This window comes from Nothoprocta perdicaria, unplaced genomic scaffold, assembly GCF_003342845.1.
Source record: "Nothoprocta perdicaria isolate Ctin4 unplaced genomic scaffold, notPer1 scaffold_40, whole genome shotgun sequence".
Classification (NCBI taxonomy): domain Eukaryota; kingdom Metazoa; phylum Chordata; class Aves; order Tinamiformes; family Tinamidae; genus Nothoprocta; species Nothoprocta perdicaria.
The window spans coordinates 4,449,311-4,593,489 of NW_020455644.1; the positions used below are offsets into that span (position 1 = coordinate 4,449,311).

At 41.3% G+C, this 144,179-nt stretch overlaps 3 protein-coding genes and 3 long non-coding RNA genes across 6 annotated transcripts in view; 4 read left to right on the forward strand and 2 right to left on the reverse strand.

Annotated features, from left to right (window-relative positions):
• The first annotated feature begins 18,774 nt into the window (after nt 1-18,774).
• On the forward strand, nt 18,775-61,529 carry COL6A6 (collagen type VI alpha 6 chain). The gene is made up of 38 exons (XM_026045541.1): nt 18,775-18,892; nt 25,170-25,255; nt 25,702-26,304; nt 26,962-27,585; nt 28,270-28,821; nt 29,606-30,154; nt 30,577-31,161; nt 32,084-32,659; nt 34,171-34,520; nt 35,803-35,881; nt 36,726-36,871; nt 36,970-37,062; nt 37,605-37,658; nt 39,315-39,386; nt 39,540-39,566; nt 41,505-41,549; nt 41,785-41,838; nt 42,096-42,158; nt 42,478-42,543; nt 43,574-43,627; nt 44,604-44,639; nt 47,789-47,851; nt 48,628-48,690; nt 49,008-49,070; nt 49,601-49,663; nt 50,119-50,169; nt 51,093-51,128; nt 51,225-51,287; nt 51,491-51,553; nt 52,155-52,190; nt 53,019-53,055; nt 53,549-53,560; nt 53,677-54,164; nt 57,610-57,700; nt 58,255-58,926; nt 59,647-59,740; nt 59,975-60,243; nt 61,082-61,529. Exons 2-38 carry the CDS (start codon nt 25,183-25,185, stop codon nt 61,252-61,254), a joined length of 7,038 nt encoding a protein of 2,345 aa, XP_025901326.1. The 5' UTR covers nt 18,775-18,892; nt 25,170-25,182; the 3' UTR covers nt 61,255-61,529.
• Nucleotides 61,530-63,283: 1,754 nt separating this feature from the next.
• LOC112952666 lies at nt 63,284-65,502 on the reverse strand. Its single transcript, XR_003250452.1, has 4 exons — nt 65,453-65,502; nt 65,183-65,288; nt 64,123-64,238; nt 63,284-63,353 (listed from the first exon to the last, which is right to left on the reverse strand). It is a non-coding gene; the product is annotated as an uncharacterized LOC112952666 (long non-coding RNA).
• Nucleotides 65,503-68,464: 2,962 nt separating this feature from the next.
• Nucleotides 68,465-76,626, forward strand: LOC112952623. Its single transcript, XR_003250439.1, has 4 exons — nt 68,465-68,517; nt 71,367-71,453; nt 75,328-75,407; nt 76,472-76,626. It is a non-coding gene; the product is annotated as an uncharacterized LOC112952623 (long non-coding RNA).
• A 119-nt stretch (nt 76,627-76,745) lies between these two features.
• On the reverse strand, nt 76,746-99,113 carry PIK3R4 (phosphoinositide-3-kinase regulatory subunit 4). The gene is made up of 19 exons (XM_026045515.1): nt 98,384-99,113; nt 96,970-97,103; nt 96,217-96,799; nt 94,210-94,344; nt 93,188-93,409; nt 91,387-91,560; nt 90,424-90,569; nt 88,408-88,611; nt 87,443-87,644; nt 86,740-86,939; nt 85,898-86,108; nt 83,775-83,940; nt 82,888-83,052; nt 81,646-81,857; nt 81,265-81,396; nt 80,012-80,112; nt 78,962-79,050; nt 78,393-78,501; nt 76,746-77,374 (listed from the first exon to the last, which is right to left on the reverse strand). Exons 1-19 carry the CDS (start codon nt 99,111-99,113, stop codon nt 77,204-77,206), a joined length of 4,086 nt encoding a protein of 1,361 aa, XP_025901300.1. The 3' UTR covers nt 76,746-77,203.
• A 729-nt stretch (nt 99,114-99,842) lies between these two features.
• Nucleotides 99,843-104,056, forward strand: LOC112952650. The gene is made up of 2 exons (XR_003250446.1): nt 99,843-100,283; nt 103,894-104,056. It is a non-coding gene; the product is annotated as an uncharacterized LOC112952650 (long non-coding RNA).
• A 28,783-nt stretch (nt 104,057-132,839) lies between these two features.
• The window catches only part of ATP2C1 (ATPase secretory pathway Ca2+ transporting 1), a 59,936-nt gene continuing 48,596 nt past the window's right edge, over nt 132,840-144,179 (forward strand). The window contains exons 1-2 of the mRNA XM_026045511.1: nt 132,840-132,901; nt 133,892-134,113. Coding sequence (XP_025901296.1) covers nt 134,006-134,113 — 108 coding nt within the window. The 5' untranslated portion in view covers nt 132,840-132,901; nt 133,892-134,005. The remainder of the gene's footprint in view (nt 132,902-133,891; nt 134,114-144,179) is intronic.

Genomic DNA, 144,179 nt, shown 5'->3' on the forward strand with positions numbered 1-144,179 from the left:
CAACATGCTCCAAGAATACCATTACTGTATATGATGTCTTTGTATCTTACTTTGTATCTTATCCCTTTAGCTCCTGCCATTTTGCGGACGCAGATTCAGAAGAGGAAATCCATGTTTTAATTTTTCAGTTCTTTGCTATTAATAAGCTTGAATCAGCTCTTTTTCATTAGGCTTTCCTCATTGAGAAGCTTCCCACAGGTTCTGTTCATATCTTACTTGATTTCTTTTTCTCACTGTTTTCTGCACTCATGCTGGAACAATAGACACTTGCATATTGATGGTGATTCTTACCTTGGTTACCTTACCTTCTAACCAGGTATAGCAAGTACAGCAGGGCTGTGATATTTCACCACTGTAACATAATAAATAATTGTGCTTCCTTTTGATATTTCATGTTATTGCTGATTTTTTTATTGTGTTGAGACTTTATAGATTGTTCAGCTTGACAGAGAACTAGGCAAAAGTATTTTAAATATGTGATGAATGGTATTGGATGGATAAAAGGTCTTTGCAGGCCTTTAGACTTCCAAATGTGCACCAGAGTCACAAGTTAAAGGAAATAAAACAGTTCCTCAAACCATGAATGTCTGTTTATGGTTCAGAACATTGCTGAAAATAAATGCCTATTTGAAAACAAGATGCTTAACTGTATGCTTGCCAATGATTGAATTGGCAAGTCAAAGATGCTTGCCAATGGCTAAACCGATATGGTAATAATTTACAGAAATCTGGCCTATATTTTCATGGTCTGTATAGGAGCAGCTCCTTATATCTGTGCATCTGCTTTGGTTGGGTTGTTTGAGAACAAATTTGATTACCAGTTAAGTTGGAGCTTGTGTGTATTCCCTAATGCATAAAATGTTGTCTTAAACAACCTGTGAGATGTATTATCAAATAGTTTGCTAAATAGACTGCCTTAGCATTTGCTGCATTTTCAGGGCTGAATTGTTACCTTGGTTATATTAAAAGACTTTTCACTTTCAAAAGAGTGGTTTTTTTCTTGCTTGAAAGCTTCAGAATCAGACCGCATAAACTTGATTTCTACTAGGGATATCTGTATGAAATTAATTTTTTTCAGCTCTTCTTTAGTGGCTTCTTGAAGTGTGCATGCAGGATTGTAACTGTTAATATGCCATAAAGCTCCTTTATTGGTAGAGCGTTCAAGATATGAAGCTCCTTGTGTTGCACCACTAGATGGCCCTATTGCTGTAAGATTGAAGTTAGAAACTTTTATGTTGAAGCAACACGAGTTATCAAATAGATATTTACTTCGGATTTGGTTTAGTTACTACTGTGGCTGAAATTCTGGTTCACTTCTGTTTTGAAGTTTTGTAAGACTTGGAATAACAGAGGCTTAGGTTTGCTTTTTTGGAGTCAGGAGTGGCTGGAAGATTTGGGGGTTCCCATACCCCCAAAGAATGGGGAAATGTTAGTGCAAGAAAATCACGTTAGTTACTTAATTCAAAAGTATCCAAGAAAATAAATCTTGGATAAATATTTGGATAGAAAGGTATTTGGATATAAACAATATTCTTTACCTCCAGTTTAAAGTACAGTACTTTTGGGGCTTGTTTCTGCAGATTCTTATGATTGTGTTACCTAGGAAAATAATAAAAAGGAAGAATCATGTGAGTATTGCTTTGTCATGTGAGAAGTTTTAAAGTGAAAAGCACAAATGAGAGTGTAGGAGCTGTTGCATTGATTAAGAGAACTTCATGTACTACTTATGAGTGTGTATATATATTTAATATAAAAATAGATGGCATGCTTCATTTCAGTCTGACATGATCTTCTAAGTAAGAGGTTTTGCAATGAGTCAGAGCAAGGTTGCATTCCTAAATTTGATTGATTTTAATTATGTTTAATCACCAAAGAGTTGTAGTAAATCAGTTGAATTCTCAAAATTTTTGCAGTCTTCTCCCATCTACTTATAAAATTGGATGGTTTTTACAAAGAGCTCCCAAAACTCAGCTTTAGTTCATGTGAAATTCAGTAACATTTTAAGGATATGTAGTGTAGTGTATTGACCAAGCAATTGTTTTTGTGCTTTTTAAATGAAACATATAAATATTACAGACTGTTGTAGAAGGAAGAATAAAACTTTTCCTCAAGGCTCATACATATAAACTTTTCTAGGTTAAGACTGCATGAAACAAGTACTGAATTCAGATGAAATTGAACGTGAAGTCAAGGACATTGTTGCTGCTGACTTTGTCAGGGACAAGACCTTTGGAGACTAGGAAAGATCTTATCAGTAATGCAACTGCATTTGGGAATCAAAAGACTAGTTGGAATCATTAGGGCCAGAGTAGACTGCTTAGAGGTATTTCTTGGAGTGTTTCATGCCTTCTGTGGTGGCAGTGGAGTCATTACATTTTTCTTTATATTGTAATTCCTATGTTATCTTTCATTTACTTGTGTTTACAAGTGATTAGACTGATTCTGATCTGCACTAGCAGGTACAGTGTGCTGGTCAGTGTGCTCTTCTCAGTTTATTGCCATGAACCCATGCAAAAGCACACTGTAGTTAGTTTTAAACATACATGCTGCATTTGGATGTTTCAAGGCAAATAATCTGATAGATGTAAGTTGCATGAATTGAATGAGAGTTGGTACCTTTACTTTAAATAAGACACTTCACAGTCAGTGTTAATATGGTGTCATAATAGTTTAGTTCAAGCTGAGCATGTTTGAATACCTGCTTCAGAGCAAGTCTTGTATATTTGTTACACTTTATATACATTTTTGAGCTCCCTAGCTCATGAAAATGCACTATGCATGACTGCAGCTTTGTACTTGTAATTCTGAAGCCTCATTTGTTTTATATTCATAAGTTTGCTGTTAAGAAAAGACAAAGCCTTGGTGATAGGTTTTACATGTATGGGATTTAAGGCTGCAGTAGATGAAGGAGATAGTGTGGCTTAAGTCCAGTTAGACCTATGAATTATTCACATGACAACCAAAACACTGGTAGTTAGAGTAGCTGGTGAAATCCATTAAGATTCACCACTGTCCTGCAGAGTTGATAAAACCTCTATTTACCAAAAGTTATAGAACTTTTGCTTAGGAATTTATTTATTCTTATTTGAGGCTGTGTACCTCTTTGTATCATGAAAGCACCTTTTACCTTATTTTTCTTGATTAAACCCAGACCTCTGCTTCTGTGTATCTGTTCTCTAGCTTCAAGTTCTGCAAGGTGATCCTTGGTGATATCTCCTCACCCTTTTAGGAACTCTTTTGGGACTGGATATTCTTATTTCTGATGAAGAATTCTTGAACATTTTGAATAAAATCTGAATAAATTTGAATTTAAGCGAACAAGTTCTTCAGTGAAGCTCCTGCTAAACTGCAAGACTTAGACTTATGAGGGGCACAGCACTCTTCAGCCTTTCTGTGAATATTTATAAAATCATACAAATGAAAGGAGTAGTTGGAAGACACATAGATATTAGATTATTCAGAATACAGACACATAGATACTAGATAATTCAAAATAAATCTGAGGGTAAATATTCTTTCTTAGAAGGCAGCTGACTAAAATTTAGTCATCATGACAATAATTACTGATTTTGCTTTAGTATCTCTAGGTGGATGGATGTTCATGCTGAAGATTCTGTGTTGGCATAGTGCCACCTGCACTGCATACAATGGACAGCATTAAAAATGAAGTTGTAGTGGCACAAATGTGGATGTAATGGTGGACTCTGTTCAGCTATTGCATAGAGCACACTTTTGAATAATATTAACAAAACATTCAAGAATAGTTCATGTGAATAAGTGTTTACACAGCTGGAGCAAAGAAGGAAATCTGTGCACTTTACTTCTGAATCCCTTAACCTAATAATAACTCTCCAGCTATTAATAAAACAAGCATACAATAAAAGTCAGTTTTTCAAGTAAGCCAGCCACGGCCATTCTTCTTTCCTTCTGTAAGGAACCAGAATCTCCCTTTAGTCCCCTGGGACCAGCGTGCAGCATTTAATGTCTGATAAATGTCTCATTAATGGCTGATAAATTTATGTAAGGCTGAATCCAGTATGTAGTGAGTTTTATCAATGCTCTCAGTACAGGGCTTACACTTGGAACTACCCAAATGTATTCAAGCTGCCACTGAATTAGTAGGAAATACTTAAATCTCTTCAGAGTAACATGGAGTAGTACAATAGGAATGAATTAATGATAGAAAAACCTTATCTGAATTGGAAGTGAGAACATCACTTCCAATCTGTCTGTCATCCTGTAGCCTTTCCACATGGAGAAGATTTGCATATTTTTGTTGTATTTACGTTTGCATTGAATATTTAATCCATTCAGCATACATTTGGCTTTCAATGATATATGTCTCCCTTAGAAGAAAATGTCCATCTGAGCTAAGACAATTCCTGCACTTTGTGTATTATCTAGATACTGCAAGCAAGGAAGATGGAAGAGAAAGTAGTCCAGAAACGAGCACGGGACCTCTGTCCTTGTTGGCAGATGAATATTTCTTTGTTTTACTGCCTAGAAACAGACAAGTGGAAGGATGTTTATAAGCATTTTAGAGCTGGAACCAGAGCAATCTGGAAGGTATAACTGTTGAGGAGAAAATCCCTGATTTTCAGCTCAGAAAATAGTCTCCAGCGCACTGTTTTACAAGTGGCTTTTCCACATGTTTTTATAAATTAAGTGCATATTAGTGACAGAGGGGGCATAGCTTTGGGCTCTCTGCAGTTATCTTTCTTTACCCAAGTTCCAGAAGGAATTCTTGTGTTTGTGATGTCAATGAATTTGATCCTTGATTGATCATGTATTGCTGTTTTAATAAATAAATATTTTCCCCCTTCCAGAAAGCATGTGTGGGCCAAACGCTACTAAAAGAGCTGATGTCCTCAGACAAGTATCAATACCATTTCATAAAAATGAGTGTTGCTTTTTAAGAGTCATAATCTTCTGCTTTTCAGAGGCAATAAAACAAACAAGGATGCTGCAGTAGAGCTGCACTTTATCCACAGGTTTGGGTGTCTTGCTTATCTTTTTGTCACACTTCTGGCATTTGGGTAACAATCTATGAAAGTATGAATGTATAAAAAATACATAAACAAAGCAAAATATTAATACTCTTACAGAGTTTTCCCATCTTCCAGCAGCTGATGGTTTAGGGGCTCTTGCAGCCGAAAGGTGGCATTTCTCTCTTTAGTGACCTTTGATAGGTTTTAGTGGCAGTTTGTCCACTCATCGCTTGAGCCTTTTTGAACTGTTCGCATCCACAGCATCCTAGTACAAAGAGTTTCTCAACTTAACTGCACAATACATGAGCCTGTGTTCTGTTTGTTGTTAAACTGCCATCAGATAACTTCATTTGATACCACAAACATTGTTCCCAAATTGCTCATTGCTTTATAGATATCTGTTGTATCTTTCCTCTGCTTTTTTTTTTTTTTTCCCTCTCCCCTGGCTGAATAGGCTACTGTATGTGGGTCTTCTTCACTCAGAAATCTATCCATATCTTTGATGGACCCTTTTGCCCTTCTCTTTGTTTGAGTGAATCTGTTAAATCACTGCCACTCTTTGAAATAACAATAACTTTGCTCCACTGTGAGCACAGTGACTTGGTCACGTAGGACAAAAAAGCAAAAGAACACATGGGCTTGGTAGATCTGAGTTATCAGGTTATGTTCTTCTGCATAGAGACAGCTATGTAAACATTTACTGTCTCTGTTTCTCTTACAGCTACCAAAATGTTCTCTCACACACTGTGATAAACTTTAGCTCTTCAATAAATCCAGATATTCAAAACCAAAAATGTGTCACAAGAGGAGAGATAAAGAACAAACAATCTGTGGTTGTTTGAATATTAGAAGGTTATAAAACAATAAGGGTAAATCAAAACAGAAATTAGCAATTCTAAAGGCTGTTTTTACTTGATTAAATCTCATCTTTATGCATTAATTAACTGGGAAGTATTTCTGCTTATATAAGGGAGCTCAATAAATCTTCCATTCCTAAGAATATGCAAAGGTCACTTTGCCAGATGTTTCAATTTCCTTTCTTTTGTACTAAAACCAGTATTTGTTGGAAGAGAACGAAATGTTTCTGTAGGCAATGAGAGTGTTCTGGGGGATTTTTCTTTCTTAATAGGAATTTATAACCAGAGAACGCTATTACTGTCACTAAATTCCAAAAAGTGTGTTAGGAGGCTTAGTTTCAGTAATTACCTATCTCAGAAGCTAGGAGCTAGGATGGGATGTATAGCCTTCAATTTAGAATATTTCTTTAGCTGTTCAAGCTATTGTACTTAAGCATTTTTTGGTTTGAAATACCTTAGACTTGTTAACACTTGTAGTAGAACACAAAATAAACGGAGGTGTAGCTTTTTAGAGCAATATATGCGCCTCTAGATAGTTCATTCACATATTCTGACCAAGACTCAAAAGTCAATGACATACTCTGTGGGTTTAAATCTGTTAGAGGGAAAATGTAATGATAGACGGATGCCAGGACACTGCATAGGTAAAATGAGTTAAGTTTTCCTCCTAAGCCTGAATTTGATCCTTCACAAATAATCACTCAAAAGCTGTTTTGGACTCTAAACTTAAAATGCACCCTGTCCCTTCCTTCCCAAGTGCCTGTAAAATATAAAAGCCAGTGAGATGCATTAGGATAAAATTACAGTAAGTACTCTAGCACTAAGGCTCTCCTAAGATGAAATTTCACAGAAAGGCTTGAGCTTATGAACAGCTTGCTGCTGCCAAAAAGAGAACATTGAGTAGAGACTTCTCTACAACATTGAGAGAGTTCCTGCTCTCTTCTTGCATGTTTGATGGCTCTGCCATGTGCTGTTGCCGCTTACCTTGTTTGTGCCAGTGCTTGAGGTTAGTTACAGTGAGCTACCTAACTCACTAGAATGGTAGAATATGAAGATTGCCAGATTTTTTTTTCTTTTCTCTATTAGCAAATTGAATTGCTACCTGTATTTGCAGGTGAACTATGGAAGAGAGTAGGGAGTAGGAATGAGATCTCTGTTTTTTAGGGACATCCTAAAATTTGGCTCAACCTATCTGTGAAACTCTCCTTTGTTGTTTGGACTGCTTATTTCTTCCCACCACTGCCACTTTCTTGCTCCAATGAAGTACATAAAGGAAACTAGGCTCCTAAGAAATCTAGTATTTTAAGCAAACAATATTAGCAGCCTTATAATAGGATTTTATGTATTTTTACCCTTATTTGAGATGCTAAATGAGTTGGACATAATTAACTAATGAGATTAGATCATTTCATTTAAATGCCAGCAACCCAGTGTCTGCACATAGCTAATTGTCCCTGCTCTCTCCTTATTTTGATAGTACGTATTCTCAGTTTGCACTACCATGAGCCAAACAGTGTCACTGCAGGGTTGCAGAGAGAACTGGTGACGTTTGTAGGTGACTCAAATCATTTTTTTCTGATGTGCTTTTATGAATGTACTTTCTATTTCTCTCATCTTCCCTTACTGACTTATCAATTTCGGTGTTCCTAGTGTTTGAAGATTTCATGGCTGCAGAGAATTAAGGAATCACTTTCATTTCGTCCTGCTATGAATATGCTTCTGGATGGTAGTGGATCAGCTTTTGTTCAAGAGTGTGTGCAAGCAGAAATGGCTTAAATGTTCACTGGGAAGGGTAAGCATTTAGCAATGCCAATCCTAGACACTGATGAGGGACTAGCAAAACATTACAGTATTGGTTGCCCCAAATCAGTTGTTCAAATAAAAAGTACATTAAAATAGAAGCTATCCAGAAGTGATCATTCAGTCTTTTACGGACAGAGATAGATCCAACTTTAGAGAAGGATTGTGGATGAGCCTCTATTATATTTTGGGACAATGGCATGTAAATGGCAATGCAATAGTCTCACAAAACAAAATATCATAATCCTTTCAGGTGAGAAGCTTGCCTCACAGGAAACTTTTTGGTTGTTTATAGTTTTTGGTGTCATATTTATTTTAATAAGCCTTGTAGCTCACTCATGTTGCCAATTCAAGTTGCTGTTGGTTCTCTTATTGTTTTGTAGGAGACTGTTATTTAGTGAATAATTCATGGGTTTGTTTCTCCATTCTTGACTGTGGTGAGTCAAATGACAGTAGCAAAAGAGGAAGATAGTTTTCCATTATCATATAATTCACTCCTTTTTTTTTTTTTATATTTAACCGTTATGAAATGAGATGAAACTAATTCATGGATTAGGATAGCACATGGAATTTATTAGGTGAGCTTAATGTTGCAGCTCTGAGTAATAAACAGCTGCTCTTGGAGATGTTTAATTCATGTTTGGGTTTAATTGCCTAAAACAATGCAAATGCGGCAGACTAAAAGAATGTGTCTTCACATGACACTTGTGCCATTACGCAGTGCAGAAGCAGAAGTTGTTTAAGATCATGAAATATTTAAGCTGTACACATCCATGCTTATTGTCCTGTGCTCTCCTGTGCAGATCTGTGTGATGGGAGCAGGGATAGATTCACCAGGAGAGATGGGCTTTTCTACTAATATTCTCTCTCAGTGAAAATAAACTAAAAGGTTTCTCTAGCACTTTGAAGTAATGTGGCTGGTAGATTCGCTCTTGTAAATTTTGATTGTTGCTGGTAGCTGACCTAATATGGATAAGTTTTACATTTTCCTTGTAAAAGAAGATTACGGGAAAGGTTTGAGTGAAAACTCTGTTTAAAAGCCAGATGATTATCCACAAATAACTGTGGTGTTGAGGTCAGTTTTACTGCTTCAAACCCCCAGAGACACGTTGGATAGGAAACAAATTGCATAAAAAGAGAGAATAAAATTGCTGCCTCTCTTTCTTGAGACAGCTGATTGCTGTAAAACAGAAGGAAAAAAAATGAGTGGGTTGTGAGACTGTATGACACATGGAGGATTTTTCCTGGAAAAAAGAATATTACGCAGCTGTAGGTCACAGCAAGTTGGAAAAAAGATCAAAAACTAAAGAGATTAATTCAAGGTTCTTCTTTATTCTATATACTGAACAAATACCATATTCAAAGAGAATGTTCTCATCCTTTTCATGGTTTCAAAATCAGGATCCCCTGCTAGCCAGTCTTACAGATCTATAAGGGAATCTTATACATGAGATTTAAATAGCTTTATATTCTATTTATATTCTTTATATTCTAGCCAAAAAGAAACAAACAAACAAAAAAACTTTAATCAGTGCAAAATGATTGAAAACACACTTACTGTGAAATTCCAGAACCCTTGCCATAAACAGCTTGATATGTGGATAAGTAGGAAAGTAGGAAATATGGCAGAGTGTAACATTGCAGATACATTTGATTTTTTTGCAGGCCTGCAGGGTGCAATTAACCATCTCATCGAGCTGTTGTCATCTTCTACAGTAGTCTTTAAGAGCCCTGGTTTCTGGCAAGCCTCTGTTGGCATGTAGAAAGTTCCTAGTGACTAAAGCCTCAGTAATTTGTAATTTCTTTTGAAAAGAGTATATGCTTAATGTTTTTTTTTTTTTTTTTTGCATGTTTGTTTTCCCCTGTCACAGGTGCTCACAGCTTCACGTCTGCATCTTTGACGCTCTACTGAACAGTCTATTCAGAGACTGCTATTGACAGTACCTGGGTGATTTTTTTTTCCTCTCTCCAGAGCTGCATGACATGTTTATCACCTTATGGAGAGGCACAAGTCACTTCCAAGGTTCCAAGGGGAAGAGGTCTGTGAGTGAATTCATGAATTCTGTCTTACTCTGCCCTGTAAGAAGTAAGGTTGCTGTAACTGCAATCCCACCCCTGTTATCTGGTGGTTTTCTGTGACTAACACCTGCTTTTCCCTTGTCCCAAGTGCTGGCTTGCTTGACGCACAGAGTGTTAAGCTAACCCATCGCTCCCAAGATTCATGAACATTATTCAGCGAGCTGATGATTTGTTCCTTTAAGTTGTGAGTATGTATGATATATGAGCTCTCCGCATTGGAGAAGATATAACTAATTCTCAATTGATAATGTTTTGTGCAGCAGCTCCAGGGACACCTGAATCAGTGGCTTCCCGATCAAAGAGGGGGACCTTGCATGCCCCATGCTTTTCTGTGGTGGTCCTTCTCTTTTTCTACTTGAAGTCACACAATTCTGACCCCTTTCCGTTGCACTGACTCTGGCATTTGTCAGAGAGCTTGTCGTGGAAGAGAGGAACAACAATACCTATCAGAGGCTGTGAGATATTGACCCCATCTGCCTTCAAGCTGATCTAAGTAATCTCTGTCCCCCAAACCTAACTGCCTCTGCCAGCTTGCTCTTGTCTCAGGGTTGTGCCCATTTGTAGCTCGGCAGCAAAATGGCTTCTGGAACTGATCAGGTAGGGAAATACTTTATGCAGAACCATATGTGATTTTTAACTGTGAGGCTACATGGCACAGCTTCCTGTAGGGCTGTGTGAGCACTTGTGCTGACATAGCTCTTGAAGACAGGAGTGAGAAAGCACAGCTGGGAGTAGGAAGGGCTAAAGAAACTGTTTAGATTAGCACTGCCCTTTGAGATGTCAGTTGTCAAGCAAAGCCCTCTAAATTGTGTTTAAAGGAACAAAATCTGTGCAGCTGAAATGCACTTTCCACAAAGTGTTCATGTAGATTTGTTTTTAAGTTGAAAGGAGGAGGAAGAGGGGCTCGATGGTAGTAGCCTTCCCAGAAGTTAGCGATTGTAGTGCTGTCTCAGATGCTCATGTAATCTTGCCAAATAAGTCTCTCCTGTTGTTCAACATATTGTATGATATTTTGTTTCTCTTTCTAACAAGATTTCTTGCTTAATTACGTGCTTTTGAGAGGGCATAGTCTGTTTCTTTTTTTTTTTTCTTTTTTTTTTTTTTTNTTTTTTTTTTTTTTTTTAACAGTGGAAGCCACAGGGGTATCCTGACTTGGTGGAAGTCTCAGTTTTCCAGGCACACACACACACACACACAAAAGTTATGCAGCCTTTCATTCTAATCCAGCGATTTTTTTCCTTAAACAGGCTACCACCTTTTCAAGTTTCAACTTTATGCTAAAGTTGGTGAGACTAAAATCAGGCAATATTATGGAGTTGAGTGAACTTTCACTCTCAGATCTAACTTGGAAGAGACCACCACTGGAGTGGAGAGAGGAGACTGGTATTCTTGAAATTATGCTTTCTTGAACACATTCTTAGAATTTGTAGTAATTTGGTTTCTCTAGGTTGTGACAGTGATACCAGAGATGTAAGAGCTGAGATCAGAATAGATCTTGCACAGATACAAAGAGTAAGAAATCAAAAAATGGCCCTAGTCTTGCTGGCCTTCATAGGTATCAGATACTGTAAGCATGAATCATGACTAATTCTGAGTTAGTGGCATCAGAAATGACATGCTATTATTGGCAATAGCATGACAGGATTATTTCTTGATTGTGCTAAGGGCTTTTCATGTTATTTTTAGAAGCTTAAAGAGCACAGGTGGAATTTCAGAGAAAAGCTATGCAGGAGCCCTCCCTCAGCCCATATGAAAGTTGTATATTTTAATGCTTTATGACAAGGAACACTCTCCTCTTCTTTCAGGATCCACAGATGCAAAATGTTAGGTTTATATGGCTGCTCAAACAGGCATGCATTCAATAAACAGAATTATTGTGCATATTTATTACTGGAACAAGAAATAAAAACAGATCCTTTCATGCTGCCTGTACAGCATTGCTTTCTGCTGCCGCAGCAGCAGAACAAACAGATTCTCTTGAAAATTTACTATAAAATAGTTGCCCCAAAGCAAAGGCCTTCCTATGTGGAAAGAGCCCATTTGCAAGAAGGGTCTGACAGTGTGCTAAAGCTTCCCAGCAGCACAATGAATCTCTGAGAAGGTACTGGAAATACTCTGAGAAAACAGTTGGAATGGCCATGTTTTTCTGTTTTATAAAAATGTAGCATTGAAGCAACCCCCAAACTCTCCTCCAGTTCGTTGTTTTTATTTCTGCATATTTTGTTTAAGCTAATAGTTATCCTTTAAGTCATTAGGGTACAGTTGCAGAGTTCACGTGTTTAAGTAGTTGGAAGTGTAAGTGACACGTGGCTTTTATCAATGTAAAGAACAGATGGGCTTGTGTTGAAAGAGCTAATCACTTTTAGTTTAACCACTTCGGATTTTCACATATTCGTGCATACGTCTTATATGATAGTGGCGGACACACATGAAGCTATGGGCACATAAACTCAGTGCTTCAATTCTCCTCATCTATCTGCTTAACTTCTTTCAGACATTGTCTTTTTAGAAACAGATAATCCTTTAATTCCATCCCAAAGCATTCAATGTGTTTTGAAACTCAAGAATACAATGCATATTTTGACTGCAAAGATCTGGACTTTCTTTTATTAGTTGTTGCTAACCTTATTATTTCTAGAAATAATTCTGTGAGCTTCAGTAGAACATAAAGCCTTCTTTTCTGTGTAACTTCTGTGGGAGGGTTTATTTTGTTTTGTTGTTTTTTTGTATGTTCCAGCATATGGCTAACACATTCTATCCTGAGACTAGAATAACTAAATGGGGAGGGGGATGCCAGGAAATCTTTTTCAAATGGTACATTTGATAAGTTATATAAAGTTGATGTGGGACAATGTAATTCCTATGAAAATGAATCTGAAGTGTTGAATCTGTGTCAAATTCCAGATTATGGAATCTCTGTGATGACTCGTTACAAATATGGATATTGCATTCACTTTTTAGGAGGCAGATCTTCTGGGTTCCCTGACACATAAAGAAGGAGAAGCATCCCTGTAGAAGCCTGTGCTCAACTGAACTAGACCAACCACCGCCAGAAGCAAGAATATAGCGTGTAAAGATACTTGCTTATGTAAAAATTCTGGTCTGTAGATAAACAAAGGCGCATTGTAAAGTCACACAGAAAGGCTGGCCTGCAAATTGTAGCGGCACTCAAGGGGGAAACAGTGATGCTGCAGTTATTCTTTTTCTGTGTGTATGTGTGTACTGTCCTAAGGAAACACTTTTTGTAAATATTGCTGCAGAGGCCAGATTCTCTGGTTCATGTCTTGTGAATATGTGGTATAAACTGCTGTTTAACTGCATAATCTCAAAGTATTTTCCCACGCAGGTTTTTCAATATACAAGGAGAACTTGCTTTATGGATTAAAAAAGATGTTGCAAATGAGGTTATCTCTACAATTCTTCCTTGATTTGTGGTGAGAAAAGGGGCAGGGGTCTGAATGAAAAGAAAAATCATCGTCTCAATCACTGCCTCTACCGAGGTATTCCCATGTAACACTAACAAATCACATGACAGACTTTTCACGGGTAGTTACCAGCTGTCCAATTGCATATGCTGGCATCTGGCTTTTTTCAACTGATGCCAGTAAGAGATATGCTTTGAGTGCTATTTACTCTAAAATGCCACATTCAGAGTTAAACGTACTGTATTAGCAAATATTTTTGTTCTTAACATCTTGGTTCCTTCTCTTCTCTCTGCAAAAATGGAAGAAAAACTTCCTTCCATTGAATTACTATTGCAAAGCAGCACTACTGAATAGTGTGCAGTTATGTTAATAATGTCCCATTCTGAGCAGGATTTGACTAAAAAACGCCTAAAAAAGCTCACTGAGCAATGAAGAGAAAAGAACATATTGAACAATAATCATGCCTCGCCTGTTGTAAGTACTGAATGAGATAAGAATCTCGTGAAATAAATGATCATGTCATTAAAGAGAATACCACAGTGTAGGTTCTCAAGTGTGGGTAGGAGGTCAGTACAGAGTAAACTGAGCCTAACGTATTTGCAGCATTTCGGCTGGAGTACGTGACTTAAGTTTTGCATGTATGTGCATGTATGTGTTTCTCATCCTCTAGTTTTTCAACAAAAGGAACCTGGGAAAAAAACAGGAATTTCTGGAGTGTAATGTGTGGTCTTCCCATCCCTCCATATGGATCATTATCGCCATAACCATTTCACAGAAAAAAAACAGAGTAATTCGGAGCCTAGTGCTGGGTCATAATATCCTATATAAAAAAAGGTTCTTGAGAGGGAATTGCCTGTATTTTGACGGTAGGTTCCCCAGGAATTTCATAGTTGCAGAAGAATGGGGAAACTTTTGTGTCTCAGGATCTATTCTGGCCTCTTGAGGCACATGTGGTGCAGGTTTTTTGGTACCCTTTCCCCGGGCTTTTAGCCAGTTTTCAATTTAAAGATTTTGATAAGACTCAGAAGGAGGGGAAGACCAGGAGAGTTTATCCCACTTACAGCTTCAAGAGGTATGTTTGAAACTGGCCACATATGTGATTGCTTTCAGGCATTTTCTGTATTACCTCTAAATTATGGCTAGAACCACTGTTATTCAAGCCATGATCTTCATTCATTTGTATCATGAATAGCACTAATAATTGGTTGCAAGAAGACACACAGAGAAAATGCTATGCATACTAAAAATTCTTAGAACAAAGGTGAATACCATGTAAGCAGCTCTGTTGTGCCTGGCTGAGGGCAGGGTGGGGAAATATTTTAAGTAATTACCTCTTATTACAAGTTAGAATTTCCAGAGGACAATTACATCTGCAACATTTGTGGGAAAGTGTTTTGAAGGATTGACAGATACTACAAAAAGATAGATTACCTCTAAAGCCATCTCTCAATGAGGAGGGCCACAGAACAATAAGCATTGCATTGTGCACATTTGTTACGTTTAAAATGGAGGAATTTCACAGATCTCAAAGGTAGCACTTGATCTGTTCTGTGGAGAATTGAAACAGCATATTTCACAATGTTGATTTGTCTCCAAGACAAATCACTATTTCAGATACCTCAGTTGGAAAACATTGATGCAGATCCTTTCTATTCCTAAAAAGGGAAGGAAACATATATATTAATATAATGTTAAATATTCACATAAATGTCAAAAGAATGTAACATTGGAATTATGGAATTGGTATTTTTGGCAATTGAAATAAAATTGGGATGGCAAGAAGAAAGCTTTTATTCCTAGAAAAGTAGTTGAGATTTTCCTGTGAATCAAAACTGAAAGTCTAGTTTGTATCAGTGGCTGTAAGATGATACTGTCTTTGGCTAGCCTTTTGGATGGTACTGTAAGTCCCTTGCAAAATCTTATTTTACATAAGACCTATCTTTTATTATCTTGTATTTCTGTATAGACCGCTGTGTAATAAACTTGCAAATCTCTGTACAGAGTACAATAATAGTATATGCATTTTGGCATATGCAGTATATCGTCTATGTAAACCATGCAGAATCCTTCTGGACTGAAGCAGGAACAGCAGTATCTGGATAGAGCAGTCTGAGAGTAACAAACCTTTAATGCTGTCATGCAGCTGTGTGTCCTAGGGCTTTGACCTTAGACCAGTGTGCACCTAAATTAAAACACAGCAGGGATTCTGTGGTCAGTTTATGCTTCAGAATTCTGGAATGTGATTTTACAACCTTATTTATAAGGAAAATGTATCATATATACTACTTGGATAGTGCTAAGCAATAAAAACCTCTAACAGAGTCTAAATATTTGTAATGAAAATGTTTAGTACAGAGCCATTAGATTATAAACAAGAAGCGGGGAGGGTACTAAATATAACTTTGCATGTGAAATAATCAGAGACAGTGAGGTATGACTGCATTAATCACCCTGCAGGATACTCAGTCTGTTGTCTGAATCCTCTTCTGTATATTCACTGTTTCAAATAATTTTACAACCTGCTGTTTAAACCCTTATATTTAATAAACCTAATGAGAATTGTGAGCAAGTTGACAAACCTTGGTTAGATTAATGCTGTGCTGGTTTTATACATAGTTACAGTGAGCCATGGTTGTGTTCAGTCCCCAGTGAAGTGCACTTCATGAAATGATCTCTCCACTGTCATGAAGACACTTCCACAGGCTCGCTAGGTCTGTTTCCCCCGCTGCCCCTGCCGTGAGAAAGCCAGGATCTAGCTGCTGAGCACTGAGGAGGCCTCTTGCTGCTGCTTGGAAACCAACTCTGAAACTCCTGTAGACTTTGAAAGGGAGCAGGGAGGAGTCCCAAACAGCCCAAACTGAGGTGATATCTCTCCTTTAAGCCTATCTTTGGGATTCTTACTGATCCTCATCTTTTCCTCAGGCTAACTTTCTGGCTTTGAGTTCCCTTACTTTTCCTCCATTGTTTATGTGGCCATTTGAATAAACAAAAGGTGTTCAAAATGGTTCAGACTAGAACATGGACTTCATGATGCTTTCGGATACCTCAGAAATGTATATGTCCTAGTAAGAAATTATGAGTTTTGAGTAATTACACATGATAAGGACTGTGAAGGCAGCTGTGGTGGTCTGTGGTGAGGAAAGATAGGATGAGAACTGTTGTTTCAGTTACATAAGAAATGCCACAATGAGAAAAACACTGGAGAGTTTCAGTGGGCACCTTAAGACAAACAACGTCTTGATTTTGTTTCTTATTAGAAGATAGATTTCTTTCTTTTGTTGTTGTTTATATTCTTTTCTTCTAAATGAAAACTTCATTTAATTTTTTAGTTTTTAAAAAGGACTCACTATAACCAGTGCCTAGAACAAGGCAGAAGAGAGGAGATATAAATCACTTCCATAATGACAGAATAATGGCTTTATATATTTTCTAGTCAGATCTTGTGAAGATTTTTAAAGCAATACTCCTGATTTTTTTTTAGCTTGTCTTCCTACTATGGACAGAGGTAGAGTCTAGTAAAGCTAGACATAATTTTCCAGCATTAGAATTGGTATGACAATAAAGTTCTGTTAGACATGTGGTGTAGCAGAGCTTTTGCATTCATCACTCTTGTCAAGATAACAGTTTTCTTACTTAAAACATTTATATTACAGGAACGTGCACCCTGCCACCACCAGTTCAGACTGCTGGAGTCTGAACTCCAAATTCCAAAGGTATGTGTGTTATATGGTAGTGGATAATGTACTGCTGGTTCAATGTTTTCTGTAACATTGAGCATAAGCTGAGCTAATGGTGAATTGTGTACCAGTATTGCACTGCACTGTTTCTCTTCTAAAGTAAGGCTTTTTATCCAAATAATTTATTCCAGATGAGACTAGCTTAGAATGCTTACTCCTGTGCATATGATGCTTTCCCACTCAGTATTCCTGGGAGTGGGAGAGTCACATCTGCCAGTTCTCTTAAGCACTTTGGCTTTGATGAGAAGTTGCTTTTATGAATGAAATGCTTGTCCTTAGTCCACTTAATATCCTTTTTCTAAATGAGTCAGTGAAGCACATGTAGGTAAAGCTGATATTCTTAGCCTTTATACCATTCACATTTGTCTACTTTCCAGTCGAGCAACTGACTAGGATATTACAGATTACTTGTATCATCCTAGGGGTTTAGCTGACCTATTTTACAAGCCCTTTCAAATGGCTTTAGTTTTCTGCCACAAAGCTTTTTATTGGACACCTTTCTACTCATTTCCATAAGCAAACAAACTCAGTCCTTGGCACTGCTATGATACTATGTGCTTTTTTGCAGACGTGCAAAGTCAGGGCTAAAGTTAATAAAGGAGAAGAGCAATAAGAGCAAATACGTGTCCTACCCCATAAGGACTTTCTGATTTTTGGAAAGTGCCTCTCATGCCAAGGAACTACTTGAGTTCCCTTACTCCCTTCTAACAAATCCCTTGGCAGCAGATACTGAAAGCTCCAGTCATGATCACGAGGAAAGAGAGACGTGCTTGATACATTCATTAAAGGCACCGATTTCAGGAAGAACTGTATTGATTGTATCAGATATGGAGGCATCATAATCAGCTGCGCCATCTGTTAGACCCTTTGGGTTTGGGGATTCTCTGGACTAAAGAGGTTACCTATAATTTTAATGTTGGAGTACGTAAGAACTCTGGGAGGTTGTAGAAAATCAGGGTTTATAGTTTTATTTAGACTGACCTGTGCCTCTTGCAATTTGTGCTGTTTGAACCAGCAGAAAAAATACAGATATAATGCAGGTTTCATACTCACAGAAAAATGGCATGCTAATCATTAAGTTCTATTCAGAAAAGAAAACAAGCATAAAAAATCTGCAACCAGTACTGAAATGGAGAATCATTGGGACCATATCTCTATGCCCCTTCCTCCCTTTCCTCAAAATCTGGTTGGCAAATAAACGTTGATCCCACTGTCTGTCAAAAAGACACCAATTCTAAATGATTTTTAATGTCAGTAATTTTTTCTAGTTGGCTTTAGGTGTATGTACTTCCGTGGGAGGAGGGGAATCCCATCCTCATTGGCACATCCTTTCCAACTTGCCCTTCTCTTGTCCTTCTGGACAGGCATCTTCTAGATTGCCTGCAAGCTCATGATGTTTACGCTGAACTCCAAAGACAGGTAAATCGCCCACGTGGATGAGTGTGTTTTTCCTTGGAACTGCAGTTTGAGTCAGTGTCTGGACACGTGGCTGTACTTGGAATCATTAGGAAACTATGCTTTCCCCGGAGATACCTGGCGTGGGTGAAGCTGCGGCTTTCTTGTTGAGACATATCAATGATAGCAAGAAAGATAATGTAGAGAAAAAAACTCACTAGCGGGAAAATCTAACTGATAAATGATGTCCTCATTTACACAGATTGCTGACATGTGGAAATTACTTAATTTTTGTAATCATATTTGTCCTTCTTCTGGTATTAGTGGCAGAAGTTCAATACATGAACATATGAGGAGACTGATGAGGTCAGAGGCGGGACCAATTTCTCCTGATTTACTATTTGGTAAAATGGGGAGGTCACACAGGAGGAATCCAGACTTTAAATTTGCTTTAGGGGGAGGAAGGAGGGAAAAAAAGAGCAATAACTAGCTGTGATTTGTGGGCTGACGCTGTCTGTTGTACTCCAGGGCTCAGGCTTTTCCAAATGACTTCCTGAGGAATGAAATCTGCATGTAAAAGTTGAAGAAATCCAACCGGAGTGCTTCAGTAGGTAGGAGAAAGCTACATGATCACATTTATTTGCACCGGCAGAAACAGAATTGAAGAATTCTTTTCTTTGTATATACACAAACAGAAGAGGCAAAATGTGCACACAGAGGGTGTACAGGGTGATGCTACTAGTTGTATGCATGCAACATAGTTCTAAATTATAGGTGGAAGTTGTTTCAAAACCTGCATGTTTTAATGGTGTGCTTAAGTGTGTTAACATTTGATTGTGCATTTCTTTCTGGTATCACATATCTGCAGAATGACCCTCTCACATGCATAAAGCAATGAAGCAACTGAAGGCAAAACTGGGACACTGGAAGCAAGCAGCAGCAGGGAAGCAGTATAGGAATGCTGCTCATCTGTTTCTTGAGGTTTACTGTATACGTATTAGCGTTTCTCTGGGAATAAACAAGCAGGAAAAATGCTGGCAGTAAAATGGGCTGTGGAACATGTATACTGTTGTAAGGGGTTTTAATAATTGTTCTACTGCAACTTCATAGAATATCATTAAAATAGACAGATTTTTGAAAATTGATATCTTAACATCTTACATAGCTTTTATGTGTGTCTGTATAAATGAGGGTAGTTATGCATATTTAGATAGTCTATGATAGAAAACTTAGCATATATTCTATATTCAAATAAGTTTTGGAAATAACAGGTTGTTACCTTAGTAGGTGGAACTAGTAATGCTCTGTGACATGGCATATTTTTTCTAAGTGGATTATTTAGCATTTCAACACCATATCTCAGATATATGACATGAGTTTTCCATTACACCATTTATTTTCGTTTAGATTAGGAAGCATAGTTATTCTTGTTTATGTAGTGTGTAATGCCTGCTGGGATGGCCCTGTATTCTCTTGAAAGTAAGGCAGAATAAATGCTCTAAGTAGAAAACTATTCTGCGTGTGTTTTAAAATTTCAATGTACCTGTATATTTAAAGAAGCTACCTGAAGCAAACTAGTGTTATTTGCAGCTATGGAAGGGAGAAAATCAGTAGCTAACTAGTAATATATTTATGTCTGCAACTGCTGTTTAGGAAGAATAGGAAATTTGTTGCAGGTTTTTGGTATCTGACCTGAAAAGTGAGGGGACTTTCTGAGCCATGAGATTGGAAGAACCTGACGTAGACAAATAGGGACTACGTTAGGAGGCACAGAAGTAGTTGCGTAGCTCAACAGTAACTGCTTATTGTGTATGGGGTAACAGTAAAAGCCAGACTTGGTACAAAAATTTGAATGTGTACGTTACTGAAGAAAGTCTAGCCCCTTGCTAGGACAACAGCTGCATTTTGCATGTGCGAGGGAGCAGCCACACGTACTCCTGATACTCTCCAGTTTTATTGCGCTCGTGGTTTTTTGCTCTCTCTGCATGGGAATGCCTCTAAAGTCTCTTGTGCACTTCGTTCTCTGAAATGTTGAACTCTTCTGCATCGCCACTGGAAATAGTCCATGATTTTAGTGGCAATAATGGGTTTGTATTCCTGCTGTTTATCAAGGCAGCACATCTAAGCTTTTAAAAGGTGCTTTCATTTTCCAGAAAGTGGACCTTAATCATGCACTTTCGATTTTCATAAAGCCCATTACTCCCTCCCCCTTTTCCATCCACCATTTCACTGAACATCATCAACTTTTTTTTTTTTCTTCCTAATATGAGGTTTAGGCATATTTTAGCAAGCATTCAGTTAAGATTTCCAGGTTTGTGCTGTCCTCGTCTGAGCTTGCCTTCTCTCTAGTCTAGTGTATAGCTAAGATATTGGGCATGACTGAATTGCTGACCATGAGTCATTCTTGCAGGTTAGCTGATTGAATATTCTGTCTGTGATATTTATTCTCTAATAGTGCTTCCCTGAGAGGAACTAGGAATATTCAAGAGAGCTTTACAGTATTTCCTAAAGGACAGTGCCTGTGATAAAATGCCAGCACACCTGTGCCCATTCTTAACATGAAACAGGAACACTCCAGGACATGGCCTTCAGCTACAGTATGAACTCTCCCCCTGAATAGGATGAGGAAGTAGGGAGAGAAGATTTTTACTTCCATAATGCAACATACAGCAGTGATGATTTTGTTCAACACATTGTGAGAATAAACATATCCTTATAATTGTTCATCCTCATGATGGTGAACCTTTAGGGTCATATAAAAGGTTAGGCATAAGCACAAGACATTAATGTTGAGGCTCTACTTTGTCTGGTTTTGAGGAAAGGGAAACTCCACCTTCACTCAGACCTTGAATATGTTTCCCCCTGGAAATCTGAAAAGATGAATGTGTGCATTAACTTGTTATGCTGTAGCTATGGCTTGAATATTCTCCCTCTCTTTAAGTGTTCCATTGTGATCCTTTCCCAAGAAGAAGAACTGGCTGTGTCTGAGCCTCTGTTCACTTCTGAGAAGGATGCTGTTGGGTCTGAATGATTGTGCCTAGCAAGTTGCTAGGCAACTTGCAGCTTGACCTGACTAATTCTTGCTTCTGTGTGTCTTCATATACATTTCCCTCTCTGTTTCTGATGGTTTTATGCAGTGTGCATGCCAACATAGTAATTATACATTAACCAGTGTCAGAGGTGTGTGTTGGGGAAGGTGTGTTTAACACAACTCAGAAACGGAATTCCAGGTGTATTGTCCCATTCTCATCAGAGTACCACTAGGCCTGAACCATACAAAAATGCTGACCTAGGATCTTGGGTTTGCTTAATTTGTACTCGGTGTCAAACCCAGGTTTGAGAGAGAGGTGTCTCAAACAGGTTCAAACCACAGTCTCAGGCAGATTAGAACTGGGATTTCTCTGTATTCTGGTAGCTTCAACAGTGCTCTGTGCAAAATTCTGGTTATAGCAAGGTGGCAGAGCATAAAGATCAGTGACCATGATCCTTCCAGCCCAATATGTCTCTATCATAGGCAATATTTTAGAATAAGATTATTAGGGTAAGTGCAGTGGGACATCTTTCCTGTCACTGAGTCAGTGGCGGTTGAAGATAAAAGTCCAAGTTATTTCAGGTGTCATGCAAAATGTAAGGCCTCTCCCCTGAAGTAAAACCTAGGGACTAAAATAGATATTCTTTTGAACATATCAGGTCATGCTCAGTAATGTTAAAAAGTAGACAATTGTCACTTACTCTAAGAGAGAATTGGGTATTGAATCAGAGAACCCCCTCATGCCAGCTTTTTATTCCTCAAAGGCCTCAGTTTTGGAACAGTCAATTCAGAAGAGTTTAGCTATAGAAACTACTTCTGAATTTAGGACATGTTCAAAGACCCTGTAGGCATTTCCAAGCCGGCTTACAAGTTGAAACTGCAAATGTTTGCATCACTGTCTGGTTCAAGAAATTGAAGTAGGTGATCTTCTATTTAGGTGCTCACTAGTGATTTCACAGGATAAACTAAAATATGTCAGTGCTGCAAAATGAAACAACTTACCTTGATCTTTGAGCTCCTCTTCCCATCTGTAAACATTCCATACTTTTTGATTCTGTCTTTGGATTTATTTTTTCCTCCATTTGATTTTTCTTTTGCCTATTAAATTGTAGGTAATATTATTTTGGTTTGTTTGTTTGTTTTTAAATGAAGAATGCTTTATAACACCAGAAAAGCCAAAAGGATGAATGCACACGACTTTTTGTGTGACTCTTATACCGAGCTCAGCTTTGTGCAGCTGTTGTATTGGCAGAAACAGAATAAACTGTTTCATTTTCTAAAGACACACAGATTAACATGTTTATTATAAACTGTGGAGTTTTTTCCTGTTTTTTTTTTTTTTTCTACCGGTCAAGCTTTAGTCTGAGCCACTAATCTGTCCCATCTTTGCTTATATTTTTGGTAGATAGTCAGCAGTGTATTCTTCTGAATGTGGCTGAAAGAAAAAATTGGATATTGGTGAGAAGATGATCTCCTGTGCAAATATGCTTCACGTTTCTTTATACGCAGTCCATGTTATATATGTCTATATGTGAACTGTGGGATAAATTGTACTTTGCTGACTTCAGTTAATCTCCTGGTGAAAACTTTTTATTATTTTTTCTGTACTGCGTGAATATATTCAGGCTGAAGCCTTATATGCAGTGATAATAGCTTCAACTCTATTTCTCTCTTTAGACCTACCATTTATCTAAAAGTCTTAGCTTACTTGAAGCCTCTTTGCTTGCAGCTTAGTTTTCCACCATCTGTTGCAGTCCTGAGGGATAACCTTCATTGGCAGATGTTCCACAAACCACCAAGCAGCAGTCAGGTGCTATTTGTGGTTTGTCCAAACAGTCTGTCCTGCAACTTCCTCAAAGCTGTGTTAGGAGAAAGTAAAAATGAATTAAGCAGCCAGAAAATGATTTGCAGGGGATTAGTTACAGTACTTTGGATAATAGCTTCTGCACTAGTCTGCCCATTCTTGAGGAGCAAGAAGGTTGCATTTTATAAATGCTATGAGTTTTAACCCTGTACTGTTTTGAAGCAGCTCTGTCTGTGCTATATGGCAGAGTAACCAGCATCATCACTTTGATAGAGCTGTGTACAGGTTAAGACCACTTGGCAAAAGTCTTTCATTTACCCCAGCTTTCAGTTGGTTACAAGAGAGATGTAAGGACAAAGTCTGGACAAAGAGATTTTAGTGGCAAAGCTTTACCCCTGCAGAAGGTGATGGGGGCTTGCCCAGGGTTTTGGGCATGACACTAAGTGCCTCAAGTGAGAAGACAAGCCTCTCAAGAAGTTTGAGAGGGGATCTGATTAATATGAATAAGTACATGAAGGGGGAATGTAGGGAGGAAGGGGTCAAACTCTTCTCACTGGTGGCCGGTGATAGGACAAAGGGTAATGGATCTAAGTTGAAACACAGGCAGTTCCATCTTCATGTGAGGAAGAACTTCTTTCCTGTGGGGGTGACAGAGCCCTGGAACAGGCTGCCCAGGGAGGCTGTGGAGTCTCCTTCTCTGGAGGTCTTCAAAACTCATCTGGGTGCCACCCTGTGCAATGTGCTGTAGGTGTCCCTGCTGGAGCAGGGGGTTGGACTAGATTATCTCTAGAGGTCCTTCTCAACCTTAGCCATTCTGTAATTCTGTGAAGTGCTGCCCACCAAGCTTTGGGACCGTTCCTGCACCATGGTAGGAGGCCTCCAAAAGGGAGAGAGGAGGGCTTCAACCTGTCCTCTTTGTACAGTTCCTTCTGCAGTGTCCCACAGGGTGAAAAGGCTTTTGTGTATAAGGGCCTGGCACCTGGGCTGCAAAGGAACCTAAGTGTCAGGGGAAAACATTTCTTACATCTATCCCAAATGCTGAATTTTGCATCAGCCTCCTCAAGGGTTAGATCCCCAGCCTTTCTGCCTAGCCTAGTTTTTGCAGAATCTCTGTTCCCCATAATGGTGTTCTGGAGGTCTAAGGAAGAGATTACATGTGATGCTGAACAGCAGTACGTCTGATATGCATAACCACAGGAAAGAAATAAAACATGAATAACATCTCTATCAAGTTATTTTTTCCCCTAAAAACATCTTGAGATACTCAGCTAAGAAGACTTGAAATGCAGCAATTGTATATTTTACTCATCTGTTTTATATACTTCAGTAACCAAAGGACATAGAATTAATAAGCACTACACTTGGTTCTCTTTTCCTCCCTGCTAGACAGACCTGAGCAGTCAGCTTTTTTGCTACTCATGTCACCACAGAGAGGCATTTGGCCTTTGTATTCATGGATTCTGTCAAGACTATTTCCTTCCATCTGGTAACATTCTGTGCTTTGTGCTGTACAGCTCCGTTTTATTTGGGACAGACTGTAAGGGCACAATTAGGGGAGAAGCAGCTGGAACTAGTCAGAGAGAAAAGAGAACATCAGCAGCTCAGGGAAAAACATATGAAATGTTTTTATATTAATGTATTCTAGCATGCTCAGCCTTCAAATCTTTGGCTCATTATTTCTTTTTGTTCTTTAAGTTATTTAGTGTACATATGTCCTACAATTCAATGATTTCATTTGGATTTTGATCATGGTGCATACAGCTGTATGAATCAGTGAAAACAGAGCATGTTTATGTGAGAGCAGAGCATTAACAGTTCACTCACTTTGGTACATCCTGTACATCAGCATTAAACTGTCATGGCTTTCTGGTCAAAATCTCTGTTACACACCGAGGGGAAAAAAAATAAAAATTTAAAGTTCTGTGTCAAATTGCATGCAACTAGAAAACACCGATGATTAAAATGCATTTACTGTTTTCCCCCACAATTAAAAAGTTCCTTCTAAGAAAGTTTTGCTCATTGTATTTCTCACTGGATTTCTTCCTTTTCCTAGGGATATTCTCAACATGGCTGACTGGAAGCCACTACTTATTCTTCTCTTTGCAATCACCTGCTGCTCTATAGATGCACAGCAGACTGGTAATCCACTAAAGAAATGACTCTTTTTTACATTAAAATAAGTAGTAAAATTAAGTAATTTTAATATTCATAATTATCATTATGAAATGTTTTTAGGAGGTGTATAATTAAAGTAGAATAGGAGAGGTGTCCTAAAACCTGTAAAATTATCTGGAACAGTTCATTATAGTTTTTGTTGTTACTGTTTTGTTTTTGTTGTTCCTACATGCTGATATTCTGTATTTTCAAAAATAATGAAAAAAACTCTTAAATATTCATATTGTCTATATATTCCTCATAGATGCATGCTGAAATGCAAACTTGAATTTTAAAACTAGAGTTTAAAATTGTGGAGAACAACCGAATATTTGCAATTGTAGTTTAGCTTAAATTCAATGCCAAGGATGAGTACAGCTTGACAGTATTTTTTCCTGCAACTCATTAATGATATTTTTTCCCCCCTGCAGCCTTTCCAGAACAATATGCTGATGTTATTTTCCTTATTGTCTCTCCTGAGACTATGACAACTTCGGCTTTTGAGGAAGTAAAAAATCTTATCTCTGAGACAGTTAGGCAGCTAGATGTTGGGCTTAACAAGTACAGCATTGGCCTTGCCCAGTTTAGTGGGGTAGGACAGGTGGAGTTTGTACTGAACACATATGAAAAGAAAGAAGAGATACTTGGCCACATACAGCGCATCACTGCATTCGCTGAAGGCTCCTTGCAAACTGGAAGTATCCTGGAGTTCTTGCTGGAAACCTTTTTTGTGGATGAGGCTGGAAGCCGACTCAGCGAAGGCACTCCACAAGTCGTGGTGTTCATCGCACCCTCCGGAGCCAGAGATGATATCATGGAGGCAACTTGGGAGCTAGAAGAGATGGGGGTAAAAGTTTTCCCAATTGCTACTGAAAGCTTTCGTGGGGAAGTACAGTTGGGAGCCGCCCCCCGCGCACCTTACGAAAAGATTTACGAAGCAGAGGTCATTGATCACGAACAGAAAAAGGTTGTCACCGATATCGAAGTCTCTGTTCAGAAGCTTTATGATATTGAGGATTCAAGTGCACCAGCAGGTATGGTTTATCATCACAGAAAAACCAATAGCCCTAGTAACTTCTAACCCATTGGGAATCCAGGGCAACTGCTCAGATAGATAGTTGTGAGAGAAGACCAGAGTGCAAACGGGTGGTGATTGTATTTTACAGAGTTGTTGGACTGGCAAAGTATTTTCCACCTTTTGCTGTCCTGAGGCAATACCTGCCCATGCACAATTTAGCATTTAGCTGTTTCCATCAAGAGGAACAAGGCCTCTTTGCTCCATTTGCAACTGCTTTGCTTTTGAGGGGTTGGCTGTAATGAAATGGCAACAATTTTGCCTAAATTCTGTTTTGAGAAAATGGCCATAGAAAAGTTTATATTTAACCACAGAACAACTTCATAAATGTCCTGGGGTGTTTTGATTAGCAGTCACTCTGCAGAAGACTGAAAAAAAGCATTGCCTTGCAGAATTCTTTGTAGTGTGGAGAATCCAGCATTTATTTCATGACTGTTATTTACCACAAAAACATAAAAATCTCAGCTGTTAAGGCAGATAGAAATTGAGATTTTGTGCAGTATTGTAGCACGATGCTGTAAATGATCCTTTTTTTAAAAACAATCTACTCCAGCTGTACCCACCAATTATCCCACAGTGTCATCTCTGTTAATTTTATATCTCACTTTGCTTTTAGTGTGTTCCAGTGCGACTATTGCCGATATTGTGTTTCTTGTGGATGAATCCAGCAAAATTGGGTCAAAAAACTTCCAGCTCATTAGGACCTTTCTGTTAAAAGTTGTTAAAGCCCTGGATATTGGCTCAAGCAATGTAAGAGTTGGATTAGTGACGTACAGTAATGAACCAAGGCTAGAGTTCACCCTAGACACATTCAAGAATAAACTGGAAATCCTGAACTACCTGAAGAACTTACCCTATCGAGGAGGACAGCCTTACACTGGAAAAGCCATTGAATTCCTGAGAAAGATGGTTTTTACTAAAGGAGCAGGTAGCAGGGAAAAACAAGGAGCGCAGCAAATTGCTGTCGTTATCACTGATGGCCAGTCCTTGGATAATTACATTGAGCCAGCATCTAAACTAAGGCGTAGAGGTGTTACTGTCTATGCTGTGGGGATCCAGAATACCACAGAGAGTGGCAAACTTGATAAAATTGCAACTTATCCTCCAAACAAACACGTCTTCAACCTGAAGTTTTTTCTACAGCTGTCAAATATTGGATGGAAAATAAAAAAACGACTTTGTAATGAGATTGTGACAAAAACCTTTGTAGTCCCATCACAAATCCAGAATCTGAAAGAAGGTAAGAAGTACATACATAATTCCCATTTAAATATGCTGTGCTGCCAGGTTTGGTGACAAGTGAAATACTTAGTGATAAAGTGAAATAGCTGAGCCATGCACTTATTAATAGTTTGGGAAAATAAACTCATAACAATATATATCTTATCTATATAAATATAAATATTTATTTTATCCATAACTAAATTGTATCCAGTCTGACCCCCAAAAGCCTATCTTATCATTCTCAGAGCTATGTTTCCAAATGTGTTTATTCTTTTTTCCATTCTTTTGTTGCATTGTTACTGTACCCCACCATGTTTACTTTTATTTCGGTTTTTCTCTAACATTTCACACTTTTTAAATACTTTATTCCAGTCTTGATTGCTGTCCCACCATGCTTATTATCTTTTTGTTTCCCAGTTCCAACCATGATAGGTTTTATTCTTCCATTTTGTTGTCTTGATGCATTTTATTGGTGTAGAGAAGTCTGATCGTCGCTAATCTAATCTCTCAAACACCCAAGATTTTACAGGCTTTTGGGCTTTTCCCAAGGGCTTTTCCCAAGCCAAACATTACTTTTAACGTTTACTGACTTACTTGGAGATTGGAATGTAATCGATTCAATTTCTTACTCCTTCTTGAAGTGTCAAAAGTTCTGTAACTTCTTAAACTTTTGTTTGTTTGTTTTCTCTCCGCTAATTAGGTTGTAAGGAAACAGAGGAAGCTGACATTTATTTCTTGGTTGATGGCTCTGGCAGCATAAATGTATCTGATTTCAAGGACATGAAAACCTTCATGAATGAGACAATCAGAATGTTTCAAGTTGGTGCCAACATGGTTCGTTTTGGCGTTGTTCAATATGCAGAAACGACAAGGACAGAATTCGTGATTGGCCAACATAACAGTATAAAAGCCTTATCAGAGGCAATTTGGAATATTTGGCAAATAGGTGGAGGCACCCAAACTGGAAATGCATTAAGGTTTATGAAAAGTCTGTTCAAAAAGACTGTCAGGAACAATGTTCCACAGATCCTGGTAGTGATTACAGATGGCGAATCGCAAGATAAGGTGGCTCAATCAGCAAAAGAGCTGAGGGAACAAAATATTGTTATATTGGCCATTGGTGTCAAGAACGCTGTTCAGAGAGAGCTGGAAGAAATAGCGGGGACAAAAGACAAAGTATTCCTTGTGAATGACTACAATTCCCTGATGCTTATTAAACATGACATTGTGCAAGATATCTGTTCAATGAATGGTAAGAGTCTCTCCTCAGTAGCTGCATTCTTTCTAGGTACCTAGTGTTCGAATGTGCTCATACAGTTTTGATTGTCCCGAAGAGGGTATTGCTACATAAACAGAAATAACTATAAATCTGTGTGCAAATGAACTCAGGTCAAGGCAAGTTACCCTCTTTCAAGCTATAGTTTTTACCAATCACTGAACAAAATGAAATTATACTAAATAAGAGCAGTTGAAAGTGCTTAATGTTCCCAAGTGTAGAAATTAAGTACTTGGTTATGACATGCAGCAGTCTCGTTTTGTGAGAACAGATATGGAACACAGCGATAATGCCTCTCCTGAATTGCCTGCACTCTAACACCAGCATCCTTGTGGTTTTAAACAGGTCAATAGTTTAAGCATTACAGGACAGTCTTTCATAGATAGACTCTGATTGTCAGTACCCAAATCACGGAATGCTTTTCTGACGGGTGCAGAGTACTCTTTCCCTGGGATCATGTGCCTACCTCACTGTACCACACACTCACTGTCTTGGAGGAGGATGACCATGCATTGAATGTCAGAATTCTCTCTCGAAACGCACTCACTGGTTCAACAGAGGGTCATATACGGTGAACAAAGGCACTGTTTCCAACAGTCTCCAGCTTTTGTTTAAATGTTAACTGTTTACTACCAAGATTTAATTCTTTTTTGGGGCAAGCCCGTCTGCCTGTTCTATTATTCCCTATGTTTTGGACATTGATACAATGAAGATGTTAACAGTGCAGTTAACCTATGCTTTTTTCTCCTTTGTTTCTTAGTTTGTAAGAATTTGCGAGCCGACATAGTTTTCCTGGTGGACAGCTCCGGGAGTATTCATCCAGCTGAGTTTCAGAGAGTGAAGAAATTCACACAGTCAGTGGTGAGCGGAGTAGAGGTTGGGCTCGATGCCGTTCGATTCGGCTTGCTGCAGTTCAGCTCTGACGTCAGAGAGGAGTTCCAGCTTGACAGATACAGCAGCACGCCTGCCCTGCACAGAGCCATTCAGGAGATGCAGCAGATGAAAGGAGGGACACTTACTGGGAAAGCACTGTCCTTTGCTGCCTCTTACTTTGACCGAGACAGGGGTGGGCGGCCCGAACTCAAACAGTACCTCATAGTGATCACTGATGGGGAGTCCCAAGAACCAGTGAAAATGCCAGCCAAGGCCATACGGGACAAAGGTATCATCGTCTATGCCATTGACATGCTGCGGGCAAACAATTCCCAGCTTGTGGAGATTGCTGGAACTCAAGACAGAGTGTTTCTTGAGAATAACCTTGAATTCCTGAATAAGAAGATTCTCTTTGAAATTTGCAGTCAAGAAAATTGTAAGTGATGATGGTAACTCACTTTGTACATTCTCTTTAGTTCGATTTTGTCACTTTCCCTGTTAAGTCTTCATAAGGACAGATTTTGCTTTCCCTATTTATGATGGAATCTAACATCTCTGCATTCCCCAGTGATATTATGCAATTACAGTGACATGAAATGTAGTATCAGAACATGGGCTTTTTTTGTTTGTTTGATTTTTGTTACAATCTCATTCTTTTCCTCATATGCAGATAGGTAAGTAGTTTCCTTTTGTCTTCAGGAAAGCACCTAAGCATTTCTGTATTGGTTTCCTCCGAGTCTCTGCACTTTCTGGTTTTGGCTGGGATAAAATCCCTGCACAGGAACAGGGGAAGGAGAGAGAGAATTCTAACCTTGGTTTTTTTTTTTTTTTTGTTTCCTCTGTTTCCACTTATACCAGTGTGCAAAAGGGCAGAAGTTGCTGATATCATGTTTGCAGTGCACGTATCATCTGGCATTACAGCCCTGCAGCTGAAGAGTGTGCAGCGTCTCCTGGAAGCAGTGGTCAATGGCTCCATAGTCGGAGCAGACAAGGTTCGCTTCGGTGCTTTGGTGTATAGCTCCAAACAGAAGGTGCATTTCTCACTTAGCTCGTACTTCTCCAAGGCTCGGATCAGAGGGGCAATATTCAACTTGAAGCCTCTGCCAGGCCAGCCCCTCACAGCAAGAGCTTTGAACTTTGCCAGGCAGAGATTTGGCGTGAGCTACGGTGGGCGAGCGTCTTCTCATGCCGTCACCAGGATCCTCATTCTCGTTACTGATGAACCAACCGCTCCATCGGATAGAGCAAACCTTCCTGCAGCTCTAAGAGCTTTGAAGGAAGATGGAATCAACTTAGTTGCTGTTGGAATGAGCACGGCAAGCAAAGCAGAATTTCAGGAGGTTCTTGGAAATAAAGAACAATTACTCTTTGTACAGAGCTATGATGCACTGGAAAGCATACAGGAAAACCTTATGCAGATAGTGTGTGAGAAATCTAAGCCAGGTAAAAAACATTTTTTACAGAGCTATTATGTTTTTTCTACAACTGCTATAGGCTGTTTAAAACAGGAACAGTAATTAAAATTGTCTGTGGAGACAAGGGGAAGGTGGATGGAAAAGTTTAGAGACAGTTACCTGCTTGAAATACAAAGTGCCAGGATTTAATCCCAAAGGTGCCTTCTAATGATATGCTTCTATCAGTTGTTTTCAAAAGGTGACATGCTGGTAAGTGGAATTGGATGTCATCTAAATTTTCTTGAGTATTTTTCCTCCACACATAGCAGAGACTGTTCCTTATAAATGCACTTTCCACTTCAATGGGAACCTGTCCTGTCACGTTTTCTTGCTGTACAACATAGAGTATCAGCATGTCTAAGAAAGAAACAATTTCTAGATCCAAAGAAGTGTCACTCTGATAACTTGAGTAGAGGCTGCCAATTGAAATGTTGGATAGATCTGCTTCTGCAATGAGAAAAATAGGTGACAACTCCTTCAGCTTCTAAGGATACTAACGCCCTGTTTTCATTCCTTGTAGTCGGGCAGTTTAAGTGGTATTTCCTTGGTGTGGCAGTTCAGATAGCAAGAGGATAGAGAGCAGTGAGTGGGGTAGTTAATCTGACTTTGCTTCATTCTTAGGTAAAGTCTGACCTTCCTGAGCTGAGGGTTTGACATCAGGCATAAGTTCTGTCTTGAGTCTCTCGCTGCCTTTTAGATGCTGCATAAAGTAGTATTTTCTGCTGCAGGCTGATACTGTGTAAAGGATGAAGGGTTGAAGTAAGATAAATGATGGATTGGCCTTGAATGGCCTGTCTGTGAATAGCTGATGTCACTGAAATTTTATATGAAAGAGCAAAAACAAGGCTAAACACTACCAAGGTTACATCCTTCACTAATCTTTTTCTTTCTTTTTCTGCTTTTTCCCTAAGTTTGCAGCCATCAATTGGCAGATCTGGTATTCTTGATAGATGGGTCAGAAAGCATATCAGAAAATAACTTTTCTATCATGAAGAATTTCATGAAGGAAATTGTGGACAGTTTTATTGTTTCAAAGGATGATGTACATGTTGGAGTAGTGCAGTACAGCCAAGACCCACAGAAAGAATTTTCTCTTAAGGACTTCTATACCAGCACCAGCATAAAGGACCAGATCGACAGCATCGTGCAGTTGCGGTCCTCTACGTACACTGGCAAAGGGCTGCGGTTTGTCCGGAGCCTTTTTGAGCCTGCCAATGGAAGCCGCATTAGACAAGGAGTCTCCCAGAACCTGATTGTGATTACAGACGGGTATTCTGCTGACGAGGTGGACGATGCAGCCATGGCTTTGAGGAGGGAGGGCATCCTTCTCTTTGCAGTTGGCGTAGGGACCATAAACTCTTTTGAGCTGCTTCGAATAGCTGGTGATGCAAAGAGAGTGTTCACAGTGGAGAGCTTTGATGCACTGAAAACCATCAAGAGGCACATTGTTGAAGAAGTCTGTGAATCTGGGGATCGTCCTAGCAAGGGTAAGCAACATAAGCCTTTTGTTGGCTACATATGAGTGCGAATCCATATGCACGTGTACAGTCCTTGGCAAAGGTACCTGAACTAGCTCAGAAGCAAGGCAGCTGTTTCACCAGAGCGCTCTGCTCTGCTTACACAGCTTGCAACTTTATTGGCTCACACCTTAATTCAGTCAAGAACTATTGCACTCTTTTCTGTAAGTGGCTTCTGAGATGAGACAGTGCTGCATATCTAGCACTCATGTCACGGCTCCTCAGTGCTTAAAAGCAGCTGGTTATCTCTTACTACATCTTCCTTGTGGTAACAGCAGTTTGCTTGCTGTTCCAAGGGTGCTGCACAGACTGAAAGACTGTCAACTACAAGGAAAAGAAAGGCTCAGATGTGCCTTTGATTAACGCAGTGACTTTTATCCTATGTCAGATACTACTGTATTGAGTTTAATCTGACTTGTGCTGCAGCATTACACATTCTTCATGTGAAAGATTGGAGCAAGAAACACACATGCCCTGGTCTTTAAAGTTCTCTTACTTTAAAGGTCTTTAAAGTATTCATGCCAGTTATGTAGTAATGATAAAACTGTAGATCCATTTGCACAGTTGCGAGAGAAACAGGCAGTGAATTACAAATCAAAGAAAAAGCTCTTCCTCTGTGAAGATGAGGATGACCTGCCGTGGTAAATGGACAGCATTGACTGGGAACAGCAGCAAGAGGCAGAGCTGGCACAGTTCTTTGTGTGTTCTGCCTGTGTTTCCATGCTAATAGGAGTTGTGATTGTCTTTTAAATCTTCATGTTGTCTTCTCTGTACTGTCAATATGTGAGGAGTGCACTGTTCTACAGATAAAATTGCATGCCTCAGACTTCCTTGCAAAGGTACAACAGTGATTAATGCTAATGCAGCTAGACAAACAGAATAAACTTTAGCATAGAACATGAAGAATCAAGGTAGAGAAGAAACTAGCCAAGTAACTTAGTTGCTTGACCAGCGTGACATGATCCAAGGGTGGGGAACTAACCACGTTGAAATATTTGCCCTTGTTTTCAGCAGCCATGCAAGCAGTTCCCTCACTGAGGTAGCCCATAGTTTACAGCAGCAGTTATTCACAGTGCATATATGATGTTGCATTCTGCTTCTTCCTCTCAGGTTTCTTTGACCTGTTGCTTTCCGTTGCAACTGAAATAGGGACTGCACATTCACAGCCAAAAGCAAAGCCCATAGAAGCATTTGCAAAGGTTAGGCCTTTGATGAGGGCCTAATCTGTCAGGCAGTTTTGCCATGCCAATATGTATTTGTGTCAAGCAGTAAAGGTTCAGTCCTCAGCAGCTGCAGGTGATACAGATTGAATGAGAGTGGTGCTCTGACTGCAATTTATATTTATGAAAAGCCTGGATCTCTCATTCTGACTTCTGCTTTTGTGTCTTTCATACTGAATCTTGTTTCGGCTCCTTGGTTCTGACAAAAGATAATAAATGGCAAATGTTGATAGTTTCTGTTTTCCTCTGCTTTCTCCACAGAATGTGACATAGATCTTTCTGTAGGAATTGATATTTCAGGGCACACACAGCCAGGATCCACGCTGCATCTGAAACAGAGTTTAAGAACATTCCTCCCCAGACTTTTACTCCAGATGACATCACTGCCCAATATCAGCTGTACTGCTGGCTCTCCACCCAACATTAGGTTCAGGTTTCAAGTCTTGTCACAGACCAATCAAATTGTCTTTGACTCTGATTTTGAAGACTATAGTGAAGAGATCACCCAGAAGTTCTTAGATGCACAGACTTCCGTAAACACCTACCTTAATGCAGACATGCTACAGGCATTTGGGGAGAAGTTCTTTACTGTGACCTCTGATAAAGTGAAGGTAAATTTATGTGTGAATGTATTTGATTCTGTCTTAAAAAGAAGACTTTAGAATGGGCATGAAATCACAACTTAATCTTCATGAGCAATAACATACTTTATAAAAGAAGTTTATCAGCTATAAAGCTTATCAGTTATAGTGATTATTCTGTTGTTTGCATATCTTTTATTATTTAATTTTCAGTAGAGTATCTGGACCTATTTCCAGCATTTTTGACAGAATAAGATTCAGATGTATTCCAGCAAGAGCTTTATATAAGTAAAAACTTCATAAATGTGTGTGTATATCACAGAATCACAGAATATTCAAGGTTGGAAGGGACCTCTAGAGATCATCTAGTCCAACCTTCCTGCTCAAGCAGGCACACCTACAGCATGTGGCACAGGGTGGCATCCAGGCGGATTTTGAAGACCTCCAGAGAAGGAGACTCCACAACCTCCCTGGGCAGCCTGTTCCACTGCTCTGTCACCCTCACAGTAAAGAAGTTCCTCCTCACCTGGAGATGAAATATATATATATGCATACATGTATATAAAATGAGCTAATACCCCCATCTCTTTTTCACTATATTTTTAAATTGAAAGGACTGTCAGAAAATCACCAAATCCAGGTCTACAATATGTGTGTGTGTGTGTGTGTGTGTGTGTGTGTATATAGCAATCTGTGATGTGTTTGCCTACTTATGGTGCAGTTCATTGCAAATACAGAGGGTCAGCTTTAGCATCCTTATTAAGAGTGATCCAAGTTTTGTGACTTAACAGGAAAAAGTCCACAGAGACTGGAGCTGGATAGTGTGGGGAGAAGTGAGGGACCCAGCAGTCTGTGGTGTAGCTCAGATCACATATCCCACTGCGGGCTTCGGAATGGATTTTTTTCCAGAAAGGGAGATTCTGCTTGCTCTAAATTCGTGTCTACATTCACATGGAAGAGAATGCCTGTGCCATAAGAAAACAATACTTCAAGGCATAAGCCAGAACAGAACTGGCCTTTGGCCTAGTGCACTAGGAAAGTAGCAAGTAAAGCACAACTAACGGCAATGCTAACAACTGGCGTCAGCAGGACAAATCCCTCAAATGAGGATGAGGGTGCTCAGGGAAAAGATGGTTTTGTGTGCTGGTCTCCTTGCTCCTCAGCACTTCTCCTGCCATGCACACCTTAGGCCTGTGCTGTACAGGGTATACTGCATTTTGAATTATCTCATAGCCAGTTTTAATTTTAATAGTGACCCCATTTTTAATAACTCTTGCAAAGTGATTTAGTGTTGCACTTTTTTTCTTGGCAGATTCTGTTAATATTTTCGGATGGATTGGATGATTCACTGGATAATCTAAGAAAAGCAGCCACCTCCCTTCATATCAAAGGTATTTTTTCCCAGTGCTGACTCTCCAGCCTCCTACTGCCACTTTGGCCTGTGCACTGCTCCTCACTGCAGCTTTTCCACATCCAATGACTCTCCAAGATCCTGGCAGTGCTCAGGTGTCATTGGGCGAGTGAACTAGTGTTCATGCTGGCTCGTAACCAGTGTCTCTTTAAGGTATTCAGGGGATTTTCATCTTTGGTTGTACTCTTCAGCTAGTATTTTCTGTATATTAAATGAAGGCAGATGCCTTCGTTTTAATCCTGCAGTTTATTTTTGTGTTTCTGATTTGTGTCAGGACAGAGGACAGTAGAAATGGAGGAACTCTGAAATCTATTTGTATAGACATGCAATTCAGTAAAGGCAGACAGAAATCCTCTGGGTCTGTCCTTCAACTAAGGAAATGTCTTAGACCAAGTAAGGAGCTCTGTTTCCCTTTTCTTTCCTTACTTTGTCCATAGTTGGGAAATGGTGCCAGAAGCAAGCCCAAGCTTGCAGGGGCCCTGCGGTGGTCCCAGGCTCTGAGTGCCACTAGCAGCTGGGAAAGGCCCTGCGTCAGACCTGCCTCTGGCTTCTGCAGGAAAAGGACAACTGTCCTGGCACTGAAAGTAGCTCTGAGGCCAAATTGGCAGTCAGGTATAATAACTGGGATAAAAATGATTTGGAAAATTACTGGTCTGGATTTGCTGGATTTGTCTCTTTTATGTTGTTCTCAATGACTCAGTTTCATTCAACATGTTCAGTTGAAGCCATTTGGAGTGTTGTAGAGACCTGCATTCATATCTAATCATTTTGTCAGTTAATCAAGTTTGAGCATTCAATAATTGAAATTTATGTTTATTTTGAAGGCCTTGATGCACTTTTAATAGTTGGTGTGAGCAATACACAGAACTTGACCGAACTTCGGGAAATAGAGTTTGGCAGAGGGGTTGGATACAACGAACCTCTGAGTGTTGGATTTGCAAACATTGCAAGCATCTTGAAGAGAAACCTCGTAAGTCTTCTGTGATATAAACAAAAGGAAAAAAAGACAGGGAGACTTTGTTTTGTAATTTATTATATATAAATGAAATATTGCTTGTCATTTTTCAGGATATTATTGCAGAAAGGAAGTGCTGTAATGTCTGCTGTAAATGCCTTGGAGAAATCGGTAATCATGGTGACCGTGGGTACCCTGGTATGAAGGTAGGAGAGCTAAGATACAAACTGCTTTATTGCTTTATTTTTCTAGGTATTTTCTTATTTTTGTAAAAACTTGGAGTGAGCATGCAAGTGCTCACAACCCTTGTTAGGACAGACAATTGAGACACATGCAATACGATCATTTCTCTGCTGTATGTTCTATTGTACTAGTAGTACTTAAGTGCTATTAAGTTTTTATAGCTTTACCTTAGAATTTAGTAACAACATATTGCTTCCTTTCCCAATCTCCCCAAGAAGGGTGTTTAATATGGCCAATATTGCAATGAGCTCTGTTAACCAGGCAGTTAGTTTCCTGAAGTAGTGAAATATTACTGATCATTATTGTAGTTATTCATTTCACAATGATGTCAAGGGTACAGGACTGTCCACAGTGGCTGTGTAAATGCAATAGGTGGAGCCTGCTCTCCCCAGCATAACCAGATCTAATTTTAAGAAACTTGTTCTGTCTCCAGAGTTATCTGATACAATGGAAGGCAATATGCTTGAAGAGCAGTATGACTTAACTCTTATGTTCCTGTCTGCAGGGAAGTACAGGTTACAAAGGATCTCCTGGCCATCCTGGTGAGGAAGGTGGGATTGTAAGTAAACACTGTTACTTCCTTCTAAAATGATATTACTTGATGCCTAAATCTGCTGCGCTTACTCATTCAGGGGTCATCAGTATTAACTTAATGTGTGTCTAAACAGCATGTATCTGAAAGTAAACACATGGGCTCAATTGTGTGTCCACCTGTATTTCCCCATAGTTAGTGACAGTTCTTGCTCCAGAATCAGGATTGGTTAGAGAGAATCATCTTACAGCATTTTATCTACAGTATTTATGGCTAACTCATATACTCATTTCTCACGACAGACTGTAGCCAGATTCTGTGCTAACAGTTCTCACAGAAAAAGACTATCCCTTTGCTTCGTATCATGAACGTGTATCTTATAACTGGGTAGCAAAGTTAAGTTTTGTAGCATGTGGTTACTGTTTTGATGTGTTTCCCAAATCCTTTGCAGTGAGCTAATCCTGCCATAAACTTCAGCATAATATATGTAAGCCAAATTCCAACCCACTGGGAATATTTCTTCCTCTTCTGCTTCTAGAAGCAAACAAATAAAAATTTTCAAAAGAAAAAGAGGCAGCTTCCTTAGCACAAAACACAGAGGTAGATTACAGTACTGCAGCCTATAACTTGACCGTCACTCCTGCATGCAGAGAAGCAGCCTGCAAACAAGGAACGAGCCTAGGATTTCCCTCTGTACATGAGTATCCCATCCACACTGGGGTGATCCCTCTTCTCGGGGTAGATCCGTGAGTGATCCCTCTTCTTGGGGGAGATTGGCAGCTAACCCAAAAGGGCCCTGGTGAGGCTGCTTGATACAGGCCAACTGTCTTTTTATAAGAAGACAGTAGTTGGAAAGAGCATTTCTCATGTGAGATTCTCCAGATAGCACATTGTAATTGCAGTTTAACAGTTTCACTGGAAATATGTTGCCACTTGAACTCTTTTCACAGAAAGCTTCTATTTTTAACCATGGACCTAGTTTGCTAACTGACATGAGAAATTTCGTACAAGTCGTTTCCAGAATAACTTAAAAATATTTCTCTTGCTTAGTCAGGAACAGAACTGCTTTTACAATCCTTTACCAGAATGCCATGGCATAAGTGAGAATTAAAGCTAAGGTTTTACTAATTTATTTTAATGTGATTTTTTAAATACATTGAAAAGGGTGTGTCACAAAGTTTTCACCACTGCATTTTGATTTGAAAGAAGATTCTAATTCTTTTTGCAGTGGTTGAGTTGAAAATAGTTTTGAGTATTTGGCAGGGGAAGGAATTGAAATTCTAATTTTGACATCCCGGGAATCTAGGACAATCTCATGCAAAAGATACATGAGAGAAATATTGCTGCTGAATTTTCTGGTTCCTTCTTTTTGCTTCTCTTTACTGTGGAAGGATGAAGAAAGAGAAGTCATCTCCAGACTTTCAGAAAGTTCCTTCAATTTATGAGTGAAGCCAATTCATATTGAACATTTTCGCTATTAAGGGTTAGCTTTTCTCGGCATGAAAGAGTTTGAAATGTTCAGAATAATCGAGTGCAATAAATTACATAACAAAAGTAGACTTTGCTTATAATAAGCTAGAAGATGGCAAAAAGAGAGGAAAGAGATTTGCCTTAATCTTATCTTACGATATAACCAGTGACCAGCTTTGTGTGGATGACTTAATATTCTTGCTTGCTCCTCAGGGAGAGAGAGGTCCAGTGGGCTTCAATGGGACTCAAGGAGACAGAGGATGTCCAGGTGCCAGAGGTTATAAGGCAAGTTTGTCACTTTGAAAAATGTTCTTGTCTTGTTTCCCGTAAAACTCTTCTCAGTACTGAGGACAAATCGCTTTGTCTTCCTGGAGGGTGGATAGGGAGATAGACCCAAGACTTTTGCCAAATTTCATCCATGCTTTATTTTAATTTCAGGGGTCCAGAGGCTATCAGGGAAGCCAGGTACGTGATCTTAAATGTGACTAATTTTCTGTAAGGAGAACAATGCTCTGCTCCCTACTGAGGTAAAGTATTGAAGAGGCAGAGCAGAAAGGGAGGAAAAGATATTGTGACTAATATTTATTGTGGATTCGGACATCGTTTTCACCGAGTCATTACTGACACTTTTTCATTATTCAAACTTCTGTCAACTGCTTTTGTTAGCCATGGTTTTTGCAACTCCATTGATTTAGGCTTTCAAACATACCTGCTTATCCAAAAGTTGTCAGTAATTTCTTAATACAATGTGAGGTAAGAGAAAGATCTTAAAAACATTAGGTTGCAAGCCAGAGTAGTAAAAATAGAATTTGTATTATATTGGATGCTAACAACAAAAACCCTTCTGAATTTTTGAGACTCCTAAATTTGTCCTAGACAACATTTACTCACAAACCTGAGCAGCTGCACATGCAGGAAAATTCAGATAGAGTTTTTCAGTTCTGTTTGAAGCATTACCCTTTACAGACTTCCCTAATCTCCCCATGAATTTACTCCCTCAAATTTCATTTTCTATTCTTTTCTCTAAATAATTTCTCCTTTAAACAGCTGAAATATAGAGCAAAAAATGCAATACTGTGTTTTTAATACTGTGAAGTTTGGCCCAGGTTTGCTGAGGTTTGGAAAGAGGGAAGAAAATTTAAGATTGGAGCAAAACTCATGATTGCATACTCCGTGTTCAGCATCTTTCTGGAATACTTAATCAAGAAATGTTTGTTTGTGAACATCAATATCAAAATGTACAGCCAGATAATTTTTTTGGTAGTACATTGAAAACTCTTGTAAATAAATGAAATTTCTCTCAAGAATTTTACTAGGTACTTCTGTCCAGTTCAATTTAGCATCAAAACTTACCAAACCATTGTTATCTATAGGCTCTGTCAGATTAAGACTCCTGGTGATTTAAACAGTCATTTAGAACACAGTCTTGTGTCCCTTTAAGTGATTTCTTAATTATCATTTCAGCTTTTAGAGGTTAGAATGATTGTGGTCCCTGCTCATTTCATTCTTTATTGCAACTAAAAACACCACTGTTAATTCTTCCTATTTTATCCCAATAGGGAAAGAGGAAAGAGGTTCTTCAAAATATCCTGAAAAAATGAGCAGAATTTGACCAGATCTGAAACATTTTTAGGGGCATACATTACTGAAATAAATGTGTCACAGCTTCAAATCAGTTCAAAACCCTCTTTTTCATTTGTGCAACGTGTTAACATCATGAACTTTGTAAAGTTGGAGCTCTGTGAGGAACTGGCTTCTGTGAATGATTACACCATAATCATTTGTTTCTGCAGAGAGAAGGGGAGGACAGCAGTCTGTTAGCATGGGAATAGGGATTGCTGTTTACACAGCACAAAGGCACAACAGGCTGACTTCATTATCTGTCCTCCCTTTTCCTACATCAGCTAGAAGTAGCCCTCTGCATTTTATATTTCATATTTGCGTTCCTCATGTTGTCTTCTCAGACTTGCGATATCAGTGCTATTATAGCTACTACACTGAATACAGGAAAAATTTGGCTTATTTGGCTTTGAATGTAACCATTGGAATAACATTGTTCTAGACTGTGAATGTCAAAAGCAGTCCCGGTGAAATCAAGCATCACTTTTCTGACACAATAACGAAGCGGAATTTAAAACCTGGATGAGACCTATAATTTTAATAATCATTGTTCATAGTATTCCCTATTCTTTGCTGTGAATTATTTTAAAAGTCAGTACTTTTTTTACAGTTTCTTTTTTGTTAATTATTACTCTTAGCTATTCCTGCTAGCCATTACTAAGCACCTTTCTTAGTGAAGTTTCCAAAAGCAGGTGAACGTTTCTCCTTCTATATGAAGATGTTTTCCTTATCCAAAGAGGAAAGTTCCTGAAGCTAATAGGATGTTTTTGCATGTTGCTACAGGGTGAGCATGGTGAGCATGGAATCGATGGCATTGATGGAGAACAGGTAATCTTTGCTTCAAACATGTAAGTGCAATTAAAGAAGTTTACCTCAGGGTTCAGAAGTGCAGATTGTGGTGGCTTTGAGTCGACTTGGAACCTGAACAAATTCAGTTGTTTAATGTTGGAATTGCCTATCTGGCAGAAATCAGATCTTGCTAGATAGTTTGGGAACCACACTTGCAAGAAGGAACATCCATTAATTATTTGTGTTTCTGTTTTTTCACCCTTCGTGGGTCTAGGGAGAACGTGGATCTCCTGGTGCTTCTGGTGAGAAGGGCAGGCCAGGAAGGCAGGTGAGTTATCCTTTACAGTAATGTTTAGATCTCACAGAAGCCACTGTCATCTTTGCAAAATATAATGCCAAGTCTGTAGTGGCTGTGACTTTTTTTTCTACCAGATGCCTGTCCTCTAAAATAACGTAACTCTCTGTTATAAAACAGTGCAACTCCATTGCTTTACACATATCTGTGTTCACTTATCTGGCCTTCCTGTACTGCACATACTGTCTCTACCCATACCCTAATTGCTTGTGCTGTCTTTGTGACTTAAGGGCAGAAAAGGCCCCAAAGGAGAATCTGGTGAGCGAGGAGAACCTGGTCTAAGAGGAGATCATGTAAGTGTACCCCTGCATTTTTGGTAGATTGTTAAGATTTTCACTGCAACAAATGCCTTGATTTTTGCGATGGGTTTACATGAAATGTGATGTGTTTTGAAGAGTTCTTCATAATCCTGGACAGCACGGAACTTCACAAAGGGTATATGCCAAAGATGCCAGGAGTTTTGAACTGTCTAGCTGCAGAGGGACTGATGTTTTGATATGTTGCTTGGAAGATGTTTAAGCCAAAAGACTCCTAGTTGTTCTATGCTTTTGTTTATTGTTTATTGTTTATTTTTTTAAATAAAATGATGATCTTTCTGCTTGACTTTTCCAGGGGGAACCCGGGATTAGCAATAATGTGCGTGGTCCTGTGGGTGAAAAAGGAAACTCAGCACAGCAGGTAAGCATGTTGTTCTGTATTATGAAGAGAGAAGATCTGGATAGTTGCTAAGTTTGCAGGATAGCACATTGCTATCCAGTGATCAAGCAGATCTTTTCTATATTTTTGTGTCCCTTCTTTAGGGTATGTCTGCAACACAGAGAGTTTTGAGAAATCCTTGATACTGTAAAATGAGTAAATAAATAATTTAAAAACTACTGCAGTGAAGGCTATGTAAATATTCTCATGACCTAAAATGACAAATTGGGTCAGATCTAAGGGAAGATATGTTGCAATTTTTGCCTGGATTTGGCAAATATGGATGTTGTTCTAGAACAAATTGGAATCAACAGATTGAGAGGCTTCTAGTCATGGATTACAGGGATTTTATTGAAAATATTTTTGGAAGAAAATGCATGGGATGTTCACACATTGTGCAATTGTGCATATTATCTAACTACTCTTTCCTTGGAGTGGCAGATGAACGCTATTGTCCATATTAGAATATAAAAACTGTTACATGTGCTGTCTTTTATGAGACATATCTGTGTTTTAGGAGATGTTTGAACAATACTACAAGAAAAGAAATCTAACACAAAAATCATAACCTATTTTACTATCATACTTAGTTTCTAAAAGAAGAAAAACAAAAATGAAATGTAGTTGAAAAATAGTATGCAGATGACCATGGAATACACTCTGGCAATTCACATCGCTGCTTTCTAATCTGTCTTGAGAAGTTCAACTGAGACTGAAGTCGACAAATGTAATCCCACAAAAACCTTCACCAAATATCAGATGTTAGTAGCTGATGGGTTAGAATTTAAAAGCAAACTTGATCTCTTCTGTTTAATTTTTTTTGTTGTTTGTTTGTTTATAGAGAACTTGCAGAAAACGAGAATCAAATATGTAGCAAAATACAGCTGATTGCAGTGAAATTACAGAGAACTGTTCCTTCAGGAAAAGAATCAAAGAATCATAAAAATAAGAATGTGCAAGTACAAGAAAAGATAAAATATTTTAAAACCTTGTGCATTCCTTTACTTTGCAGGGGGATCCAGGACCACCAGGACTCCGAGGAGGCCCAGGTCGTGCTGGTGCTAATGTAAGAACAATATAGCATGTAGTCAGTATAGTGTGGAAGTAACCGATGCAAGACACAGGGAAGTTCCAGTTGATAAGATCAGTTTTCCTCTCCTTCTTTTGGTATCATAGTTAAAACAGCTGAAATGGCAGGCAAAAAATCCAAAGTTCACAAAGCAAAAAATATATGGCTTCAAATTTAGCAGCTCTTGTGTATTGCGATAGATAATTTTCTAATCAGGAATATACTACCAGCAAAAAAAATCCAAGTCTGACTAATGTGGAGTTCTAAGTCCAAAACTTGGTGATGAGCCAGGCTTTTCTGTAAGCTTAATTGCTTGGAGATTTCAGCACAAATAAAATCTATCCCCGCTTCCTTCCTGTGTCTCTTAGCAAGTCTGTCTGAGTCTGTATAAGCACAATGACTGCTGAGCTGCTCCTTTTAATCTACTAGAGACTGGCAAATAGGAAAACACCTTTTGTAGTCCTTTAGAAAGGATCCCAATGCTAATGTCTGGGATGCTGGTCACTCTGTAGCCAGGCTGCAGAAACATCCTAACAGACTCTAGTGAAGCTCAAGTTTAACAGTCTCTAGTCTCTAGTCACTAGTGTTGCTGAGCAGTATGTGGAGGGAAGCAGTGCTGACATTTTGACTCAGTGGGAGGAGGAGAGGGCTCTTGTTCTGCTTTTTCTTTGCCCTACGGCAGTGGGCTGAATAGATGCTTTCCAGAATATTGTTGGGGGGCCTATGAGTGGTTTGGAGTAGGGAAGTTCCTCTGCACTTTCTAAGGGTCTAGAGACTTTCTTTTGATAATGGTACTACTTATTCTAGCTTTTCTATCCCCAATTCACTGTTTCTTCATCTTTACCTTAAACAAATGGATTTTTTTTTCCCATGTATTTGAAAACAACATCTGATTTCTGTTCACGGCTATCAGCAGATGTTTTCCATATTGCTTGATGTTCTGGTTGTAATCTCTTGTGCCACTCCCTCCTAGGGTGCAGAAGGTCGAAGAGGCCCTCCAGGCTTAAAGGTGAGTGGCTAGAACTCATGCTCCTTATCTATATGCAATTACATGTTCAGCCAGAGCTTTTTGTATTCTTAAACAGGAAATCTCAGTTTGAGACAAGACACTGAATTCAATTTTATTTAACAATCAAAAGTTAGTTTCAAGCCAACACACCTTTGGGACCTCAAGTTCATGTACTAGTGACCCTCCTGGCTTCTTCGCCTTAGAATTGGAAAGGAGAACTAAAGTTTTCATGGAAATAAAAGGTTGATTTCTTTTACTATTAAGGCAAATTTGGAAGGATAAATAGAAGGGAGAGGTCACAAATGGTGAAAACAATGAGCAATTCGGCTCCATTCCTGAAGCACAAGGCTGAAAGCTGGAGAGTTTCCACCTCCTTCCCTACATACAGACGTTCAAGGACACAGACCCATAAAACTCTTTTGTAGAGAATCATTCCATTTTATATGGAGTATATTAACAAAAAAAGCCTTCTGATATTTCTCAAACCTGTAGGCTTCGTCCTTTTTGGTGGTGTAATAAGAGAGAAGAAACAAACTGCAGAACCATATTCTTATGCAAAACAAAACTTACGCTGGCCTTGATTTTTCAGGAAACAAGAATTCACAAAGTTTGTCTGGGTTTCACACCAGGGACATTTGCAGCTTTCACTGGAAATTATGACTTGTTCATATGCAAAGGAATAATGCATGTAGACTAACACTGTTCAGCTAAAGTTTTTTCCCCCACTGCTTTTCTTCAGAAGGTTAAATCATGTGATTATTATATGCTGCCTGATAAGTTCTTAAAAAATAATTTCCAATTAAGAAATATAGAATTATGGAAAGGTGTTTTTTTATGACTTATATTTTAGGTTTCTTAAACCCAGACAAAATCAAACCAGATTTGTGTGATGTGCTTTGTGTGATACTTTGGCAATATCTTTGTCCTCTTAAAGGTGTACCCTGTGTTGGAGTCTGGGGAGTGGGCAGAGTTGTAACTCCTGAATAAACGTGTGAGCCAGTGTTCAGTAGAGCGCCTGCACAAGCACAGTCAGGGCTAAACTCAGTCTACATTTACAATAGGTTAAGTTCTTTCTTTCAAGTCATACTGATGCAGTTCCAGAAGTTCTAATACCAAAGACAAGACAGGATGGAGTGCGTGCACTCCTTGTCTCCACCCTCAAGCAGTATTTATTTCAAACTCTGAGCCAAAGCTCTGTTGCTTTTTCTCAAAGCTCACAGTTTGGCACATATTTGGCCTGTACAAAACTTCCTGATGCTGCTCATCTCATCACGATTTGATCAGCTTGTTGTGTTTGTTGTATTTCTCACGTTTTTGTTTGTGGGTACAGTGTGTGAGTTGAAGTCATTGCTATTTTCTTAATCTGGCAGCACATACATGACTTTTCATTAAACTTTTGTATAGACTAAGTGCTTTTTCTGTAGCATCAAGAAAATTTAAACTGAAGGTCGTAAAAGTGAAGCAGAAGACAACAGTTTCAGCAGAAAACAGACCAGCTGGGAGGATCTTTTACAGAAACAATATTTCTTCAGCAACAGTCTTTGATATAACTTTTATTTCTAGCCTTCTTGCTCCTCTCCTTCAGTCTAGAGGAAGCAGAGTTTTGCTTTACATTTGTCACTGCCTTACTGTGTGCTGTGGCCAGGTAATGCAGATTTTTGACACTGCAAGGTTTTCCATGGAGAAGTGACAGAAGAGAGAGCCCAGCAAATTCCTCAAATCATGCTCCAGTCGCCTCTTGGCTTCATGCAGTATGAGGTTAAACCTTGTTCTGAAGTTTCTGCCCTGAGTGGTTTCTGAGAAGCATGGTTTGGGTTTCATTTTGAGATCTTTTGCTGTTTAGATATCTCAGGAATAAAGCCCAGAATATTTTGATACCACCTACAAACAGAAGGACAGAACCGTGCTTTGGCTGCTCATAGGGACAAACATAACTTGAAAGACTTTTTTATAGTTACTGTTTCCTATTGCACAAGTTTCTTTGCATGGTTTCTTTAGACATGTTAAATAAAATATGAAGCAACAATCACTTCAGTCTATTAATGATAGAAAGGGAACAATGTCTACTCTAGGTCCAATTCAGAGTTCATAGAAGAAGCTGGAAAGTGAGTTTTATTCATTGTGCCTAAGAAAGATTTCTTCTATTTGTCTCCGTTTGCATTGCAACTCAAGTATTTTTCTTTTTGTGAAAATCTGTTTCTAATGAAGTTTTAAAGCAGGAATAAGTTTGGCATCAATCTGCTGTAACAGTAGATTGTTCTTCTCTGTTCAGATAGACAGTAATCTTTTGCAACAGTTTTGCTCCTCTGGCTTTTTTTTTTCTTTTTTTTTTTTTCTTTTTTTTTTCATTGGTGTATTGATATCTCTCTCCTTTCGTTCACAGATTAGAGAATTAGTGGGTACTGCCTTTTGAATATGTTTTTCTCTAAAAGATTCTTTCCAGAACCGTCACCTTCCCAGGAATCTTCAGGCCTATGTTTATCATCTCTTTAGTGAAAGAAGGGCTTCACTGGGGCCTAGAATATCTTGTTGCTAAGCATCTCTGTTTTGTTCTTATCAGCAAAAGAGAAAACTTTTCTTATGGATGGTAGCTATACTCACTTATCATCGTTGAACACTACGAATAGCCATGAGCTGAAGAGCTGGAGAATTTTTTTTTCAAGATCTGGCCTCATTGAGTGATCAGAGTACAAGCTGGGGAGTACAAAGACACTTAATTCTTGAATGATTTGTGAGGTTGTGGTTACCTCCCTCCCCAGATAGTTCTGCATGGATAGGATGAAGAGGATCAGTCGTTGTGGCCCTGATTTATCAAAATCTTTGCTGTGGCCAAGAGCAGCATCAGTGCTGACATCGAGGTGTATCTTACACACATTCAAACGCAAAGCAAATAGACCTGACCTCTCCCACTGTAGATCTTATATTCATCACAGATCCTAAATCAGATAAAGTTACTTAACCCTTTGCTTTTTAACTGACTGTTCTTCGGCAGAAGATGCTGCCTGAAAGCAGCAGAAAGTCGCCTTGCTGTCTGTTAATATTCTGTGCTGATGTGAAATGAGTGTCTGTTGATGTACACATCTCAGGTGCTAATCTGTTTTCTTGTTTTCATTATTTTGTTCTTTTTGTGTCTGTTTTTGTTCTGGCAGGGTGAGCAAGGAGATCTGGGAGACCCAGGCTATGTAGGAGACCCTGGTTTTCCAGGCCCACAGGTAGTTTTTTTGTGTTAGCTATGGGGAAAATGAATTGTCAATGTTGATCTTTTGTTTTTCTTTTGACTTCAACTAAAAATATTGTGAGGAACATTCTTCACTGGAAAATTTTCTCTGTGGCCCTGGTGAATTAAATGTGCCAAGTTTCTCCTTCAGTTTATGTCGGTGCAGCTTATACTGAAATTGAAAGTGGAACAAAAATATCAGTGAAATTGATTTTGTCAACACTTCTATAGTTTGCAGGATATTTTCAAGCAATTGTCTTCAAAATGAGTTTACTAGAAATACTTAGCCAGAAGCACATAGCATGAATGTGTTGCATTGTTAAATCCATTTTATTTCCAGGGTACATTAAAATGGTGAAAATGACCTACTGATTGACAAGACAAAGCAAAAAAACCTTTGTGTTTTAAAAATTTGGTTGATGAAGTGATTTTGTGGAAAGTTATGGCCATAAGCTCCTTAGCATAGCTTTCTGTCTTAAGATGCTCCATCCTGTGATTACACAGGCATCTGGAGCAAGTCCTTGTGATGGCTTCTTGCTGTGGATTGGTTATGTCACCCTTGATATTTTAGATGGATAAGTGGCACTCTGGGCATTCCTGCCACACAGGGACAATAGCAGCTGCTTCATGTGAACATATCCCTATAGCTGAGCAGAGGATCTGGCAAAATAGCCATTTGCATTGTAGGCACTGCAGCAATCTAATCTGCCTCGAAAGGCAATCAACGTTTGACTGACTGACTGAGTTTTTCTGATGACTCCTTTACTTCAGGGCCCAAGAGGAACACAAGGGATCAGAGGACCTCCAGGACCAAAAGGCATGCCAGGTCCTATGGTTAGTTTTAAATAATATATCTTTGCTGGGCACCTTAGGGGTTTTCATTTCTTGGTGTTTGTATTGTTCTTCTAATTAGTTGGGGTTTAAAAGCTATATGAACAAGGAGAAAAGGGTGATTTTTCAGTGTACCATTTATGCAAACTAATGGCCATATGATGAACTTAATTACTCCCAATCTGGATTATGGAAAATAACAACCTTGAAAATAAATTCCGTTAATGTGCTGTATGTCTACACCGATATGATAATTCCAGGTGGCAATGAACCCTTGAGTTTTTCATCATGCATCGTTATATTGATATTTTTGATCACAGGCTAATCCGGGCCCCCCAGGTCCCCTTGGCTCTGATGGGAGGCAAGGTGCCAGAGGAAGAAAGGTAAACCTTTTTAAAGTACCTAGTTGCGGGTATCCCACAGCATCATTAATTCAAAAATCTGAAGCTTTGTGCTTGGTTTGGGTTTCTTGTTAGAAGAAAGAATTTGTGAAGAAAGTGAAAAGCAAAAAAAGGAACCCAAGAAAGTGAAGGAAAAAGGAGCACAAACTGCCTGAGGAATGTACTCTGCTCTTAGCAGATTCCTAATAGAATTCCAGTCTGAGCCCTGCTTCCATTAATATAACTTTTCTGAGAAAATGCACTCACTGTGGTGAATTCCTAGCAACACTGGGAGTTCTATTGAGGGATTTAATTGGCTCTGGGCCTGTGGGATTTAGCTGCATCAGTGCTCAGCATCTCCTGATCTGACCAGTGCTTTCCAGTTTCACTTTTACAAACTCTCCCCCAAGCATGGTCTGTCACAGAACACTTCTTGTTTATAAAATGTGTGAGCACCCTTCAGCTGAGCAGACAAATTCCCAAATGCTGCCACATAAGACAAACTAATGTTTTTGCTATTTGATCTGTGACAGGGTGAGCCTGGTGACCCTGGAGAGAAGGGCGTAGTGGGACCAGCTGGACAGAGGGGCATGCCTGTGAGTCTTTGTCTTGATTCAGAGCTACTGTGGTTTAACTTTCATCCAGCTGAGTCAATAGAGTCCATTGCCTCTTCTCACATTTTCTCTTTCTGGTTCACTTGAAATTATTTTGCATTTGCTTCTCAGGTTCCTTGTGGATGCGACATTCTTTGCGGGCTAGAGGGAATATCGTTACACTCAGATTCCCTATGACAGAGGGAGAACATTTGAATGGTAGAATATTCCCACAGTGGAATATTCCAACAGAGGAAGCATGGACTTGATTTCTTTCCACAGTTTTTGTCCCCATTTGCCACTGGGTTTAGAATGTATTGTGACAGTTTGCCCTACCTCATCAGCCTCACAGGGTTGGGCATAAGCATCGTAATGGGAGATTTTTAGGCTGTGAGGGAACTTTATGTCAATGTAAGCCTTTACTGGAGTCTAATTGATGGTATATTCACCCTGTGCAGGGTATGGATGGCAGAGATGCCTATGGTCCTGAAGGAATCAAAGGAGCAAAGGTGAGTGCAGAGCCAGAACATGGTCTCCATTCTGCAAGGTCATTTCTAACATGACCATCCATATTCATATCCATAATGAATATGAGTATTCATATTCATATATACACCCATTTTGACACATATCTCTGATTTGAATGACTCAGTGACCCTCAACAGACTGACGATTGATCGTCTGTTTGTTTAAAACTTCTTTTAATCTTCATTGCTATTAAGTTTGGAAAAGAAATGTGACTGTGAGCAATATTTCCTTGATTCCCACTGTGAAAACGATTTCTGGATTTATTACACTAAATCAGATGGAGAAGTAATAAGATCTTTAAAAGAATGCTTAACGTTTCTTACTAGCAATAAGTTTTTTTTTTTTTTTTTAATGGGCCTTCTGTTTTTAAGTTGAGCACTTATTTTATTAGACTGCTCTACCTGAAGTGGACTCCTGGAAATTCGGAATGCATTTTTATTAAGAGTTAAATACTTTCTATTCTGATCCTTGCTTACTTCCCTGCATTAGGAAGTGTCAGGGCACTCTCAGAGCCAGCTGCTCCCTAAGGAAGCCAGGAGCCCAATGTGATAACAAGGCTGGCAGAAGCAGCCCTTGTCGAGTTCTTAATGCTGTGTTATAGTTATACACTGAACCAGAACTCTGTTTTACCAAGAGGTATAAATAAGATTTGATAAAACACTTATTTGAAAAATGGTGAATGGTAAAATTCTTATAATTCTTTTTCTTATAATACTCTTGCTTTAAATAAGCAGATTAAAATGGTGTCATCTAATGACAACAGACTTTAGAAGTAGCCACTGTAATTTGAATGGACTGGAATGTTAAGATTAATTCCATAATTATTTTTGGATTAAAGAGAGCGTACACTAAGAAGATCACAATGTCCTAGATTCTTAGGAAGTCTTTTCATATTTTTTGGCAGGGAGAATCTGGATTCATTGGATATCCTGGTGCACAGGTACAAGAATGGGCATGTGATTGCTTTTATGGTTTTTTTTTCCTTTTTTTTTTTGATCACCTTTCCTATAAGCTTCTCTCTTTTATTAATTTTCAGGGAGAAAATGGAGATCCAGGTGTCCCAGGAATTAAAGGATCCAAAGGAGTTAGGGGTAGAAGGGTAAGTATGATAAACCTGTGAAGTCTCTGACGAGTTCTGTAAGTAAAGTGCCCAGATCCTGTGTGTTTCCTGGCCAACAAATTTCTGAAATTGGTTTCAGCTCTGACCTTTCTTGTCATATCATGAGCAACAGAGGTTTTCTTTGCTGAAAACAAGCCATTGTGTGGAGCAATTATAGAGAAAAATGTTGTTTTTATTTTCAGGGTAATGCTGGCACACCAGGTTCTGCTGGAGATCCAGGGGACCAAGGGCCACCAGGACCTATGGTAACTTATTTGTATTTTTGGAATATTACATTTGCTCTTAGATTATTGGCATATTTCATAATGCTTTATCCGTATTTTGTTTTTTTTACAAAGATCAGACAATGCTTTATTTTGAAAAAGGGTGTTTGCAGTGCTGGCATTCACATGCAGCTCCTGAAGAGAAGGCTGCAGAGTAGCCAAAGGCAGCTAGGCCTGCTGAGCTATTGTGGTAGGCATGTAGTTTACAGGACAACCAGAACCAGAGGAGCTGTGAGCAAGAAGGCCTTTCAGGGGCTGAAAGAGACATAAAGTGCAGTTAACTGAACCATAGTGTTCGATGCTAGCAGAGCTTGCTGACTCGAAGGAACATCCAATTCCTACTGGTCCTCAAGAGCAGCAAATATAGAACATACATAAAAACACGAAGGAAGCCCTACACGTGCATTAGTCTGCAGCTGTGTCAGGAACAGGTCCACCAAAGTCCATGCTTGACCCCACATTTCATGTTCAGAAATGGTTATCAGGGAAACACTGTATGCCTGTATTTCCTTCGGGCTTTGGAGCTGTAATGGAAATACATTATTATTGGCTGATTTTCTGGGCATATTTTAATTTCTTTCAGGGTACCAAAGGACCAAAAGGCATCTTTGCAATGGAAGTAAGTAATTACCTTGGAGCTAACGGTACACTGCGTGGAATTAACAGTCTTAGTTTTCTTTCTTTTGAAGCAAAGACTGCAGTGAGCACCACTAACAGTTAGAAAATAACATCTTTTTCCAACATGTGTCAGTGTAGAATAGTTCCTTCTGCTTGCAAATAGTTAAAGAATGAAATGAAAAATAATCGTGAATGAGGATTTACTCCGTGTCCAAACTTTTACAAACTGTTTGAGTGTAAGCATTGCTGGCTGCTATTTCATTCAGATTACTTTACACTCAGGCTTAGTTTTACTCAGACTTAGGCTTATATTTTACTGTTGTATGAAGGAAGGCCCTTCTTCAGCCACAGCTGTTTTCACTGGAAATAACAGGTCAGGATTTCTCCAGAATCCTAATCCCCATATGCCTAAGTAAAGGCTTTGTCTAATCCTTACCTGGACAGCTGCCTGCAGGCAATTCTGCTGTATTTGTGTTCTGAGTCAGAGTGAGTTGCTTTAGAACTTCTGCTCACAGTCCTGCGGAGGTGCCATTGCCCTGTGACTTCCGTGTGACCTTCTAGGTCAGATTATTAGACAAAGCAAAAAATGGAAAAACAGTTGTTTCATGCTCTAGGATGTTATTAAGTGTCAACAGAGCATCTCTGAAAAACCCTCAGTTTCCCTTGTAGGAGAAAAGGCTCAAACTCACTGTACTATTTGAAATAGGGAGGAACTGGGACATGTGTTGAGACACAGGAATTTGATCTTCAGATGAAATGAACAATAAGATTCCCAGCCTAGGATTGACTGGGATTATCCACTAATTGCTTTTTGCTTTTATTCCTGCAGCCTTGTGAACTTGTGAGTTTTACACGAGCAAACTGCCGTAAGTAGGGAGCATCTTCTGTCTCTGAATCCATTTAGTCACTCTTTGTGAATGGGGTAGCCTCCATGGGAAACCCCTTAGGCCTGTAGGCTGCTTCTGGCTGAGGCTGCTGGTGATTAGTAACTGGGATGGTGGTTCAGCAGGTGTGCAAGGCAAGTTTACACCTTTTGCTCACTTTTCCTGTCAATTAGGAAAGCACAAACAAACTCATCCAATCCTCATTTAGGCTTAAATTATTTTATTATTATTATGCCAATAATTAATTGGATTGGATTGTTGGATTGTTAATTGGATTAATTGAATTGGATTGTTCATTCTCTCTCTCTTCATTCTCTCTGTTTTGAGTATTTGATTGTGGAGGAGGATTGTTGTTCCTAACAGACAGATTCTGATAGTGGTCTGAGCTGTAGATCAGGCTCTTTAATGAAAGCAAGGGAATGTGTTATGAATATGAGTGCAAAATAATTAATTTCTCTCCCTCTCTCCATTCCAGCTTGTTCATCAGGTAAGCCCATCAGACCTCAGTATGTCTTTTCTTTCATGGACTAGAAAAAAGTAATGTTTGAATTTTGGAAAGACTTTCACACTGATTTTTTGCTGTTGTTTTGTTTCAAAATACAGACACCTGTCCAGTTTATCCAACTGAAGTGGTGTTTGCCCTTGATATGTCCGAAGATGTTACTCCAGCTGCGTTTGAAAGGATGAAGAACATAGTCTTGTCTTTGCTTGGGAACATTAAGATCAGTGAAAGCAACTGCCCGACAGGCGCTCGCGTCTCTGTGGTTTCCTACAACGCCAACACGCGCTATCTCATCCGCTTCTCAGAATTCCAGAAGAGCCACTTGCTGCTGCAAGCGGTCCAGAGGATACCGCTGGAGAGGTCCACCGGGAGACGTAATATTGGTGCAGCCATGAGGTTTGTCGCAAGGAACGTCTTCAAGCGGGTCCGTCAGGGCGTTCTCACCAGAAAAGTTGCCGTATTTTTCGCCAACGGTCCCTCGCAGGAGGGCGATGTCATCAACACCGCCGTGCTCGAGTTCAGTGCCTTGGATATCACACCGGTGGTCATTGCCTTCAGTGAAGTGCCAAACGTCAGGCGTGCCTTCTCAGTAAGTAGGCTGCCTCTAGAAAGCTGAAACTGTCGCTGAGAATCAACCACCTCCTTGCTTAGCAGCTATCAGGATTAGCTGTCAGGCTAGTTACTTCTCCAGGAAGTGTTTAGGCCCTATCCCTTATTAGAAAGATGAGTGGTGAAAATTACTGTTTTAACAAAGGAATCCTGATTCTTTCTGCATGTAAATTATTGATGACTGGTCGTTTTAGGCAAATCATGTAATTTAAGTAACACCGAGTTGATGTCAGTGTGTTTCTTACGCAGCGCTCTTTTCTGATCTTGTGGCATCTGCTATTTAATTGCCGAACTGACGCTACTTTCTAGGAAATCTAGGAAGTCTCTTCGGTATTACCTAGTAGTGGAAAACTTCAAATACAGCAGCTTATCTCCCCAAAGAAAGCTAAACTGAACAAGACCCCTTTTCATAGCTACATTGCCATTAGAAAGAAAGAAGAGAGAAAACCGTTTGTTTTGTAATATGATTTGCTATAAGAAAAATATAGTAAGTAGCAAAAAAAGGGGGGATTGATTATTACTAGGGACCAAAGGAAGAAATCTAGCTTTCTTGAAGGTTTGGCAGTATGGCTTCCATGTTCTTTCTTTTCAAATTATTTTTGGATTATCTGTGCTCAGTTTTAACTTTACAAAAAAGTTCTTCTACTTGCTATTTCTTCAAAATCAGTCCTTGTAGGAGGAAAATGTATTCTGTTATGAATAACAAAAAATTCAAAATTTGCAGTCTAATCTCTGAGCTTGTAGCATCTAAATCAACACTTTAATCTTCATATTATGTTTACTCTCTTGCAGACATGTATTTTAGTCAATTCACCGATTTGTCAGTTGGTAGTAAAAGAATTCTAGTGACATGCAAGTAGGAAGCTCATTGCTTATTAATTTGGTTGCTTTTTCTTTCCTTTCATTTTAAACTTATTAGTAGGAGTCTGAATGCATATAATAAGGACATCTGCTAATTACAAAGGTGCCCAATTTCTGCAAAACATTTTCAGGATAGAAAGAAATTTAAAGTTGACCCATATATGCCCATTGTTTGTAGGGAACAGTTTGACCTGGTATTTTAAACTTGCATTTTCTTTCTTTCCTTTTTTTTCTTTTCTTTTTTTCTTTGATAAACTTAAAAAAAAAAAGCCCACACCCGTATATTTGTATTTCTGTGTGTACATGTATACATACACATACACCAGTGTTATACTGGAATTAATTTTCAGTCCTTGCATTGATAGCAACAGGCTGAAGTATGGATTCTGTCAAATCATTCTGACTCCAAATTGCAGTGTCATCCAAAAGCTGGTGAGTAGATAGTTCTTGGGCATCCCATAACAGATATAGTACAAGAATCTGAGTGTCCAAATACTCTGTGTTTGGATAATCTCAAAACTTCAGCTATGCTGCACATGAAATACAGGGTCATTTCCTCCATTCAGGCAGACTTTTACTTCTCTCTGTGCCAAAACAAAATGGACATTCAAAGTACAGATTGTAGGGTTTTGTCTATTTTTTGTCTATTTTTTCTAAGTAAATTAGGGTGAAGCACAGTGGGACTACTCTGTTTGTTTGCAAATCTGTATGTTCTTTCATTTTGGAAAGCAGTCCAGCAAGGGTGAGATTTATAACCTGTGAATTAATGTTGCCTTATCCTGCCAGCGTGAGCATTCCTGGTGCAAGCAAAGTGTATCCCTGTTTACTCGTACTCTTCCTTTTTTAGACCCTGTGTATGCACATGGGACAAAAGGCCCAGAATGTAGCTTCGTGTGTGTGAGAAAAGTATTACTGCCCCAAGTCACATTGTTCCCACCATTGCATGAGCTGCTAGTGGCAACAGACAGGAAAAAATACACTGGCATAAACACTTTTAAGGAACTAATTTATTTCAAATGCCTAAGTCATGATTTTTATTCCCGGAATCACATAAGTGAGCAACATGAAATTATAAACAGCACGTGAATATGGTAGAGGACAGAGGAATGTTGGGCAGCAGGAGCCTGGACAGCTTCAAAGCAAAGCTGAGAGCAGCTGTTGGACAAGGGGAAAAGGCAAAAGAATCCCCACTTACAGTGGTGACATGGAAATCTACCTCCCCCTGCCACCAGGCAGGGCAAATGAAAAATCCTTTTTTCTTTCAGAGGCCCTTCTGCCCTTTAAGATCAGAGGTGGTTTAGTCTTCATGATCTTTCTCATTATACCAGCCTGATACACATGGTTAGCTTGCTGTAGGAGTCTCACATCGCTCAATAAGTCACTACCAGACTTAGTTCCTGCATAATCTGGGATCTAGGAAAAACAGGAGGACAAAGTATAAAAATAAATGTAGACAGAAGTCTTAAATGCAACACTGTGCAGACATACCAGAACTAGCTTTGTATGGCCTTTTGTAACAGGCTAAATGCAACATGCAGGCTAATTAGCTGTGCTGATGTTCTAGTTCAATGAACTCAGACTAGTGTTATCATCTCAATTAAAAAGAAAAAGAGAAAGCACTCAGATTCTGTAAAATAGCTCTGAAAATGCTGTTTATTGGAGCTAACACTATAAGGAAAAAAAGGCCAGAGGGTCCGGATGATTTTACATCCCTTCAGACACTACTCCAAGGTCTGTCTGTAGACACTGTCAAAAGATTACCTTACATCTGGCCTTTGGAGCTCTCTCAGAATTTTCTTAAAAGAAAACAATTCTATTAATCATTGCTGCTGCTAAAGGGAAGGTTCACATGAGAACTTGTTGCTGCGCTTCCAGATAACGACAAGGTCGTGCCGGAGCTACGATCAGCGGTGGGAAGTGGGAGCTGCTGTGGGCTCCTTCCCGGCAATTAGCTGCCTAACTCTCCCCTGCAGCACAAGCTCCAGCTGCAGCAAAGCGCAGCCGAGACCAGCACCTGCTCAGATTAACTGTTGCGTGGGTCACTAACTCAGCAGGATATTTGGTGTTCTGGTTAGGATCACTGCAGCTTGCACAGATACGTTTGCATTTGCAGCTGCACTAACTGCTATCTGTAGCACTGTGTAGGGTTAAACCTGTAGGAATGAGGAGATTTTCTTATTTGCTAGAGCAGCAGAGCAGGGCTATGTAAAAGCAGAGAAACCCACTATTGTGACTCCTAAAACTCTTCTGAACTGCACAGCCTTCTAAGTTTCCCTGGCTGCCTGTGTATTTCTCAGAGAGATTGATCCTGCTGTTTTGTTTGCATTCTTGATGTTTAGATTTCTTCATACATCAGGTGCCAGTGTTAATTCCTGCAGTGCTGCAGGACAACCAGATTGGCAGGTGGAAAAATCTTATGTGTAACTTTGCTGTTACAAAAGCAGTGAAAGCACCAAGATGGGGGCAGTGACCATTTCAACAGGTATTAGGTGTTAAGAAATGAGAAAACAAAAGCCTTTAGTTGGGGTATGTAATGTTACTTTTGTGTCTGCTTTAAAACACAGATTGATGATACCGGAAGATTTCAGTTATTTGTTTGGGAAAGACAACAGAGTGAAAATTTGGAGACCATCGTGTATTGTACTCTTTGCTATGGTAAGGCATTTACAAACTTGAACATTTGAACTGTTGTATTGGTCTTTTTATCCTTTAAATAACAAGACTCATAGATTTCAATAAAATAATTCTTCTGGACAACATGGGCAGAAAGAATTCCAAGCTCAAAACCACAAAATCTGTTTAATTGGGTCCTGAGAAAGCCATACAAAATGAATTATTATATCTGTAATTTTCTTTATAAAACAAGAGCACTCAAAATAGCATTGTGATTCTGGGAAACCAGGCAGATTTTGAAGGGGAGTAGAAGCAGTGTCCTCTGCCCTGTTTAGATTTCCATAGAAGAAAATTACTTATGTGAATTCTTAAGTCATATTTTAGGAACATTTTTTGCTGTCATGTCTGAGTAATTTCCCATCATATCACAAAAACTGATTCAGCAAGTTTCATCCCTTGTTTCTTAAAACAAAATTCCTGATTGTTACATTGTATTTTAAATTAAAAAAAATAAGTAAAATCAAGTTTTCTTTCTAAAGCATTACCTTTGTTGTACCTTTTAAGTAGTTTTTTGCCTGCTGACTCTTTCTCTCTAGACAAATGCAAACCAAATGCCAGCTGTGAAGTTTCCATTCCCCCTCCTGTTCCTGTGGATGTGGATATCGCTTATATCATGGACAGCTCTTCCAGCGTTGGCAGGGAAGAGTTTCAGAAAGCCAAAGACTTTGTGCACAACATGCTAGATCAGTTTGTCATCACCCCCCAACCACGCGAGTCACCTGGTGGCACCCGAGTGGCACTGGTGCAACAGGCTCCCAGAGGCTTCCTACCTGGCAGAAGCCAAAGCCCCGTGGCCCTGGAGTTTGATCTAGTCACCTACAGCAATAAAGATTCGATGAAGAAACATATCCAAGAGTCTGTTCGCCAACTGGAAGGACCGTCAGCCGTTGCTTCTGCATTACAGTGGACAGTTGAGAACGTATTTTTTAAGGCTCCCATGCAGAGAAAGCACAGGGTCATATTCACAATACTTGGAAGCCAAACAAGCAAGTGGGACAGAGAGAGGCTGAGAGAGATTTCACTTGGAGCCAAGTGCCGAGGATTCACCGTGTTCACTTTAGCGCTTGGCAGTGGTGTGAGTGACTGGGAGCTCACAGAGCTGTCCAGCTCCCCTGTGGAGCAGCACTCGCTCTCCCTGGGCAGGGTTTCGACATCTGAGCTGGCCTACGCGCAGCGCTTTAGCCGGGCCTTCCTCAGTCTCCTGCAGCGTGAGTAGCAGCCAGCAGAGCCTGCTTGTCTTGTGGGAAGGGTGAGAAATGCAGTTTAGACAAAGGTGGTCAGTGCATCCACTGCCGTTCGGTTCCTAGTCATAATCTAACTAGTTGTTCTTTCAACTGTAGTTCACAGCGGATGCTAGATACTAACAGAAATGCCAGTAACTGCAGAACAATATATACATTTATTTTAAGACTGAACCTAAGGCACTATTAAAATATAATCTCCATTAGTTTCAATTTAATGTAAGACTGAATTAGGCTTTGTCCTCTGACTAGCGGCAGGTCCAGATTTACTCACCTACTTACTGTTGTTTAGTTCTCTTTTTTTAGCTCAAATACCTAGTTGATCTGACCTTAACCTCTCTTTACTGCGGTAATTCCTCCTCTGTAGAGCAGAGAAAGAACTTTTGAACTTTCCAGGACACATACATACAGATTAGCAGTTCTTGGTTTTTTGAAATATATACAAGATAAACATGAAGGATGGAGATATTCCTGATTTAAAATTCTCATCAAAAGGTCATACTTACAGGCACCAAAGTTTCCATAGAGGGATAAACAGTGTATTGCAAAGACTGGATCTATTGCATCATTTTTATTCCCCTAGGCCTAGTACCGGTTGTATGCTAGGTGTCCTATGTTAGTCGTATGTAAAGTCGCATGTCATGTGACTTTGAACCTCAGCTGTTGCTTCTTGTGCTTTCCCCACAGAGGAAATGAACAATTACCCTTCTCCTGAACTTCAGGAAGAGTGTGAAAACTTAGATCGGGGAGACGCACAACAGCAAACATCCATTATTGAAAGGTAAGGAACTGCCTAGTGAAGTTTTTCAACATGTATGGGATAAAACTGTCTATTTACACTTATATCTCAGTATAGAATTTTCTCCCATTCAGTTAGTACTTGCATTCCAACCATCTTTAACAGTAGCAGTAGCAGGACAAAAGAAGCGTTTCATACTATTCAGAGAGAATAAGCAAGATGCATTTTTAAGGCCATGTTAGTGCATAACGCTCCCTTTTTTTCCTCATTGTAAAGGGTTCCTTTTCCTGGCTCAGATGAAACTGATTACAGTCGCGTTCTGGAAGAAGTGGCATCAACTGAAAATAGAACCCTGGAGGAAACCATAAGAACTAACACCCAACTTGCACCTGCGCTGCCAAAGATGGAGTATGATTATGAAGAGAATGAGAATTTCACAGAAGAAAGTGGTGAAGAAGCACCACAAGAATATGGAGAAGCTCAGGAGGAGAATGAGGAAAACTTAGAGGCAACAATAGAAACCACCACTGCCTATAATGTTCCTGGTATGATTTTAGAGCATGGAAAGATCTTTGAATTCAGTAGAAAGACTCTCAGTTGCAAAGGGTCATTTCAGTGTTTACTCAGTGTGGAGTAGATCCATTCAGTAAATCTTCCAAAGCTTTGTGGTGCCATGTGATCATATTCAGTTGTGCAACCTAAGCTGCTAAGCTGTATTATTTTGTATCTCGAAATTGGGTGGTTTTTCAATATTTTGCCTTCCTTTCTATTGCTTTCTTTTTGATGCCCCACTCTTCTGACTTCATTTGAACAACTCTGAATTCACATCATTAAAAACTGATTACATCCTTACTCACTGAATACCACATTGCTGCAAGCAGTACTACTTTCACCTTAATTTTGGCAATTTTTTACAGTTTAACTCTATATGAACTTGGGATTTGGCTTAGATTTAAATATCCACATATTCTTGCTTATGAAATTTACTGAAAAATACGGAGACAAAAACTGGGATTAAAGCAGAAGGGCATTCTGTAAAGCTTGAAGAGCAGTTTGTGCTAACTTCATTTTACAATAATTTTAGAAAAATTCTGTTAGAAGACTAAGCACTTTTCCTTTTTTCTCATTTTTTCCTTTGGTTTATGACACTGAGAACCTACTTTTTTCAGTGATTCCTTCTGATCAGATCAGTCAGAGTGAGAAGAGCCTCATGGCCACCTTTGTGCTGTGGGAGAGTGGGTGGCTACGTAGTGAATCTTTGAAAGACCTCGAACACCAACTACATTCCTCATTTGCCCTGAATGTTGCTTTTCACTGAAAATCCAATGCTGAGGAAGGTAGTTCTTTCTTTCATTAACTCTATTTCCTATTTGCCTTTTCCAGATACATGTGACCTGCCTCAGGACAGCGGAGAATGTCAGGACTACGTTCTGAAGTGGTCCTACAACAAGTGGCAGAACACGTGTGATCCGTTCTGGTATGGGGGCTGCGGAGGAAACAAAAATAGATTTGAAACAGAAGATGAATGCAAAGTGTTGTGTATAGGATCTTTTTAGTGCAGAGAGAGTTAAATTAATTCTTCAGTTACACTATCAGGATGATGGGGAGAAGAGCTCAAAAGGAAACGCTTAACACTAACTGCATGTCTCAGAGATTTCAGGTGAGAGAAATACTTCTTAGCTAAGTTTTTAATCTAGTAACTTACTCATGAAAATAAAGTTCAAAGTATTGCTCAGTTGATCTGATGTAAAAGAAGATAGAAAGTGAGGAAATTGCTTTCATAGCCAATAGTGTACTGTTTAAAAGGGATTAAAATACAGAAACCTGACTTTCTTCCATAAACAACAAAATGTGCACTTTTAAAATGTTCTGAATAAAATAATACCTCATTTTCATGAAGTGATGTTGGATGGAAGAAAATAATGTTACAATATTTTGATTCGCTTGCATTTATCCGGCTTAGGGAAAGTACCAGAAAGCCTTTCTCTCAAAGGACATGCAATTGTCACAGCTTGCTTTGCATTGATGCAGAGAATTTTTCTACCTTAGAATCATTCTCAGTTTTTTTTTTTTTTAAGTAATCCAATATGTGAATAAAATCATTCTTTTTGAAATATGTGTGCCATTAGTTCTTCAAACAGCTGTCATCATATTTTTTATAGGCTGCTTCCTCACCTGTAAAACAGTATCAGCCCCTTTCCTACACTACCAAAGGTTAGGCAAGGTCACTTTTGCCCACTTGTCACATTGATGCTAGAAACAGGGTGTTGTGCTCTGAATCCCTGATTTTTCGCTCTCTGACCTGGCATGCACTTTGCTCTTGGAATTTGCTTTCTCATGAAGTGGAAGGAGGACGGAGACCGACAGTGTCTGAATGCAGCTGTGCTGTGTCTGGCAGCCCTGCGCAGCAGTGCTCCTCTCCAGCACTCTGCGAGTTAGCAGGAGCTGCACTTCACACCCAAGTCTCTCACTTGAAGCCAGAGGAAAGAGCCCAGTGAGCTTAGAGGCAGTTGGCCTAAGTCCTCCTCGTATCAAACCTGAACACGCTTCCTGGAGAACAGATATCTCCGTAGTGTGCAGCCACTGTTTTACAGGAGTTGGATAGTGCTGAGACGCATGCTTAAGTCCTGCTTCTGCCCAAGCTATTCCTTCCTTTGAATGAGGGGAATACCTGTTCAGGAATATCTGTTATCAGTTCAGTTTTCAAGTCCTTAGGATTGAGGATTACTTCCAAGGTCCTCTCCCTACACCTTTTATCTTGAAACTAGCTCTGGAGTTTGCCTAGTGGAAGGCAATTGTCAACTCACTTGAGAAATATGGTACGTGGTTGTGAAAAACAAAGATTATTTGGTGTCTTAATTAAGACTCCTTCTAGGTACAAGCAGTGCATTGCATCTTTCCAACTTCCAGCTTTCCTTATAGCCTGCACTGAACTGAAAACGTATGAACAAATAATTAACTTGGGTGCATTACAAGGGAGAGCAAGGATTCCACCATACTCCTGAACCTAGCAGATAATGAGCAGATATTGCTCAAAGACAAGAACACTGCTGTATCCCTGCTGGAGTTTCGTAAGAGCCAATGGCTTTATGTCTATATTTTATTGCCTTAGTTTACATTAAATACCCAAATTTGGGGGCCAAAGCTGGACCAGAATCAGGTAGCTTTAGAATCCAGAATCAGGTAGCTTGGCAGTCTCCTAGCCAAGTAAATGTGACAGGAAGCATTACCGGCAAATCTTGCTATACCAACACTTCTTCCTATGGTTCTTAAATCGCCTTAAATAATAGTGAGAAGAGTTAATTCAATTCACTCAATCATGGCTACAAGTTCTTCTACATACTCTTTCAGCAGCGCCATTCCTGGCCTGTTTGGAAGGCGCAGCTTCTTCCAGCTGGTCAATCCACAGGTTGGTCTTGCTGCAGGCCTGTGCTGTGGAAGAAGTGCCAATGTCCTATATGCTGAAAGGGAAGCAGAAACGTGTGGTGCTTGCTCAGCGAGTCCTGGAGACTCTGGTCTACATCAAGCTGGCTCATTCAGGGACAGAGATGATTTTCTTTGCTAGCATCCTGTGACATTGACCAGCCGTTGTCCCCTGCACAGAAAGTCTTCAGTGGAAGCTTTGAAACTGCCTCAGAGCTCTCTGATGTGTCTCCTAAAGTGACAAAGGCAGAACACATTGACAGTGCTTCCTTGCAGGAAAGATGGGAGGAGTTCCCAGGCCCTGCCTTTGGAGAGTAAGGGGAGATTAATGTCGGCAGACAGACAGGATAGTATGAAACACTATGAAATCTATGGTTTTTTCCTTCTAAGAACTGATCACTGTTGCACTCCATAATGGCTCAGCCAAATGCTCAGTGACAAATAAGCACTGATTTTTAGTAATAAATAAAACCAGCAGTAAAATTCAGAGGCTATATTCCAATGCAAGTTATTTTATAAGCTTATGAAAAATTCTCTCTCAGAAATGTCATGTTGTAAGTCAACATATCTTCCTGAAAGCCAATAGAAACTGCCCAACAGATGTTGGGTGAGGTCCATGAATGAAGCTGATGCAGCTTACGTGACTACTGCCCCAGCTGCTGCTGATCTAGGGTGCGTTCTGGGCTCTGGGGTAGCTTGGCAAGGATGAGGCAGGGCTACATATCCAGAAACCAAGGCTCTAATTTACCAGCAAGTTGCATTTATCATGGTGCAAAATCGTCTGAAATGCAAGGAGCTAAAGACTTGATCGTTGCTATTAATCCCATCCCCCTGTGGAATTGTTTTAAAAAGGATTATTTTCTGTATTCTACAACACCATCCTCTGGCAATCTGATGTGGAAATAAAACTGAGAGTAGCATATTGCATTTAGAAAAAAAATCCCAACCCTAAAAATTGTTTACAGCTACACACATATTTTTGAATAACAATAAAGACTCACTCTAGATGTGCAAGCCAATGCTTTCCCATTAGAGCATCCACTTTTAATCTTAAATTAAGTAACTGCAGCTTTCAGTCAACTGTTGTCTGTACAGGTTTTTGATTTCCAAGAAGTCACTGCAGTGTAACACATGAATTACAGATTGTACTTTTTAAGATGAAATTAATGGAATTTTCATCCAAAAATACAGCACAGCAAGGTCAGAAAAAAAACCCACGTTGTTAATAAGGTATTCAGAGCCACTGAGTGTATGAGCAGTCACTTTTCTTTGCCGACATACGTCTGCATGACCTTGCAACACCCCATGCCCCAGTCAGTCTGGTCAAGACTGGAAAACGTGGGCACTGCCAATGTTACAAGATTAGTCCTAACCACGGGACAGAGCATCAGCAACCTCAAACAGCCTCCGGGAGCAGCTGCCATGAAGTTAAACAAGCACGGTTCATACTTACTCTTTCAAATGTTACTTGAGATTTCATTGATACTGCAAGCTCTTGTAAAGCAAATGTGGGCCAAACAATGTTCTCAGTTATGCTGTAAATCTAGAGCAAATCTACAGAGGTTGCTGGAGAGTCCCTGGAATTTTGCCTCATATGTGAAATAGCAGTAAAAGACAAGATTAAACAAGTTACATGGAACACAGTATCCCATTTCAGGTACCTGAAGGGACAGCAAAGATTTCCTATAGAGCCAGATGACAAAATTTCCAGATCTGGGACCCAGAGATGTCCATCTTGCAGCCATCCTGGGCATTTACTGCCCCCAGTGACTCTAAAGATATTTGTCAATGTAAGTTTTTTGGGTGCTTTTCTGTAGAAGGCAGGAATTGAGTGCTAGCTCTCAAGAGACTGTGTTTTACCACTGTGGTCAGGAAGAGAAAGAAATGTGGCTTTTTGTAGTTTTAGAGAAAGCATCAAAATATTTAGAGCAGCACCATTTCCTTTCACTTGCTCTCATGAGACTTTCATGATGCTGTTCCTAGGTGCTACTCACACCTTTGCTCCTACTGGCAAAAAAAACCCACATTATTACTGCTCTAAGGTTGAGTGATTTTGCATACCTTGCAAAAATCACAGAGCAAAATCAAACATCCTCCTTTCCAGCACTGCCAGGACTCTCACTGAAAAGTCAGGCTTTGCCCAGGAACACAGCAGAGGATCCCCAGTCTGGTAACCAACAGAAAGAAAAAGATATATTTGAGATCCTACAGAGTGAATAGTCACTTTAGCTGCATAGTTGTTCAAAAGAACAACATCATGGGAAATTATTATTGCTATCAGGAACAAGCACCACGAGTGCAGTAGGGCTACTATATTCTAGGCTAACATACCCTTATAGGTGCTATAAGCTTCTCAACAAAAGTAGTTTCCTCGGATTGGAGGAAACATCCATCTCAACATGCCATATGGTCCTCTTTCATCAATGCTCCTCTTTGCCCAGGTTTTCCATATTATCAAAAGCAGAAACCAGCCCTCTCTGCAGGGCTTTGGGTTGATTGGGATCACCTGCTGAGCAAGTGTGGTCTCATTGTAGCAATCTGCTCTACCCAAAAGCCTTAACTGAGTGAATAGCAGGCAGGGAATGATGACCTCTCTTCTTTCAGTTGTCTCTCCTTTCTTTTCCCCATCCCAAAACAAGGAGGAGGCTGCCTGTGAAGAGACTAGCTGGTTGTTTTGGAGCAGGGACACAGCAACTCAGTGGGCCTGGTAGCCAGGGGTAAGTATGACAGCTGGTGTATGAGAGCTATAGCCTGGGCTGAAACCTTTAAATTTCTGTTTTCTGATATCACTCGTAGCCAGTGATACAAGGAATCCAGGCTGGACATTTCCTACTCTTGCCACGTTTACTGGACCAGACAGATCTGAGCCTGAAAGAAATATTTAAAGGATAAGTAAAGAATTTCTGTGAAGGATGGGAAATGATTTCTGTGATTTATTTTTGCTTTGTTTTGGTTACTAGCTGATAATCAAACTTGACTTTAATAGTCTCACATCTTGTTTTGTGGTTGATCATGGAGAGAAATCAAGAATCAAGACCATCTGTGCATGAATAGAGCATTACAGATTTCCTAACATTGAAAAAAAAAAAATGGTTGTGAGCAAGATGCAGCTCTTGCAGTTGCAAGAGTTATTGGGAGGGACATTCAGTAAAGGGGATATTGTGATTAGTAAAGGCCATTGAAACTATTGTCTGTATATCATTACACATGTGCAAGATGGAAATCCTTCCACCATGACTTCTTTTACATGGTTGAAAAGTAGAATTTGGGCTTGTTAAAGGAGTTTTATTACTTTGTAGACCATAGCGTATGCTGCTGAAGCACTGCATTTCAATATCACCCTTTCCAGCCAGGGAATACTACATTAAAATAGGACAGACATTTTGCTAGGAATAAAAATCTGATGCTGGTTGCTAGATGAAGGAGCAACTTTTACAAAAACATGGAGAAGGAAGTCCCCAATTTCCTACATGAGCCCTAACTTGAGGGAAAGGGCCCGGATTGAAATGATTTCACCTGAAAATTTACCTGTTAATCATTTGCCTTTGTCTCTCCTACAGTCAGAAGAGACAGTAGATTTGCTCTTTATGGAGTCTCTTCATCAAAGTTTATATTGACACAATGATACAGGTCAAACAATCATTTAAGATTTTTCTTTTTTTCCAAACTGAATTTGAAGTTCTTGTTCTTATTGAAATCACTACATGTCTTCAGTGTCCTTGCTGGAAACTGCTGGTTAATATCTTCTCCAATGTTTTTGCTTGAACAGCAATTACAGCATGATCCTGTTTCGCTTAAACTGATTATACAGATGAAAAAAATATGTATATATAATATATATAGGCTTGTTATAGGAACTGAACTACCTACCAGTTCTCTACTGCTCTGTTGGGAAATCAGCTTGTGGCTTGGTGACCAAGCAGATAAATCACATTTTAGAGGCTGCCCTGCTGCTACGGTAGTTATTATGAAATGAGAAAACACTGCAGCCAACAGTGTGACTTTGACAGATTAGAGAGAAAAGTGCTTCCACATGTGAGTTTTTTGTAAGATTTTCTGTTATCCTTGGCTACTATAATTATAAGTAACAGCTGCTTCTTATTTTCTGTTTCCCTGGTAGGTGGGTTTTTATCTTTTGTATGGGTCAATGTCTAATTTTTCGTCTGCACAGCCTTTCACATGCATTTATTTCATTGGGAAAATATTGTCACAATTTCTTCAGAAGTTCTCATTTTTATCAGAAGAGCCTGTTTTTATATATTTCTTGCTAGGATTTTTTTTTTTTCTTCACTAGGGTGAAGCGAAGGACAAAGAAGTTGCAGGAAAACACGTATCAAAAGGGTATGGAGAAAAACTGGCAAGTCCCTTACCATAGGTCATTCTTTTATGGACTGTTTTTAATAGAGGTCTGCCTGATGTGCTGGTTGCACCCTTGGATTGATTTTAAGTGTTGTGCCTTTGATTTTCAAAGGCTGCTGATCTTGTCCATACTCCGTTCCAGGGTATGTTGCACCATACAGAAGCAATAACCATTTCTGAATGTCTTACCTGCTATTTCAGACTTTCTTTGTGTCTTTTAGATTAAATATATATATATATATAGAGAGAGATAATAGAAGAAATCTATTTATTTTAAGAGAGTTGTGATGATCCTCAATTATTTCTCAATTATTTGTGTCCTATTTTCCCCAAATTCTTGTGTGTTTCCTTCTTTTTTTGTTTTCTCCATGCATCCACAGTTGGATAGGAGATCTCTTTTCCCATGACAGGAGCAGCGAGGCCAGGAGCAGAGGGCAACAAGGCAGACTGGGCAGTGCCCTCAAGAAGAGCCTGTCCCAGTGTCCAGGCAAGGAGCAGGGCAGGCTGGGGGTCAGCCAGGAGGTCACTGAAGCCCTGGGCTGGAGCCACCTCCCGTCCTGCTACCTCCGAGCTGGGCTGCCGGTGCTGCTCCCTTCCATACAGAGCTGGAATTTGAGCCGAGCAGAAGATCATGTTCTACTCCAGCCACTTCCCTTGGCCTGTTTGGGCAATGCTGAAAAAGCCACTTCCACACTTTGCGCTGCACCTCATCTGAGAAAAAAGGTAAACCTAATTTAGCATTGTTTTTCATATATCTTTATAAAACACCTTCAGTAGAACAAGGAATCTGTGGCTACCTTCAAGATAAACTTGGATAGACTTTTATCTGCACCCTTGAGGTGCAGTGCAAAGGGCGCATGCTTTGTTTAGCAGTATGTCACTTTATATACATTGTTCTCTCTATCTATGATGCAAGGGAAATAAATGATTTATTAACTTTTTTTTTTCCCTCCTACTGTCTAGGAAAAAGAAGATGCCCAGTATGTCCAATGAAACTGGTGCTTGCCTTGGACATCTCTAGCACTGCCACTCCTGAGGTATTTAAATATCTTAAATGGGAGCAGTTATACTAGCAGTAATGAATCATGCCAGCATCGGAGACAGCAACAGTGCCGTGGGAGGCAGAGCTGCTGACGTTTCCTACAGCTCAATTCCCCACGACCTGCTCTGCTCCTGGGGGTTTCGCAACCACAATAGGCTTCTCAATGCACTAAAAAATATTGGTATCAGGGAAGCATCCTGTGAAGGGCATGTTGGCTGTGCGGTGACCTTCGTAGCCAAGAAGGCTTCCAAGAGCATTAGGATCTGTCCAAGGTCCTAGTGTGAGCAAAATAGCTGTGGTTTTCAGCCGTGAGCCAGCAGAAAGGCATCTTGTGCTAAACATGCTGTCCTGGAGATGAGTGCAGTGGAAGCCATCCCAGTAGCTTTTGAAGACCCACCCATGTGTTTCAGGCTTTTCTGGTAAGAGATTTAATAAGCTTTTCTTCTTTATGCTCAGCAGAGTTAGTTTAAAACAAGCAACCTTAAACATAGGAAGTAATGCTTATCCCACACACTGAACTGTTAAGCCCAGTGACTTATTTCTGTCAAGCTTTGATCCAAATTCTGCAAGACGCCATCTGTTGGTAAATCTTCAGTGATGATAAAGAAGGATGTGGAAATAGGAAATTTTGTAATCGTCTCTTAGCAGACCACAAAAAAGACGGTGCATGTGGACAATAAAATACACGGACAACTTTATAAATAGAGGAGGGGAAATTTATTGCCCAGTAACCTGCCTGTTGCAGCATGTCTTACAACTTTAATGTGCTGGGTCCATCCTCACCTGCTTGTAAGCTTACAAGGCAGATTGTGGAAGAGCAGGTCATTTCCCCCCTCAAATTTTAGTAGATGATTTCATTTTGAAAATGTAAAACCCGATTAGAAAAATAACCATAGGGCAAACAACAAGCTTTGTACAGTATCTGACCACACTGAATAAGTACTGCCTTTTATTGCTAATGATTGATATAGGTATGTGCTAAGCTTGCCCGAGAGTTAAGTGTGATTACTGTGGTAATAGTTAAGATACTGGGAATGCCCTGTGTTTTCTCTGATGTGTGTTGCATTAGCTAACCCTTGGGTGGATAAAAAGGTCAAGTTTTAGCACTGCAAGTTTCTGACAGTTCTTTCAACTCGCATGGTGCATGCTCTGTGCCTCCTCCTTTGGCCCTGATACTAGGTGTAGATGATCTTAATTGACATGAGATTAAACTTGAGTAAAACACAACCACATTCACCACCGAGGATACTAGAACCTCTCAGATTAAGAAACAAACCTTTGCCTCTAGAAGAGTGGGACTTGAGAGCTTTTCCTGAGGCTTCTTTTCATCACCCTTTCAGAATTCACTTTCATAAAAAGGAAAGAAATGTGAGTAGGCTGAGTAACAGAGGAGCATGGTCATTTCTCCCAAGGACCTCCCAAGGAAGATAGAACTTGGAGTTCTACCTTCTTGGCAAAGTATTTTAGAAACTCTCTCTTCCCAACGGTAGCAAAAGGCTCATCTGCTGGTTCTCTTTTTTTGAGGAAGTAAGAGTTAGTCTATTGAGGTAGAGGTGTTTATATTTTAAGGTATTAAGGTAGCTCTTCTCATGATGACATGAGAATCATTCGATCAACAACATACCCTTGCAAAGTATGGCGTGAGTCATGAGTGTTCATAGAGCATCTACTTAAGGTTCAAAACCTATTCTAAGGTGGTTTCTGACTTCGCCTTTTATCTTTTTTAAAAATAATACTCGTAATTATTAGTCATCACGTTCCCCTTCACGGGGCTGTTGCAGTTGTTGCAGAAGGAGACTTTCTCCTCCAAAGTGAACTGGTACATACTGAAAGCTCATTGACATATGTGTTATTTTTTATTATCCTGACTAGCTTCTGAAAGGATGTTCTATTGTGGTCGCTTGTTGTAAAGAAAACATGTCTGAAGGATTTAATAAATGAGATTTATTTTCATAACTGATAATTTAATGCTGCCAAAAGATTCTACAGGAGAAATGTGATTTATGCATTAAAAATTTTCTAGGAAATCATGTGATTTCATTTTAGGTAAAAAGACTCCAAGTCAATGACATGTACTTGGCATTAAAGAATCTGTTAGAGAACAAGGATATTTTTCAGTGGAAACGTAGCGGGGGAAAAAAAGAGTATGCAATATGGATAGCTTTGGGAGCAAATTGTTCTTTTGCCTAGTGAGGAATACAGGAAAGGGAATATGAAGAGAATTGTGAGTGGGACGTGGAAGGCTTTTACCGTAAGTATACAGAGCTATTGATTCAGGTTTTGTTAATGTTGGTGAAAACTATAAATAATAAGTAATCTTGTGGAAATGAAACACTACCACAGAGGAAGGATTATGAGAATTTGAAGGAGCTGCTCCTCCATTCTTTCCTACTTTACAAAGTAGAACTGTTTGTTTTTTAATCTAAGTTACCTTTCTTGAACACATAGTTGAAACTCATGGTGTAATGCCCAGAATTACTTTAGCCTACTATTTTTGATTGTGGCTCGAATAATTAATAATCATGCCTGGGACAAAGACTTCCCCATCATATACAGGGTCAGAGAGGCACCACATTAGGTGCAATGAGACTTCTTGTGAAACACCCTGAAGGGAGACTCGCTGTAGTTCTCATTAGGACTGATTTAATCCCATTCCTGTGGTTTCTATTGCAGCTGAGGTTTTATTTTTATTTATTTATTTATTTATTTTTGGAAAGGAAACCTCTTCCTTCTTCAAGTGTTACACTCAACTCTCATCTGAGATTTGCAGATGTGAGACTGAAACCTACTGAATCTCCCTGGTACAAATGGGAAACTGAAACGTACTCAGTCTCCCTTGTCTAGCGCCTGTCTTGCTCACAAGAGCAAGCCCAGCAGGACCTGACCTGCCACTGCCCTTCATGGACAGACTTCACAACACCTTATTCACAGGTTAGTAATATATATAAATGCACGGAAGCAGTACACATGTATAAAGGTATATATCTAAACACGTGTAGGGATGTTTATGAAATAGGTAAGAAATAAGTAAGATTAAGATATTACTCATAATTTGATTTCTTTTTTGCATCATTGGTAGATTTTTTTAAATTTTTCTGTTAAGAATAAACAACTGTATTAGAATGCAAGTTTTAAAGTAATATTTTATTACAAGAAATCTGGTAGCACAGACTCTTAGTGATATTTCAGATAGGACCCAAACTGCAAGGGCTCTCTGCATTTTAAAGGAGCAGCCATCAGCTCAGATTGCTTCCCTGGCCTGAACTTTCAATATTTATTTATTTATTTCACCTGATGCTATTGCTGAGAGTGTTGTCCATGTTATTGTATTTTCTATATGATGCTATTTCTGTCTCGTGCATTTTTTTTTTTTTTTTTGTACTTGAGAATACAGAATCTCCTCTGGGCTTGGTCAGCTGAGGAGCTGACGTAGACAAACCCAGATCCGAAGTCTTCTGCCACTTTCAAAATAAGGGAATTTGCAGGAGCCTTGGCACTCTTGAGGAAATCGTACAAACTTGCTTTTGCTTATGTGTAACCAAATGAGATTTTGGGTTTTATGTATATATGTTAACACTAGAAAAACGATTTTAACTTAAGTCACAGTTAGGAACAAGCTACCAGAACTGGGATATAGACTCCGTGTCCATCGTGCATGCCTCTGTAAATGGGCCAGTTTTCTTTACTGCCCTGATGCCTCATGAGCAGCAGTACCTTCTCTAGCAGCACCGGGCAACCAGCTTTACTTCTTGCTTCCAGGTGGATGATTTTGGCTTGTTTCAGGTGCTAAGCATTCATGGTTGGCTTTATAATGAAACCTTACATAGATTTAATCTCTGCACTCTGTGCTATGGTAAGAGCTATATAATATTTCAAATTCTCAAAAAAAGTACTGTATTATTTAGTGTTTTTTTTTTTTTAAAGTGAGAGATAAGAGAAAAGGTTGAAGTTTTCCTCTAGCTCTACAAGATGCTAAGACAATTATTGCCCTTCTTACTGCTGTGTTGAATTCCCCTAAATAGGTTTCCTAGGAAGGCTGCATTTCATCATTATTTACAATCAACTCATCATCTGCATTGTCATGGTTGCCAAATCTGTTTGAAGGAAAAATACTTAAACTAAACTTCTGCTTTAAGCTTCATCAGATGTGGTGCTAAACAGCTGGAGCCATTTATTCAGCAGTTCTGCCTAGGAGGAACATCTGCTTTCCCATTCAAGGAATGCCTTGTTATAAAGAAATTTGTTTCAATAGCATCCCGAAAGTAAGGTTAATTAAATGTAACAGTTTATTAATTACCTTCAGTTTTAATACCTTGCGTTAAAAAGTTGCCTCTTTCAAAGGCAACTATCTGCTAAAACCAACCTCTTTAAGAGGCTGTAGCAGTGGCAATTGGTGCTTTCTTCTGTGAAATAAGTGATCTTGCCAGACTGGTGAGAAGAGAGAAGGCTAGAGCCCATGTATAGTCATCATATACTATTATATATTACTAAATATAGGTAAAATTAATGAGTCGCCTGAGTTGCAGTCATGCTTGGATATCGGGCAAGGCTCTCACCCCATGTCCTCTCCTAAGACATCCTTGAATGGGCAGATAGATGCTGCCATGTGGGGCTGGAGGGCAGCAGCTTCAGGCCTGTCCTCCTCCTGGTGGGTCGCCAGGATTCTGGGTTTTTCCCTGCAGTTTTGCAGTGGATGAAGCTGATCCTGCCCTGCTGCCTGGCCACAGCTGCACAGGGTGCCTGCCAGCCTCTGCCTGGTGCCCTAAAGTGGCTCACAGCTGAGCACTGAAGGGTTTCTGAAGCCCTGGGAGCCCCTCGGAAAGGAACCTGCTTATCACTAGTAAGTATAGATAAAGGTAACCTAACTGGCTCTGTTTGGAACGTGTCCGGAATGCTCACACATCCTTTGCTGCTAGAAGTAGACCGGAAAACTGCTGCTTCTTGGGTGTTCGTTGAGTCACCTCTGTTGACTCTGTCCTTGGGCGGTCTAGAAGCCCTGCAGGAGTTGGTGACAGCTCTCGGAAAGGCAGCAGCAGCTTCTCGGAGAGAGGGAGCGAGCTGAAGCCTCCTGAGCCATCTTCCTTCCACTGGTGCGGGGAGATGTCTCTTCATATCCAGGGCTTTGTGTGTGTAAAATTCAGTCTGTCACAGACATGCAGCTCCCCTATAGTTTGACAGAAATCCTTTAGGCTGATGTTGAATATTGGGATTTGGATGAGATGGGTCAGGCCAAATAATAATTCTCAGTATTACACATTGAGTACAGGCTCATTTTGTCCCCCCTCATGTTTCATACAGCTCACATGGGCATTTTCTATGTCAAATTGAACAGATAAAATACTTGTCTTACAGTGATTAGTCTGAGGAAGGGCTTTTTGCTGGCTTGGTTAAGGTAAACTGTCCTGTGGGGCTGATTGTTTCCTGCTGAAGCTGAGCGTTGAGCTCTTCAGGTGGAAATGTAGAATCCCAATGGAAGTTCTTTATTTAATATTTTTTTTTAATAATCCTCTCACCATGACCTGTTCTTATTCATCTTGTATGTGATGTTATCTCCAGTCCAAACATCTTGCCTTAGCTATCAATATGCACCTGACTGGGCCCAAATGCATTTTTGCATTCAGTATGTGTAGAAGAGGGATCTCAAAAGCAAGAAAACCCTGCATTTGTGGGTGCTAAATTCAGGATCTGTAGATTATGCCTCTAATTTATGTCAATGCTTTCAGGGTGATACTAGTGAACCATGGGGTGCTGCAGGGCGCTTAGGACAACAGTAGTATTTCCTTTCTATTGACATTTGAAGGTTCCATTGTGAAGGTCCCATTGTATCTTGTGGTTGGATTCACATCGTTTTGCAAACTGCAGTTAAAAAAAAAAAAATCCAAGTTGCTCTGGATTGATTGACATTTTGTTGATTCCAAAAATGGGCTCTGCTCAAACTCAAATCTTCCAGTAATGATTACTGACTCGGAGACTCCAGTAGTGTGTGTCTCCAAGGTGAAGTTTGGAAAAAGTAGTGTTCAGCCCAGCTCTGAAAGAGCCCAGCTGCTGTTCACATGCATTATAATTTCTTCTTTCGTTCCAGAAAAGTGTCCTATAGAAATGGCAACCAACCAGCAGCAAGAACTCTTGGGATCCCACTGATCTGGAACTGTAGAAGTCATCTTAGGTCATTTCCTACTTATGGGTGTCATCTTTCTTCCAGTTTCTCAGCTGTAGACTCCTGGTCTACTGAATTATTCTTTCTATGGAAACTGCTCCAAACAAGCCTTCCCTGGGCCTGTCATAATTGTATTATGCATATTTTTGTGACTGGAGACAAGTGCTGCACACTTTACTCAAAGCAAAGTGGCACCATGGATTTGTTCATTAGTGTATTATCCTGTTCTTTCCCTAAAATTTCCTAGCACACGGACACTAAATTCATTTTTTTTCATAGGACTCTCTTATAACTCAAGTAGCTTCTCCCTGAATAGGATTAAGCTATCAGGTCATTTGGGACTGTTCATTATAAACACAAAGATAAAGCTGGGCCAAAACTCAGTTCCCTAGAAATTGTGGTCCTGAAGCCTTACAGGATTTCTCATGAAGAGAGATATTGTGGGTTTTTTATTATTTTTATTTTTATTCCATAGTTTTAGTGGCTATTGCCAAAAGCCACGCTCCCTGCGTAACAAACAGGCTGATTCTTACATTTGTTTAAGCTTCGTTGCTTGACTCTGCATGTAACCTTCTAATGAGCTGTTGAAAAGAACCATGTAACATTGCAAAGAGAGAACCTTACAGTGCAAACGCTTTTATATTGCAGCCGTCCGTCCTGTGTCTGATGCTATTTAGAACATCTTACCTCGAGCTTCATATGATGTCAGTGGATTACAGTAACTGAAGGTAAGACATGCTCTACTCCTTACATCAAACCATTTTGTCAGTGGCCAAAAGCACCAACCCACCAGTGCAGTTCTTTCCAGGTATATAAGACCTGCTTAGTTTTATATATATATATATATATATTTATATATATATACACACACACATTTATCCTTGCTAAATGGACACAACAGTGGTGCAAGCTTAATTTATCACCCTTCTCTGTGTTATTCAGCAAAATAACTGGACTAGGAGAAAGCAAAACTAGCTCCTGAGTTTATGCAACAGGACGGAGAAATATTTAATCTCATATACAGTACTAGTTCCCATATATAAACAAAAAAAATCCCTGTCCCATTCTCCCTTCCAAACTCCTCTCCCTTCTGTGAAAGGCAGAAGAACCTGTGCAGTACTGGAATCCCAAGACGCTGTGCAGAGAGCCCATGCTGCTCCTGAGCCCACTTTTTGAACAGGTCAAACTATGATTAGCTTTCCCCACTACACTAAATTACCCAACTAATGCAGTCCCTGCATTAAAACAGGGGAAAAGGGTCTCTAAAAGCAGTTCTACTCAATTAAGTCCATTTTTTTCCAGTGAATTCTAAGAGTCTTTCTAAGCAAGCAAAGTATCTCCATCTTTGTCTTTTGGGGAGATGCCCATTCACAAATTAAGGGTATTCTCTGCTCCTGGCAGACACTCTGCAGCGCAGTAAGCTCCCACTTTTCCCCAGCTGTCCTTACTGAACACGTGCTGTGTTCAGCTGAACAGATGAGTGCTGTTGTCAGCGACCTTCCACCATGGAGAGAAGATAAATAACCTCTCTGAGGGGTAAATAACCTTTATCCATTTAAAGCACAACACAAAAATGCAGATATGCGTTACACTATAAGGTAATTTCATCCTTAAGATGAGAAGACTGAAGATGCAGAAATTAGAATATCTGGCCTGGAGGGCAGAGGAGTGGTGGGAATCACAGAATGGTTGAGGTTGGAAGGGACCTCTAGAGATCACCTAGTCCAACCTCCCTGTTCCGGTGGGGACACCTAGATAGAGCATGTTCACCCTCTCTAACTTTGACCTCCAGGGCCGCTTTTCACACAAACGCTGCATGGTTAGGAAATACTTCCTGCAGAAAGCTTGTATTTTGGCTACTTTTCATCTCCAAGCTGAAGGAGAAAGAGCAGCATCTTCCTGGTCTTGAGGGCTGCTCGAGGCTGCCAGGACACCTGAGGCCGAGCATCAGATTCAGGCTTAAAGCAAGACCCATGAAATACAGTTTGGGATTAACAGCCCACCAGCTCTGGCAACTGAGAGTAAAACAAGAAAGAGCAGATTAAAACAGACCCAGACCAAGCGCAGAAGCTCAAGTGGACTTTATTATACTTATTACAATATGCATGGACATTAGTGCAACTGGTTCTTACTTCATTTCTCAGATTCAACATAGGAAACATCAGAGGTTGAAGCAGTTTTACCAGTTGTTTGCTTTTTTTATACATTTATAATCTGTAATGTGGGACTTCTTTTAAATAATTTTCTGAAAGAGTCTCAATGTAGTCTTCATTAGGCTAAACATTTTCTTCATAAACCACTTAGTATTTCAAAGAAATGCTACAGATACCAAATATCTTTAATAAAATGAGTGATTAAGAAGTGCTTTTAACAGGGTGGCAACATAGTGATAAATGGCTTTATCATCACCTTTACCCTCCTTAAAGTCCATTCTATTCCATGATCTGGAAACAGTCCTCAAAAACTTCATTATATCACCATTTCTTTATTACAAATATTTACATATTATATATTAGTGCAACTTTTATTTCCATACTTTAACGATTCCATCCCTGGATGCAGTTACTATAAACCCTTGAGTGGTCTGGAAAGTTGCAATATCTGTAATAATATCATGATGTCCAACAGGAAGAGATTCTGGACCCCTCCGAGGGGTCTCATCAGTGGGCCCCAGTTTCTGCTTGTTCTGAATTTCCTATGCAGAAACAAAAATCAAAAACTATATTCAGCAAGGTGAGCATCTGTAAAAACACACAGTCCCTCATATGTGCCTGTGTAAGACCACCCATATTTCTGAATTCCACACTCCCAAAAGAAAAGAGAAAAAAAAGAATCCACAAGAACCCCTTGATGGTTCTCCTGTGATTATTCTTAGGCTTGGTTCTTTCTCCCTCGAAACCTAGGTCTTGGAACTGACACTACAGACAGCTGTCTCATCATAGCTACAGCTCATTTACTTCAGTGACACAGTAACTATAATGATTTGATAATATTGAATAAGAAAGCCACAACATGACGTATTTTGTCTTTCTGAGGCTTTTTTGTTTGTTTGTTTTTCAAACACAGGTTCTATAACAGGAATATAGATTAAGAACTCCACATGAAATGCTCTCTGCTATTATAGTCCACAGATAAACTCTAATTGCCCTGGATTCTCTCAATTTTTTAAACTCTTATAAGAGGAATGAATTATGTGAAAAGTTAACTAGGCCATCTGTATATTGTGGAGGATAGGTAAAGATGTTTCAGTAATTTTTAGAGTCACCTTTGAAGCAACATTACTTCAATGACATTGAAACATAACGTTGTTCTCCGCAATAACTAGCAAAACTGCCAGTCCCAGAAGTTATTCTGAGGGTTGGGTTAAAAAATACTGAGTTCCACTATAAAAATACTGTGCTCTTCTCCCGGTAGATGTCCTGAATTGTACTGCTCAAATCCTACTCAAGAGACATTCCAAAGATGGACCAAAGTCAAAAGTATTAAGACAAACAATATCCCCCAAAAAACATATGACTGGCTCCTGTAAACAAATATTATTTGGTAAGTCTAATTTTGTCATGAAGAACTTTTTTTTCTTTTAAAATGACCTCTTCCTAAGTGGCTCAAAACATAAATCCTGACACCATCAATAAAAAGACAGTTCCAGTTAAAGCCATCATGCAATTAACCTAATCCAAAGAGTATCTCAAAGGTCAAAAAAGGCAAAATACCTGAACCACCTCTGTGCCCTCAATTATCTTCCTGTAGTAAGAAACCGATGGGCAATTAGAGCTTCCTGCTACCACGTACGATCTCTCAGGATAGGCTAGATCCCAAAACCTGCAAGCAAAGAAACAGAAGGACGCTGTGGGGCTAAGTTTTGTTGTGAGCTTAGTCCCTGCTCTGAGAAGCCGTCCCGCTCACACCGCAGGACGAAGGGGCGCAAAAGCTCCGCACTCCTCCGCTCGGTGGGAGAGCTGGGCGCAGGGCTGGATGCTCACACGGGGCCCGTGCAGGCCGACTTGCTGCCCTCCCGCCACGGGGCCTGGCCAGAACCGCGCGCCACGGCCCGCATGGCTGCTCCTCGCGCGGAGGCGCCGGCTTCCGCGCTGCTTTGCTGAGGACGCAGGTCTCTCAGGTGACCCGTGCTTCCTAGGGAACCCTTCTCCCAAAAGCCACCACAAGGACACTGAAGTGCTCAGGCAATGCTTGGCAGAGTTAAATACACCGGCGGCGTGAGGCTAAGAGCGGGGAGCACCAGAAAAGAAATAAACTGCCACCTTTTTTTTATTATTATTACCTTATTTTCATGTCTGAGCCTGCTGTCAGTAATATAGGATTACCAGATGCTGCACTGCAGTATATCCCATGGATGCTGTGAGGAGAAGGCTAGGAGGGAAAAAGAAAATATTCATTTTTCTTCTTTACCATAATCATTCAACCGTTTTAGAAATGTTTATGACAACGTAGCATGCCAAGTTAATTTAGTTAATAGGTCACACCTTAACACACCAAAGGCAAAATGCTGCCTTTTGTTCCTTATCATTCACAGAGCAATGCAACAGCCTTAAGTCCTCCTAACAGGATTTCTAAGATTCCAAAAGCAATCTCCACAGTGACAAATGAGAGAGATTGTTTTTAACAGAATGATGCAGGTGAGTCACGTTGAAATGCAGAAGAAGGCTCAAACCTTTAAGTTATGAAAGCAGGAGGGATGGGGCATGACAGAAAACAAGTTGAATGGAAATTCCCTGTTTGGTTTTGCAAAGCGAGTGACTAAAACAAACCTGCAATCTTTGTAGCTTGTACAAATTCAAGTTTAGGTAAATGGCAGGTCTGCATTTATAACATTTGCAGAAGAAAGCTGTGGTTTTTCTTATCTATGTATTTGTGTTGTATGGAAGATACAATTAACTCATAAAAACAGAGGAACTTCACTGTCTAAACTTACAGCTAAATATAGCAGCAGTGGGAAAAACAACAGACGCTCACAATTCCCAAAACAGAGAATAAAAGCGAGCACAGAGCACCATCCTGGGAATTTTGTCTTTGCTAAAAACCTTATCAGGCTTGACTGGCTCACTGCTTTTGTGAGAACACAACAGGATATGGCAAGTGAGCATCACATGTGTATTCCACAGACAGCGGAAGACACCGGCAAGGATTCAGATTATGCTGCAGTTTCACAAGAGGAATTTGATTTTGACAGCAAAACACAATTATAATGCTAGAATAAATCCCAGAGCAAGTTTCTACTGCCAGACTGACAAGGCCATGCACAGCATAAAGACTGAGGTTGTTTCATCCCAGGATACAAAACAGAAAAGCAAAAATAAAAAGGATCCCAGACCTGCAGTTCTGAAAGAGGAGGTGCACTGCTGGCCCACAGTGTGAAGCGTCGATCACCAGTTTCCATATCCCACATGGAGACTTCATTATTGCCTTGAACGGCTACAGGGAAGACATTGCCAACACATACAAATAAAAGTGCAGTTCCCTCCCTAGGTAACTTCTCATCCCTGTTCACCACGAGGGAATTTGGAGATGACTCCTGGGCAGTTTAAGGGAGCAATGCAAGTTCATAGGCTTCCTTTGCTACACAGAAGTTTCACATCCATGTGTCATTGCATGCAGGCAACCAACAGACTGTAGACAGTCTGTTAAAGGGTCTGTTCACATACTTAACATCAGCCTAGCACATTTTAGTAATATCCCCGAATGGTAGACTCCATCACTGGTTTATTCTTTAGCAGGGGTGAGCAAGCACAGAGAAGTATGCACTGTTTTCATGGCTTTTTTCCCCCCCAAGAAATATATTTAGTTCCTATGATGGTTCATAGGTTTGACTTCTTACTTTAGCTAAGAGCAATTTCAATTAGAATATGAAGCCTGAATTACTCTTATTTTCTAGCAACTTTAGCAGCTCTGTTCCTGCAGGATTAGCTTAAGCTCTTTTTCCATTTTGGAATGGGTTCCTTACAGAGCCACATAACGTACTTCCCAAAAGTAGCACAGCAGAAAACAGTGCCACATGCAGTGAGGGTGAAGAGCTGTGAATGCATCAGGTGAAGAGTCTTGGGGCATTAACAAAAGCTCTAAGCCTGAAAACAGCTGAGTTAGATGCAAGGGAGAGCTAGGCAAGGAACTGAGCTAGCTCAGTGTCCAACCTAGCTTCCCTTTCCACCAGTCTGAGGCTCAGCACCTAAACCCACTGAGGGCAGGGGCAGAATTCCCACTAACCTCAATAGATGTCATGAGTTTAGGTTCTTTTTTTTGTAGCATTATATGCTCCAAAAAAGATGTGGTAGAGAGCACAGAGTGCAAAGAACTGCATAAGATTTGCCATGTCTGGAAGATGAGAATCCTAAAGTCTGTCATCCTCATGAAAGCTTCTCTCCCTCCCTCCATCTCTCCTATTTTTTTAAAAAAGCCAGGAAGGGCACAGTGGCCTAGCACTATTATGAATGTTCCCTTCTCCTCAGGGAAAGCACAAGCAAGAGAGAAAACCCAAAAAGGCCCCAGCTTTGGCAGCAGAACTTGAAACAGAAGCTTCTTTCATCACGGCCTTTGACCACTGCTAGGTAAGTGCAAGACATCTCTTACCTGCAATGACCCAGGACTGATAGACAGGATGCATGAGCAGGCGTCTGATTCGGGCCTTGGAAGGGTGGGAATGGCTGGAGATGGGTAACTGAAACCTCATGTCCCAACACGCCATGGTACCGTTGCTTGTACCTGATGCGAGAAAGCTCTTGGCACTCACAGGGATGACTGAACACATTTTCACCTGTATCCTTGGGTTCTGCTCCGAGGCAGAATAGCTCCTGCAGGTAGATTGGGGACATTTCCCGTCCCTTGCTGGAGAAAGGCATAGCCCCCCTCATCACACACACACTCAATCAGATCAAGCAGAAGCTTGAGGTGCAGTTATTGTGAAAGAAAACCAGCTTGAGAAAAGCAAGCTATTAAGAAAATGAAGCTTACCAATACAGAGCCAGCACTGGTGTATGTCCACAGCGAAAGACGTTATGAGGCCTAACTTGAGGTCATGCTTCAGTGTCCAAGCGTTGCTGCTCGATCGCAAGTCCCATCCGACCAGCGACCCGTTAACGGTGCCATAGGCCAACACGGACTGCGCTCCTGAATTGAAGTGGTGCATGTCCACCACACACCCGTCGTCCTTCAAGTCTAAGGACCTGCGTTAAAAGACAGAAATTGAACTTGAGGTTACTAACATGCTGAAAGCAATTCTGCGGACATCAACATAGCTCCGTGCCCTGGGTCTCCCAGCGTGTGTCAGATATTTCTGCTAGATTCACACTCCATCAGGATTGCTAGACACTCATCTAGCCAAAGCCTGTGGGCAAGAACAACGCGTGGCTTTATGTTCTGCACTGTCAAACTGATGGCATGTAATCACTTACAGCATGTGCAAATAGACACCTTCAGGCACCAATCCAGGGTGCACCGAATGGGATATACCTCTGGTTTGCAATTTCCATGCCCATTATATTTGGATTTACTTAATTTATAAGCTTAATCCTAAATAAGATAAGACCTTGGGGACTTTTTTTTTTTCTGCTTTGGACAGAAACCAAACCAAACCAAACCAAGGTCTGTTAGCTGAGTTGCTTGATTTGATAGGGTCCAACCAGATTGAAATATTCAAATTGCTCTCAGGGAGAGAGGTTAAAAAAAGTGGTTTTTTATTTATATTAAAAAAAAAAAAAAAAAGTATTGCTTCCCCCCTGTCTTTGCTATTTCTTTCCCATTAGGAGTCTGGGCAAAAACTTACATCCCTAAATCAAAACAATGTGATGTACATTTGTGAACACTTACCTAATAAACTAAAAAAGAACCTCAAAATGATTTTATAAACATTAACTCTGTAACAGAGGAGGTAAACATTAACACTGTAACAGAGGAAGTCAGAAGCTACTAAGGCCAGTGCATAAATACAAGAATTGAAAAATCAGCCAGACTGGTCGACTCAAGTCCAGAGTTAGTCCAGAGATGCAGCAACTATCAATAAGCTACAGCTGTCAAACCTAAGCCCCACTTTTTAGCCTTTCAACCTTTCCTTATAATTCAGGATATGATCATTGATTGCATTGATTGCTCTTGATTCAAATTCCTCCTCCAGCCTGGCATTAGCCGGCAGGAATCCTGGAAAGAGCCCAAGGGCTTTACTAACAGCTTTGTGGCGAGACTTAACGGCTGTATTACCTGCTCTGTATTGGATGAATTTTAGGAGATTTGGGGAGCTTTGAAGCTTCAATCCCAAGAAGTTGGATGGCACCATTATCTGAAGCAATAGCCAAATAATGAGAGCCTTGGCAGAATGTCAGTGTCTTGACATGTCCTCCAATCCGAGAGTACGTCAGGATCGATCTAAACAGAAAGGGAGAGTGGGGAAAGGGAGGGAGGGAGGGAGGGAGAGAGGAAGAGAGAGAGAGAAGATTGGTTTTGTGGCATTCTTAGAAAACATTATTTCTCTTACACACTTCAAAATCAACCACTTTGAGAGCTGTGAAAATATTTTCCAAATGCTTCAGAATCAGAAACAAAGCCTGAGTTGCCTAAGCAAGATTCATTGTAGAATAAAAGCTTAATGTAGATCTTTATTACAGCAGCATCCTTCAGTTATTGCTGTTTCACTGTCCTGCAGTCTGCTGTCTCTTATCAAAGGTATTTTGAGACAAACCTCCTCTTCTCTCAAAGACACTTCTGAGAGAACTGTCAGCCCCTACACCTCCTATAGTGCTTCTCCCAGCGACACAGCTTTCCTGCTGCAAATGTCAGGGGATAAGGTAGTTAAGCATAAGACTAGTTCGTTCAAAAAAAAGCCTCAGGTGGCTTTGAACAGCAATGCCAACATATCTTTATACAGATACAAAAATGAATTCAAAAAGTCTGCAATGTGAAACAGTCTCTTTCGTGTTACAGTTAGTTACAAAAGATCAAAGATTGCTGCTGAACACAATCTGATGTTTTACAGTTGCATGCCAAGACCACCAGTATATTTCATTATTGGTATCTCCAATGTATGCACCATAGTGATTCATATTTTGCTTCCAGTTCCATTTCCTTCTCTATTCAAAAGCAGCAGCTACCTGGTTGTCGTAGTCTTTCCTTCCATTTTTTGGCTGTTCCAGATTTTCACTGTGCCGTCGTTTGAGCAAGTGGCAAAAATGGAATGTTCATCGGAGACGCGGATGCGGCTCACGGCAGACTTGTGTTCGTGCAGGTGAGCCACGAGCAGGCCCTTGGGGCGCCAGCCTAGTGAGAAGGAAACACAACAGTCAAGTTTGGGCTCGACTTTGTAACCTAGTAGAATATAAAACCTAGCCTGATCCTATCGACAAGGAGTTATATTGGGATATGGCCACCACAGTTCCAAAGCACAGAAGGCACCAGGTGTCAATCTCCTACAGGTGTGGAAGGCATTTGAAGGCCTCTGAAGAACTTTTCACTGCTGCTGAACAAGATCCTGGGAGGTCAACCCAAAGCAATGTCAGCATTGCTTAGCTCTCCACCTTAGCCATGCATTGCTGCCCTTTTTCCATCTTGTTTCTAGTCACCTGTTGCCAGATTATCGGCTCCCCCAGTGACTGTGCTTGGCAGTGCTGCTCTGCTCCGATCGTTGCTGGAACTCAGTGGGAGGCTCCTCTGTGCTTGCCAGGGGCTCCAGCAGCAACGCAGCATCTGGAGATGCTCTCTCAGCTCCACACACGGGCACTGCCCCTACTCCAGCATTGACGCTGGCAGCAAAAGGGAGAAGGGAAGGCAGGATCCCATTCAAATGACCCCAGCTTGATCCAAACCAGCAAAATCACTACCTTTTTATGTAAAAAAAAAGTAACGTTTTACCAATTGAAGGCAAAAGACTGTCTCCTAGAGTCTAAAGCCTTTTGCCAGAACTGAGTGTTTCTTCTGTTTTGTTTTGCTTTCGATTTGGATCTGGATTCTTTTGATCAGGGTTAAAGCCTGGTGTCTTTTCACATAATTTCACTGAAAGTAACAGAGCCCTTCAGAATCTGGGCTACCATTGCCAAGGTAGTAGTGCATAGTTTTCCTGTACCTGGCCCATACAGGCTGCTGTGCTGCAAATGGCAGTCCCTCAAACGACCAAAACATACATAACGAGCAACACACCTGAGCAGACTTAAGTTCCTGGATTGACTGTACAGGGCTTAAGTGGCAGACTCAATGTTACATTACATAGTGTTATCTGGTTGGATCAATTATCTGATGATTTTCTAACTTTTTTTCCCTTAAGATGATGTGGTAACTATATAGGCCTAGGGGGGTGCACTGATACACCTTCTGTTGACTTTAGCAGTATTTATGACCCTATTATTTAGCAGTATTTATGACCTTATTAACTCCTCCAAGCTTAGAGCCCAGGAACAGGCTGCCCAGGTGGGTTGTGGAGTCTCTTTCTCTGGAGATCTTCCAAACCCACCTGGATGCCACCCTGTGCCCTGGGTGTCCCAGCTGGAGCAGAGGGCTTGGACTAGACAATCTCTAAAGGTGCCTTCCAACCTCAACCACTCTATGATTCTGTGATATGGATCTGGCTCTCAAAATCTGCACTTTAAGCACAGGAGCCCCATTATTGGAGGGCAGTCTGGCATCTCCATATCCCGGAACATGAATGTGGATTGGAGAAAATGCTCAGGACTAACTGGATAAATTCCAGTCTCAGTTTGGAGCTTCAAAAATTAATTTGGGCCAACCAAGGGCAGATCAAAAAGCCCAGCCTGGGACATCTGCCATCATGCAATAAAACCTGGCCAAATTATTATAATGCTCATGCAGGATGGCTGAGACTTTGGAATGACCCCCAGTAAAATCCACTTCCTGCCTCCCAGTGAGGTGCTTCTCCCCTGGCCCAAACTGAGTTGCAGGATGGCAAGTCACCTGCCACATACCTTGTCCCACTATGGAAAAATCATAGGAACAGAGAGCACACACAGGGCTGAAGAGCAGTGTTCTGAGTCTGTTTGTTACTACAAAGGTAAAGATCCAGACTCCAGACGCCTTTTCAAAGGTAACCTATATATTTTGCCAAATAAGTATTCTGCCCAGCAAGCACATTTCCTAAATGGATAATTTCATGTTTTCCTTTCTGTTTTGTTTTCCATTTTTGCCCCAGGGTGATTATATTTTGACTCAGGATATTTTCTTTCTTTCTTTTTTTCTTGTCTAATAACCTCAGTGGCCTGGGCTTTACCTGGAGGTGGGGGTTTGCTCTCCCACTCCGCATTCTCCATCATCTGCTTAGCAAGTCTTTCTGCATTGCATTGCTCTCGTTTTTGCTGGATCAGCTGCTGAAGTTCCAGTTTGCAACTGGTGGTACGTAACTGGTAGGCAGAAGGGGACGCAGTACTGCTCAGTACCTGGATAGTTGGTTTCCTAGGCTGAACAGCCATCCCATCAGTGGCCTGTAAGATAAAAGCACTTAAAAATGCATACATCCTATTCTGTGCGCGCACACACACACACACACACACACACACATAAATTCTGCTCTTAAAATTACTGGGTCTCAGTAAGTAGATTTCTTTGTTTCAGTCATGAAACATGGTTGGCACACCAAAACTCGTGTTTGGAGAGGTGATTGATTTGAACATGGCTATACAATAGCAACCTAATTAAAGAAAATAATAGATTTCAGAGTCACTATGATATGAACTCAGGCAAAACATCCCTTTTGCAAAACAATCAAGAATAGGGAAAAGTATTATTTAAAGAAAAAGGTAGCTATTTATCTCTTCTACCTGTTCACCTAGCCTGTTATATACCCTATTTGTAAAACTGCAATATGCTGTGCACACCTCAATAATATAGAAGTAGTTATTATTCTTAACCCTGTTGGAGTGACAATTTAGGTCTTGCAAACAGCAATTTCGAAGTAGCTACTCTTGTTGAAAAAGAAATGCCAGAGCACAGCACAGATATAAAATAACCTTCAAACAATACAAGAATGCCACTACGTGTCAATGTAGTCCCACTTATTTTTAAAATGATTTCTTTTTCAATCTGAGATGCAAAGACAGTAGTTTTCAGCAGTACCTGTGGCGAGGATGATAAAGTGGCACAAATGCCAGCTGAGGACTCTGACCGAAGTGGTTTCCCTGCCTGGATGGCTTCAGGATCAGTAGTCTGCCCGTGTGCTTTGGGTAGGGGCTGAGAGATGTTGGATGGCTCCAAGGATCCAAACATGCTTTTCCATTCTTCGTTTACATTCGAATCTTGCTTTACATGTTTTCTAGCTGTAAGCAGTTGAGGAAAAAAGAGGAGAATATACAGACAGATGATCATCACCATGTTCATTTAATTTGGTCAAGACTTTGAGGATACGTTCCAGTCCAATCATTACATTCCAATTTATTATGTCTACCAGTAATAGAGCGAAATACTCTTAGGCTGGACTGCCATGGGCAACTAGTCGTGTTTGTGACAACCTGCTGAACAATCTGTGCATGCTGCTATTGCACATGGAATCACACAAGGTTATAATTCCTTCAGAAGCAAATCTTCTAATCTTTCATTGATGCATGGAGCATGCCAGCTCCTCACATTACAAATAGCAGCAAGCTATGGAGAAACTGTGCTTTTTTATTACTGCAAACTCACTAAGGATGGCAACAATGCTAATAATTATATATACTGAATTATGTAGAACATTTGCTAAGTAAATTGAAGTCTTCACTTTCTGACCCTAAAAGAAAGACTAATACTTTATTTATCTGTAAAGAGTACAAAATATACCAACCACGTTTGTCATCAGGCTCCTGCTTTGTTTTAACAAGATCCACTTGTCTCCCAGTTATTCCCAGAGCTGACAAGTCAATCACTCCTTTCTGAGTGCTGTCATGCAGGTGGCTCTGATCCACTATATTGGCTTTAGCTTTATTTGATTTTAACATGAAGTCTTTCAGTGCTAATAGTTTATCTTCCTCCTCCTCAGTCATGCCCTACAGGAAAAGAGAAAAGATATTATTATCAGAACATGCATCAAGCATGCAGATGTATGAATCAGTAAGATTAATGACTGTCTGAGAAGTGAGCAAGTGCATGCCTAAAGCTCAATATAGCAATCCATCATTCACAGGAGTCTTTGTGTGAGCTGCTATAGTGTAAGATAACACGCTTCCTTCTTGGAAGCAAGTTTAGGAATGGTGCACAGGCATATAGCATTTAGGTATTAAATCACTGTCCAGTGCAAAATACTTTGCTTGCTGCACCAGACTTACAGTTCATAAGCCCTAGGAGGAACCCTAACCCACAGAGCTGCAAGGCCTTCCTCTTTACAGTTCTCAGTGCTTTGGGTGGGGGACTCTTGGTGCACCTCTCTTCTAAATCTATAAGTTTTCTGTCTCCCTTTGGCCTCAGCACTCTTCATGCATGTCTAATTCTAAGTCTCTTATACTCCTTCCAATCCACTGCATGTCAGTAAAACTCATACATCTCAGGTGCGCCACAACCCAAATCTTTAAAAAAAACAATGTTTTGGGGAAATCCAGATATGCAGCTGCCCTATCTCTGGCAGATCTTTTAAGATTCTTCCTTAATTTCTCAACTCTTTCTCCTATAATCATCTACTGAAATCAGTGAAGTGAAGGGTTCACACAACCAGAGCTTGGGGCTGGCCGCCCTGAAAGGTTAGGCTCTGTGCAGACACCCAGGGCCCAAGAGTCTCAAGCCTGGCTTTTAATGTACAAAATAAGAACTAGTCACTTGTGAAAGCAGCTTCTTCAGCAGCTGTGCAATGGCAGGGTCCTCTGGTGGTGGGCAGTCAGGGAGAGTTCCACTCCTCTTCTTGTGACGCATGTGAAGGTGCCTGAAGAGGCTTGTGATATCCTTTGATCTCAAGACATAATCAAATATGGAACGGCTGACGGGTTCTTTAAGGACACTTAGCAGGACTATTTCTTTATCTATCTGCAATAAAAAAAAAAAATCAGTAGTCAGCAAGGAATCTAACAGTAAATGCAGTTGTCTCACAATCTACAATGGTTTTGCTTTTGTTTACTAGCTTGAAAGTTAGTAACGGTGAATATAAAACCAGTCTCTTCCTCTGAGGGCAAGTTCTACAAATTAGTTTTAGCTCTGTCATGAAAGAGATGCTTTCAAACTCACAGTGAGAAAAATCACTCTAGGACTTAAATCTTCTTGCACATGATTCTGCCAGTTTCCAGGTTCAATTTCTTTCTGGGAAGCAAGACCTTTCCCTGTATTGGTCACATGACATTTCCTTTGTTCTCCTCCCTTCTTAGAGCAGAGAACTGTAGCTTGGTACTGTACACAGTGTTGTATGGGATTATAAATTATACTGCTGGTGCAATGGCTATTTCAAACTCTGTCATGATTTGACCTCCATTTCCCCTATAGAAACACTAATTGCAAGAGATCTTTCCCCATGTCTGTCAGTTTACTGGGTTTCCTCCTACATACACAAGGGCATAAGGATGCTCAAGTATGCAACTAAGTAATGCTCAGAGCATATTAGATTAGTAAACAAAGGCATTAACTTAAAACAATGAAATCTGAGGGAGTCATTAAATATTGTTTGCTACCATCACACAAAACAACAGGTTTCTACTCTAACAATCTTGATGCAGTGTCTACTTGTGTCCAGAAAACATGTCTGGAGGTGACGTCTTGCACATAATCCAGATTCCTTGCAGCCCTAACATTCCTTCCAATGTTCAGTGTTTCATCTTCTGCGTTTTGAGGGCAGGTGTTAAGATAGTGGCAGTGGTGGGGAAATCCATATTCATGGGACACACACCAAGTTGCAGGCTCAGAGCTAAACTGCTACGCCTAATTTGGCCACAAACTATGACCACAATATCTGTTTACAAGTCTGAAGGCTCAAAATAATTACAGGAGTCTTAGGGAGGGGACTGCATTTCTTTCTTCACAACAGTGAGGGAAGATTACTACAATTTGCTCCTCATAACTGACTGGCCACATGAAAAACAACTTCAAAATGAGTTCAAATTGGAAGTTTATTATACTCCTACTCAATGTTATCCTTTACTTTTTCACTATGTTTTGTGTTTTACAGTGATGAAAACATTTTAATGGAGTGGGAATTGAACAACCAATATCTAAGATGTAGCAAAAGTCATCTAGGAAGGTACAAACAAGAAACAGTTAAACCTCTGCGGTTGATGAAAGTGTTAAAGACATACTACTTTTCAATGCTGCAATTGTGTCTGGTTTCCTCTCTAATCAGCCCAAAAATGCTTATGCATATCCTAAAGCTACCCCAAAGATGGCTATATGATCACGTGCCAACGTTTCACAGACCATGACTCAGCACGGGCCGTCACGCGGTGACTTAACCCCCTCATGCCGAGCGCTCTGCCAGCACTCTTGGCAAAGGGTTGAACGTGAACATGAATAACACTGCTGACACCACAAGTGTGCCAGTTGCTGCCTAACATGTACAGAACCCAAAGCTCTTGAATGTAGATTCCTTATCTTCTAGAAAAAAAAATTGATTGTATTTGCAGGACTTTTCATAGCAAGCTTTTCACGTCTTTCAGACTCCTATTAATTAGCACAATACTTCAATAGATTGCATGCAAACAAGGTAGAGAAGCCACATCTATCAGGATCTGCTACCAAAAATTCAGAGAAGATAATATCTCTAATCTTAATAAAAAGTCTAATATTCTTATACTCAACACTATGGCCAAGACAAGAGTTATGACTGGTGAGAATACATCACTATTTAAGTGTTACCTGTATTATTGGCTGTGTGATGAAGGGATGGAGGTATGGCATTAGCTTGCAGTAGACATCAGCAATATTTAAATATTGTGCCACAACAGTGATGAATCCCACCGCACCGTAACGTATCCAAAGGTTAGGGTGGCATAGGAAAGGGGCTGAAAGAAAATCAGGCTGTTAAAACACGTCATTCAAACTGAACAGACAGAATCATCCCGTATTTGGCTGCCTGCATCTTCCTTTTCTTCCCTAGGACTATCTACAATTTTTAAGGAAATTCTTTATTTCTTCTTACCCTCCCTGAACAGCGACTATTCATATCCTAAGAATATCTTTAAGAGTTCTTGTCAGGATCAGAAATACATCAAAATCAGGTGACTTTTAAATAGCTGTAATCAAAGGACTGTCATGAGTTTGCCCAAATTTTTGAGGGCATTTTAAAAGCCATAACATCAGGAAGAAACAGATCAAGTATCAAAAGATGAGTTGGTCTTTTCCATAAATACGTAGTAGATCTCGTGCATGTCTCAATTACGTTAATAAGCCTGATGGGGAAGCAGGGGAGACCAACTCTGTATTCCAGCTTCTATTACAAACTGTGTACGAGTTAAATGGGATTTTATGGTGCCCCTCCAAAGGCTGACAGATAAGAGAAAGTTTGCAGGTTCTGTGTGTGAATCACTTCCAAAAGTAACCAGGAATTTCTCTTGCCTGGAGTCTGATGTGAGGAGTAAGATCCAAACCCTGAAGATTCTTGGACTCAAGGGGAGGGGAGAGGGTTGGTCTGAGAAGACAATTCCAATTCATTCCATGAAAATGACTATTTTAGACTCCTGGGCATTAACAGTGTCCAGCCAAAACAGTTCATTAACACAATTCCGAATAGATTCAAGAACAGTGCCACGGGTTTGTGCTTTATCTAGTACTTCTTTTCTTAACTAGAAAAACAAGCTAGTCTCCAATTTGCCAACTTACCAATATCACAAGCAAATTCATAAATATGGGGCTTTTGCAAGAGCCCTAGCTGACACATACAAGTAAGAGCATTGAGGGCCTTATAAATGACAAATTCCTCCGCATCACTGAGACCTTGCTGAAGCAGAGGCTTCAAAATTGAAGAGCTTTGCCAGCCTACATAAGCAGCAACACCTGAAACATAAAGAGAACTCATAAAAATCCACAGTAGCACTTCCTGGCCTTCCCCAAAGTTTAAAATTGATACTCTGCACAGCACAACAAGAAAAGCTAAATGATGTAATCATACAATGCCTAAATCTTCTACACTTAAAATTAAAAAATAAACTAACTGAACTGTCTTTCAGAAAGGAGGAAAGTGCTTTCCATACAAAGCCTGGCCAATAGCCTGAAACGTGCCTGACAAGAGCAGACTCCTGCAGAGGCCCTCCCAGACTGCCAGGCTGGATGAAACCCACTGCGGCCAAGGAGAATCTGAAACAGAGAGGCAGGCACAGCAGCCAAGAGGTGGGGATGCACTGCCCCAGGAAAAGGGGCAACAGAGGGAGGTGAGAGGTTCCCCTGGCAGGACTTGTCTTTGTTTTGCCAGTAGTGGCAATCTGAATAGCAACAAGGAAAGCCTGTAACAGCTATGCCCTTATCCACTAGAGCATCACTATAAGTCAAAAACTGACTTCTAGAATTGCCTTCTGTTCTTGCAAGGTTTTCTGTTAACTAGTCTCACATTATTTACTGTCACAAAAGTTCAGAAAGAATTGGTTTCTCTTGACTTTATCACACACTGTCTTATATTTCAGAATATTTCAGAATATTTCAGAATATTTCAGAATATTTCAGAATATTTCAGAATATTTCAGAATATTTAAGGTTGGAAGGGACCTCTACAGATCATCTAGTCCAACCTTCCTGCTCAAGCAGGCACACCTAGAGCATGTGGCACAGGGTGGCATCCAGGCGGGTTTTGAAGACCTCCAGAGAAGGAGACTCCACAACCTCCCTGGGCAGCCTGTTCCACTGCTCTGTCACCCTAACAGTAAAGAAGTTCCTCCTCACCTGGAGACGGAACTTCTTGTGTTTCAGCTTGTGGCCATTACCCCTCGTCCTATCGCTGGCCACCAGTGAGAACAGCCTGTCCCCTTCCTCCCTGCATTCTCCCTTCCTGAACTTCAGGAATATATAAATATATTTCTTATATTTCTTATATTTCTATCTGTGCATTCTGCAAGAAACCAGGAAGCTCCGAGACCTGTGCTTGGGCCACCCCATTGCTCCTCCTACAATAATTCTGGCAGTTATGAGCATTTTCTCCTGGCCAGGTTTGCCAGTGCAGCTTTTAACAGCTTCCACCTATAACAGAGCGTGTGCATCTCACGACAACTCGTAATGTGAGCCTATCCTGATGCATAGTTTTCATCATACAAACAGTTCAAAGGACTGTGCACACATATGAAGTGGTGTATCTACTAACAGGCTTACAGAAGTGTCAGGATTTGTCAAAATTTAGCACAAAAACTGAAATTATAAAATGAAATAGCATTTAAACTTCTGATATTAGCCTAAGCTAACTTTAAATGCCTCAGTCTCATTAAATACACGGCCTATGTAAAAATTAGGTATTTGTATTTGCAGTGTTTCTTGTTTCATCCAAAGGAAACAATGACATCCAATAATTCAGCTGTGTCCTTTATGAAAATCATAGAAATCTTTATAAGAAAGGACTTCTCCAGGAGTTTTAACAATTTCAAGGATCTATAAAAACGGAATTAAGTAATGAGCTGTGTGGCCCAACCCAAATACTTACCAACTATGCTGTCAAAGAAAGCTCCACGAAGGTGCCAGTCGTTCTTATCATTTAGGAAAGTGATCATGTGAGACAGAAGAACATCATTGGCCTTCTGGCGGCCAAAGAAGACGCACAGACGGGTTATCCCGTTTTCCATCAGCGTCTGTTTCACAATGTTTTCTGGGTCACTTAGCAAAGTGACCACTTTCTGCTGGACCATTTCATGCAAGGCCTGCAGCTCTGCAAGACAATGGAGTGGATATTTGAGAAACAATACATGCACATACGTGCTATTTGCTGCCAAAGGAGTTAAACTGAAATGTCAGCAAAAAATACCCTGACTCCATAAAACACATGACAGCAGAATCACAAGATCCCTGAGGACTGGTTTACAAAAGACTTCACACTTTCGATTGAGGAGCACAAGGGAGAGGCAGCACAAGGGAGGTTCTCAACACATAAATTTTCAGATGTTGCTATGCCAGCTTTGCTGTGAGGTGAACATTTGCTCAGAGCCTATCAAAAGTCAAATTAATTGGCTAAGTCTGTTCATTAGTCACATGAGAAACTTCCCTCTGCATTCCAGTTTCTCATGTTTGGTTTTAAAAGGGTAAAAAAGAATAGAACTATTCAAACTTTTCTCTTCCTTACATCATTTCTTTCATTTTCCAGCTATTCTGAGGGATGCAGGATGGCACTTCCTTAGAACTGCACTTCCTTAGAAGTGCAGTCTGTACAATGGGGCTTCCTTTCTGTCACAGCTCAGCAATTGCAAACAACCCACGCCTTAAGTGAAGAAATTTGAAGGGATTCCCCTTTTTAAATGGTTAAAGGATATTTAAAATTATTTGAAACATGTCTTCTCCTCACAGGGGGAGCATGCACAGATTCTTTAACAACTAGAATTAATCAGAGAGTGACCCACTCAGTCCACAGCAAAAATGGCATTTTTAACAGCCAGTCCTTCTTAGCTCAGAAACTGACTGGCACTGTCAGGAAATCTCCAGGAGGCAGTCCACAGGAAGGAGAAAGGACATTACCTGTGTCATAGTTATCGCTAGGGTGAGATGTTTCATCCATTTCTTCACCATTTGGCTCATTTTCCATGTTCAGATTTTTCAGCTGTACTAATTCCAGAAATCTCAGAGCTGTTTCTGCCAACAATGCTATGTTTTCTGCAAAGAAAAACATTTTGGTTAAGAATTGCTCTATTTTTCACATCAGCCTGATGCTCCCTGGGGAATTATTTTACCACTGACACCACTACCACTGGTAATATTAGGAACTGTGTGCGAATGGCTTTGAAATTACAGCACATACTCTGTCTGCCCACTTCAGCTCAAGGTCTGCATGCCTCTGGTCCAAGTGAAACTGCCAGACACATCAAATTACAGAATGCTCTGGTCATGTAAAAGACTGGAAAAATTAAAAAGACATCAAATGTAATGACAACTAGTTTTAGTCATCTAGAATAGCTCTAGAAGTTCCCTAATGCCAGCCTAAACGATTAAATAACTTCATGGAGCTTAAAGGACAATTAACCCAAATTGATTAAGATGTCAGCACGGCAGACTGCAACAAAAACAACACAAAACGGCACTCCAGGATACATATTTATTACCCTAGATGGTAACAACAGCGTTGTTTCTGAGGGCTGGATTCCAGCCTTAAGAGAACTCTTCCCCCACCTCTTCCCAGACAGTCTGGCACAGCGCTGCACTGCTTGGAAGCTGCTGAAGCAACAGACTGTATGGGCCAGGCCGTTGCTGGCACAGGAATAATCCTGTCAAGGCACCAGTCCAACCCAAGCAGTCGCTCTGGACCTCGTCCAAGGCAAGAGCAGGTGCCAACCAGGGCGGTCCAGGAGCAGGTCAAATCCTGCAAGTCACCAATTTGGTCACTTGCAGAAAGTGTGGAGTCATTCAAGTTCAATCAAGGATTAAAATACATATAAAATTATACCAAAAAAAAAAGGTTTTCTAAAGGAAAAGCTCCTTGAAATGAAGGCAGCCCATGTTCAGATGGAACCATTTATAATTCATAGTCCACATTATTGCATATTACTCCATATTACTGCAAATATTCGAGCTGTACTCAGTTTGAAATTAGAAGGTCAAACCACTAAACAGAAGAAGAGTCTTCATTTAAGCAGGTGCACCTGAACTCTGTTGGGTGCTGAGAGCTGTAGCCTTTCTGTACTTGCAGAAAAATCATTGGTTTCATTGGTTTTTTTTGCTCTTTTTCTCCATTTCACTTTAGTTTAAAAGCACAAAAAAGCATCTGCTAAGATACAAGCCAGCCTTGCATAGCAAATAATATGATTCCTGGCACTGAATACCAGGTTTCATTTTGTATGGAAAAAAAAAAAAGTGAAGTATATCAACAAACTGATTTGCTAAATTAATTTTATGTTTATTCCCTGCAATCAGCACTCTAAATAAACAATCTGAGCTAATCAAATGCCGATGTAGATAAATTAATAAAAGCTGCATATAGCAGGCAGGCCCAGAGAGCCCCGTTCCCACCCTTTGATTTATGGCACTCATGTTTAGCTGGCCTTGCTCCCGGGAGCACGGGACTCTCCCAAGCGGAGCCCTCATCTCAGCTGCGAGCAGATCTGCAGAGCGCTACGTCCAGGTCCCAGGCCAGAACAAAGAGGTACATTCTGCAAGCTGTTTTCACACGTAGAACTTGTAATTAATTCATTGTAATAAATTGTAATTTAAAAGTCATCTAATAGAGAGGTGCCAACTTCTTGATACTCAATTGTCTTATTTGCTCTGGGTGCAAATCTAGATTGGAAACTCATTTCTTAATGTAAGTCAACTCGCATTAAGTACTAAGCTGCTGCCACCACCTTCGCCAATTAGCTTAAGGCAGCGCAGGTAGCTTGATCTGCAGCCACTTATGAGGCTTCTGGGAAGATTTACTGTGAAGAAAAGAGCAAGTATGATGATGTTGGGCAGTGGAGGGCACAGGTAGGAAAATATAGGGGGAGCCCCCAGCAACAAGACAAGATTGAGAGTTTTGCTCAGGTTTCCTCTTACCAGCATAGGCAAGTCGGACAATAGTGGCTTCATCCTGGGCCAAGTGTGCGATGCCTGGCAGGATGTACTCTGGATAAATATTAATATCGTTGCGTGGCACCTCTTTGACGAGAGCAAGAACTTTAGTTAGTGTCCTCACGGATTCTGCCCTCACCCTGGGCACAGGGTCGTTGCTGAAATGTAACAGATAAGGAGTAATACGATCCAGCAGAATCTCTACACTTAATCTTGGCGCTAAATGAAGGATCAGTTCCAAAGCAGCCAGTTTGGAATCGCAATATTTGAGAGTCTGTAAACAGGAAGTTATCACAGACACTAGAATAACCAGCCCATTCTCTTTTGTCTCTCCCTCGGCTTTCTCTGTGCGGTCATGCCCACACAGATTGTGAATGATGTTGTCCAGATCTTTACGTATGACCAATATACGCTCATCTGCTGACACAAACGTTTCCTTGGCAAACTGGGCCATGTAAGGCTGGAGGAAAGTGTAAAAGATTTCAGGAAATGCATTGTTACGTTGTTGTTTCAAATAATCTTCAGCTGCTAAACGTTTATCTGGCTCGCGATGGACCATCTGAGTCACCTTGAGAAAGGCAGAGGTAGGAGGGAGCAGGAGAAAAAGATTAAAGATTTAGATATTTGTAATGCAAAAAGAAAACACACAAACAAACCCACCAAAACCAACAAGCAATCTATCATCACACAGGTGAACTACAACCAAACCACACAAACAGCTCTGCTGTCCATTCTTACCAGTTCTCTGATACAGCGGTCTTCAATTTTGTTTAGGACTTGATCAGGGGAAAAGAGGCCATTTCTGTAGGCCAGAAGCTGAGATAAATCAAACAAGGGTACACCTTCAGTGAAGAGCTCTGCTATTACGCAGCCTGGAAAAGAGAAGGGCAAAGATTTCAGGGGGTTATAAAGCAGCCACTTCACCTCTGCTGCCCATATGCAGACAAGAACATCCCTCACATGACTCTTGGCTCAAGTGAAAATAAGGCAGAGGGGTTGCCCAACCAGCTAGGGAAAAAGGATAGCATCTCAGTCTCCAAAAACTGACTTTTGTACTCGATGCCTGCACATCTTCCAAGTATTCTATTTTAAACATGCCAACAGCAGAGGAGTCTGCAGTTAGGAAACATGAGGCACTGACTTCAATCACCTGCCAACTGGAAAATAAACCACCAGAAATGGAACCCAGATTATTGTCACATGGAAGAAGAGAGCCAGGAAACCAGCCCGAGGTCAAAACTAGCAGCCCTTTTACAGAAGGTAAAGAAACAACCTCTGTGGCGATGCTGCGAGAGGGCACGCGTGGATGCAGGGAGGCTCAGGAACACCGTGAGAATCCATGAGAGGGCCAGACAGGGCTGCCCTGTTGCACACCGAGCCGGGCTCGCCTGCCCTTTGAGGGCTGCTCTCCCAGCCTGGGAGTTTCTTCCCAGCTGGCAGCATCTCACTGCATCAGTGAAGGCTGCCTCTGTGCAGCAGCTTGTAAAGTCAAGTCAGCTTGCCTTTACATTCAGACTTCATCCATTTTTTTTTCTAAGAGAACCTTTATCACTTTCAAACCTAGGAGGCCTTTCAAAAAAGAGTCCCAAAATAGGCCTGTAGCACATACTTGTGAGTGGGATTATAATGACAGGGGCTTACTGAGTTATCCAGCTTCTTGTCTGTAAAACAAATGAAACGAGAAGGGGCTGCTCAAGTTGATATGACCAAACTGCCCCGAAAGCCGAGTTAATTCATAGAGAGCTGGGCCTCACGCAAGGCAGCAACAGGTTCCTGAAGCAGATGCCCTCCTGGGCCCCCCGAGGCAACGTCCTGCGTGTGCTCAGCACCGCAGCGTGGGCTGCGGCTCGCAGCGCCGCTTCCCCAGAGCAGGGCTCTGCCAAAATGGGCCGGCCCGCGCTCTGCTCTGCCAGCGCCGTGATGCACGTGAGTTACGGAGCCTACTGCTGGGCCCCTGCTATTTCTGTGGAAAGAAGATTTGGGATTGTCATACCTATACTTAAAATGAGCAAGTTCTGCCACGTGCTGTTCTCTAAGCCCACTGGGGAAAACAAAATAAAACTAGAATGGAGCAAGCCAACAAAAAAAGCTTTCCTGCAGTGTGATATCCCACCACAAATGGCACAGGGATCTTTGTGGCTCTCTCAAGTACCTGCAGAAAAGATATCCATTGCACGCCTGAGCTCCCCTCTTGTTCGCTGGTTGCTGTTTGCCAAGTCTACGAGCGGCGTTGAGGGATCCCGCATGTTTTCCAGCTCCGTGGCAAACATGCTGCCGTCAACAAAGCGCTCGGGAGCGATGTAGCATGTCCTCCTCCGCGAGGTGTCGAAGAAATAGTTGAAGTCAGCGGGATTGTCTTCAGGGAGATAAGTTGGCTTAAAACTGGCAAAGTCTGTCAGGAGAACCCAGTTCCAGCTGGTCACCATAATATTTTCAGTTTTAATGTCCCCATGGCGGACCCCAGATTTGTGTGCTTGGTCCACCGCGGTAAGGATCTGGAAAGCTATCCACCTTTTCTCAATGTTATTTAGGAAGGGCCTGGTGCTGATGCGGTCGTAGAGGTTATCCCGCACGTACTGCCTGAAGAGCATGGCGGCCTTCTCGGACAGCGTGGCCTTCTGGAAGGGCAGGCAGTTCTGCGCCGAGTGAAGCCGGATCTTGAGCTCCTCCAGCTCCTGCTTGTAGCTGGTCAGGGGCAGCGTGGGGTCCTGGATGGCGAACACCTTCACAACCACGAGCCCCTCGCGGTGCTTGGCTCGGGCCACCTTGAAGAAGCGCGTGCTGCCCAGGCTCTTGTCGTACTCGAAGTCGTGGATGTCGCTGAAGTAGCTGTCCACCGAGAGGATCTGGGACGGGGCGATGCCGGCCAGCTGGTTCCCCATGGCGGCCGCGCCGCGGGCCGCCTGCGCACGCCTGCAGGAAGAAAAGGGTGAGGGCGGGTTCCGAGGCCTGAGGTATCGCCCACGCGGAAGCCGCCGCTCCGTGGGCTCGGGACACCTCGGGATCTCCTCCCGCCCGCCCCGCCGCCCCGCGCGGCCGCCGCAGGCACCGGGGGGAGCGGCCGCCCCGCAGCCCCGTCCCCGCGCTCACCGGCCGCGGGCAGAGCCAGGGCCCGCCCCCCGCCACCGCCACCGCCACCGGCCGCGGGATGGAGCGGGCGGGACGCGGCGGCGGAACCGGCACCGCGAGGCGGGCGGGGAAGGGGCGGCGCCGTGAGGTCACATCCTGCGCCGCCCGCGGCCGTGGCGGCCGTTGGGCGGCCGTTGGTGGCCGCGTCGCCCTGCGCTGCCCTGCCCTGTCCCTGCGCCGCGTCCACATGTGCGCGGCTCGTGCTGCCCTCCTGCTTTCCGCTCGGGCGTGAAAGCGGCCGAAATTATGGGTAGGGCTCATGCCAATCCCCCAAAACGTCCTTCCAGGATAAAAGAGAACTCTTTTCCAAAGGAGAAGTGCCCATGGAAGTTCTTCAGTAGCTTGGACTCCTTTTGTACTCTCTTTTTGTTCGTTTTGATGACAATCATATGGAAGGCTTCTCCATATCTTTTTTTTTTTTTTAATTTATACTAAAAGCATATTTTAATTTGCTTCTCCTCGCCGTTCAGCTGCTGACTTTAGCCAGAGCTGCTGTGTCTTTCTGGTCCCTTGTTTGAGCAAGCTCCTATATAGTAGGAAAGACATTTACCTGCCCCTTCCACGAGCCCATTCCCTGCCCCTTTACCTGCCTTCCATTTCCTTTCCAGGAAGCAGCTCCGCTTGGCAAGAGGTGGTGAGGCCAGGCCTTGCTGCTGACGGACTGGCCGCCTGCTGGGGAGCTGTTCTCCAAGGCTGATGGACTGTCTACAGCAGCTCATGGAAAGGAAAAACCAGACTAAAACCTGTGTCCGTGGCAGGGATGGTGTGTCCAGGCAGTTTTCATGTTATTTTTGCCCTTTTTTTTCCTTTGGTGATGACAAGGAAAAGCCATGTGCATGAGGTACGCACAGCACAGCTGCTTCTGCAAGCGTGGTGCTGATGCACCGTAAGCTGTGGATCACAAAATGCTGGCAGGACTTCAGGTATGTTGCTAGAGCATGTCTTGGGTGCATTGGGACCTCCGTGAGGTGGTGCAAATAGGAGGATATGAAGCCTGCTTCCTTCTCCCAAAGCTTAAGAGTCTTTTGGGAAGCAGTACCTAAATCATATAAATTCAAGAAATGACCTTTAGTAAAGAAATACAAGTAAAACAAATAACCTTTTTTGGGGGGGGGATTTATTTTTAAGAGAAGCTTCTCTCTGCAACACCATGGGTAGAGCTGGTACGTCTATGCAACATGTAGTTAAGCCATCATCCACTGATAGCCTTCCTGCAATGCAGAAAGCAGAGAGGTTAGCTGATTTTTGTGCCATCCAAATCCATGTATTTACATGGGAAGCTGAGTGATCTTGTGGAATGATGGTACCTGTCGTGGACAGCAAGAGGCAGCATTGCCACAGCAACTGACAGTGCTGATATAATAACCTGTCCATGGGAAGGTGGAAAAACATGATGTATCCAGTGTGGAAGAACTAGAGCACTGGCTGTGGTTGGATTTTTCCTTTGGAGGAGTATTCATATACTCCTCCAAATGTGTGTATGGAGGGTGTTTGCTGATCTCCAGGCACTCTAGCACTGCAGATCAGAATTCCTCACAGTATTGCTGCTCCCTGTGAGCCATTCACTGGCATGGACACAGATACTGGGAAGATAAACCTTGAGAAGAGGTCAGTAAGAATGGGACTATTTTAACAGATGTTAAAGGTATAAACAGACATACACACTGTGAAGAGAAGTCATGTTTTATAGTTAAGCTTATAACTCTTTGTTCAGCAAGCATAAGGTGCTCAGATGTACACAGTTCTACCTGCCCAGAGGTGAGTATGCAGGGGGCAATCCCCCCTTGCTTTACTAATATCCAGGCAAGGATTGCTGGAGTTGCTTTGGCTTATACTCACTTACAAGGCGTTGTAAGCATTGAAATGCATTAGCATTTCAGTTTCTTTTAGCAGGCCACTTATTCTCTGTAGTAACCCATTGACTTGAGGGAGATGTGATATATTGAAGGCCTACGTGGTCTCTGAGTCCTTTGCCGTTGTACAGCACGGCCTGCAAAGTGGCTACCTCGGTCTCTCTGCATGTCTTTTGGAATACTATAAGCATATATGGGTTGCTCAAGCCCCACGTAGGGGAGGCTTGGTTTGCATGGGAGGCAGGATGTGCATACATAAGGCCTGTGTAGGTGCCTGCAGCAGTTAATACATACTTTCATTCCTGTGAGGAGGGCAGCAGAGCTAAGTAATCTACTTGATGGGTTGCAAAGGATTGTTTGCTGTGCTGGATGCAGCCATATGTGCTGGTGAAAGGCACTTGTGTTGTCTTCATGCAAGTGGGACAGCTGGCACGCGCTGTCTTACACCAGTGTAGTGCTAGCATGGGACAGGCTTGTGATGGATCCCAAGCCTGAGCTGCGGTGGGGCCACGATGCCCTGGCTGTTCATGTGCCTCTCAAGCTTGCTGTGGCTCTGAGTCATCTGATTGCCCACTGTATGATGCTGAGTTTGAAGGGCCTCCTGGTTCTGATGGGCGTCAACATGTCACCCTGACACAGCTTTAGTTTGCTCAGTGTCACAAACCATTTCCCACGAGGGACTTCCTCTGAGTTATCATTTATGTTCTGCTGTGTGGTGGCCTGTCTTGGTAACCAGATTCGCAGACCAGCTGTCTGTAAAGGGTAGTATGCTTCTCCCTCAGTGAGAGCTACAGAGGCAGCCTTTGGTTCAACCCACTGCTGTCTCATTCCTGAGCCAAAAGAGACAGTATCCATGGCAGGATTATATGCTGTAGAGCAACACACTGACTGTCCTGCTCAGGAATACGCTGCACTGCCATCAGCAAGCCAGCCCCACACTCATTGCTACGGAGATAACGTCCCAAAAGGACAGGCTTATGGACTCCTTTGGGTGGCTCCTTTGGGAAGGCAAGAGGGAGGCTGTCTCTAAATGTACTTCCCCTAACCAGATCGCCTGCGGGGTACTTTCTCTCCCTCTTAAATAGGGATTGCACACAGTGGCTTCGGGATCCTGCGAAGGCCCCACAACAGGCAGAAGCTGTTTTTCCACAGGTCTATAATTTGCTGTGGCCTCTTGCAGGGAACTGGACCAAAAACCTATAGGTTCTCACCTTACATGGTACCTTGCTGCCGCAACTCCCAAGACACCATATCCCCCACTTGAATGGTTGTCCCTCTGGAGTGAATGGATCCAAGTGTTGGACCACACCCTCCCTGCACAATTCCAAGTACACTTACCACTTCTTTCAGTCAAACACTGTAGTGACTGTACTGAATATGCTAAGTGGGGTGTGGAGGTCTGCCAGAACCCCACAGGCCCCCAGAAGCTTGTAGTCCTAGAGCAGTGGGCGCAGGGCAGTGCTGAAGACCAGTGCACACTTTCTCCGGGATAGCTTTTGTCTGCCCCCTCCAGACTATCCCTGAGAATTGCACCTGGTGTCCAGTCGGTGAGCCTCCTTAGGTGGGGTTTAGAGCCCACCCTGCTCCTGTAGAGTCTGTATTTGCAGCGATAACTGTTCAGACACTTGTTCCCATTCTCAAACATGTCATCAGTATAACGATGGGTGGTGCACCCCTGCCTGCAGCAAGGCAGCCCTCATCTGTCACCCCTTCACCTGTCCCTGCAGCGCGGTGGCCCTGCCCATTTGCTTGCCGTGGGATTCCAGTCTACTCTCTCCTGCTTAGCACCCAGCTCAACAAGTGCCAGATCCCTTGTATTGTCCACCAAGGCCCTCCCCGTCCCCGTGGCTGGCATTACTGGGCTGAGTATGAGTGGCTTGAGGGCACAGTAGGTTGTTTCCACTCCATCCAGTCCATCTCCTTTCGCTAAGCCAGTGGCTACCCCTACAAGCCACAACACATTGATCCCTTGCTCAAAACTACACCGTGCTCTGACTGTAGTGGCTAACTCGCCTGCAGATGGGTAAACAGCTACCACAGCAGCACATAACCATTGGTGTTGCTGCAGCAGCATTTCCTGACCCGTCCCGCACCAAAGTTAACTGGGCAAGGGAACAGATGAGCATCAGTTGATAAGAGGCTCCTCTTTGACGGAGTGAGCGATCTGGCACCTGCTCCGCATTCTCTCACTAATCAGGCTAACAAAGACTCCCCAGCAGCTGCTGGAAAATAGCTAAAAATTCATGCAGTTCCCTCGAGTTGAGCATCTTAGATTGCTCCAGTGTATTCCCACCTACTTGCCTCTCCCCGTGCAATTGCACTGGAGAGGAAACTGGGAAGTAATCGATTCTTCATCTAATCCAACTTCAACCTCTGCATCAGATGAACTGCTCTGAATACACACACAGAGCAGCCGCCGTCCATGTCGGCTGTTTAGCTACCAGCAAGTTCCCAATGGAGGCAATGCAAGAGTGGGAGAGTCCTGGCACCGCTGGGAACACTGAGGAACACTGGGGTGCAGGTCACTAAATGAAGTTTTTATGTAGTGTGTACACGCACAGGAGCACGCTGGGCTCCTGGCCAGTTGCGATGCAAGGCCCCGTTGTGGCACCACCCTGGACAGGCTCGGCCACAAGGCTGTGGGTCAACATGCCCCGTTAATGCTGCTTTTCCCCCACAGGGGGCTGGCCAGCTGCCATCACCTATCTCCTGGATGCTCTTCCACATTTTCCCATGGAGAGACGGACCTTTCTCGTGTGATAAGGCCTTCGAGAAAGTGAGAGCTGTGGTTGGGCACCAGTCAAGCAGGAGACACCACTCTGTAAAAAAAAAAAAAGCATTTTGCTAATTCTGGAGCTTATGGTGGTGGTATTTGTTTGTGTGCCACAACATCAAAGCTGCTTTTGAAGAAAGAAAAATAATGAGACTGATCTAAGACATCTTGGAAAAACAGTAAAGCTTTTGAAACTCTCAAGTGTGTATGCTTTACTGAAAAAATGGAAGTTTTTGTTTTAAATCATTCTTTATGTCAGTATTCTGGATAATATTGCTTTTTAAGAAGGTCTGTTAATATGACTTATAAATTGGCTTTGTCTTAATGGTGCTTTTATCATTATTAACTTGCAAAGTGATCCAAGATTTAGTCTCTTCCCCTGATGAAGATGCACAAACATTTGAAAACCCTCCATGGCACCGTTCTGCTCTGTCACATCCTCCGGCAGCCTGTGCCTGCCGACTGCGCCACCACCCTGCACGCGGTGCCGCAGAGATCCCGGCCACTTCAGGAAATCAGAGCCTGGCTAAGGCCCCTGAGAGGACCGAGGGAAGCACCAGAGCAGGAGAGTTGCCTGAAGTTGAGTCTGCAGCCTCCCAAAGTGCCAAGAGATTCATTCCCTGGTCATTTTTGAATGAAAATCAATTGCTCCTGGAGGCTTCTACCAAAACAACGTGAAGAAAATTAACCTCACAAAGCTCAGAGGCTATATGGAAGGCAGCAACACTATTTATTGTAAGCAAAACTGATTTCTAGGTCTCTCACTAGGTCTCTCACACCCTAAATTGAGAAGCACCAAGGTGTGGGTGTCCACGCAATCTGGCCGGGATGGCTTGCATGTGGCACAAGGGACACAGGTGCTGTCCCTCAAATCCTCACGGCACTGTTGGGCTTCCCCTTGCAGGGCAGCAATTAATTCCTTTTTTTGGCATGTAGGTCTTAAAGCCCCCATAGATTTCAAACAATTGGGTTTTGCCCCTGCCTCTTGCTTCCTGCAGCCTCGGCAAGCAGTGGTGCCCGTTCTGGGTGCTCCCCTGCCGTGAGCACCTTTGTGGCTTAAGCCAGAAACACATCCAACCACACACACCACACTTGTCTTCCGTCTACAGTGTCACTGGTGAGTCTCCTTTGGAACCCCCAAAACACAACAGGACGCTCACACAGCGCCTCTCTGAATAACATATGTAGTTTAACTCATTTTTCTCAGCTAAAAATATCAGCCCTTTTCCAAATAAGCTGCGATTAGTTGGATTTGAATGTGCAGCTTCCGACGTGGAACTTGGCCTCAGCAAAACGCTCCTCTGCATGTGACCACGAAGACGTGTTCCGAGCGAGTCGCCGTGCTAGTCACAGCGGTGCCCTGTCCTCGGTCGCCACTGGGAGGCAGCGCTCGCCCTTCCTCGCGGGCCGGACTGCCGAGGCACGGAGCGCTGAAGCTCCAAGAGGCCGCAGGGTGCCGGGCTCTCCCTGCAGCCGCCATCCCGCGCGAGGATTCTCCAGCTGGAAGGCGCCTTTGGCGTGGGGAGGTGGTTCCTGAGTTTGTTTTGTGTTGCTGAGCAGCACTTGGGAAGGGCTAACCCCAAAGCCGGCATGCTTTGGATGTCTGTTTACATAGGCAGGTTGCAGGGAAAGGAGGCTTCTCCGTTTGCAGGGCTCCTGCTGCGGTACCAGGGCACTCCCCTACCCCACCAAGACCTGCAGCAGGAGATCATCTCTTAGCGGACAGTTGTTGAAGCATCTGCTGTCTGGAAGTTGAATATGTGCCATAAACACACAGGCTTATTAAACTATCCATCAAAGGAATTTTACAGGCAGAGGAGAGAACCCACCTGGCCATGAACATTTCCTTTCCAAACACCGACCAGCAGCCCAAGGCAGGAGAACTGGAAGGGCCACATCCATGGAAGTGAGGCAGGGCCAGGAACACCTAGTGAGCCACTGGGATTAGCTAGGGAATGTTAGGGAAGAAGGCAGTGAAATAGTGAGGGCCACAATCAAGTGTAACTGTTGCTGCCTCCAGTCGCATGTTTCAGAGCAAACAGCTGATCTTGGGTTTGTCCACGTGAGGGAAGAGCTAGAAAACAGAATAGCGCCTTCTGAATCTCAGTCTGAACTCCATCCCTATACTGTCAAGCTTGACTCGGGCATATCCCCAGTGAATAACCTATTATCAGATCCCTGGGATAATTAGACATAAAAGGTGCAGGTTTTATGTGCATCTGTGCAAGACGAGTGTTGTTAGTCATTCTTGCTTTATGCTGAAAGAGAAGGCATGTTCTATTTTTGATTAGTGTTTCCATGACCTGCTCTGGGTAAACAAGTTGTTGGCTTTAAAAAAAAAGTAAAAAAAATCCTGCAGCTTCTCCTTCCACACAACCCAGTTGCCCAACCTGCTTTAACAACCAAATGTGCAGCTGCTGTGGCTGCCGTAGCTACACAAAGAAAAAGCTTTGCAGCTTCTGAGGAGTGGCTGCAGGCAGGTAATTACCCCAAGTTTCACACCTCGCCCGTGGAGTTCAGGAAAAGAGATGCATGAGACTTACCTGCGGGTTTGGCTTTTAGGAGCACATACTTCAAGAGTTGCAACATAGCTACCAGCTATTGCTGGGAATAGCAAGGGAGTACGGAAAAGCAAGGTAGCGTGCTGCATTCTTGCTAGGAGCCTCTCCAAAAAAAAAAAAAAAAAACAAAACAAAAAAAAAAAAAAAACCTGTTTTAACTAAGCTGTTGATCAAAAAGGAGGCTTAAAAGCAATAGCAAATTCCTTTTGGGTGGAAACATATGGAGAATTTCATTCTTCTGCTTCCTTTTTTTCCCATTTTCAGGCCTTTCTCTTGTGCTCTGTTCTCTCCATTGCTTCAAGGAAATTGCCTCTAACGCTTCCAGTAGTAGGAGGGTATTCATCAAAAGATTTTGCAACTTGTCAGAGCTCTTGACGTTTTTTATATATATTGATACATAGTCCTTCAGGCTTCTTAATATTTTGCTGCTTAAAAAAAAAAAACCCTCATACTGTAGTGCTCTTACAAACTCACTTTTTTAACATGCTGACTAAGTCACGTTCTCACATGTAGCAGAGTATTCTTTTTCTCCCAGCTTGCAGTAGGAGGCTGGATTTCTGCCCACTGAATTCACTGGGAAGTTGTCACTTGCCTATAGTGAGGGTAAAACTGGGTGCAAGAGTGTTAAATTATATCTCCTCCAGCGTAGAAGCGCAGAGCTGGGCTTTCAGCCATATCGCTTCTCTTTGCAAACATCAATGAAAATCTTTTTTGGTCTTGCTGAGCCATGCCAACATGATAGTCTCTTAGAGATACAGATTACAGAAATTGCTGTTAACAGCTAGCTTGAAGTCTTGTAGACAGGCTAAAATTCAACTGGTAACTTGATGCAGGAAGGTGCATTGTGGTTGAACCTCTAAACAGAGATGGAAATGGGGGCCTCGCATTTCAGCCTCTTTTTCTCAATAACAGCAAATATTTGAGCAGCTACAGAGAAAGCCGCCGATGTTGGTTTAAGGAGAGTTTTCTCTCTCGCTTTCTTATGTCCATCCCACAGTTACTGACTCTTACTTCACTGGTTGCTCTTGAGAGGACTACAGTAAGGGGCTGTAAAATCAGCTCTGAAGCCGCAGCTGCATTTTCCTTCATATTTTTACTGTTAACCTGTGTGCTATTAGTACATTTTAAAGGGTCTGGGGCTTTGGGCCAAGCATTGCTATAAATCAGAGTAAATACTTGGCTGACTGACTTGGTTTCTTCCTTTAGTAACATGTTTCTCAGTTGGCCTTCCTTGTGGCTAGGCCTGCTGGTTTTCCTGCCAGATTTTTTTTCTTTTGCATCTTCTGACTGAAGACAAAAGTGTCTTGGTTCAACATCTAACATCTTCCTTTGTGGTTCTTCAGCACTTTGCTTTTAGTGAGGAGGCTTGAAAAACTTTTTATTCCTGGCTCCACCTGTTTTTAAAAAATACCGCTTATTTTCCGAGTTCTCTAACATTAGAACTTCGTAATTCACTTTCCTGAAACAGCAAATAAGGGTATGACGGTACTGCTGGCTCTGGCTCACCCTGTTGTCCATCTCTGTAGACTTGCATAATAAGGCTAATAATATAAGATTTTCAGACTGTGTGCAAAAGCAAGAGCAGCTCCTGAGGCTCTTCTTTTAACCATCCCTGCAGTTCCTCCCTTTCTCTCCCCACACCTCTCCTGAGTCCCCTATGTTTCCCGTTGCCTTGGTCCCAGGATCTATTTGAGCCCTGGATATGACCTAACTGGAGCAAGGGGAAAAAGGGATGACAGAGAGTACTCACAGCTAGCTGGGTGACTGAGTGTTCACATTAACAGGGACAAACAGCCTTTCTGCTCGGTCCCCACGCTCCCTTCTTGCCGTAGCGTCAAATGTACGTGCCAGCTCAGTAGATGCTGAGAACCTGCAGCTGCCTTTGAATGATTGATGCCTCCAGAAGAGGTTCAATTATAGGTGTCCTCTGGGCTTTGGCTTTCTTTAAAAAGGCTAGGGAGGATGCTAGTCTGTTTTGTTGTCCTTCTGCTGCTTTTAATTTACTTACGTTGCTTTTATACCCAGGGACACTGTTCATACAGCAAGCAAAGTGAAGCAGTTGTCTTAACATCTTTGGAAAACAACACTCTGAAGAGCAGCAGTGGGCAAGCCACAGAGAGAATGTTTCCTTTCTCATGGGACTTACCAGGTTCTGGCATGACTCGGTGTGTCCCGAATGGATTTGCGGCAGCTGGCTTGGTATGGACAACCTTGCTCCAGCTGTGAGGCTGGAGAGAGACTTCAGGCTCGTCTCAGGCCGTGCCTCTGCTGTGGAGCCAAGAGATGGTGAAAAGCAGAGTGGGAAGGGCCACCTGAGGAGCCACGTCAGGTAACTGACAACCATGTCTCTGTAAGGAAACACCGTGGAGGCCGTCAGGCAAGAGGAAGAGGCGACTGAAACAGGGGCCAGAAAGGGCCCAGCCTGTGTCAGAAGGGGAATGAATAGTCTCTTCTTATACCATGGAGCCGGGCACAATCCTTGCCCTTGTACTCTTTGAATACAAGGACAGTCTCCGCATCGTGCAAGAGCAGGGATGAGCATCTCAAAGCATTCAGAGAGGAGCAAAGTACAGGCAAGACCCTCTTTGCACCGTGTGCTGCAGCTCAGCTGGCACAGGAGGACGAGGAGGGCACATTCTCTCCCTTCAAGGGGAAGTCCATTGCATTAGAAGCTGCACAGGGAATTCTGGTGTGCTCCTGTGCTAAGGTAATTGTATACTGGGGTATACACAAGATAATTTTGAATCAAGATCTTTCATTCCCAGCCTGCAGAAGAATCCATTTTCCAGCTGGTGGAAAACATCACGAGTTGATCGTGTGATGAACTCCCTCATGTAAGGCTGCCTCATTGCTATTAAATATTGCCAGTGTTAGATTTGTGTTCTGCTTCATAAATTCCAGAAAAACAGCTCAATATATTTCGGAGCTATTTCCCTGTTTTCAAAGGAAGCAGAGCCTATTCCACCATCCAGGCCAGCTCTCTTGCAGTTTAAATGAAGATAAATCATCCTGAGCTTATTTCAGAAGATGAAGAAAAAGTTTTTGCAATTTTTTTTGTAGGAACAAGTTATGCACTTACTGTCTTTGAAACATAATGAATAAGCCCAGCAAAATTAGGTGATTATATGCGGCCACTGGTTAGGTATTAATGTTATAATAATTTTTGCTCCCTTGGCAGAAGGCAATAAAGGGCCAGAATCCATTCTCCTTGATTTAACAACCAGCTCCATTAGGTTCAATTCGCTATAGAACCTATCTCCCAAAATAGGGAGTGCTGCTTTAGAGGGACTAATAATGAGGTCTGGAGATTTTTTCCTGTGATTTGTTAATTTGAATGTAATCTAGGCCAATGTTGACTACTTAGGGCCCACTATGCATGGCCTGACTTATGTGAAATGATGAAAATCTCTTAGAAATCATGATGGGTGGTTGCTGGGAGTGATGCATTAACTGCAATTCTACATGTTTATTGGCAGCCCAGTATTGAATAGGAAGAGGCATTTTAGCCTTCATACTTTAAAACGTGTAGGTAGAGCAGTGAAATAAATCTGTACTTTTACTCATGTAATACTAGAATGGAATTTGCTAGTGGCTGCTACAGTTGTACCTCACAAAACTAAATCCAACAAAGAAAACATGAGTTTTGAACTGTGTAACTTCTGGATATCTGGGAAATTTGCCTGAGCAACCCAGTGTATTGGATTGTCTTAGCGGGCAGTATTACACACAAGTTAGATTTAACTTATTTTCCCTCGATCTTTCCCAATGGAGGTGGAGATTGGGAAGAACTACAGTGCAGCTGGACGTTTATTGTTTTTCCATGCAAAACTTTGGCAGCTTCCATCATGTCCAGATAGATTTAGGCAGATGAAAGGGTCGACTAATAATGTTTATATATGTACATAAATTAAGACATGAAAGCTTCCAGTAATTTGTTCTACTAAAACACTGCTGAGACTTTGGCTTTGAGAAAGGAAGTGCCTCAGACAGATTAGAAGGCAATATTCCACAGCCAACTATGAAAATTAGAACAGTTCAAAGATGCAAGAGGATGTGTATTCATCTGTTCCAGGGGAAGCATGCAGCCATGTCATAGTAAAAAGAAAAAATTGCATTTATCTGATCTCTTCGGATGTTTTTCTTCATAACCTGGACAAAAGGGCATTTTTTAATGCTGTCACTTTTTTTTTTTTTTAATATGAGTTTTCATACTATCTTTCAAAGCAAGCAGTAGCATCGAGAACCTCATCTTTTCCAGCACTAGTGCAGATGGTTGTTTTCCTAGCATGTTGGTGAGGCAGAATCCCTCCTGTCCTGCCCCTGCGCTCCTGCCGCTGCTGCCACACGTGTAGTGGGCACCGGGGCACGGAGAGCGTAAGAGCCAAGCCTGAGCCTGCCACACGAGTCTGGGAGGCATCTGGGTATGCCAGCAAAGCACTGGATTCTCCAGAGGGAGTATTTCCATTATCCGGGCCCAAAACTCCATTTTACTTACCATGTTCAGGCTACAAGTAATTTGTATTTACAGCGTTCTGAAACTTCAAGTGCAGGTATAGGGAAGATGCATCAAAAATTTAGCAGCTCTATACAATCCAGCTGCTGGCTGTTGGAGGCTATTTTTTTTCCTCAGAAAACATATTAACAGTTAACATTTCCTGTTGCAAGCAGGACTGGAAATTTGGACATCTGAGCATCATCTTACATGGTATTGCATTGCATAATTTACCAGGGCAAAAGCTGACTCGTGCACATTGCAAAAGCAGAGACCATGGCGAGTATGGATGTAGTGCTCTGAAGGGCTGTTTATACTGTCAGTTCTCTTTCCCTAAATACATTTTTAAACCTGGGATTTAAATTAATCACACACATTAACCACTCTCAAACTAATCACTGACGCCGTTCCAGATCTGGAGGCCTGTCAGTGTTGACAAAGGATTTACTGTGCATATATTCCCAAATTTTATTTGCCCAGCATTTCTTTGCAAACATAGAAAGGCAAATTGTCAATTATGAATGAAATCAACCCAGAATGGACTGGAGAATAAACTGATGCGTTCCTTCAACCTGTCTATCTGGGCAAAACTATCAGTGAGTTGACATCTAGTACTTACTTGCTGGATGTTGTTATAAATAATAAAGCACATTTTCCATTTGCAAGTACCATGCACTTTGTTCAGTATTTGAAACTCTTTACGTTATTAGCAGTTTGCATGGGAATTTAGAAACTGAGTTTAAGAAAATATTCAGGAGATCCGAAATAGTCTAAGATTCCTTGCTGATCTCTTGTATGTTTTGCCATAACATTTTGCTGGTAAGTTCCCCTAATTTTGTGCTGAGAAAGCCATTTTTCTCTACATCTTGGGCACACTTCTCTATCACAACTCTTCTGAAGCACGAGTGGAGCAACACACAGACTTGTTGCAAGTCATTGTGTTACACATGTTGAAGGTGGCCTAGTTTTCAACAGCATTTTCAGGTTAATTTTCTTTGCCACTCAAAACTAGCAAGGACACGTTGTGTGAATCAGGCAGGGTGGAAACTTTGGATTGCGACATGTGGCCATTACGGAGGCCACGAACCTGGATACTCTTGTTCCTTAACAGGACGAGACGCTGACATTTGAGGGAGTTTGGTGATAGCAACAGGATAGAAAAGGTGCAAGAGTGTCATGATTCAGTCTTCAGAGCTCCCTTGCAGAGAAGATCTGGGTCTCTTTTGGAGGTGATTTAGGTATGGCATGGGATTTTGTACAGACAGAGAGACAGGGGGAAAGGAAAGGCTGTAATTTTTGTCTTTACTCAAGTAGTGTATACTGTTTTTCTGTGCTTTAGAAACAAAACTTCCAGCAGTGCTGCTACAGCTCCCGGAGCTGGTGTGCTGAGGTGAAAATTTATTCTCAGGAACTGTTATGTTGAACATGGCTCCTAAAGGGAAGAAAAATTAAAGACTCGAGTGTGAAGGGCAAACAACTGAGTCCTCAGCTCTTGGAGACCTTGAGTGCAAAATAATCCCATTCTTCCTCTGAAGAAAATAACACCTAAGCATCTGACTCCATAGATAATTTCTATCTTCAACAGGCTTCAAAAAATCTTTCCTGCCATTTAGCCAACAATAGCAGGCCCTTATCTGACCAGGCAGTGGTACCTTAGGAGCCTCACTGAACAATGCAGAACTGGGCTGGCTTTTCTTTTTCCCAGGAAATGCCAATAGACAAAATATTCCCCTACTAGAAAAACTTAATGACAGAGAAGAAGAAAGCAAAACAAACAAAAAAAAATCTGCCATACAGAAGAACAGAACTCTCGATTTCCAGAAGCATAAAGCAGAGTCTTGAGATTGTATGTCTTGCTCCATCCTCTCACAATCATGTAGCTCTTTTCACTGTCTGAAAAACACCTTCAGAATTTAAGAGCTCCACTAAGAATGATTGCAATGCATTAAACAAAACAAAACAAAACAACAACCTGACAGGTTCCATTTCCATTTACTTGCTGTCCTACACTGGCCAAATATATCCAGGGCAGCCTTCTGCCTGGGGGGAATACAGAAGATTATGGAGCAGAGAGAAAACTTGCTGGAAGCAGTTTATATTCAAGCATAGACCTTGTGCCTTTTATTGGAGCCATAGCATTTAATCTTCCCTTCTCAGCACATGGAGGGATCGTTGTCAAAGAGAGGGCTTCAATGACCTGGGCAGGGTTTTATTGCACTGTATCCACCTCCGTTTTGGCCATGGAAGGGTCCTGGTGTCACCCAGAAGTCCTCTCACTCTATGTCTTCAGGCCAAAAGCAGTGGTGGTGAGTGCCTGGTCAGTATTTGTTCCAAGAAAGATGGAGACCGTCTCATTCTCACATGCTGCAGAAATCTCCACAGGAAGAGCCAGGATTGACTTTAGGTCTTGAGATTACACATAGGCTGCTGAAAGTAAAACTGATCATTAGCTGTTCACTAATTCCTTTCTAGAGGTAATTTCTTCTACTTCTTTTTTTTCAGTAGACATATCTTCCTACGTATTTTTGACATGAAGATAATCCACAGGGATACATGAAAACTGGGTTTGTGCCTGTGTTCCTAGAGTAATTTGGACTGGTTTTGCATCTCTGGAAAAGCAGTGATCTTAGCTGCTAGGCATTTTTAATGATTTTACCACCTTTTCCTTACTTACTTTGGACTTCTCTTCCTAATCTGTAGGGGCCTTTTCATCCCATTTATATATATATATATATATATGCAATTATATAATTTAGGCAAAACAGAAATTTCTTTCAGTAATGATTTATAGCAGTGATTTAAAATTGAAATGGGAAAAATATCTTCAGCTACCCTGAAAAATCTGCCACATATCTTAATCATTGCTCTAACCTATACTCTTTAACATATAAGCTTTATTTTTCTAATTGAAAGAACTGCGGGAATGCCACACTTGCCCATCTGATTAACTAAAGCTAAGCAAATCTCAGCGTTAATTCAGTAGAATCCTCTGAACTGGTCGGGAGCCAACTCAATTAAACAGCTATCCAGATAAGGAGAGACAAAAGCGCCTGTGAAGAGACTTCCCATGGCATAAAGTAGCCAGCAAAGTAAAAATACAGCAGTAAGGAGAGTGCTGACAGCATTTCATTTTTCTTGGTCTCTTATCATTTCCTTATTATTACAGGAATCTCTGTTCCTGATGGAAGCGCAGTTAGGCATTTCACATTGATTTAAGAGCTGGCTAAATACTAAACCCTTTGTGTCACTGGCTGAATACATCCCTATTAAGTAGTTTCCCTCTCATTAAGTATATTTGTGCTAAATTAGAATCCAGGGAGGTGTCCTCATTAAGAGTATCCTACAGAAGTGCGTCCCTCGTGGGCCCAGGCTTGGCTGACACCCGGATTTTCCGAGTTGGGGGCTGCCTTCCTGAGGGAGAGTTACCTGCCATGCTGGTGCTGCTCCTGCTTCCTCCGAGCCTGGTGCCCCAGAACGGTTTGCCACACAAAGTCTTCTTCAGAGGATCCTTGTAAGAGTTAGCAAGTGGCTCTTTCCTTTCTTTTTTGAGCTGTTATGCTTAGTTAGTAATGAGCCTGCGCTATCGAGGCTGACATGGTATTTCTGTAGGCCAGACATTTCTCATGAGGAATGGGGAATAATTTAAAATGCTCATTAGGAACTGCATGGTCTTGAAAGCAGAAATGATTTTCGCGTTAGCTATAACTTAGATAAATGTGCTACAAAATTTCTTCCAATGTAGTGCTTGTATCTTGATCTTCCAGGTGAAAAAAACCACCTGACATCTTAACTATACCACATGCTGTCAGCCTGATTCCGCATATGCAGAAATTGGCCAAAGAATAATTTAAGGTAACCAACTGATTGGATGCTCAAAAGAATTTCCAGTATATTTAGTCAGGATCTGGGGGCCTTAGTCCCAGTTTGCTCAGGAAAGAGTTTTGTTTAATTGAGGTTCAGAAATTAAAGTTACACAGCATTCACATCTCCTTTACTGCATCTCACAAGCCTTGTACCGAGGGGTGTTTCAGGGGATTATCTGAAAAATTATTCTTCATATCTGATAATTTGCCTCTTAACCATCCTTAATTACTAGACATTTAATCCTCTTTTGTCTCATGTCCAATAAGCTAAGCTTTGCTTTTTTATGTAAAAGGAGTAAGAGCTGGTCCTTATTTATGTACTTTGTGTATGGATTCATCCTTTGGATAGGATATCTACAATCTTCGAGTGTCAAACCTTTATTTAAGCTAGCATGGAAGCATTTGATTTTTGAAGTGTTATAAATTCCCATTCATATGCACAAAGCAAGGAAATGTATGTATTTTAGAGCCTGGCTGATATAATCTCTCTTTACAGACTGCTCCAATCAAAGTAGCAGGGTTGTGTGAGACTGGGAAGAAAAATGAACTCCCGATTGAGGAATCTCCACTGATTTTGACCCTTTCTATCTCTAGACATTCAAACCTAGATGCTTCAAGGTGATTTTGAAAGTTAAGCAAAAGAGCAAAAAGAGGGTTGGACTCTCTCAGGTACGGCCATCTCATCAGGCCGGATGAGCCATATTCCCTGGAAAGTCAAGGATTTGTTTTCATAGCACAATATTGCCTCATGTCAGTCCTATTTACACTGACTTTACTGCATTGAAACTGCTGTCCTGGGGAGCTGTGTGACGGTGCCACATGTTGCTTTTCCACTGGCACCACCTGCGCTGCTCGTACCACACCTTCCTTTGCACTTCGTGGCAGCTCCTGCGTGGCAGCACGCACACCCCTGTGTGGGCCTGGCACACCAGCGGGGACTTCCCGGCATGTGCTCTACAGCAGAAGGCAGGTTTTGTAATATTTTGCTGCACATTTGCCTGTGCTAGTACCAGGAGCGAGTAGTGCTTATTCCTGAGGCAACGTCACTTCTACTCACATGCCAAGCCCTTTCCGAGCAGGCACAGCCAGCCGAAACAGGCATCTTCCTCTGGTAACTACAAGCAGGGACTAGAGTGAAGCTGCCGAGCCTCCTTTCAGGAGGTTGTGGGAGTAAAGAAGAGCCTGATCCCAAATCTGCAGATATGATCTAAGATATCATCTTAAGATATCATCTAAGGCCTTGGCTATTTGATTAGAATTCCTAGTTCCATAGTATTTCCTTAGACTTTTCAGGACTCGGCTTTGAGTAAGTTTACTAAAACTGCCTTGGTGACAATTGCTTTCCATAGTTCATCCTTTTATGCCTACTTGGTAGTTATTTCTTGTTTACTGCTCTCTGAAAATGAATGTTCTTTTCCAGAAAAGAATGAAAGAATATGTAGGAAATATATATGTGCTTAATATTCTTATTTTCTTTTTTCTAAAGTAACTGCTATATGAGCAAATCATAGCAGGCCATGTGCAATTACTCAGTGGACCATTCCAGTACTTAATATATAGCTTGGGAAAGTTGTGAGTTTTCTATCACAGAAACTCTGAATACAGAGTAAATAAACAAGGATGTGACACAAATTGGACCCTGCTTAGAGGCAGTGTATCAGTGTTCAGGTGCTTTTTTACTTAAAAGAAAAAGGCAAATTTCAAGCAAAACAAGAAAAATCCATCTTACTTGGTATGATGTAATGGTTTTCTTGGATAGCCAAATAACATTTGAGCTGCTCACATTTCACTCTTTTCACCATCATTTTTATTCATCTGCTTATATTTGGCTGGATATTTCAATAATATTTTTGCAGTTGTGCTGAGATTGTGTCTTCTAAGATCTGATGAGCCAGCAGTGGTCTGTAGACAACCTATTGAGAAACATTGGACTAGATGACTTCTAAAGGCCCTTTCTGGCCATATGCTTTAAGACCTTGCTAATATGTTACCTGGCACCCTACCAGCACCAGTAAGAGTAAGGGTATGAGATCATCTTCTGGCCTTTTTCACACATACTGTTATAAGCTACCAGGGCAAACATAAATGTTTACTGCTGCTGTTTGCAGACCCTTCATCTGAATCTCATTCTTTCTGTGACCTTTTTTTCCTGGAAAACAGCAAATTTTGTGGCAAAAGGGAATCATCTGTAAATTCTCATTTAGTTCTACTTCTTTTATTTCTAGTAAAATATCCCAAATGACAAAACAATGTGTAATCAGTTTAAAGGCCAGCCTGGATGGATACAGCTTTACAGCTAATATTTTATGAGTTTTTTTTTTTATGTGTGTGTGTGAGAGAGAACTCTGAATCAATATGGTTGTCAGCATGGGAAATATATTTAATTTTCCTTCACAGCTGTTTTTATCAGCCTTCTTGTCAAGCATTAATAAACAGTTGATAAAGCTCTCAGAGAAACTTGTCATCCTGCATACCAAAAGTGCTTTTTCCAACCTGCCCCTTCTGTTGCCTAGCAAAGGTTTAATGCTTTAGTCCAGTCAAGAGTTGGAGAAGCCTTAGAAAAATCCAGGAGTGGTTACTCAAGTGGCAGAGGTCTGAACCCAGGGCTGCTTCTCATGTGAACTGAGAGGATGGATTATTGCACTGGAAACATGACCACTTGTTTATTGAAGGGCTGCTTTTTGCTGTTTGCTGATCTTTATCGATAGCTCCGCTGCTCCAGATGGAATTTCTCACTCACAGATGGGGGCTGTGAGCGAAGTGAGGGCAAAGCACTCGCCACCACGCTGTGAGCTCAGAAGTGAGCCTATCTGCAGGATGACTTGGTAAAGCCTGTTCTACACTAATGCTTTCAAAAGCCTTGACTAAAAACCTTCTCCCACTGAAATTACTAAGGGCATTTCCATCACCTTCAGCACAGTCAGTGTCTCTTGCTGAAGAAGGAGGAACTTAACGACCGAGTGACTTCGCTGCTGACAGAGACCATATCTCTTCTCAGTGGTGGCCAGTTACAGGACAAGGGGTAATGGGTACAAGTTGAAACACAGGCAGTTTCATCTCCATGTGAGGAAGAACTTATTTCCTGTGAGGGTGCCAGAGCCCTGGCACAGGCTGCCCAGGGAGGCTGTGGAGTCTCCTTCTCTGGAGGTCTTCCAAACCCACCTGGATGCCGCCCTGTGCCACATGCTGTAGGTGTGCCTGCTGGAGCAGGGGGTTGGACTAGATGATCTCTAGAGGTCCCTTCCAACCTCAACCAGTCTGTGATTCTGTGATTCTGTGACATGATTAACCTAGAAAGTTGTATGATTTTTCTAGTGCTCGGGAATTTCTGTCTTTCAGTCAAAATTACTGCATGTGTGTAGAATATATTTGTTCAGGACACCTTGCTGTCAGTGAACATTGCTGTGTTGGCCTGGCAGAAGTGACTCAGTAGAACAAGTGTGCCACTGGGTAAATGATGTTTGGGGTGAGAAAATTGAATAGTCCTTTGGCTTAAAAAACATGGCTATTACTGCTCTTTTAATTGTAGTCACTTTAGAACTTGAAGGAGCTTGAAACTTAAGAGAGCTTGAGTTCTGAAAACATATATGTGAAAAAGGACATTATTTAATGTGAACTTTTGTCTCAGTGTTTTGTGATCTTGAAAGATCACAGGAGACACAAGAGTGACAAGTTCTTTCTTTTGAATATATGGAAATTTTAATAGATGTCATCTTGCAGCATATTGGTTTTATCATCATGACTTCAGCCAGTCCCAAGACATTTATGGCTTAAGAAGTTTGTCCCTGATAGATGATGATTTTCCCAGAGTACATTCATAGAAAAAGAAATAAAAACTTTTCATTAAGAACTGAACTCTTGTGAAAGAGCTTAATCTGCAGTGGAGCACCAGGACACTCCCAAAGGCTCCGAGCCTGCTTATCTCATTTTTGTAGAGTCCCTGTGTTACTTTATATTTAGATAACATTACATCAAATTCTGACTTTTCTTTGTGCCTGTGTAAACCCCAATAGCCTGACATGACATTATTGGAGGCACTTTGTATTACAGTGTAAGTTGTCCTCTGATAGCTCTGGTTCAAAACATATTATTTCATAAATCAATACTGTGGCTATACAAAGGTGCTTTAATATCAGCTGTAAAAACTTACATGTTTTATTTGCAGAGAAAATGCAACTGAAGCATTGCCCATTTTGCTACTGTCTCTTGAGCTTCTGGTAGGGAGAATCACAGCCGAATTGGAAAACAGATGTAAGACTTAATATTAGTTTTGTCTTCATCCTTTTTGTGGACAAGGCATGCAATAAATGCTCCTGTTACAAATGTGCTTCGCCTGTGCTGCCTATATCTGTGTGCCATCATGGGGCAAAATACATGAGGTAATTTTACCATCCTAACTGTAATCTAATATTAGACATTTAGAATGATTTGTTGTAAATGCTTAATAGTGGATTTAACTGAAAAGTATTTATTTGGATCTTAGACCATAGCGGCATGATTTGGCGAGGTTACAGAGTGGATATTTACCAGGATGATAGGGAGGCAACCAGGGGAATGAACATCTAGCTAGAGATTATGGGAAGCAAACATTTCAGGTCTGTCTACACCCTATATAGGAAATGCTCTAATAGATCAGTTACCACAGCTTTACTAGTTAAAAGGCAGAATCAAGGTCAGTTTTGCAGAAAATGTTTGTATATGTATATACACAGGTACATATATATACACACATACATATGTATGGCTATTCTGTGATCTATATGCAATGAATCAGTGGTGCCAAAATTGAGTTTATAGTGGACCAATGTTCACTTCCTAACAGGGGCAGCAGCTTCCCAGGCCAAGGAGCGAGTGAGTGCTGGGACTTAAAGCACCTCTCAGTGACAGGGGAGATTTAATCTGTACTTTGAACTTTGTGTGCAGTGAGCTGCAGACACCTTGAAATCTAAAGCATTTTTATCAGGGCAAATTGATTTTGAAAAGACATAAATGCGGTGGAAAAATACATGAATGCAAGAATTTATAAATTATGCACAAATATTGCAATTGGCAACAAAAATGGACATTCAGCTTTCCCTTTTCACCCAAAGGGCTTGTTTCTAACCTTGCAACCTTCTTGTCTCTCACACAGTAGATTTATTTAATTCCCATTAATAGGCACTGTGTGTGTATATTAAAAGGATGAAATACCAGATACTTTTGAATCAAATTTTGATGCAGTGAAAATAAATACAGATGTTTCACATAGTCAGGCTTCCCAGGCAGATAATTCATAATTTAACCAAATGTTCTTGTGCTATTAATGACTTTTTATTAGGAGCATTCTAATACATTTATTTACAGAATCTAACATTTTATTGGCAGCAGGCACTACAGTCCACTTTCTGTAAAGTCAGCCTGAAGATTATTATTTAAAGCAGAATCAAAGGCTTACAAAGAAGAGATGGATTTAGCTCCCATGAGGTGATAAGGAAAATTGCATTGAGCCGATGGAGCAGAAGGTTAGCTTACTGCACTCTGGAGTAGGGAGATATGAAAAGCAAAAGACAACAGGAGTAAATCACAGGATAAAGCCATTAAGTTATTTCATGGAATGCCCTGGAAGAGAAAAACATGAAAGGCAGGAAGGAGATGTATTATGTTTTACACCTGCATATATATATATATATACATATATACACACACACACACACACACACGCACACAGAGTTCTAGTGTGACCTGTGTGCTGAAGGGCTTTAAACAGCAAAATAAGGGAGTGGGGGTGCTTTGAGATGCCCTCTTATTCTTCCACCAAAATACCAAATAGCAGCTCAAGATGATTCAACGAGTCGATGTCCGTATAAAAGTCTTTAAGGTGATCCTTCCAAAAGAAACCTAAAATGGATGCAGGAGGAAAATGGAGACTTGGTTTTCCCTCACTTTAAAGCTGCCAGAGCACCACCAGCAGCAGTCTCCTGCTTTGAATGAAGTGGGGTTTTCTCTTACAACGTAAGTCGCTGTTGAGATCAGCAACAGCTCGGAGTTGCTTGGGGCAAATCAAGATAGTTGTGAAGAGCACTGTGTGTTAGGCCTAAAGCTGGGCCTAAAACATATGGGTCCAGCTGCTCTTGGCAATGGGCTCTCCAGAGAAGTGAGCTTGAAAAGCTCTCCCTCCATCTCATGGGTGCCAAGGAGAGAAAAATATTCAGGGATGGGACAAGTTTTCCAACACTCCATAAGGCAAATTTAAAAAAGATAAAATAACAATCTGTCTGAATTCTCCAAGGGCGCATAGTCCCATTGCAGTGACACAGGGAGTTTGAAAGGCAGTGAAAAACTCCCTGCATTTGGTAGCAGCAGTGGTTGATACCATTACATGGACTTACTGGTTTATCCCAGCACTGCAACACTCTCCAATTTTCTCTATAATTCTTAGCATTAGAGAGTGTTTCCCAGCTATATGCTGCATTGAATAACCCAAATACAATATTTGTGAAGTATTTTTTTCAGACTTATCTTAAACACCTTCTGACTGACAAATTGTATATTCTCTCTCTACTACGAAAACCTGGTAGTCTGGAAAGAGCAGTTTTATAATGCTCATTGTATCACACAGATCATAACAAGGAGACAGCCAACAGAAAGCGTTTTCCATAGAAACAGAAGGTTACAGTGGAAATGCTGAGTCTTTTCTCAATGAGAAATAGCACTAACGCTGATTACTCTGCTCATTTAGTCTCTGAAGGTATCTCTATCCTATAAAATTTCTACCATTATGACCTTTGCCTGCCTTTTTATCTGATCAAAATTTTGGCTTCAGGTCTTAAGAACACTAAACACATTGGATCAGTTCTTCCTTTAACTAGTATTTCTAGTATCTCTATCAGAAATTTTATGTTTGCACAGTAATATTAAACCACTCAAAGCAACTGATACTTCTGTATAGCAGGTCAGGCAAAGTCTGTCCTCAGTTACCCATAATAATTCAGCAGCAGTTTAACTGTTACAATAAACATCTTTTTGTTTTTTAGAGGACCTCAAGGTGATTTATAAAGGAATTCAACAGATGGAGGAAAGCTAAATAGTGAAACTCTGTCACAGGATGTTGTGGATGCCAAGGGTTTATATGGGCTCTTAGGGGAGTTGGACAAAATCATGGTAGAAATGATTTTCCACGAATTCCTCTGGGCTGTTACACCTAGAGGAACCACTTCTGATGCAGGAAGTCATTGACCTGCAATTTTCTAGAAGCTGATAAATGTATCCTGGGGAAATGACACTGTTCTGCTCAGGGTAAGTTCCTTCTGCCTCCACTACAGACATGGTAGGACACAGGTCTAGGTTGAAATGTGGTCTGACCGGATAGGGCTGCTCTTCTGAATTGCTTAAGGCAAACTGGGACATACAGAAAGACTCAATCTTCTCACCATGTAACTTCTGATACAGGAACAAGACAATATTCCATCTGTTTGGCAGAAATGGATGAGGACAGTCTTTCATCTCTTGTGTCAGGACCCTGAGTGCATCTCCCACTCTTCGGGAGATTTGGCAGCCTGGGCTCAGGGCCAAGTTAGAGATCACGCAGCTGATGACCTTGGGAAGAGGCCTTGTTGGGCCCCCCTTTTCACCTGAGATCTGCTTTTAAGCTGCGGCTCTGGCCCCTCCAACCAATCTACATCCCACCTGTGACACATCCCTGCTGTGTCACAGACACCGTGCCAGTCCATGGAGCTCTGCTGATCCCGACGCTGACCTTGACCCATGAACTGACTTCCTCGCCCGACCTCAGACCAGCCAACCTCGAACCCCAGGGACTTACCCGATGAGTGGACTGTGGCTGCCCCGGCTCCTGTCCCGCTCCTGCCCTGCTCACCTCAGGCACCTCGGATGGTGGCTCAGGGAGCGGGCTCTGACGGGGAGGGTCCTGCCCTGCCAGCCATGTGACTGTGCTGGGCTCCTGGCTCCCCAGCCCTTGCACCTCACCTCTTTGTCGTGCCACATCACCGTCCTTATCCCATCTGGAGTCCCTGTGTGCCGTGAGCAGATTGTTGGCCTGAACTCTAATCCACTGACCATCTGCATTTGGGGCACCGAAGACGGGACAGGCTGGGGTTTTGTGCACTTAAGCTTCTGTGCACTTATGGCTGGGGGACAAACGCATACAGCCTGACTGTCACTCCCCCATCACATGTCCTGCTTGCCCCTTGCCATGAGGAGGCAGCCTTGCTTCCAGTGATACCTGTTGTGTGCACACGGCTGCTCAATGAACGCCACCAGTGACAGCATAGCGACGATAAAATGATGTTACACGTGTCTTGCTCGGGTTCTGTAGAAGCACCTTGGCAGGAGTTTGTCTTGACTTCAGCCTGGAGAAAGATAGATTTGAGTTAAAACAAGGTTTATTGCACATTTGATGTCACCCTATCATAATGAAGTAGTCAGCATATTCCAGTTACCAGCACATTGTTTATCAGCTTATGGAGTGTTGAGTTAGTAACACAGTCTATGGGGCCAGATGGGATTCACAGATTCACAGAATATTTAAGGTTGGAAGGGACCTCTACAGATCATCTAGTCCAACCTTCCTGCTCAAGCAGGCACACCTACAGCATGTGGCACAGGGCGGCATCCAGGCGGGTTTTGAAGACCTCCAGAGTAGGAGACTCCACAACGTCCCTGGGCAGCCTGTTCCAGGGCTCTGTCACCCTCACAGGAAAGAAGTTGCTCCTCACCTGGAGACGGAACTTCTTGTGTTTCAGCTTGTGGCCATTACCCCTTGTCCTGTCGCTGGCCACCAGTGAGAACAGCTTGTCCCCTTCCTCCCTGCATTCTCCCTTCCTGAACTTATACATATTAATCATATCCCCTCTGAGCCTTCTCTTCTCCAGAGAAAACAGGCCCAGCTCACTCAGCCTCTCTTCATACGAGAGATGTTCCATTCCCTTAATCATCCTGGTTGCCCTTCTCTGGACCCTCTCGAGAAGCTCCACGTCCCTCCTATACTGGGGAGCCCAGAACTGCACACAGTACTCCAGGTGCGGCCTCACCAGAGCTGAGGAGAGGGGCAGAATCACCTCCCTTGACCTGCTGGCAATACTCCTCCTGATGCAGCCAGGATCCCATTGGCCTTCTTGGCCACGAGGGCACACTGGTGACTCATGGTTAACTTGGTGTCAACCAGGACTCCCAGGTCCCTCTCCGTGGAGGTGCTTTCCAGCAGGTCGACCCCTAATCTGTACTGATGCCTGGGGTTATTCCTCCCCAGGTGCAGGACCCTGCACTTGTCCTTATTGAACCTCATGAGGTTCCTCTCTGCCCAACTCACCAGCCTGTCCAGGTCCCTCTGGATGGCAGCACAGCCCTCCGGAGTGTCGGCCACTCCACCCAGCTTGGTGTCATCTGAAAACTTGCTCAGGGTGCATTCCGTGCCCTCGTCCAAGTCATTGATGAACAAGTTGAACAGCACTGAGCCCAGCACTGACCCCTGGGGGACACCACTGGCCACAGGCCTCCAACTGGGATCCACCCAAGAGTTCTGAGGGAGCTGGCAGAAATGCTCGCCAAGCCGCTCTCCATCATCTATCAGTAGTTCTGGTCAACAGGGGAGGTCCCAGGCAATTGCAGACTTGCCAATGTGATGCTCATCTACAAGAAGGGTCAGGTGGAGGATCCCAGGAATTACACTGACAGGCCTGACCTCGGTATCAGGGAAGGCTATGGAGCAGATGATCTTGAGGGCAATCACATAGTATGTGTGGGACAACCAGGGGATCAGGCCCAGCCAACATGTGTTCATGAAAGGCAGGTCCTGCCTCACCAACCTGATCTCCTTCCATGACCAGGTGACTCGCCTAGTGTATGAGAGAAAAGCTGTGGACATGGTCTGCTTAGATTTCAGCAAGGTGTTCAACACAATCTCCCATTGCCTTCTGCTGGAGAAGCTGGCAGCTCCTGGCTTAGACAGGTGGACTCTTCACTGGGTGAAGAACTGGCTGGATGGCCAGGCCCACAGAGTGGTGGTGACTGGAGTTAAATCCAGCTGGTGACCGGTCATGAGCCATGTTCCCCAGGGGTCAATGTTGGGGCCCATCCTCTTTTATATCTTTATCAATGACCTGGAGGAGGGGATGAGTTCACCCTCAGCAAGTTTTCAGATGACACCAATCTGGGAGGAAGAGTAGATCTGCTGGAGGGTAGGAAGGCTCCCAAGAGGGATCTGGACAGGCTGGACCAATGGTCTGAGACCAACCGTAGGAGGTTCAACAAGGCCGAGTGCTGGGTCCTGCACTTTGGTCACAACCACCCACTGCAGCACTGCAGGTTGGGGCAGGGTGGTTGCAGAGCTGCACGGCAGGAAATGACCTGGGGGTGCTGGTTGACAGGCGGCTGCACATGAGCCAGCAGGGCCCAGGTGGCCAAGAAGGCCAAGGGCCTCCTGGCTGGTATCAGGAGCAGTGTAGCCAGCAGGAACAGGGAAGTGATAATTCCCATATACTCAGTGCTAGTGAGGCCGCACCTCAAATACTGTGTTCAGGTTTGGGCCCCTCACTACAAGAAGGACATTGAGGAGTTGGAGAGTGTCCAGAGAAGGCCGATGAAGCTGGTGAAGAGGCTGGAGATACCAGACACAGACCATACGAGGAGCGACTGGGGGAGCTGGGCTGTTTAAGTCTGGAGAATGGGAGACCTTGTTGCTCTCTTCGACTACCTGAAAGGAGGTTGTAGTGAGACGGAGGTCGGTCTCTCCTCCAGAATAACTATGAATGGAACAAGAAAAACTGGCCTCAGGGGAGGTTCAGGTTAGACATTGGGAAGAATTTCTACATGGCAAGAGGGTGAAGTTTTGAAACAGGCTGCCCAGTGAAGTGGTGGAGTCACCATCCCTGGCAGTGTTCAGGAAACGTGTAGATGAGGCACTTAGGGACATGGGTTAGCAGGGATAGTGTTGAATTGCATACAGTTGGACTTGTTATTCTTGAAGGTCTTTTCCAACCATAATGATTCTATGATTCTATAGTTAATAACATAGCATATTTTGCAGTTGGAATGTGTTCTTCAGATTGGCCTCATGAGAAATGAAAACTGTGGCAGGTTTACTCTTCCTTCCTTCCTTTTCTGAGTTACTAAGTGTCAAATGAAGCTAGATGAACACCCTTGACAAATTATTATTTCTGTGCGCAAAAACACATAATTTAAGTTTCATCACAGTTTCCTGTCAACAAGTTCCAGTGTCGCTTGGAAAGGACAATTTCTGTTACCTTCTGCCTAGGCCAGAACTCAACCACATCCAGCCCCCGAATGAAAAAATACGTACTGCAAATCAGTTGCACAAACTGCTTCCTTCAGAGAAGAATCTGTTTATGTTAATAAAACTCTTCCACTCACGGATACGGACCATTTTTCCTCCTCTGGTCGTCTTTTCACCATACTACCTAACCTCAGAACCTCTCTCTGTTTCCTTATGGCCAATGGATTATGTTTCTTTCCTTTCTTCCTTTAAAAAGTGAGTTACATTTTTTCCTCCTAAGTCATCACATGTTGGTTCATTTGCATTTTTTGCTAACTCTGTATTTCCTCGTATTGTCTGTGTATGCTTCCCTTATACTTTGGGTTGAAAGCATTATAAATAAATTAACAACTCTTTCCCTCGATCTCCTGGGAAACAGCTTACAAAAGTCTAGTTTCTAATTCTTCAGAGCTGATTAAGGACTTGTGCCATGAAGCACCCAGGTCTGCACTCCAGTCTGTTCCCAGTTGGTACCTTTCTGTTAAACGTTCCCATTATGTACTGACATGTCCAGTCTTGCTTTAAATGGGACTAATATCTGACCTCTAAGATGAACTCCAGAAATTAAAAAAAAAGAAAAGAAAAAAAGAAAAAGAAGAGGAAACTTACCTTGTAATAATCTTCTATTTTATTCAAAAGGAAACCCACGTAAGTATCACTCATTTTGTAGGCTTCAGATGGCTTGCTTCTTCCTCTGTTCACACGGGGTAAATGAAGCACATAGGAGCTCAGCCTTTTTTTGCTGTAACTTCTTATACACTCTTACTTCCATCTGCCTCTGTCTTCTTGCCTGCTTTAAAGCACTAAGAATCTTTTCAATTGGTCATGGAAAAGCTTTTTTATAACTACTTGTTGCCATCATCTGTCTCATATCTTTGCATTTCTGCTTTTTTTTATTATTATTATGTGATGACACACTTGGCTATGGATAATACTGAAATAATACTGAAAATACCCTTCCATCCTATTCTCTATTCACACTTTTTTGATCACTATTCATAATGAGGGCAATACACACTGCTTGATGTCATTGAAATTGGTTATATATCCTCAGCAGTAGAGATCCAGACTATCTAAAATGGACAGCTAATTGAATCCCGAAATAATTTCTAGTGTATGTAAAAAGCAGAAAAAATGGATTGATAGGCAGTTACTAGGAAGAGCCTCCTTTGATGTATAAACAGAAAAAGGGCGTAAATCAGAAATACTTTTCCAGAAACAGTTTTCTGAGCAGTTAGACGTTTCCAATTAACTATATGAAATTTAGGAGCCTCTTGGCCAAGCTCTCATTCTACTTATCACTCTATGGTGTCACGCTGATTCTTGCTTTTGCTTTTTGTAGTCTTCCAACACATTTTTCTTTTTATCTCATCACTACAGCAGTGATCTGGCTTGAGAGGTAGGCTTTTAAAGGTGGAGTCTCTTAGGAAATAGGGTATGAGTTTCTCAAGTGGTACTAAGCAGCAGCTGACCTATTAATTGCACCTGGAGTTTCAGGTGCTCAGCACACCCTAAAGCTGGTCCTTGTCCTCCACCACATATCAAATGCCATGCATGCTTGCAATTATGTCCTATGGATCCTAGCATCTGCAAGACCCTCACACTCTGTTGTAGTGTAAGTCAAATTTCTCATATGTTACTTCCTCTGTTTGCTTACTTCAGCCTCCAAACCGAAGCTGAATCAAGCTTCAGAAAGGCAAGAGGAAGAAATCTGAGGTTATCTGGCTGCATTATCCATGAACAATAGTCCTTCATAGGTTGCTTTAAATGAGAGGAGGAGGCCCTAGGGTGAGCTTTTATGGAGCCAGCATTGCAGTTCTTCTCCCCCCTTTTTTTTCCTGTAGCATGTAGCAGTCTTATCAAGTGAAATGTTCTCGGGGAACATTTGGAAGGGCTTTGGAGAAGGAGAAGAGGAAATGTAGGCCTTGAGAAGGTAGGAGAAGAGGTTCTTATTTTTTTTTTCCTCAGCTGTTGCATTATCCTGGGAATAGTAGTTATGTAAAAAGAAAAGTTTTGCATAAACACATAAGAAAATACAGTATGGTATATTGTACACCAGGGTGAGCAGTAGAGGTGAGCTGGCAGAAGGTACAACTGCTATTTTAGTGAACTTGGTGTCTCCTTAAAATACAAGAGAAGGCTGTATCTCAAACCTGGCAGAATGCATGTGAAATTCATTGTTTTCTTCTCCTGGTCTTATCTGAGAAATATCTTGAAACTAATCCCAAGAATTTGTGGTTCTTGATCTTCTGTCTTGTTCTTCTGGCAAAGTTTAAGGGAGAGGGGGGAAGGCCCAACAACAAAGAAAAACTCTCTTATAGGGTTCCTCAAAATATATTGAGCCTCATTTCTGTAAATGTATCTGCAGCCTTAGTGCTTGATGTCCAGTGTGCTGATTTGCCAAAGCTTGAATGTGATGGCTACGTAATAGAGCACATCCTAGAGTATCTGGCCTTGTGGGACTGTCTTAAATACAAGGGCCTGTAAAACACCGTCCTGTGCTTGTAATTGTTCTCCACTCAAGTCAAACCTTTGTGAAACTGTTTTTGAATGGCGGCCTTCACAGTATGAGGTTTAAAAAAAACCCCACAAGTTCTCTTCAGAGGGGGAAGACTTGCATATGTGAGAAAAGGAAGGCAAATAAGAAATGGCTCCTTGATTGTAGCACTCTTTTCTCTGCATATTTTGTTCTGGCTAGTAACTTAGGGTGTTTTTAGATAGTCTAATTAATTTCCTTTGTCTGAAGGCAAAACTGAGGATGCTGAATGCACGACAACTTTATGGGAAGACTCGTTGCATTAGGCGGATGAGACTATGGGGATCTAATATGTTAGACCTTGGATGACAGGGAGCATGTTAGATGTGTGAACACGCTTGGCTAGCTGTCACAATCCTGGATTTCAGCTTGTCCTTACTACCTTTACCCTCAGGCACAATAACACTGCTCTGCAATCCAACAGTACAGTGAGAAAGACATTTTTGTGCTTCTTTGAGACATGTGTGAATAATTAGGTGATATTTTCTATTTCGACAAAGTCAATAGTCCCCAGCATGTTATGTGTTCAGTAGACAAAGGAAGCACAAAGGAATCCTGTTATCTAATTCCAGGATAGCTTCTTGTTGCTACGTGTGAGAAGCTCCTGTAAGAACAACTCCATAGGAGAGAGGGAAAAAAAATAAAAAGCCCTTCTCTGCTTCATAATTTTGTAATCCGAATACAGAGTTGCCAGCATTATGATGTAGGATAATTAACAGTGAAACACCAGTGGGGACAGAGGTATCAAATAAGATATCACTGGATCAGTATTGGCTCTGATATTAATTAATGAAAACATTAATTAAGGTTTCTATTAAACAGTCTGGAAGATAAAGCAAGCATTGATCAAATTTGTAGAGGCCAGAATGTAGTTACAGAATAATTGATCAAGAGATTTTAGCATAAGAAGCAAATTTTAAATAGGCTGAGATTTTAATTTAGATAAATGTTGAACAATACGCTAGAGGGTGACACTTCATAAAATGAGAGGCTGCTGATTGGAGACTGGTAATGGAGAGAAGAACTTAGGAGAGTGGGTGGCAAATGGGGCACAAATCCCAAAACTACAGAGTTTGAGAAAGACAAACGGCCTCCCTGAATGCACAGGGAGGAAAGGGAGGTCGTTTGTAGGAGCCACAAGGAAATCTGAACACTGTCTCCCAGGAATGGGAAAGGCTAGTGCACGTGAACAGTTTAACAAAAGAAAAACCTGGAGAAATGGGTGTTGCTTCTGAGCTGCTTCTCAGAGCTGTGATCCTTCTTTTCTGAGGGAGCTCATCTGGACCGAGGCCTAGGGAAAGCCGAGTTCCCATCACTGCCTGTTGATCAGCGTGACCCAGTATTCAGGGAGCTCGCTGCCTGAGCAGTGTTCAGGGCAAAAACAATGGAGTCAGGAAACTGCTCCATGTCTGCAATAGGTGGGAAGTGGAGAATTTCTGAATATGTCAGTGTCTAGCAACAGTTGTACACCCTAACTGGTCAAGGTAGGTGTTTACCAGCAAATATGTATTTTATGTAGTTATTTGTATGTAGGAGTATGACCTCTACACATGGATGCTGTATTGTGCTTAAGGACAGTGTTATGAAAACTCAGAATTTCAAACCAGGCCCATTGCCTCTTGTCCTTTCACTTGGCAGTGAGTGAGAAGGGTCTGGCTCTGTCCTCTCCCTCTCCTCCTTATAGGCAGATGCCTATAAACATGGCCCAGAGGCTTTTATTCCCCAGATAAACGGTCCCAGCTCTCTCAGCCTCTCCTCATATGACAGATCCTGCAGTCCCTGAATCATCTTTGTGGCCCTTGGCTGGCCTTGCTCCAGGACGTGCATGTTTCTCACACCGGGGAGCCAAGAACAGGACACAGCAGTAGAAACACAGAGCTTTCCCTTAGCAAATCCAGCCATCAATGATGTTTATTGAGGCTAGTGATCATATAATCAAAACAAAAATACAGGAAGTGGATGAAGTGTTAACCAGCATGGAGCAAATGCAGTCTACTCACAGATGGGAAATGGTTTAAATTTTATGCTAACAATTGTGATAGAATCCGTTATTATTTATCAAAGCAATAAGGTGGGGGTGAGGAGGAAGACTGCAAATTCTTCTTGCAACAGTACATGAAGCCAAGGTGCAACACTCTTTATGCAGAGTGGCTATGCCTAAAGGAACTGAATGCTATAGTTTTTTGGAGGAGAGAAGAGTCCTTATCCTTTGCAGCTTGGAATAAAGATTGTTTAAGATGAAATTTCCTGCCTGAGATGATAGGAGCAGCTGGCAAAACAGTTCATGGTGAGCAAGGCTTACATGTTGCTACCTGTCCAGCTACTGCCAGCTTGCAGTGGAGTAGTAGAATAAGGTCTGTATGTGTCCATCAGCTCCTTCTATGTGTTTTCAGGCTGTTATACTTGCCCAATCAAAAACAAAACAAAGGAAAAAAGAACCCAAAACCAAAAAGCATTTACCCCTCTTGCACCTACACCTTGGTGCTGTTTGTGCGTTTTGGCCGCTAGTAACTTTAAAAAAAAATAGCAATAAAATAATACGGGACGGGGGTTGGCTAAGTGCTGCGTGGGAGCTGCTAAATTCACCTTGACTGATACTATACACGCTAATTGAGCAAACAGCCTAATGCTGTTCTTGTTGATATTGGATATGTGCCATGCCAGAGCTGAGGGATTTATTCTCCATTGTTTGCTGTTTTCTGAACACATAATGGATCGCTCTTTCAGGATAAATTGGGCTCGTTCTTAGGTAAAGCTTAAGTGTTTAAGTTTCTCTTTTCCTTTTAAATGTATCGTGGCCCAGGAAGCTGGTGGTTTTCTTTAATAAAAATACATTGCATAGCAACACAAAAGTGTTTTTTTCAGGTGTCAGAGTCCTCATTTGGAATTTTTTGTCACATTATATTAAACTGGAGAAGAAATGAGAGATTTTCACCACAGATAGTAAAACTAAAGGATCCTGACAGCTAATACTGTATGTTGAAAACCTCTCTCTGCTTTTCTTGGCTGGTTAGCGTCTGTGTTAAAGGGCTGGGGGGAAATCAGTGATATATAGCATTAGCCTACTCGTGTTCATGCAAGTTTTTCTCGAAAAAAAGGAAGAAAGCTTGCATAATATTTCACCATTTCTTCGTGTCACTGAAGCTTTAAGGGGCTATTAAAATGTAGAATCCTGATATCAGCTAAGGCAAAGTTATACAGAAATGAGATGACGCATCTTTCCACGCTCCAGTCACCTGAATTGCTGTAGATGTCTCGCGTGGTGCTCGGTAAATACCCATATGGCCTATATAAGAGGTGGGTGTAGAGTAGCTGCAACAGCCCCATTTAGCAGAGCCTGCAGAGAGCCTGCAGAGAGGGGGTCCATTACTCTGGCAGAGCTTGATAGGGTCTTTCAGAACTTTGCACACACCTACAGCACGATTTTCAGTGATTTTTGGTGAACTGGCATAAAAGGTAGCACTGTGACTGTAAATGTGGCTTGTCTGTGGCTTGTGCTGCAGCTTTATTACCTTCATCCCCGCTGTGCTGACAGCGATGCTGACTTGGCAGCGTGCTGGCCATGAAGGCTCTCGTGCTCTGAGGGGCCTCTGTTCTGCTCAGCCCCTCCTGCCTTCACAGCAACACGGGCACTTGGCAGCTTCCCGTGCTCATGACTCCCGTTTTCCTCCTCTTGGCTGTCCAGGTGGTCGGAGCCACACACGAGCGAACAAATGAGCTAGAGCAGAGGGGCAGCACTCCTGCCTCAGCAGGGCCGTGTACCCCAGTGAGGGCAGGTGAAGAACTGTGCAGAGAGCCTCAAATGGGCTCCTATCTCTGCATAAGGGAAACTGGAGGATCACCTTGTAGGCGGGCCTGGTGCCATCCAAACAGATGGGCTGGAGTGTAAGCAGCCAGGCAGTCATTTAGGAACATAAAATGCATTTGCTGAGGGCAGGAGTCCAAGCATGAAATGTCAGGACGGTTGCCTCTGTCAACCTCCCCTATCTACAGGGAAGAACATGTGCGAGTAGCGTGGGATGAGCTAATGCGCAAAGCAAGCACTAAAATCCTTCCTGGATCCTTGCTTGCATCCATTCAGAGATTTTATTTTTTTCTTAGCTAAGAAACCTTAAAGGGAAAAGCTGAACAGGCCTGAAAAGCAGTATTATTTCCCCAGGACAACAGTCATTTTCCATCAAGAGTGCTGTTAAGGTAAGGAAATGTTTTCCTTTGCCCTCTTGCAGTGTGCAGAAAGCCCATAATGTAGCTCTAGCTGCTTAGTGTTTGGCACCTGTATTTAATAGCTTCTGGAAAAACTGGATAGTGTTAGGCGAGCTCTGCATTTATTGTAGCTAGAAACACACGAGTAAAGATTGGAGAGCTTTTGCTCAGTTAATACCCAGTGGCTGTGGAGCTGTAGGGAGGATGAATTGTCTAACCATGGTAAGAAGCCAGCTCCTCCCGCTGGGACTCCCCTGTGCGAAAGCAGCAGCAACAAACCAACCTTTCCGTAATTCTGAAACCCAAGAAGACAGTTTAAGATGGTAATTGCTGCAAAGCTGCTTCCCTGCTTTTGTAGTCACTGTAAAAGCCAGGCAAACGCTACTTGTCTGCTGATCAAATGTGCAGACTGCATAAGGGCTCAGAGAAATAGAAATGTAATGACCTAAAAGGAACTGAGCTTGCAGGTATGGCTGGAGACAAGGGCCCTGACTGCAGCCCAGGCTTTATGTAAGCCTACATTGTTATGCCCAGTAACTGGTGCCTTGCAGTTCCAGTTTAGAAAGTAGGGAATGAAAGAATGCATTAATCTGGCCGGAATCCACATAACAGGATTGCATGCGGAACAAAAGTGAAACCAGAGAGCGCAGTTGGTGAAATACAGCTTGAGGAAGAGGGAGAAAATATGCTGGAAAGAGCAGTTTGCTAACCTCTTTACTGCAGCTGAACAAGCTTAAGGAGGCATTAGGGTTTATCCTTTGTGATGAGAGGGGCAGAGAAACGCAGGACCTAGTCAGTATTATTCTATTTTTGAGCAGGATATTCTTACCAGAAGTAGGACTGTTACAGCGCAGAGACGGGGAAATGATTTGCATTTGGTGGAACTGCCTCCCAGTTCCTCCCAGCTCACACCCTCCTGGTGGCATTTTAACACTGCTCATTTGTTGCGGGCTCTGCATTTGATGTGTGGGTTTTCACCAGTTGCTCTGCAGAAGCGAATTTTGCAACATCCAAGGACAGAAAACGGGCATTCAGATCTCAGAATCCATTCATGGAAGCTTCTTTGACTGCTCAGTTACAAGACTTGCTGAAATTATGGATAATCTTCTGCAAAAATCTTTCATCTCCTATTTCGTAAAGCGTCCGCTCCGTGCAATCTGGAAACTTGTATCTACAGTGAAAGACAAGAGGATTCAAGAAAAGGTAACTCCCCGCTACCCATCCCAGGGAAAAAAAGAAAAAAGAAAAGAAAAAGAAATAGAAAAAAATGCTTCAGATGTAACCCCCTGGGTAACCTACCTATATCTTAAAGGGCGAGAATTGGAAGTTTAACTGCAGGATTGTCTAAATTCCAATATCCTGAATTAATGGCATGTGTGTTTATTTTTGCAAAAATATAAGCTCTGTGACTTGGAGAAAATTTGCCCTGAGAAATAATAATTTGTGACTGAGGAAGCTACTTAAAGCAATTGGGCCCGAGACCGTATGGGTTTAAGTAGTCATTACATGTCTAGTGAGCATCAAAAAAATCCATATTTCAGCGCTATTATGCACCATTTTCAGTGTAATTTCAGTTCATTTTGAATCAGTTTTCACCACCCTAGCTGGCTGAAGAAACTTAAATTTATTTCTGCATCTGATAGTCTTGAACCTGCTTGTTACACTAAAGGAGATATATTGAAGAAAAAAATTTCTCAAATATGTGTATAAGAGAAGCTTGTGTTATCCTTTCTTTTAACTAGAAACATTATGCTCTGTTCTCCAGCACTGCAAGATCCTTGCTGACAAACCTGAGATCAGGTGAAGGGGCTGGTCAGTATTTGGACCCTTGGTTAAATCTGCTAAATAAAAGGTTGTGCACTTGTCAGTTAGCCTTATAACTCAGTTCCTTTAATCTTTTTCCTTGGCTTCAATGCCATATGCATATCCTTAGGGGAAAGGAATTGTTATTCAGAGCTGTTCTTTTTTTGAAAGAAATGGAGCCTATTTAGGAAGCAGGGAGAGAAGGGGGGAGTTCAGAGCTGGGCCGTCTCTGATGCCTTAGACTTTTTCTCATTCAGTGCATGCTCCATATTAAGCTCTGTGATTAGCATCCATAAGAAGCCCATAACAAGAGCTGAAATTCTGCCCTCCTTTGAAAGAGTTAATTTTTTTCCTTTGTGCATGTGTGTGTATGTGCACCAAACAGTGTTGACCAGCGTACTTGACTAAACAAGAAGTCAGCAGGCAGAAAAGGCACATTCCTTTAACATGATCTCCTCTGGACACAAGTACCCGTGCTGTAACTCTGGGGAAGAAAGGGGCGGAATCTGTTTTGTTTGGGTAGGGGAATGTACTCTCTTTCTCACTGGGCTTGTCCCGTCTTGGCCAAGGTGACACTCGCCAAATAATAACATTGCTGCTTGGCTCTGCAAACACAGGGGTGGAAAGTGCACTTGAGCTCTGCAGGTAGCCTGGCACTGTGTGCTCAAAGTAGGCTTTTATTTCTGGGAATTGTGTTCTTTTATCTAGCAGGGTAAGTCCTGGGGAATTGCTTGCGTAATACCAGCTCAATTTCTCTTAATAAATACTATCAGCAGATGAATAACTGATTTTTTTTTTTTTCACATTTCTGTTGTTGCTTTCTCAATATGTGTTAGATTTAAGCTCAGGAAGGCAGATGGGTTCTTGCTGGCTGTGCTATTCCTGTGTGCTGTTCTAACGGTCCTGGCCGGATGCTCCGAGTGCTGCTCGTGCAGTGACGGAGGCAGAACTGCCCCTGGAGGATGGAAGTGGCCCGAGTTGACTATTAACTTTGAGTTGTTCAAAGGTTTGTCCCGACAGCTAAACTTCAAAGGATGTGTAGATGAATTATAACTTGAACATGCATTGGCAGGGCTGAATGATACGGAGAGCCACCTGTAACTTGTTGCTAATCTTAATAATTGCATTTGTGGGGCTGTATCTTCAGTGTGATGTGCTTTTGATACTGCAACTCTAAATTGCTGGAAGAAATCAATTTAATTAAGGCAAGAATTCACAGGGTTATTAGACTGTTACCCCTTGACTGATGTGAAATGAACTGTGTTACCACTTTTCCTTCTTTTTTATTGCCCCACATTATGCAGTGAATGTAATGGGGCTTGTGGAACCACTGCTGTTCAGGGTGATACTCGAGAAAATATATGCATGCCAGGAGACTTGTCCACTGATCAAACATTGCAAATGAAATATAACACTAAAATAAATTTAGAGGTTTCAATCTCCTTTGTCACCTTTGTGTGTTTTAATGAGTTGCTTTTCACTCTGGAAACTAGACAGAACAGAAAATCCTGTGTACTGGTTGCTTAGAAACTTTAGGGAGAAGGATCGTGCGTAAGCAAAATCATTAAACACCAAATGTTTTGATAAGAAATAGAGCTGTGAAATGAGTATTGTTTGGAGCAGGCAGATTGTGGAAATTACTACAGTATCTTACAGAGTCCAAGAGATTAACAGATTTTAAGAAGGATGTGTATAGATAAGAACATCCAGACTTACAAGGATAAACTTGCTTGCTTCAGGGTATAAAGTAATCAATGGTTTAGGGAGATTATTTCCATATTGGCAGTGTATTAAATAATTGTTAACTTTCTTGGATAATCTTTCTGAATTATTCATTGCTGAACATATCGGACACAGGAGTTTGGATATGAACCAGTAGTGGGTTTTACTTAGGATACTCAGTAACTTTCTTTTCTAACTTAATCTTAGATGCTGTAAAGTATAAAAATATGAAAACTTCTTGACAAGCTTTATAGAAGTTGCATGAAAATGCATTTTTATGTCATTTGCTAGAGGTTTTTTGAGACTAAGTGACATTCTAACAGCATAGTTGAGCTTCAAATGTAATCCTAGTTAAACAAGGCTTTTATTTAGCTTGGTATAGCTATTTCTTATTGGGATTTTTTTTCCAAAGAACAATTCTTATCTAATTCCACACACTGAATTCTCCCATAGTAATGATTATAATGAGGTTCTTCAGAATGTGTGAGGTGTTTAATATTAATTCAGCTCTAGTAAGGAAATAAACACATGAGGTAATTCTAAACTCTGGCCTAGCAAGTGAAGCTGCCATTGACAGATGGTGTACAAATTGTTTTCTGGAACTTGAAAAGACACCAACTAAAAATAAACATGAAATAAAAAATAAGCAAGTTGAGAGATACAGAAAGGAAGATACTAGAGAGGAAGTTGAAATATAAGCTATGCTTTGGTATGGTAACTGCTTCTCTTGAGGGGGAAAAAGCCCTATGAATTTGAGCCTTGGAAGTAACTGCCAGCAGTCCCCAATGAGCAGCTCAAAAGCCCCGCAAATGAATTTTCCTCTAACTGTGCAATGGGTTTGTGGTTTTAACGGCATGTCAGGCTAATTCCAGTCAGCTCTGCAGGCTCATTTCTGAGTAAATAAATCAGAAAACCTTGCTTGCTCCTGCTGATAAAGCTGTAGTATAGCTATAAACATGCCATTTATTTTTATGTCAAACATAAAAGACTTAGTATTTCAAGGCCTTGTTTGAGGCCTCTCCACTTAGATGAAATATGACAGAAATTATGTATGTGGCTTGCTTAATGCTGTAGCTGATGAGAGGCTTATGTCCTTTCCTTTATGTTCAATTCATTTGGCAAAGCAAAACCTAAATTTTGCCTCTGATAGTTTGATTACACATGAACTAGCATTTAAAGAAAGGCCTTTTCTAGATTATTCCAAGGTTACTTTTTAAAATAAAACCTGGCAGTACAATTTTCCTGTTGAAAATACCAGTTGGAGCCAATTTAAGCTTTTTGCAAGAGAAACTGGGGGACAATTCCCCCAAGCATTTCATCAAAGACATCAAGCAGGGGAGAACCATCATGGTTCATATGCTGGAAAAGCTCCATTCAGTTTTGGTAACTTATCAAATATATCAAATTGTCTTTCCTTCAAATGACTGTGTCCTAACTGCTGTGACCAAGCAGGACCTTTGCAAGTCAGAGAGCTCAGTTGCTCTTGCAACACCTACAACAGAGCTTATCTGATGTTTTCTTATGTACTTCACTCTTCTCTCACTCTGCCTTTTGTTTTCCTGAGGTTTTTCTACACAGGGAATCAGCTTGGATTCCTTTATTCCTTACAGCTTTAAGGAATTAAAGTTATTCAGTTTTTAGTTATTTAAAGTATTAGTTATTCAAAATGGCAGTGGTGAATGCAAATACTCCTTTCTGTGTTGTCTCTAAATTTAGTCATTAAGTGCCAATCTACATTACTGTGTGTAACTGCGTCTAACATACGTGAGGCATCGCTGCTGAAACTGCAAGGCTGCAGAGCTGCCTTCTCTTGTCTTTAAGTCATAATCTGGGATTTGGGGCTCTCTTTAAGTGGAAAAGATTTCAGATGTCTGGTCAGCCTGGAGAAGAGGTACTGATGATGCAGCAAAGGGATCTGAAAAGGTACATTACCCCACAGCAGGATCTTGCAGGTGGTTACGCTGGTCTCTGCTCTGAGATTAACAGCACCTTCCACCACAAACCTCAGCCTCCCTCTGGAAACGGTGCAGCAGAAAGCTCCTACTCACAGTATCTTTTAATGCGTCCTGCGGCAGTATAATAATGATAATAATGCATACATTATTATGTTATAGTTTAGGAGAAATGAGATCTATTATTGCCTATGTTGTAACAGTGATAATGCTCGTACTACCACTGAGTTTGGTAGTCCAAGTACTATCACTGGTTTTAGGAAGAAGCCGCTTTCTGGGTGTTTCTTTTCTGTGTAAGGACAAGGTTGAATTTGTCTCTATTAGCGATATAATTAGTGCAGCTGGCTCTAATGCTTCCAGTATAAGCACTCTACAAAAGAAGCAGTTATTACAGATGACACGGTAGTTCTCCGCAAGGGCATATAAGAAATCTATATAGCTGTTAATGAAAACCTCATTACGATGGCTTTAGAAACACAAAGCTAAATTTGTTTAATGAGTGGTGTAGTTATTGGTATGCAAAAATTATGCATGCATTAAATTTTGGATGGCCTGTTAAAGGTCTTGCTTGTCCTGCATGACTCAGGTGCTGCAGTTTGTAGCTCAGTGGAGACCTGACTCATTTCTCTAATGAAAAAATAATGTCCCTAGCTTCCTTTCTTCCTTGTTTTGATGCACAAAGTCATTTCCCTGGAGTAGTATGTCTAAAATCTGAAATTCTTGGCACTGCTTTGAGGCTGAGGGGTATTACATTGTTTAATGCATAGTCGTATGCTTAATACCAGCATGCCAAAATGGTTCTCATTCCTTGCAGCTCCCTGAATTTCCTTAGAAAACCTTTCTCTATCTTCTAATAGACAGGAGTGGCTCAGGTGCCCTTTTAATCACAGTTGCTTGTCTCAAGCCCGTTGGGATGAATGCTCGAGGAGGGGCTGTGTCAGAATTCAAATGTACATTTCTATACATGAGACCTGCTCTAGCAGGGCCATGGAGGTTGTGGTCAGGATCTGGTGAAGTTTTCCACACAGAGGTTCAGCTGGTTCTTTCACCCTCCCCTCCTGCCAAGAAGATTTTCTTCTTGAATTACTCTGTCTGGTATTGAAGCTTGCCTGTTTTGCCCCTTCCCATAAATGTTTTTGAGTTCCCATTTTATGTTTATAGTTTATGTCTCCAGTGTTGTATCTCTGGCACACTGCAGGTTGTTTTTTTCAAGAATATGATATATATATTTAAAATAAGTAGTTTTCAGTATTGTTGTAAGAAAATAGCATTCAACACTAATTCAAACAGCTAAATTATTTCAAATATTAGGCTAAACAAGGGTCCTAATCTTAAGATGTCGAGCCTCTGCAGCGTTGTGGAAAGGGAACAGAAGCTGCACTTCCTTGGCATCTCAAACAGTTCATCCAGCTGTTCATGGATTGTGCCAGCTTTTAAATGAGGATCTAAGCTGTTCACATCCTTATTTTAAGATGACTAAATTAGACTGAATAGTCAGTACTTGTAGGTAGTGATATTTTGGGAGTTCTGCAAATGTTCTAATTTTGAAATTCCTACTTAAACCAGATAGTTGGCTGAAGAACTCTTGCTTCATGAACATTTACAATAGAATGATACTGCATTTTCTGAAATCCTGTTGGGTGCTTTTCACTCACACTCATAGATGGCATCTCCATTGATACCAGATTCTACACTTAGCAACAAGCTAATTCAGTCACGATGCTGGTCTACAACTCTTTAACTATTGGGTGGAAGGGGAGCAGCCTGGCTGTCATTCCCGTTAAAAATTTTACTAGATTTCTGAATTGTGGCAAAGTTAAAGAGCAACTAAGCCGGACTTTCTCAGCATATTGGAAGGACTGGTGTGTAGGACAAATGTGAGACAAGGATTTAAGGCCATGAGTTCTGATTTCAAAGTTGAGAAATATTCCATCACCCTGCACTGTCTTATTTGTATACAGATGATATCTTTTGAATTAAAAATTCCTCTGTCTCAGCCCATCTTGCTCCCTTCATTTTTATCCTGAGAATACAATTGCCAAATATAGATAGGGTAGGTTTAATTGCAGGAACCTTGATGCTTTACCTGATACCAGAAATAATAGCAAAAGATGGGAGAAGAAAAAAAAAAAATCCCACAAACCTTGGGTAGCATTTAAAGTTTGTAGATAGTCAAACAAATGCTGATAATCTCTATATTCTTAAGTGAATTTCTTCAGTTCTGCTCTACCAAAGTAACCCCCCTTCCCTTAAAATTGTACAGCATTTCTTGTAACTAGCTTTAATGAGAGACTGTTGCCTTACATTTGCATCTCAGGGCCTGTCACTAGCTTCATTATATGCTTAATCTGCCAGTCCTTTCCTCCTCTGGACTTTCAGATTTTGAAAAGCTCTGGCTATGTCCCATTTGTATGTGCTGATAAATTACTACAGTGTGTGCAGCCTGCCCTAGTGAGCGCTCTCGGGGATGCTGCACTCGCGCCGTGCCTGAGAGGGGCCTGGCTCCCTGTGCAGCTGGTAACACACTCACTGGTCTCTCCAGGAAACTCAGAGGGAAATACAGCAGCCCTAACTTTTTACCGTGTTTTAAACAAAATGAAAGCAGAAAATGCTTGAGATGCTAAACAAACAAACAAACAAACAAAACCATGAAGACAATTTTAAAAATAGAAATTCTAGTGTTGTCAACCCCATCAGCTTCAGAAATGACTTAACCTTTTGGATTGTCATTTTTATTTTTTTTAAAGGAAATTTTATTTGGCCTTTTCATTTTTCAGCTTTTTGGCTTTTCAAACACCTCTCTCTAGCTACAGGGATTAGAAGCCTTTTTTCCCCTCCTCTCCTCCCACGCCAGCAGAGGCAAACATTTGCTGCCATTACATAGTTCCAGGAACATCCTATGTCATGAGCACGTAATGTCATAACGATGTAAAATTAAATCCTAACAACTGGAAATGCATTAATGCAGCAATAACATAGGGATGTGACTCTTGGTTGTCCTTTTTTTTCTCGATATTCATGCACATCTTTCTTTACATCCTTTTCTTTGCACCCATAGGAAGTTTGCACAGGTGGCTTCGGGCTCAACTCCTCCATTTAAACAAAGGCAGGAAGGTGGATTTGGCCATGGCTAATCTTAATTATAGGGATGGCCCTTCATAGCAATGTGTGGTATTCTCAGTGATGGCTAACATCAAAAGTTAAATTACAGTAATCCTATGTATGGGAACTTAGAGAGGTTGCTGTTATTAATGTTGAAAAATTTTAAACCTGAACAAATTTTATGTAGCTACCCCTTCAATTTTCCAAGGACAGACTGTTGAGGTCTGCTGTTTGAGCAGGACTAATTTTACAAGGAGGAACAAGGCATAATGACACAGAAATTTTAAAAGGTTGAATGAAATTACTGTGCTAAATGACCCAGCTGGGTCAAAGTCAGGTAAACCTAACAGAAATTAGCTCTGCTTAAAGGTAAGTACTTGAGGAGCTTATATACCTGCTGTAAACATGAAGTTCATTATTAACTGCGTAATACTATGAAGTTCAAATCAGGATCATGTGAAATTCTATGTAAATGTATAAAGTCACTCACTTTCTTCAAAACTGACTTCTTTGTTGAATTAAATGACCTAGAATTTTGAAAAAAAAAAAATCCTTTTGTCACAAACAACCTGCTTATTGTGTAAGAAAACATAATTTAAAAGGTATGGACAACTCTTAAAAAAAAAAAAAAAAAAAAAAAAAAAAACTTTTTCTACTTTTTCCTACCAATTATCAGTTTGCCTGTTATTTTCCTTCAGGTTCTTTCTTCTGCATTCAGCTATGCCCCAAGGGTAGTATCTTGATTAGATTCTGTAGGATATAATAGCTTAATTTCTTCAAAGCTTAATTTCTTCAAACCTAGCCTCCCTTTGAATACTGCAATGAGACTATGGGTTTGGATATAACAAATTCTACCAACGAGAAAAGCACCAAAGAAGCTATTAGAAGCACTGAAGTTGGCTTATTTTAAGTTCTTTGTAATCTCTCCCAGGAAGTGGAAAAAACAGTATCAGGCACCGTATCCATTTATGGAAGAACTGAGGCTATGAACAACCAGAGATTTCAATCCACCAAATCTGCATACAACTGGGAGTGAAAACCATAGCAAATATAGAAGACATTCTTAAAAAATCCTAGGATTACTGTAAGCCAAATATACCAGAAAATGCCCTAAATTTCCTGCTCTGAAACTTAGAGGAGCAAAATCAAGATTTTGCCTCCTGCTGCATACACACGGAGGGAACTGGTAGTTAACCCACATTGTTTCCACCATGTCAAGAGCAACAGTGTTCCAGCAACAATGATCCAGCAAAGTTCCATGTTCCAGCAACAGTGATTTTTTTTTCCCTGGACAGATGATTTCTCACATGTCAATGAGTAATGAATTGGACATGGTTAATGCCTTGATTTACACAATACATACACACACACACACGAAATGTGATGTATGTTCAACATACTAAATAAACTGTAGTTTGAGGTCTAGCATTGCATAAAGGCTCAATATTGGGCCTGGAAATAAACTTCAAGCCCACATTTTAGTGATTAGATATAAACACATTCTAAAGAGCTTCCTAACAGCATATAGAATCTTTAAGGTTGTAACGTACTGTAAGGCAGATTTCAGAATAGAAAGCAAGTTTTCCACTGATCTGTCTTTGCCAGCCTATAAATAGGGATGCATGTTCAGAACTCAGTAGATCTGGATTACGTTGGAGGAGGCCCTTAAAAAAGATGGAGTGAAAACTGCCTGTTTTTTTCTTTTTTTTTTTTTCTTCTTTATTCCACTGAGAAAGCAGCTTTCCTTGTGAAGAGGCAGTTGGCAGGCCTGGTTTGAACAGACCGTCCCTGCGAGCCAGATGGCCGGGAGGAGGAGGCTCCGTACAAGGCTGAACTTCCCCGAACTTCCCTGCTCTGGTGCCGCTTGGCTCCTCATGAAGGCACCGGATGCCCTGTAACCCGGCACCAGGCCAGAATAGCCTTGTTAAGCTCTGATATTTTAATAGTTTAATTTTTCTACAGTCTAGGTATACAGCTTTACAAAGCTCGCGTTACCCTGCAGCCTTATGGATGGGAGATGTTTAAGAAATTATTTCAATACAGATTTAGACTTTCACTTCAACATTTAAGTTACTTTCAAGTTATTATTATGTTTTTGAACCTTAAAGCACATATTAACCATTGCATAGAGACATGCAATGTTAATTGCTCTTATCGGTAGCCTCTATTGGCTTTAAAAGTGTGACCTCAGAGCACTTTTTAAAGATGTAAGGGAGGAAAAGAAGCTTCTTAAGACTAGACTTTCATTTATATGCACATAGTAATTTTTCCTCAGTTAAAAAAGGAAAATGTAATGTGGGCTGTCCTGTAAAATAAAAGTTTATAATGAATTTTTCCTGACTTGGAAAGCTAACTTATGCTTTCACTCGATAAAATTTTTGACTGAGAGGCTAAATAAATTTATACAAACTAACCCCTTGCTTCCAAGTGTTTTATCAGACAAAACATCCTATTCTTGCCAGGAGCTGAAGTCTCATACCTAGATGAACATCTGTTTACTAATTGCCAGCTTCATACTGAATATCACCTTCAGTCTTTTAGAGACAGTTTTGAAAAAGAAATGTGAAAAAGAATTTGAAGCATTGCGAGACTTGGCAGTGTCTGTAATACGGGCAGCATTGCTGAAATTTCTGGTACGTTCTCCTTGAACCAATTCAAGCTAAACTACTTCAACCACCAATGAAAATAAT

Coding starts and splice junctions, on each gene's coding strand:
- COL6A6 (XM_026045541.1), top strand. CDS start 25,183: ATGGCTGACTGGAAGCCACTACTTATTCTTCTCTTTGCAATCACCTGC. Junction 42,544..43,573: donor AAGGAAACTCAGCACAGCAG/GTAAGCATGTTG, acceptor TTTACTTTGCAG/GGGGATCCAGGACCACCAGG. Junction 47,852..48,627: donor CTGGTTTTCCAGGCCCACAG/GTAGTTTTTTTG, acceptor CCTTTACTTCAG/GGCCCAAGAGGAACACAAGG.
- PIK3R4 (XM_026045515.1), bottom strand. CDS start 99,113: ATGGGGAACCAGCTGGCCGGCATCGCCCCGTCCCAGATCCTCTCGGTG. Junction 88,612..90,423: donor TCACACAGCCAATAATACAG/GTAACACTTAAA, acceptor TTTTTATTGCAG/ATAGATAAAGAAATAGTCCT. Junction 86,940..87,442: donor GGAGCCTGATGACAAACGTG/GTTGGTATATTT, acceptor AACTGCTTACAG/CTAGAAAACATGTAAAGCAA.